This window comes from Miscanthus floridulus, chromosome 5 (assembly GCF_019320115.1).
Source record: "Miscanthus floridulus cultivar M001 chromosome 5, ASM1932011v1, whole genome shotgun sequence".
NCBI lineage: Eukaryota > Viridiplantae > Streptophyta > Magnoliopsida > Poales > Poaceae > Miscanthus > Miscanthus floridulus.
This window is the reverse complement of record NC_089584.1, coordinates 55,875,262-56,019,440: the sequence shown is the minus strand read 5'-3', so window position 1 is coordinate 56,019,440 and position 144,179 is coordinate 55,875,262. Positions and strand designations below refer to the sequence as shown.

The 144,179-nt window shown below is 42.7% G+C and overlaps 1 non-coding gene across 1 annotated transcript; it reads right to left on the bottom strand.

Moving 5' to 3' along the window:
• Window positions 1–132,586: 132,586 nt before the first annotated feature.
• Window positions 132,587–132,695, bottom strand: LOC136455643 (small nucleolar RNA R71). Its single transcript, XR_010759127.1, has one exon. It is a non-coding gene; the product is annotated as a small nucleolar RNA R71 (small nucleolar RNA).
• Window positions 132,696–144,179: the final 11,484 nt, after the last annotated feature.

Here is a 144,179-nt window from a genome sequence, read left to right as displayed (position 1 = left end):
ACTATATCTCATATTCCAATTACTTAGATAACATGGGGTTCCTATGATTGTTGTTCACAAGTTATAGGAATATTAGCAAGGAATAAAAAGTATGCAAATTTTAAATTTTAAACTCCAAAATTTAGGAGAGATGAGGAGTAATGTTGCACACACCAACATTAAAGAGGAAGAAGGAGCTGAGGGGATCAGAGGTGGTTTGGCTTAACCTAATGTTTAGCCAATCCTCTCTGGTACTTTTTGTCTTATCCCTCTTTCATGATGAATCGTCTAATGGTTGTGCAACGTGTTGGTGGGAGATCTTCGAATGTGTGCTAGTTGCGCCTAAAGATCTTCCCCACACTTATTCTTGTGCCTATTTATTTGATCAGGAAACAAAAATAAAGGAATAACAAAGGCTCTGCCGGTTTGAACACCGAGAAGCCTATTTTTTCATTATTAGTATTAATTATTATCAGTATTATTATCTATTAATCTATTATCTTTATTTTATTATTATTATTTGTTCACTAGACTTTGTATACTCAATCAAGGCTAATGTAAACTTTGTAGTATAAACCAAGCCTTGATTCATCTCCATTTTAGAATACTTCCATTAGTTACGAAAATAATACCTCAAAGTTCATTAATCAGAATTCAACACCATGTTAAATTTTGATTAAGGAAGGCTATTTTAACCTAAGCACCAATCTTAATTTTAAAAGCCTATGGATGTACCTCTAGAGAATACATCCAAACCAGAGCATTATAACATAAACAAGGGAAGCATGAACTAGTATTGATCTCATGGTGAACATTTTATTTACCTTTGCATACCTGAGCATTCTTACCGCCAGCGTATGTGGATGGATGCACTGAACTTGCTGCAGTAGTGGCATATGGTGCAACTCACAAGAGCCATAAGGCTTAGGGCACACACACAACTAGTGTGTATGGACCAAGGGCCTTAGTGGTAGCAAAGTTCTAGAAGAGGAGAATGCTCCTTCTCCATCTTCTTCTTCTTTCTCTTTTTTTATATATCATTTGTTTTTTCTCCCCCTTTTTTATCATATATATTTTTCTCTTTTTTTTTCAACTCTTTCTCTTTTTTAGTGAGGTAGAGCTGGCATCATCTCTTTTTTAACCTAGATATCCTTTGGTATGGATAGAACATGTAGTGAGTGTTTTCACCATCCTCCCCCACACTTGGAATTTTGTGTAAAAGTCAAGTGTGTAATGTTGGGGGTCTCCTTTTGAGTGTGTTCCATCACCAAAGAGTATCAAGGTCTGTAGTTGATGTAGCTCCCACATTCTCGAGCATCGTATGCCCCTTGTTCTTCTTAATCTCACCCTAAAATGGTTAGCGACCAAGAATACCGAAAGGTGCATACTAACTTGATAACATGTTCTTTCTTTTATTAAAGAAGAAATTAGTTTTTATGATAATTTGGGGTATCTCCTAGCAATGCTTGATTTATGGTCTTAAGCTCGACCATGGGAACTTCATCCTACAGCAATCAATGGTGGTGTAGTTCCTAGCTTCACCACCGAGCATAAAGCATTATCGCTCAAGCTGCAAGGTAAATGCCATGATGCAACTATGGGATTTGCAATATTTTTGATAAACATATGCATCCACAACCATTCTCCTAAATAGTTTTGAAACAAGGATTAGGAGATGGTTGGAATCCTCATAGGAGCACATGCCACTAAGCAAGATGTCCATGGAATAGGAGTTTACGATATCAAGAGATAAATCATGCATGATTAACGTTGAATCTCGACCACTATCGAGAACAACGTTTTGGTGGCTAGAGGGACATTGCTTAAGTTTGAGCGAGGGTGATGAAGGATGTTCTATTTCACAAGGAAACTCTTGGGAAATGGACGGGGATATGAACTTCACCTACTTGAATAGGTCTTTTAGGCTCCTTGGTTCTTTTTGTAAAAACTTTTCAAAAGGGTATACTATGAGAAGATCAAACTCGAGGATGGCAAAAACATGGAAGACTAGTTGAACCTCGGTTTTATCTATTATGATGGGTATGGCCTTGGAAATCCCACAACACTAAAAAATGAGTCCTGATGGACTTTTGAAGAGTTTGTTGGTCGAGACTAGCGGCATTTTGCCCAAAAGGGTTTTCGCATGGAATTCAGACATGATATTAACCTCTGAAGGATGAAGCATTCTTTCCTTTGATGTTTGTGGTTCGGGTGAGGGCTCATAAGTCAAACCTAAGGTGGTATGAGTTTGTATTCGACTAATGAGGATTCCTCAACACTCGACATGACTTTTGCCTAGAAGGTTCTAGTTTCCATGACGAAGGAAGCATGCCTTTTTAGGAAGTTTCCAAGGAACTTCACTTGCTCTGTCATAGGTTTATGCATAAGCTGACCTCCGATAGTCACGTCTAGCCATAGGTCAGCATCTATGTGGAGACTCAAACAAAAGAGATGCAAAATCACACCATTGGGTAAAGACAAATTTGGGCCGGCTTGTATTAACATTGAAAACCAGGCCCATGCTACACCTATAGACTCCTTCTCGCATTGGATCGTCCTTGGTTGAGAGACGATATGGGACATGGGGAAAATGTGTACCATTGTTTCACCTTCCCTATGAGAGAGAAGGGAAACAATGTCCACTTTAGATTTTCTTGTGTCATGCCTAAGATGCTCAGGCATGAACATATTTCCTTAAACTCTAGCAGGTGATTGCATGTGTTTTCGCTATCAAGACTAGAGAAGGGTTGTGCCCAAACCATAGCTTTTAGACTAGTGTGGAGTTCATAGCCAGATGAACAGTTAGGTTTTGAAAGTGGCTTAGGGAACTCCTCCTTTGAAGCAAAAGGGTATGAAGTTGAGGTTGGCTTCGTGGTGAAAGAGGTAAGAGAAAATATTTTTAGGACAAACTAGGTTTGAAGAAAATAGCAATCGTTCCCCGACGATGGTGCCAGAAAACTTGTTGGTGTTTCTTAATGTCTACAGAAGTTAATCCATAAGCATACAGAATTACCATTGTAGCTTTCACCTAGAAGTATTCAGGGTATCATATTTCCATAGGGAATGGAGGTATTTCTTCTAGCTAATTTGTCCATGGACAACGCAAGGGGTAAAGTTGGAAAAGGTAGAGATGGATTCCTATGGCTTTTGGGTCAATAAGATGATAAACTCTACTTCTACTTGCTTACTTCGGGCACCAGATTGCAACTGGTCTATCGGTCGATGCCAGTCTATGGCTCTACATCGTACTCGAATGTGGGAGATTACAAGGGATGGACAGGGCTATCACCACCTACTGCCTACCCATCAACCAGAGAGTACGAGGAAAACTAAGGTAACCGCTAGCCTAGACACCACGTCTACGCTATCGACTACTACTCTAGCGTCAGCTAGGAACACCCATCTTTATAAGGAGTCTTGTACTAGAGCATCTACCATGGGGACGGATGACAAACCCCAAACAAGTAAGAGTATAACATAACTACTCAAAGGCTTTGAATCATAAGAATCACGAACACTTACTAAATACCCATGGAATTACAAGCTTGTGTTTGTCGAGGTACAAGTGGGGGAAGGTTACTAACAAGCCCAACACTTCTTCCCCAAACTCTTCCCTCACATCTCTCCCTATTTCTCTTCTAGAGCTAGCTAGGGCATAAGCCCATTGAGCAGTGTTGCTCTTGCTCTTTCTATGGTGCTCTTCCTCTCTTATGTGTTGTTGTTGTGAGGAGGGGAGAGGTCCTCCTTTTATAGATGGAGAGGAGGGGGGTCCTTGGAAATGTGCTTGATCCCCATATGGAAGGAGCAAACTAACCTCAAACCATCATTTAGGTACATTGAATCTGTCGAGCACCTTGACACCGATGTTGGGCAAGGTGGTATGAGTCCACCGACCAAAGCTAGGGCCAAACGGTCTCGGTGGGGGGTGTGGTGGCACCATGGCTTGCTCCAAATTGGCCTAGCTTTGTTGGGCTATCTTCTATGATATCCTAGACTTGGCCCATGGTGGTGTTGCATGGAGTTGAGATGGTTTGGTTGGAATTGGGCCTTGTTCTCCATTTCTTCGGGCCTTAATTCTGTCGGTAAGTGGGCTATGTCCCCTTTGGCTCATGTCGGATGTTTACAATGTTGCATTTCTTGTATACTTTAGGCTCTTCTATGTAATCCTGACATGTCCTCCTGCAAATGAATAATCACCAAAACTTGTGGAAAAGATTTGTTTTAAGCCTTAATTCTAAGTTTGGTGACCATTTGTGTAGATTTTATTTGAGAGTTGGTGTTTAGAAATAGGAGTTAAGGACCGCCAATAGTCGTATCCATAGGTTATCTATAGCCTAAGCACCACGCTTAATCTATAAACTTACTACTTTGATCCAAGCTCTGATGAAATGAGATCAAAGCACCCTAACCAGACAATGGAACCGGTACTAACGAATGAACACTAAACAAAAGGTAACCTATGATACTAATGCTAAGAGCAAGCACCTAAGCTCACTATGATGATGAACACTAATGAACTAGAACTCGAACAAAGCAAAGCAATAATACTGAATAAAGTACTAAGTAAAGTAAAGGCTAAATGAAAGAATTACAAAAGGGCTATACCAAACCCAAAAGACTCTTTGGACTCTGAAGAAGCTCCACTCTAGATCTACTTCAACTCCTAAGCTACTACTCTAGAACTACTCTAAACTAGAGAGCTTGGAGAAGCTTGGAATGCTTGAATATGAATGGGGCCCTTCTCCACTGAGCACCACTGTGCCTTTTATAGTGTGTAGAGGCAGTGGAGATACTTATAGGCCATCAAGGAAGGCAGTGGAGCTTCCTTAGGCGTCCGGCGATGTCCTTGGGCATCGGTCGATGTTGGATGTCACCGCCTTTGCATCATAGGCCCTTGATTGCTCCTCAAAGGCGGTTTCATGGAAGGTAGGTCGATTACTTTGGTTAGAAAGGGGGTCTATAGGTCGGTTTAGCCCTCCAAGTCAATGATAGTGGGCCCATGGATCCTAGGCAGCTTCATCTTGGCCATTGGTCACAATGACATTGGATCAACACTGGTGAGTCCTTCTAGAGTGCTGTCGGTGTTTCATACGAGCACCGGTAAGTAAATTTATAGTAATGCGCGTTGGGCTCGAATGGTGCGCTAAAGGACACAAGATTTCTACTGGTTTGGGCCGAATGTCCCTACGTCCAGTTTGTTGCTGCTTGTGTTATTAGCACCATAAACGATCTGTAGTAAGGGGTACAAACGATCAAGAGAGGGACTGGTCCCAAGTCTCTGATGGAAGGGTCGAAAGGAGGTCAAGAGCTTCGTAGCCGCTTGACTGTGTGTATGTGTGTGTTCTTGTATTGTTCGGTCAAAAGTCCCTACTTTGATGGGAGAAGCGCATCCCCTTTTATAGATGAAGGGGCAGGCTTTACAAGGATGAGGGCTTTACCTAATCTTGTGGCTCACGTCTACCCAGCCTCACTTTTCATCCTGATGAGTGCGAAGGAAGATAAGTGCCTACAATACTGTCGATGTCCCTATAGGATGTCAGGTTGATTACATAATGCTGCCCTACGCAGGGTATGGGCTGTAGTACAGTGGTTTTGACTTATTAGCCTCTCCCGGCCTTGCTCTTCACGCCTTCTAGTTCCTGTGAGTCTTTGTCGGAGGGACGAGGGGTCGGGGTCCGGCGTAACGCTGTGGTCAAGGCCTTTTGACTTGGCGGACCTAAGGGGTCGGGAAGCGGGCGCCGCTCCATCAGGTCCATAGCGTGGTGACGGAATATTCGTTGTTTGTGTAGATAGCAAATCCTTCTCTAGAGCATAGTGGTTGTCGTATATCTTCATGGGGTTCCGTGTCCTAGGGCTAAAGGCGGTGCCTACAACTCTACATGGCGAGGAGCACGCACCTATACAACCTTTCGGGCTCTACGGTGCCCAAAAGGGTCTAAAGCACCTGTCCCGTCATCCCATGGCAGTACTTTTCTTGCCAGGGTGCAGAGTATGGTCCTTGGAGCCATGGTTGACCCAAACGTCTTGTCTCGCCCTGTACCTATCATCTTGAGGGAACGGGGAGAAGTTGTCAGGTAAGATGAATCCAGTCTTTTAGATATGGAGCAGGGTGAGGCTCGTTCCTTGCCGTCGGGCAAAATGGAGACCCATCCCTATCTCTTGGGCGAGACCGACCCTGACCCTCCAAGGTCGGGTGAGGTGGAATCTATCCCTCAGCCCTCGGGCGAGACCGAGCCCGCCCTAAAGGCGTCGGGCGAGACGGAGATTATCCCTAAGCCCTCGGGCGAGGCAGAGCCACCTCAAAGGCATCGGGCGAGACGGAGTCTATCCCTCGGCCCTTGGGCGAGACCGAGCCTACCCCAAAGGCATTGGGCAAGATAGAGACTAACCCTAAGCCCTTGGGCGAGGCAGAGCTATCTCAAAAGGCGTCGGGCGAGGCAGAACCAAACTCCTGTCATTCGAACAAGAGATGAAATGGCGCTCTCATGCGTCCAGAAGTTTTTAATGTTTGGTGGTTATTGGATCCACCTTCTAGGGTACCCCGGTATTAGGTCCCCAACAGTAGCCCCCAAGCCTCTAGGTGATTCGGGTAGAACCGCCTGGAGGGTGTTTTTGATTTCGTCGAAGTTACTTTGCCGAAGGGTGCGCGCGAGCGCACCTGATGGGTGTAGCCCCCGAGCCCCCGGGTGATTCGAGTAGAGTCGCCCGGGGGGTTGTATTGGTCCCTTCACGGGTAAGGCTAAAGGACTTAGTTTTTCGTCAAGTGGATGTTTTCCCGAGGGGATTGTGGCATCCCGTTCACGGGGAATTTATTCAGGGTTGACCTATCTGGTGCTTGCGCCCTTGATTTTAGATCATTCGCGGACCCTTCCTTAGTTGGGCCGGCCGTCGAGCTTCTGGGCCCTAGGTGGGTCAAAGAGAAAAAAGGTCTTTGTGGCTTGTGTTTCCTAGGCGGGTAGAGAGTCCGGATTCGCCTAGGGAAGGCGAACCGTCCACCGTGATTTTTGGGGTGAGAGGATAGGGACTGCGCGCGCGTGTCCCGCGACATGACGCGGTGGGGCGCGTGGCAGGCCCGGAGATCGAGGTGGACGGTTGCCCTTCTTGTGTCCATCGCCCCTATAAAACCATGGGGTTTGCCCCCATGGTTCTGTATTTCGCTCCCTTGTCTCTACATCTCGAAACACCCGCCGCCAATCGCCCCAGCCTCCTGCGCCCGCGTCGCCACCGTCAGCCTGCTTGCATCCATGTCGTAGACGCCGTCAAGCTCGCGCCCACCTTTCTCCCCAATTGCCTTGATGGAGTTGTGGGGCAGATCTAGCATCACCCCATGGCGTTTGGAGGGCCTCATCCGCCGTGGCCTTCTCCACCCGATGTCTGTCGTCTAGGAGTGGATGCCACCTGGCAACGAGGGTGAGCCAGTGTCACCCGAAGGGTATGTCGTTTCTTTCGCCATCTTCCATGAGCGGGGATTCACGGTACCCGCGCATAGATTTCTTTGGGGGCTGCTGGATTATTATGAGGTGGAGCTGCAGCATCTAACTCCCAACGGGGTTCAACACATGGCGGCATTTGTTGCCCTGTGCGAGGGTTTCCTGGGGATCGATCCCCATTTTGATTTGTGGCGGTATTTCTTTAACATTAGTTTGTCAAAGAGGAAGATTGGGGGGAAAGATGTGAACGCACCAATGGGATGTGCCAGCATTCATCTGCGCCATACCCGGTCGAGGGGTTATCCATACATGCGTCTAGCGACATCCAACAAGGGATGGCACTCGCAGTGGTTTTATGTTAGGGACGATGCGAGTGCCACCCTTCCGAGGTACACTGGACGCCTTATTCAAGAGGCTCCGGAGTCGTGGAGCTAGGGCATCCAGTCCAAAGACAAGAAACACCTCTCCAACCTTCTTTCCACCCTTCAAGCCCTGAAGGATCAGGGCATAAAGGGGATAGGGATTATCGGCGCCTATCATGCGAGGAGGGTGGCACCGCTGATGGCGCGCGTGGTCCCCCTGCATCGGATGATGCCCGGAATGTCGTTCGAGGGGACGATGCTTGTTGATGAGGCACTCCCTTTTTTAGAAGTGGCACAGCGCATTAAGGAGGCGAAGGAGCCAACAAAGGATTCCAAAGGCAGTGTCCTCGACATTGTGTATCCAGTGCCTGGACATCCTCCAATGCGGCCAGAACCTGGGTTCTTTGAATTCATAAGCCCTCTTCTCCCGTGCTCTTTTCTTTCTCCTGAATCTCCATTTTTAATACTTGCTTTTGTGACATTGGGACTAGCCGAGGGGGCTAGTCTTCAAGGATAGTCTAGTTCCGCTGCTAAAGGACAAGGCCATGGTGGCGGCGAATCGACTCGCAGCCAAGCGGGACACGAAAGCAAGGGAGGAGATGAAGAAGGCACAACGACTGAAGCAGGAGGCATGAGATCGGGGGGGAGGACGTGAGCAGTGAGGATGATGACGATGACGATGAGGTAGCCATCGGCGTGGATTGGGACGTCCTGGAGGATGAGGACACGCTGACAAGTGGCCACCCGTCCATGCAGGGACCCTTCCCGTTCCACGTAGAGGGAAGTGAATCGGTGAGGTTGGTGGAGGATGGCGAGTCCACCACTTTGCACGGCGTGCCGGCCAAGGACTGGTGGATGGAGGAAAGTGGGCCTGCCGCTGCCGACCCTAAAGCGATGGGGGAGGGGAGTGGCTCTGGTGCCGCACCCCATGAGACGATGGAGAGGAGCGGCTCTGGTGCCACGCCCCACGAGGTGAGCCCCCCTACCCCGGAGCAAGGGGTAGGCTCGAAATGGTCCTGCCCAGATGAGTCAGGGCAGGGATCTGGGGATCCATCCCCAAAACGCTTCCGCCGGCTGAGGACATCAATGTGAGCTGCTGATTCCCCTGTTTTCATCCTTTTTCCATTTCTATTTTGATCTAATGATTAATACCTTTATGCAGGTTCTTGCGGACGGGTCACCCCCTGGGGCTGGCGCCCAAGAAGAGTCTTGCCATTCAAGTGGGACAGATGGCGTCACTTGGCATCACCCCTGTTTTGGGTGGGAGTGGTGCCGATGTTGGATCTGCATTGGCCAACCCGACGGCGTCTGTGGTGGCACCCACGTCCGCGGAGGTTACTGAGCAGGCGGCCTCCTCCATGGTGGACGTGGTACAGCCGGCCGAGGGCCGCATACCGCCGGTGGAGGTGGTCATGATCGCGCCAAGCCAGGATCAGTCGGGCGCGGTCGTGGTGGCGCTCGAGGGCGTAGTGCAATCCGTGCCACCGGGGGCCCAGGTGGATCAACCCGTGGCGCTCGAAGTGGCCCAGACAGAGGAGGGTCCAGTCGGAGGGTCCTCGAGTGCGGTGGTGGTGCTGCATAGGGTCAGGAGGGAGCCGCCCCCGGCCCCTTTGTCGGGAGGAAGCCGCTCTCCCGCACGGGGGGAGCCGCCACTTCAGTGGATGGCCACTCGGGACCCGACATCGGCTCTTTTCTCGCTCGATGATCATTCCGAGAGCATTGAGCGAGAGGGTCTTGACATCGGAATTTTGACCATGCTGGAGACCCTGGACCAAGCCAGAGGAGCCCTGCGTGAAATTGTTGTTCCTACTACCCAGGTATCCGCTTGATTTTCTTCCTTCTTCGCATGTTTTTGTGTTTTCGCATTTTTGATACCAGTCTTCTTCCTCTTCAAGTTCTTGTTGCTCATAGCCGGAATAAATCCTGATTCCTCCACGAGCAGAAGACGGAGTGGGATCGCCTCTCTGAGGAGGCCCGGCTGCGAGCAGACATGGCCGCACAGCTTGCTGCCGCCTAGGAGCGGGAGGCCTAGGCACGTCAAGACATAGAGGAGGCCCACAGGATGTTCGAGGATTTGTCGGCGAGGTCCAAGCTGGATGGGGAGGAGATCGCCAGGCTCCAAAAGGACCGAGACGAGCTACTGTAGAGGAATGCCATGGCTAATGAGAAGGCCGGCGCGGTCCTAAAGGAGCTGGAGATGGAGCAGGACCTCCAGCGGAAGGCCAAGAGTAGGGCCACGGCCCTTCAGCAGAAGGTGGACGAGGACGTTGAGGTGGTCCGCTCTCTCCGGGTGGAGCTCGGTGACGCGGTGAGCCAAAGGTTGAGCGCCGAAAATGTCTCCGTCAAGCTGGAAAAAGAGGCTACCTATGCACGAAGGGCCCTTCAGGTTGAGAGCGATGAGCATGATCTTCTACAAGCTGTGGTCGGGGTGGTCCTTAATGCCCTAAAGGTGGTAGAGCCGGTAGAGACCAGCCCGCTCGCGGCTCGTGCCGCAGGTATCACGGCTCGGGTGGGCCAGCTTGAGGAGAGTGCTTTTCACGCCGGGATTACCCAAGCCTTCACCGTCACCCATGCCCATTACGAGAAGGAAATCAACCTGAAGGTGATGAGCGAAGGTTTCCCCTCCACCTATGAAGATGATGAGCTAGAGGAAATGGAGAAGATGGTTGCTCCCCTTGCGAAAAACCTAGTGGATAATCTGAAAGAGATGGTTCTCCCTTCGCGGGAGTAGTTAGTCGAATAATTTTGAGAACAACTTATATGTAATATGTGGACAAGTGTCGGTATTTTTCGAGTCTGGACGTGGTTTCATGATTTTGCGTCGTAATTTTGTTTTGTTTGATTTTTTACGATCTTACCAATCTGTTCCCCCGAATCTTGCTGCTGGTCTTGATGCGAGGAGATTGTTTTGAAAGAAAGAAAGGAGGTAGCCGTACCTTAACCAACCCCCGAGTAAGGTCCGACCCCCTGCATTTGCTGGGGTCGGGGGTTACTGGAGATCAGAACTATTGTTTTGGTGACAGGGTCGACGAAGTCCTTGGATGACATTGCACTATTCCCCGCCCTGTCTTCCAACAGAAATCCCCAACCGAGGACTCTATGGGCTCGACAAGGTGGGGCCTTCGAACCTGTGTCCTTGTATTGATTGGATCGAGCCCCCAGGCATTGTTAGGGTCTGATAGGGGTCGACCGTAATTTGCATGTTACCCCATCCTCGATTTTCGCAATCGAAGGGGCTGAGTAAATGACACTTGCCTCGACGGCTTGAGTATCGCGCTCAACGAGCTCACTAACGGGTACGTTCGTGTGGAATCCGGGTCCACCATTTGCTGATGGAGTCGCCAGAGCCCTCTAGTTGCACTCCACAACTTCTTAACCTGCCTCCCGGCAGATGCCCGAGCCGTTCGATAGGCTCAGGCGGCCTGATGGCCTCTCCTCGATGGAGATTCTGTGGGTTTGGCTTGGGGTTAGAATTGAACGAGAAAAGGTTGGGACGTCCCTGTCCGCTTCTGAGCGGGGTCGGGCAGGGCCGCTGGGGCTTGTCTCGGTTATTTCTCCCTGGCTTTGTTCGGCATGAGGTGGCCTTGAGCCCTTCGTGGGCCGACCTTCGAACCTCGGCCTATGGTCGCCTATATTGAATGAGGCGATGGCCGTTTCGTGATGTGACATGAAGCATTGGGATGTTTTGCATATGTATAATATAATCAAAATGAAGGCAGGGTTGGTAACGTTACCTTGGCGGTATGAGTGATGAAAAGCTCCTACCAGATGTGTCCGTGCGGGGTTCGGACCCTAATGTTTGCGATGAGGTTGGAGTAACCTGCATAAGAATCGCTATTCTTTGTTTTTCGTATCTCGGTGGTGGTCCGAGCCGTTTAATTAACTTGGGCAACCTGACAGCTTCTCCTTTGGGGGAGATTTTGTAGGCGGACCCCTCCGAACCCTTCTTGAGAAGGCAGACATCAAAGCTAGAGACGCGAGGGGCGTTGAGCATGATTTTTCTGGCGAACAGAAACACCGTAGCTACCGAGGCGTAGGGTCTGCTTGTTTGTCCAGTTTTACTCAAAGTTTTATGCCCGTATTTCACATCCTTAGTTTCAAGCGTATGGAGGGGGTCGGGTGAGGAGGATGTCTAGATTGGTAGACATCCTCGACAGCCCCCGAGTGATGTTCGTGTTCCCGCCGTTTGACGGGGTCAGAAGCTCGAGAATGAATTTTAACACGTAAAGTAAGAAGGCTGAGATGCTTATCTTTCTTTGGACGTTCGTTCGCCGTCTCTTCTGGGACAAATGGTCGGCCCAAGAGATCCAAAAGGTCCTGTCGTTGGATCGTCCCGTGGTCCTGCATGGGGATGCAAAGGGTTGTCTGCCTATGTGGGCGCCTTAATTGCCACGTCCGGAGCGGGTCAGTGGCAGGCCATACCCTGGTAGTGTTCAGTTTGACCAAGGGGGGACGCCTCATCGACCGGGGCACGTCCCGTCAGTTTCGGCGCGTCCCCTTAGGTATCAATCAGCATTGATTCCATATTTAAAGAGGGGAAGGGAGAGGGTTTTTCGTCCAACCTTTCACCTTTCCTTAGCTACAGCACCTCCTCTTTAAATAGGGAGGGGGAGGGGAGTTCTCGTCCCACCTCCTCTTCTACCTCTGAGCCGCTATTTCTCCTTCTCCTTCCTTTCCGCCGAATGCGTCCATGCGTCGCGGTGGTTTCCTGAGTAAGGAAGAGTAATGCTAGAGAGAGAGAAAACTCACAGATTCGCTCGTGAATCTGGAGTGTGATGTCGAGCCGGAGGTTATCCAGCGTAGATGAGATGGTGCGTGCCGCCCTTGCTAAGGAGTTGCTGCTGCCAAAGGAGAAGAGGTGCCAGTGGGCATCGTACGTCATCGACTGTGCCGTCGTCCGCTGTGCTCCTCCTTTGGCAGGAGGCGTTTCCTGCCCTTACGCCATTGTCAGGGTTGTGGCTGGTGATGATGGCGTAGTCCCTAGACGCCCTGGTGGAGGCGTCGCTGTCGGGGTTGTGGCTGACAATGATGGCGTAGTCCCCGAACGCCCCGGCGGAGGCGTCGCTGTCGGGGTTGTGGCTGACGACGATGGCGTAGTCCTCGGACGCCCTGGTGGAGGCGTTGCAGATGGCGGCGCCTTCGAGGATCCTGCGAAGCAGCGGGATATCAGGATGTCGCCGATGGAGAGCGTGGCGCAGTGACCACTGTAAACGAGCTGGGCCCATGTACATGCCCCGGGCCAATCACCGATGGAGAGTGTGGCACGGCGATCGCAGTAGATGAGCTGGCCCGTGTACATGCCCCGGGCATCGCCGATGGAGAGCGGGCGCGGCGACCACAGTAGACGAGCTGGTCCATGTTACATGCCCAGGCGTCGCCGATGGAGAGCATGGCGTGGCGACCGTAGTAGTACTTGTAGTAGAGCTAAGCAGAGACTGTAATTGAATAACTTTGTGGGGAAGCCCCTAAGTAAACAGTCCTATGAATTTACAAGTATATTGTTCCTTTTTGTAATGAAATCGCTTTGTAAGTGATGAATTTGTGCAAAAATGAACAAATTTACATCTTTTGCTTATGGCAAGCAATTTTTTATCTTTCTTTTTTTTGTAGAAAAGATTTTAGTGCTTTCCGACCCCTCTCACGGTCTAAGTCATAATAAACTAGGACGTGGGCGAACTAATTCTGATTGAGCTGGTGAGCAAAGAGGTTGTAGCCGCTGGGGCGTGGGTGTCCCGCAGTCCTACCAATCGTATTCAGAATTGGTTCCCAAAATCTTAGCCCTTAGGACTCGTTTATGAAAGGAATGGAAAACTTAAAGAATGTTTATAAATATAACATAGGAGGTTTTTGCAAGCACAATACTTGTATTACATATGTCACATGTTATGATCACATGCCAGCCCCCGAGTGAGGTCTGACCCCTCGTGACTTGCAGGGGTCAGAAGTCACTAAGGATCGGGGTTTTGTTATGACAAAATCTGATAAGGAAGAGTGTATGCTTATTTTAAGGATAGAAACGACGTAGCTGCTCAATGTTCTAGGCGTTGGTGAAGACCTCGCCGTTGATGGTTTTCAAACCGGTAGGTGCCTGGGCGAAGTACTTCCGCGACAACGTAGGGCCCTTCCAGGGCGGGGAGAGTTTGTGGCGGTCCTTGTTGCTCTGCACAAGACAGAGGATGAGGTCTTCGACATTGAAGGCTCGACCCTGCACCCGTCGGCTATGGTACCATCGCAACGCCTGCTAGTACTTGGCCGAACATAGGAGGGCGACGTCGCGGGCTTCTTCTAGCTGGTCCATGGCGTCTTGGTGGGATGCCTCGGCTCCATATTCGTCGTATGCTCTGATTCTTGTGGCTCCATAGTCAAGGGTCCGTTGGAAGAACGGCCTCGAACTATAGACTAGGAAGAAGGGTGTGTAGCCGGTGGCCCAGCTAGGAGTTGTCCTTAGACTCCATAGCACGGCCAGGAGCTCAGCGAGCCAGCGCGCGCTGAACTTGTTCAACTGGTTGAAAATTCTAGTTTGAGGCCTTGAAGGAGCCTGCTGTTTATGCGCTCGACCTGCCCATTCGTCCGGGGGTGTGCGACGGCTACCCAGTCGATTCGGATGTGTTGTTCATCATAGAATCAAATGAATTTCCTGCCCGGTGAACTACGTGCCATTATCTGTGATGATGGAGTTTCGGTACTCCAAAGCGATGGGTGATGTCAAGGAAGAACAGCACCTCTTGCTCGGATTTGATCGTGGATATTGGTCGAGCTTCATCCATTTGTAAACTTGTCTATGGTGACAAGCAGGTGGGTGAAGCCCCGGGTGCCTTTTGAGTGGCCCAACCAGGTCGAGCCCCTAGACCACAAAGGGCCACGTGATGGGGATCATCTAGAGAGCCTGGGCCGAGAGGTGTGTTTGACGAGCGTAGTACTGGCACCCTTCGTAGGTGCGTACAATTTGCTCGGCATTGGCTACTGCGGTGGGCTAGTAGAAACCTTATCGGAATGCATTCCCAACCAAAGTTCTTGGTGCGGCATGATGACCGTAGACTCCACCGTGGATATCGCCCAGTAGGAGTTTTCCCTGTTCACCAGGGATACAGAGTTGCAGAATCCCGATGTGACTCCGTTTGTAGAGTTCGCCTTCTACAAGAACGAAGGACTTGGCCGTCATGCGAGCCGTCGGGCTTTCGTCTTGTCTACCGGTAGTAAGGTCATGGAGGGAGGTAGTCGAGGTAAAGCGTTCTCCCAGTCATCGGGAGGGTCAAACCTCCGCTGTTGGGGGTCCTTCTCAAGCTCCATGACCTCAGGGTTGGGCGGAAGCAGTTGGAGGAATCGGCCCCTAGGTCGGACTAGATGGACCATCATTGGCTTGTTCCGACCCTGTATAGCGTACCGAGGGTTTTTGTTGGTCGCTGGCAAAGACGCCTACCGGGACTGGCTCTCGGCCCGGAGGCTGCTTTCGCAAGCATGTCGGCTGCTTCGTTGAGGCACCTTGGGATGTGATTGAGTTTGAGGGCCGTCGACTTGGTCCTCTAGCCGTCGGACTTCTTGACAGTATGCCTCCATCTTGGCATCGTGGCAGCATGACTCTTTCAAGACCTGGTTGACGACCAGGCTGAGGTCGCCCCCTTGACATCAAGGAGGCGTCGGATGCCCAGCTCGATGGTGATTCATAGGCCATTGACGAGCGCTTCGTATTCTGCAGTATTGTTTGATGAGGGGAAATGGAGCCGAACCATGTACCTCATGTGGACCCCGAGGGGAGATACAAAAACTAGTCCTACCCCGGTGCCCTTCTTCATCAGTGATCCATCGAAGTACATTGTCAGTACTCTTGATCGACGGCGCTCGGTGGCATCTGAACCTCGGTCCACTCCGCGATGAAGTCAGCCAGTACCTGGATTTGATCGCTGTTCGGGGGGTATAAGAAATGCCCTGATCCATCAGCTCGAGTGCCCACTTTGTGGTTCTTCCCATAGCGTCATGGCTACGGATGACCTCGCCGAGGGGGAACGACGTACTACTGTCACGGGGTGTGACTCGAAGTAGTGGCATAGCTTCCTTTTGGTGATGAGGACGGTGTAGAGGAGTTTCTGGATTTGGGAGTAGGGTTTTGGAGTCGGATAACACCTCGCTGATGAAATATACAGGGCGCTGCACCAAGGGGTAGCAACCAGACATGATGTCCACGATCGTGGCTTGGAGAGGTCGAGGCTTGTCAGGGGTGGTCTAGGTGACGCCGTGGTGGCCGATGGCAGAGTAGGGTGGCTAGGTTGAGGTAGGTCGCTGCTAGGTCATCATCGTGATCACTATTAGTAGGACATTCTTAGGTCAAGGCTTGGTCATCATGGCTTGGCTCAGTGATGTGGTATAGGCCAAAGTAGAGGGTGCTAGGGTGCTTAGGGGCTTGGTGCAACTCCTCCATGGTGAGGCTGGTGTGCTGGTGTAGGAGCTTAAGGATGAGGCAGAGCATGGTGAGGTCGACAGCGTGGTCATGGGCAATCGATGCTTCTCATGGCCATGGAGAGCAGCTCGGTGTCATGGAGGTAGGCTTGGGGTTGAGGCGATGAGACGGATGTCGCCAGGGCTTGATGGTGAAAGCATGGCCATGTGTTGAAGCAGAGGGCGCATTAGGTTCTTGGGCTTGGCTCGGCTATGACGATGAGGTGTAGAGATGTCACTCTAGGTCCCTACCTCAGTGTTGTAGGGATGGAGCATGGGCTTCGGTGTATTGCTAATGAGGTCCAGCATGACAGCAAGGTAGGGCTCCTACATCATGAAGTCATGTGGCTCGATGCTGTGGCAAGCTCGGGTGGTGTCGAAGTAGGGTCATGGTGGCACGGTGAGGCATGGACACGTTAGGGTGGTGCTGCCCTCAACAAGGAGCAGCAATGCTCCAGTTCATGATGAGGAAGAGGGTGGAGGTGAGGGAGCTCATGGTGGTTGATGGGGAAAAGAGTGAGGGCGATGGTGGCTGCTCTTCTTATAGTGGTGCCATGCTAGGGTTCTAGGGTAGAGCGGCCATCTCTGGCATGTATGCAAGCTCTAGGACAAGCGGTGTCAATCCCGCGGCTGCTGATATGGACACCAAGGCACGGGATTAGATAGGTAGCAGTGGCGGTAGCTCTTGGGTGCACGTCGACGTGACTCTAGGGTTTTAGCATGGGTGCGCTCGTGGCTTGGGTCAGCTGGGCTATGGCTGGGCCATGAGGGAGGCCGAGGCCCAAGAGGGAAGGTGCAGGATGGGTTGGGCCAGTAGGGCTGCTCGTGGGCGAGCGGGGCTTGCTAGCCCAATGTGGGATGAGGGAAAAGGAGGGTAGGCGGGGCTGGTTTAGGGGTAAAGGATAAAGGGTTTTTCCTTTTCTTCTAATGGATTTTCTATTTCTTCTACAACTATTTTGTCCTACAATCAAACAATAAACACCCAATAAAAACTAACTCAAGGCACTCCAATATGCAACTAGATTATATGAGTGCATCAAGTTATATTGCAAAGTCTCTTTGAACTAAGGGGAGGGAATAGAGTTAGGGTTTTTGGTTTAGATATAAATCAAAATCATGAGAGTTGACAAGTTGAATTGGAGCGGAGCTTGAGTTCGACCAACGCTTATTTGCTTCCAAAAATATTTTGTTTAGAAAATACCTCTTGTCATGTTGTTGACTTGGTCAACTCCATGATAAGTGGCTTGTTGCAAAAATGATTTTGAAATTTGGATTTTGAAGTTAGGTCAGGATGGGAATAGTTTTACTTGGATTTGACCTAGCGACTACATTCAACACACATTGCATGGAAAAATTTAAAAAGTTCGTATTTTTGGGTTGCACCAAAAACCCATGTTGTTACAAGAGGTGTGTTGGCCTGATCCGGACTTGGCCCAAAACAAGAGAAGACACTTGGCTAGATCCATTAGTGAAAAGAGGGGTTGCAGGGTAGGTTTGGAAGTGGGCTAATATTATGGATTTGGGCATGAGATGGGAGAAGGTGCATGAACAAATGGCTTTGGTCCATTAGCAAAGGAAAGAAGAAGTATGGGTTGCCATGCTGGGATAGGTGAAAGTGTGGTCTTCAACTCAATTTGAGATTCATTTGTATGAGTGTATGAGAGAGGAGAAAAGATTGGCCCAAAGAACTCATGGACACCAAATTGGCTAAGAGCTTGAGAATGAAAAGAAAGGAGAGAAAGAGAGAACGGGTCATGCTAGATTTTTGTAGGATGTCAGCAAAAGAGTTGATTGGAGTTTTAGATATTGATTTGGTATTTGGGGAGATGAAATTAGGATCAAACCCTAGGCATATTTGAAAACATTTAAATTTATTTTTCAAACATAAACACTATGAAAAGGCATAAACAAACCATTAAATTGAGTTGCAAAAATTTTAGAAACTCACATTTTCCACTATCTAGAATATCAACAACTTAACTAATGTTGGGAAATTTTAGAAAAATAATAAAACCATTTAATGTTATTTAGTGTTTTCTAAGTCACATCCCAAAATAGGAATTTTGGTGGATGACACGAGGATTGCCATGAGCCGTACGATTTAATAACTAGACCTATCATGGTGGAATACAGAGGATGGACAAGGCTATCACCACTTGCCAACTACCACAATCTATACAGAGGCCTAGCCGTTGTTGGTATTTCTTAATGTCTGCAAAAGTTAATCTGCAGGCATACGGAATTACCGTTGTAGTTTTCACCCAAAAGTATTTAGGGTATAGTATTTCCACAGGGAACAGAGGTATTTCTTCTAGCTAATTCGTCCAAGGACAACACAAGGGGTAAAGTTGGAAAAGGTAGAGATGGATTCCTATGGCTTTTGGGTCAATGAGAAGATAAAATCTACTTCTACTTGCTTACTTCGGGCACTGGATTGCAACTGGTCTACCAGTCAATGCCAGTCTATGGCTCTATGTCGTACCCAAACATGGGGGTTACAAGGGACAGATAGGGCTATCACCACCTGCTGCCTACCCCTCAACCGAAGAGTACGAGGGAAACGAAGGTAGCCGTTAGCCTAGACACTATGTCTACGCTATCGACTACTACTCTAGCATCAGCTAGGAACCTCTATCTTTATTAGGAGACCTCTACTAGAGCATCTATCATGGCCATGGATGACAAACCCACAAACAAGTAAGAGTATAGCTTAACTACTCAAAGATTTTTAATCATAAGAATCATGAACACTTACTAAATACCCATGGATGTACAAGCCGGTGTTTGCCAAGGTACAAGCGGGGGAAGGTCACTGACAAGCCCAACACTTCTTCCCCCGAACTCTTCCCTCACATCTCTCCCTATTTCTCTTCTAGAGCTAGCTAGGGCACAAGCCCATTGAGTAGTGTTGCTCTTGCTCTTGCTATGGTGCCCTTCCTCTCTTGTGTGTTGTTGTTGTGAGGAGTGGAGAGGTCCTCCTTTTATAGTTAGAGAGAAGGCGGGTCCTTGGAAATGTGCTTGATCCCCATATGGAAGGAGCAAACTGACCTCAAACCATCATTTAGGTACATTGAATATGGCAAGCGCCTTGACACCGATGATGGGCAAGTCAGTATGAGTCCACCGACCAAAGCTGGGGCCAAATGGGCTTGATGGTGGTGCGGCCGCACCATGGCTTGCTCCAAATTGGCCCAGCTTTGTTGGGCTATCTTCTATGATATCCTAGACTTGGCCCATGGTTGTGTTGCGCGGAGTTGAGATGCTTTGGTTGGAATTTGGCCTTGTTCTCCATTCCTTTGGGCCTTGATTCTACTGGTAAGTGGGCTTTGTTCCCTTTGGCTCATGTTAGATGTTTGCAATGTTGCATTTCTTGTATACTTTAGGCTCTTTTCCTATATAATCCTGACATGTCCTCCTACAAATGAATAATCAGCAAAACTTGTGGAAATGATTAGTTTTAAGCTCTAATTCTCAGCTTGGTGACCAGTTGTGTAGATTTTATTTGAGAGTTGGTAGTTAGAAATAGGAGTTAAGGAGCACTAACAACTCCCCCGCACTTAGCCCTTTGCATGTCCTCGAGTAAAGTTGAGGGCTAAGGTGGGTCATCTCCTTGATATGACATCTGCATACAAGTTATTCCAAGCTTCACCTAAACTTATGAACTTTGAAGTGTCTACCACATTATCTTGGGTAATTCATTAATGGAATAGCATGGATTCAAATCCCTTTGCATCAAGCAGCTTAGAAACTTGGGTTTTCATTTGATTTTGAAAATGTAATCATAGCTTAGCTCCTCAAATGATTCTCTCAAATCATTCATATATGTGTTTGGTTCCTCACCAAGGCATATCATATTGTTGCCTTCTTTCTTTCCTATTTCTAAAAAGCTTATATGGATCTTTGGGTATGAAAAGATATGAAGGCATACTTACTCTGCATATTTTGTTGAATCAAAGCTTAGATCCAAGGAGAAAGATGTCATACCCTTAGATCAAGAAGTGCAAATGTGTGGATAAAATATTTCTAAATCTATACTATACTCCTTTTGTATGAGTGATCTCTCTCTAGCGTTTTATTCTGAGACATGGCTATCATTTCATTTCTTTTTATGAGCCTTCATGTGCTCATCTTCTCTTTATTTCAATACCTTGGGACCTTCATGTATCCCTTTTTGGACCTTCATGTGTCCAATTTTTTTTTGTTTTACATACTTTTGCATAGCCCATGTCTGTTAAACCATATATTGAGAGAGATCACTATCTTGTAAAACATGGAGTATTTTTCTAATAAATTTTTTTTGTCTACTCCAAGTGTAGGAGCAGAATTTTGGGTGGATAGAGGCATGTTTTAGCGTATTCCCAGAGTAGTAATAGCTTTTGTATGTGGGTGTACATGATCTTGATCTTGGGGGCATGATAACTTTCTCAACAAGGGTCAACAAGACTTGATAAAACTCAATGTAGGAATAAGTAGCATAAATTTGGAAGTTTTAAGTTCTATTCACTAGATATGGCTTTGGTAGGAATTTGAATATCATTGAGGAGCATGCTATTTGAATTTTGATTTTGCAAAATAAATCCCAAGGTCTTCACATGAGAGAGCAAGGTTCATTTTCATCCCACTATATCTCATATTCCAATTACTTAGATAACATGGGGTTCCTATGATTGTTGTTCACAAGTTATAGGAATATTAGCAAGGAATAAAAAGTATGCAAATTTTAAATTTTAAACTCCAAAATTTAGGAGAGATGAGGAGTAATGTTGCACACACCAACATTGAAGAGGAAGAAGGAGCTGAGGGGATCAGAGGTGGTTTGGCTTAACCTAATGTTTAGCCAATCCTCTCTGGTACCTTTTGTCTTATCCCTCTTTCATGATGAATCGTCTAATGGTTGTGCAACATGTTGGTGGGAGATCTTCGAATGTGTGCTAGTTGCGCCTATAGATCTCCCCCACACTTATTCTTGTGCCTATTTATTTGATCAGGAAACAAAAATAAAGGAATAACAAAGGCTCTACCGGTTTGAACACCGAGAAGCCTATTTTTTCATTATTAGTATTAATTATTATCAGTATTATTATCTATTAATCTATTATCTTTATTTTATTATTATTATTTGTTCACTAGACTTTGTATACTCAATCAAGGCTAATGTAAACTTTGTAGTATAAACCAAGCCTTGATTCATCTCCATTTTAGAATACTTCCATTAGTTACGAAAATAATACCTCAAAGTTCATTAATCAGAATTCAACACCATGTTAAATTTTGATTAAGGAAGGCTATTTTAACCTAAGCACCAATCTTAATTTTAAAAGCCTATGGATGTACCTCTAGAGAATACATCCAAACTAGAGCATTATAACATAAACAAGGGAAGCATGAACTAGTATTGATCTCATGGTGAACATTTTATTTACCTTTGCATACCTGAGCATTCTTACCGCCAGCGTATGTGGATGGATGCACTGAGCCTGCTATAGTAGTGGCATATGGTGCAACTCATGGGAGCCATAAGGCTTAGGGCACACACACAACTAGTGTGTATGGACCAAGGGCCTTAGTGGTAGAAAAGTTCTAGAAGAGGAGAATGATCCTTCTCCATCTTCTTCTTCTTTCTCTTTTTTTATATATCATTTCTTTTTTCTCCCCCTTTTTTTATCATATATATTTTTCTCTTCTTTTTTTCAACTCTTTCTCTTTTTTTAGTGAGGTAGAGCTGGCATCATCTCTTTTTTAACCTAGATATCCTTTGGTATGGATAGAACATGTAGTGAGTGTTTTCACCATCCTCCCCCACACTTGGAATTTTGTGTAAAAGTCAAGTGCATAATGTTGGGGGTCTCCTTTTGAGTGTGTTCCATCACCAAAGAGTATCAAGGTCTGTAGTTGATGTAGCTCCCACATTCTCGAGCATTGTATGCCCCTTGTTCTTCTTAATCTCACCCTAAAATGGTTAGCGACCAAGAATACCGAAAGGTGCATACTAACTTGATAACATGTTCTTGCTTTTATTAAAGAAGAAATTAGTTTTTTATGATAATTTGGGGTATCTCCTAGCAATGCTTGATTTATGGTCTTAAGCTCGACCATGGGAACTTCATCCTATAGCAATCAATGGTGGTGTAGTTCCTAGCTTCACCACCAAGCATAAAGCATTATCGCTCAAGCTGCAAGGTAAATGCCACGATGCAACTATGGGATTTGCAATATTTTTGATAAACATATGCATCCACAACCATTCTCCTAAATAGTTTTGAAACAAGGATTAGGAGATGGTTGGAATCCTCATAGGAGCACATGCCACTAAGCAAGATGTCCATGGCATAGGAGTTTACGATCTCAAGAGATAAATCATGCATGATTAACGTTGAATCTCGACCACTATCGAGAACAACGTTTTGGCGGCTAGAGGGACATTGCTTAAGTTTGAGCGAGGGTGATGAAGGATGTTCTATTTCACAAGGAAACTCTTGGGAAATGGACGAGGATATGAACTTCACCTACTTGAATAGGTCTTTTAGGCTCCCTGGTTCTTTTTGTAAAAACTTTTCAAAAGGGTATACTATGAGAAGATCAAACTCGAGGATGGCAAAAACATGGAAGACTAGTTGAACCTCGATTTTATCTATTATGATGGGTATGGCCTTGGAAATCCCACAACACTAAAAATGAGTCTTGATGGACTTTTGAAGAGTTTGTTGGTCGAGACTAGCGACATTTTGCCCAAAAGGGTTTTCGCATGGAATTCAGACATGATATTAACCTCTGAAGGATGAAGCATTCTTTCCTTTGATGTTTGTGGTTTGGGTGAGGGCTCATAAGTCAAACCTAAGGTGGTATGAGTTTGTATTTGACTAATGAGGATTCCTCAACACTCGACATGACTTTTGCCTAGAAGGTTCTAGTTTCCATGACGAAGGAAGCATGCCTTTTTAGGAAGTTTCCAAGGAACTTCACTTGCTCCATCATAGGTTTATGCATAAGCTGACCTCCGACAGTCACGTCTAGCCGTAGGTCAGCATCTATGTGGAGACTCAAACAAAAGAGATGCAAAATCACACCATTGGGTAAAGACAAATTTGGGCCGTCTTGTATTAACATTGAAAACCAGGCCCATGCTACACCTATAGACTCCTTCTCGCACTGGATCGCCCTTGGTTGAGAGACGATATGGGACATGGGGAAAATGTGTACCATTGTTTCACCTTCCCTATGAGAGAGAAGGGAAACAATGTCCACTTTAGATTTTCTTGTGTCATGCCTAAGATGCTCAGGCATGAACATATTTCCTTGAACTCTAGCAGGTGATTGCATGTGTTTTCGCTATCAAGACTAGAGAAGGGTTGTGCCCGAACCACGGCTTTTAGACTAGTGTGGAGTTCATAGCCAGATGAACGGTTAGGTTTTGAAAGAGGCTTAGGGAACTCCTCCTTTGAAGTGGAAGGGTATGAAGTTGAGGTTGGCTTCGTGGTGAAAGAGGTAAGAGAAAATATTTTTAGGACAAACTAGGTTTGAAGAAAATAGCAATCGTTCCCCGACGATGGTGCCATAAAACTTGTTGGTGTTTCTTAACGTCTACAGAAGTTAATCCATAAGCATACGGAATTACCATTGTAGCTTTCACCTGGAAGTATTCAGGGTATCATATTTCCATAGGGATTGGAGGTATTTCTTCTAGCTAATTTGTCCAAGGACAACACAAGGGGTAAAGTTGGAAAAGGTAGAGATGGATTCCTATGGCTTTTGGGTCAATAAGATGATAAACTCTACTTCTACTTGCTTACTTCGGGCACCGGATTGCAACTAGTCTGTTGGTCGATGCCAGTCTATGGCTCTACATCATACTCGAATGTGGGAGATTACAAGGGATGGATAGGGCTATCACCACCTACTGCCTACCCGTCAACCGAAGAGTATGAGGAAAACTAAGGTAACCGCTAGCCTAGACACCATGTCTACGCTATCGACTACTACTCTAGCATCAGCTAGGAACACCCATCTTTATAAGGAGTCCTATACTAGAGCATCTACCATGGGGATGGATGACGAACCCCAAACAAGTAAGAGTATAACATAACTACTCAAAGGCTTTGAATCATAAGAATCACGAACACTTACTAAATACCCATGGAATTACAAGCTTGTGTTTGTCAAGGTACAAGCGGGGGAAGGTTACTAACAAGCCCAACACTTCTTCCCCAAACTCTTCCCTCACATCTCTCCCTATTTCTCTTCTAGAGCTAGCTAGGGCATAAGCCCATTGAGCAGTGTTGCTCTTGCTCTTTCTATGGTGCTCTTCCTCTCTTGTGTGTTGTTGTTGTGAGGAGGGGAGAGGTCCTCCTTTTATAGATGGAGAGGAGGGGGGTCCTTGGAAATGTGCTTGATCCCCATATGGAAGGAGCAAACTGACCTCAAACCATCATTTAGGTACATTGAATCTATCGAGCACCTTGCCACCGATGTTGGGCAAGGTGGTATGAGTCCACCGACCAAAGCTAGGGCCAAATGGTCTTAGTGGGGGGTGTGGTGGCACCATGGCTTGCTCCAAATTGGCCTAGCTTTGTTGGGCTATCTTCTATGATAACCTAGACTTGGCCCATGGTGGTGTTGCATGGAGTTGAGATGGTTTGGTTGGAATTTGGCCTTGTTCTCCATTTCTTTGGGCCTTAATTCTGTCGGTAAGTGGGCTATGTCCCCTTTGGCTCATGTCGGATGTTTACAATGTTGCATTTCTTGTATACTTTAGGCTCTTCTATGTAATCCTGACATGTCCTCCTGCAAATGAATAAGCACCAAAACTTGTGGAAAAGATTTGTTTTAAGCCTTAATTCTAAGTTTGGTGACCATTTGTGTAGATTTTATTTGAGAGTTGGTGTTTAGAAATAGGAGTTAAGGACCACCAACAGTCATATCCATAGGTTATCTATAGCCTAAGCACCATGCTTAATCTATAAACTTACTACTTTGATCCAAGCTCTGATGAAATGAGATCAAAGCACCCTAACCAGACAATGGAACCGGTACTAATGAATGAACACTAAACAAAAGGTAACCTATGATACTAATGCTAAGAGCAAGCACCTAAGCTCACTATGATAATGAACACTAATGAACTAGAACTCAAACAAAGCAAAGCAATAATACTGAATAAAGTACTAAGTAAAGTAAAGGCTAAATGAAAGAATTACAAAAGGGCTATACCAAACCCAGAAGACTCTTTGGACTCTAAAGAAGCTCCACTCTAGCTCTACTTCAACTCCTAAGCTACTACTCTAGAACTACTCTAAACTAGAGAGCTTGGAGAAGATTGGAATGCATGAATATGAATGGGGCCCTTCTCCACTGAGCACCACTGCACCTTTTATAGTGTGTAGAGGCAGTGGAGATACTTATAGGCCATCAAGGAAGGTAGTGGAGCTTCCTTAGGCGTCTGACAATGTCCTTGGGTGTCGATCAATGTTGGATGTCACCGCCTTTGCATCGTAGGCCCTTGATTGCTCCTCAAAGGCGGTTTCATGGAAGGTAGGTCGATTACTTTGGTTAGAAAGGGGGTCTATAGGTTGGTTTAGCCCTCCAAGTCAATGATAGTGGGCCCATGGATCCTAGGCAGCTTCATCTTGGCCATTGGTCACAATGACATTGGATCAACGCTGGTGAGTCCTTCTAGAGTGCTGTCGGTGTTTCGTACGAGCACCGGCAAGTAAATTTATAGTAATGCGTGTTGGGCTCGGATGGTGCGCTAAAGGACACAAGATTTATACTGGTTCGAGCCGAATGTCCCTACATCTAGTTTGTTGCGGCTCGTGTTATTAGCATTGTAAATGATCTGTAGTAAGGGGTACAAATGATCGAGAGAGGGACTAGTCCCAAGTCTCTGATGGAAGGGTCGAAAAGAGGTCAAGAGCTTCGTAGCCGCTTGAGTGTTTGTATGTGTGTGTTCTTGTATTGTTCGGTCAAAAGTCCCTACTTTGATGGGAGAAGCGCATCCCCTTTTATAGATGAAGGGGCTGGCTTTACAAGGATGAGGGCTTTACCTAATCTTGTGGCTCACATCTACCTGGCCTTGCTTTTCATCCTGATGAGTGCGAAGGAAGATAAGTGCCTACAATACTATCGATGTCCCTGTAGGATGTCAGGTTGATTACAGAATGCTTCCCTATGTAGGGTATGGGCTGTAGTATAGTGGTTTTGACTTATTAGCCTCTCCTAGTCTTTGTCAGAGGGATGAGGGGTCAGGGTCTGGCATAACGCTGTGGTCAAGGCCTTCTGACTTGGTGGACCTAAGGGGTCAGGAAGCGGGCGCCGCTCCCTCGGGTCCATAGCATGGTGATGGAATATCCATCATTTGTGGAGATAGCAAATCCTTCTCTAGAGCGTAGTGGTTGTCATATATCTTCATCGGGTTCCATGTCCTAGGGCTAAAGGTGGCGCCTACAACTCTACAGGGCGAGGAGCACGCACCTATACAACCTTTCGGGCTCTGCGGTGCCTGGAAGGGTCTAAAGCACCTGTCCCGTCATCCCCTAGTAGTACTTTTCCTACCAGGGTGCAGGGTATGGTCCTTGGAGCCATGGTTGACCCGAACATCTTGTCTCGCCCTGTACCTATCATCTTGAGGGAATGGGGAGAAGTTGTTAGGTAAGATGAATCCAGTCTTTTAGATATGGAGCAGGGTGAGGCTCGTTCCTTGCCGTTGGGCGAAATAGAGACCCATCCCTATCTCTTGGGCGAGACCAACCCTACCCCTCTAGGGTCGGGCGAGGTGGAATCTATCCCTCAGCCCTCGGGCAAGACCGAGCCCACCCTAAAGGCGTCGGGCGAGACAGAGATTATCCCTAAGCCCTTGGGCGAGGTAGAGCCACCTCAAAGGCGTCGGGCAAGATAGAGTCTATCCCTCGGCCCTTGGGCGAGACCAAGCCTACCCCAAAGGCATTGGGTGAGACGGAGACTAACCCTGAGCCCTCGGGTGAGGCAGAGCTATCTCAAAAGGCGTCGGGCTAGGTGGAACCAAACTCCTATCATTCGAACAAGAGATGAAATGGCGCTCTCATGCGTCTAGAAGTTTTTAACGTTTGGTGGTTATTGGTTCTACCTTCTGGGGTACCCCGGTATTAGGTCCCCGACAGTAGCCCCCGAGCCTCTAGGTGATTCGGGTAGAACCGCCTGGAGGCTGTTTTTTTATTTCATCGAAGTTACTTTGCCAAAGGGTGCGCACGAGCGCACCTGACGGGTGTAGCCCCTGAGCCCCTGGGTGATTCGAGTAGAGTCGCCCAGGGGGTTGTATTGGTCCCTTCGCGGGTAAGGCTGAAGGACTTAGTTTTTCATCAAGTGGATGTTTTCTCGAGGGGATTGTGGCATCCTGTTCATAGGGAATTTATTCAGGGCTGGCCTATCTGGTGCTTGCGCCCTTGATTTCAGATTGTTCATGGACCCTTCCTCAGTTGGGCCGGCCGTCGAGCTTCTGGGCCCTAGGTGGGCCAAAGAGAAAAAAGGTCTTCGTGGCTTGTGTTTCCTAGGCGGGTAGAGAGTCTGGATTCGCCTAATGAAGGTGAACCGTCCACCGTGATTTTTGGGGTGAGAGGATAGGGACTGCACGCGCATGTCCCGCAACATGACATGGCGGGGCACGTGGTAGGCCCGGAGATCGAGGCAGATGGTTGCCCTTCTTGCATCCATCGCCCCTATAAATCACGGGGTTCGCCCCCATGGTTCTGTATTTTGCTCCCTTGTCTCTACATCTCAAAACACCTACCGCTAATCACCCTAGCCTCCTACGCTCACGCCGCCACCGTCAGCCTACTTGCATCCGTGTCGTAGCTGCCATCAAGCTCGCGCCCACCTTTTTCCCCAATTGCCTTGATGGAGTTGTGGGGCAGATCTAGCATCACCCCACGGCGTTTGGAGGGCCTCATCCGCCATGGCCTTCTTCGCCCGCTGTCCACCATCTAGGAGTGGCTGCTACCTAGCAACGAGGGTGAGCTGGTGCCGCCTGAAGGGTATGTTGTTTCTTTTGCCATCTTCCATGAGCGGGGATTCACAGTACCCACGCATAGATTTCTTCGGAGGCTGCTGGATTATTTATGAGGTGGAGCTGCAGCATCTAACTCCCAATGGGGTTCAACACATGGCAGCATTTGTTGCCCTGTGCGAGGGTTTCTTGGGGATCGATCCCCATTTTGATTTGTGGCGGTATTTCTTTAAGATTAGTTTGTCGAAGAGGAAGATTGGGGGGAAAGATGTGAATGCGCCAATGGGATGTGCCAGCATTCATCTGCGCCATACCTAGTTGAGGGGTTATCCATACATGCATCTGGCAACATCCAACAAGGGATGGCACTCGCAGTGGTTTTATGTTAGGGACGATGCAAGTGCCACCCTTCCGAGGTACACTAGACGCCTTATTCAAGAGGCTTCGGAGTCGTGGAGCTAGGGCATCTAGTCCAAAGACAAGAAACACCTCTCCGACCTTCTTTCCAGCCTTCAAGCCCTAAAGGATTGGGGCATAAAGGGGACGGGGATTATCGGCGCCTATCATGCGAGGAGGGTGGCGCCGCTAATGGCGCGCGTGGTCCCCCTGCATCGGATGATGCCCAGAATGTCGTTCGAGGGGACGGTGCTTATTGATGAGGCACTCCCTTTTTTAGAAGTGGCGCAGCGCATTAAGGAGGCGACGGAGCCAACGAAGGATTCCAAAGGTAGCATCCTCGACATTGTGTATCCGATGCCCGGACATCCTCCAATGTGGCCAGAACCTAGGTTCTTTGAATTCATAAGCCCTCTTCTCCCATGCTCTTTTCTTTCTCCTGAATCTCCATTTTTTAATACTTGCTTTTGTGACATTGGGACTAGCCGAGGGGGCTAGTCTTCAAGGATAGTCCAGTTCCGCTACCAAAGGACAATGCCGTGGTGGTGGCGAATCGACTCGCAGCCGAGCGGGACAAGAAAGCAAGGGAGGAGATGAAGAAGGCGAAACGACTGAAGTAGGAGGCACGGGATCGGGGGGAGGACGTGAGCAGTGAGGATGATGATGATGACGATGACGATGATGATGAGGTAGCCGTCGGCATGGATTGGGACGTCCTGGAGGATGAGGACACGCTGACAAGTGGCCACCCATCCATGCAGGGACCCTTCCTGTTCCACGCGGAGGGAAGTGAATCGGTGAGGTTGGTGGAGGCCGGTGAGTCTACCGCTTCGCACGGCGTGCGGGCCGAGGACCGGTGGATGGAGGAAAGTGGGCCTGCCGCTGTCGACCCTAAAGCAACGGGGGAGGGGAGTGGCTCTGGTGCCACGCCCCATGAGACGATGGAGAGGAGCGGCTCTGGTGCCGCACCCCACGAGGTGAGCCCCCTGCCCTGGAGCAGGGGGTAGGCTCGAAATGGTCCTACCTAGATGAGTCGGGGCAGGGATCTAGGGATCCGTCCCCAAAATGCTTCCGCCGGTCGAGGACATCAACGTGAGCTGCTGATTCCCCTGTTTTCATCCTTTTTCCATTTCTATTTTGATCTAATGATTAATACCTTTGTGCAAGTTCTTGCGGACGGGTCACCCCCTAGGGCTGGCGCCCAAGAAGAGTCTCGCCATTCAAGTGGGATAGATGGCATCGCCTGGTGTCACCCCTGTTTCAGGTGGGAGTGGTGCCGATGTTGGATCTGCGTTGGCCAACCTGACGGTGTCTGTGGTGGCACCCATGCCCGCGGAGGTTACTGAGTAGGCGGCCTCCTCCATGGCAGACGTGGTACAGCCGGCCGAGGGCCGCATACTGCCGGTGGAGGTGGTCGTGACCGCGCCAAGCCAGGATCAGCCGGGCATGGTCGTGGTGGCGCTTGAGGGCATAGTGCAATCCACGCCACCAGGGGCCCAGGTGGATCCGCCCGTGGCGCTCGAAGCAGCCCAGATGGAGGACGGTCCAGTCGGAGGGTCCTCGAGGGCAGCAGTGGTGCCGCATAGGGTCAGGAGGGAGCCACCCCTGGCCCCTTTGTTCGGAGGAAGCCGCTCTCCCGCGCAGGGGGAGCCGCCACTTCAGTGGATGGCCGCTCAGGACCCGATGTCAGCTCTTTTCTTGCTCAATGATCATTCCGAGAGCATGGAGCGGGATGGTCTTGACATCGGAATTTCGACCATGCTGGAGGCCCTAGACCAAGCCAGAGGAGCCCTACATGAAATTGTTGTTCCTACTACATAGGTATCCGTTTGATTTTCTTCCTTCTTCGCATGTTTTTGTGTTTTCTCATTTTTGATACCAGTCTTCTTCCTCTTTAGGTTCTTGTTGCTCGTAGCTAGAATAAATCCTAATTCCTCCATGAGCAGAAGATGGAGTGGGATCGCCTCTTCGAGGAGGCCCGGCTATGAGCAAACATGGTTGCACAGCTTGCTGCCGCCTAGGAGTGGGAGGCCCAGGCATGTCAAGATGTGGAGGAGGCCCATGGGATGTTCGAGGATTTGTCGGCGAGGTCCAAGCTGGATGGGGAGGAGATCGCCAGGCTCCAAAAGGAGCGAGATGAGCTACTACAGAGGAATGCCACGGCTAATGAGAAGGCCGGCGCGGTCCTGAAGGAGCTAGAGATGGAGTGGGACCTCCGGCAGAAGGCCGAGAGTAGGGCCACGGCCCTTTAGCAGAAGGTGGACAAGGACGTCGAGGTGGTCCGCTCTCTCCGGGCAGAGCTCAGTGACGCAGTGAGCCGAAGGTTGAGTGCCGAAAACGTCTCCATCAAGTTGGAAAAAGAGGCTACCTATGCACGAAGGGCCCTTCAGGTTGAGAGCAATGAGCATGATCTTCTACAAGCTACGGTCGGGGTGGTCCTTAATGCCCTGAAGGTGGTGGAGCCGGTGGAGACCAGCCCGCTCGTGGGTCGTGCTGCAGGTATCATGGCTCGGGTGGGCCAGCTTGAGGAGAGTGCTTTTCACGCCAGGATTACCCAAGCCTTCACCGTTGCCCATGCCCATTATGAGAAGGAAATCAACCTAAAGGTGATGAGCGAAGGTTTCCCCTCCACCTATGAAGATGATGAGCTAGAGGAAATGGAGAAGATGGTTGCTCCCCTTGCGAAAAACCTAGCAGATAATCTGAAAGAGATGGTTCTCCCTTCGCGGGAGTAGTTAGTCGAATAATTTTGAGAACAACTTATATGTAATATGTGGACAAGTGTCGGTATTTTTCGAGTCTGGATGCGATTTCGTGATTTTGCTTCATAATTTCGTTTTGTTTGATTTTTTGCGATCTTACCAATCTGTTCCCTGAATCTTGCTGCTGGTCTTGATGCGAGGAGATTGTTTTGAAAGAAAGAAAGGAGGTAGCCGTACCTTAACTAGCCCCCGAGTAAGGTCCGACCCGCTGCATTTGCTGGGGTCGGGGGTTACTAGAGATCAGAACTGTTGTTTTGGTGACAGGGTCAACGAAGTCCTTGGATGACATTGCACTATTCCCTGCCCTGTCTTCCAACATAAATCCCCAACCGGGGACTCTATGGGCTCGACAAGGTGGGGCCTTTGAACCTATGTCCCTGTATTGATTGGCTCGAGCCCCCAGGCGTTGTTAGGGTCTGATAGGGATCAGCCATAATTTGCGTGCTACCCCGTCCTCGATTTTCGCAATTGGAGGGGCTGAGTAAACGACACTTGCCTCGATGGCTCGAGTATCGCGCTCAACGAGCTCACTAACGGGTACATTTGTGTGGAATCCGGGTCCATTATTTGCTGATGGGGTCGACAGAGCCCTCTGGTGGCACTCCACAACTTCTTAACCGCCTCCCAGCAGATGCTCAAGCCATTCGATAGGCTCAGGAGGCCCGATGGCCTCTCCTCGATGGAGATTATGTGGGTTTGGCTCAAGGTTAGAATCAAACGAGAAAAGGTCGAGACGTCCCTATCCGCTTCTAAGCAGGGTCAGGTAGGGCTGCTGGGGCTTGTCTCGGTTATTTCTCCCTGGCTCTGTTCGGCATGAGGCGGCCTCGAGCCCTTCGCGGGCCGACCTTCAAACCTTGGCCTGTGGTCGCCTATATCGAATGAGGCGACAGCCGTTTCGTGATGCGACACGAAGCATTGGGATGTTTTGCATATGTATAATATAATTGAAATGAAGGCGGGGTCGGTAACATTACCTTGGCGGTATGAGTGATGAAAAGCTCCTACCAGATGTGTCCGTGAGGGGTTCGGACCCTGATGTTTGCGATGAGGTTGGAGTAACCTGCATAAGAATCACTATTCTTTGTTTTTCGTATCTCGGTGGCGGTCCGAGCCGTTTAATTAACTTGGGCAACCTGACAGCTTTTCCTTTGGGGGAGATTCTGTAGGCAGACCCCTCCGAACCCTTCTTGAGAAGGCAGACATTGAAGCTAGAGACGTGAGGGGTGTTGAGCATGATTTTTCTGGTGAACAGAAACACCGTAGCTACCGAGGCGTAGGGTCTACTTGTTTGTCCAATTTTACTCAAAGTTTTATGCCCGTATTTCACGTCCTTAGTTTCAAGTGTACGGAGGGGGTCGGGTGAGGAGGATGTCTAGATTGGTAGACATCCTCGGCAGCCCCCGAGTGATGTTCGTGTTCCCGCCATTTGACGGGGTTGGAAGCTCGAGAATGAATTTTAACGTGTAAAGTAAGAAGGCTGAGATGCTTATCTTTCTTTAGACGTTTGTTCGCCATCTCTTCTGGGCCAAATGGCCGGCCTAGGAGATCCAAAAGGTCCTGTCATCGGATCGTCCCATGGTCCTGCATGGGGAGGCGAAGGGTTGTCTGCCTATGTGGGCACCTTAATTGTCGCGTCTGGAGCGGGTCAATGGTGGGCCATACCCTGGCAGTGTTCAGTTTGACCAAGGGGGATGCCTCATCGACCGGGGCGCATCCCGTCAGTTTTGGCATGTCCCCTCAGGTATCAATCAGCATTGATTCCGTATTTAAAGAGGGGAAGGGAGAGGGTTTTTCGTCCAACCTTTCGCCTTTCCTTAGCTATAGTGCCTCCTCTTTAAATAGGGAGGGGGAGGGGAGTTCTCGTCCCACCTCCTCTTCTGCCTCTAAGCCGCTATTTCTCCTTCTCCTTCCTTTTCGCCAAATGCATCCATGCGTCGCGGCGGTTCCTGAGTGAGGAAGAGTAATGCCAGAGAGAGAGAAAACTCACAGATTTGCTCATGAATCTAGAGCGTGATGTCGAGTCGAAGGTTATCCAGCATAGATGAGATGGTGCATGCCGCCCTTGCTGAGGAGTCACTGCTGCTGAAGGAGAAGAGGCGCCGGTGGGCATCGTACGTCGTTGACTACGCCGTCGTCCGCTGTGCTCCTCCTTTGGCAGGAGGCATTTCCTACCCTTATGCTATTGTTAGGGTTGTGGCTGGTGATGATGGCATAGTCCCCGGACGTGCTGTTGGAGGCATCGCTATCGGGGTTGCGGCTAACGATGATGGCGTAGTCCCCAAACGCCCCGGCGGAGGCACCGTTGTCGGGGTTGTGGCTGACGACGATGGCGTAGTCCCCGGACGCCCCGGTGGAGGCATTGCAGATGGTGGCGCCTTCGAGGATCCTATGAAGCGGTGGGATATCAGGATGTCACCGATGGAGAGCGTGGCGCGGTGACCATAGTAAACGAGCTGGCCCGTGTACACGCCCCAGGCGTCGCCGATGGAGAGCGTGGCGCGGCGACCGCAGTAGACGAGCTAGCCCGTGTACACGCCTTGAGCATCGCTAATGGAGAGCGTGGCGTGGCGACCGCAGTAGACGAGCTGGTCCGTGTACACGCCCCAGGTGTCGCCGATGGAGAGCGTGGCGCGGCGACCGTAGTAGTACTTGTAGTAGAGCTAAGCAAAGACTGTAATTGAATAACTTTGTGGGGAAGCCCTCGAGTAAACAGTCCTCTGAATTTACAAGTATATTGTTCCTTTTTGTAATGAAATCGCTTTGTAAGTGACGAATTTGTGCAAAAAATGAACAAATTTACATCTTTTGCTTATGGCAAGCAATTTTTTATCTTTCTCCTTTTTGTAGAAAAGATTTTAGTGCTTTCCGACCCCTCTCACGGTCTAAGTCATAATAAACTAGGAACATGGGCAAACTAATTCTGATTGAGCTGGTGAGCAAAGAGGTTGTAGCCACTGGGGCATGGGTGTCCCACAGTCCTACCAGTCGTATTCAGAATTGGTTCCCAAAATCTTAGCCCTTAGGACTCGTTTATGAAAGGAATGGAAAACTTAAAGAATGCTTATAAATATAACACAGGAGGTTTTTGCAAGCGCAATACTTGTATTACATATGTCACATGTTATGATCACATGCCAGCCCCTGAGTGAGGTCTGACCCCTCGCGACTTGTAGGGGTCAGAAGTCACTAAGGATCAGGGTTTTGTTATGACAAAATCTGATAAGGAAGAGTGTATGCTTATTTTAAGGATAGAAACGATGTAGCTGCTCAATGTTCCAGGCGTTGGTGAAGACCTCACCATTGATGGTTTTTAACAGGTAGGCGCCTGGGCGAAGTACTTCCGCGACAACGTAGGGCCCTTCCCAGGGTGGGGAGAGTTTGTGGCGGTCCTTGTTGCTCTGCACAAGACGGAGGACAAGGTCTCCGACATTGAAGGCTCGAGCCCGCACCCGTCGGCTGTGGTACTGTCGCAATGCCTGCTGGTACTTGGCCGAACAGAGGAGGGCAACGTTGTGGGCTTCTTTAGCTGGTCCATGGCGTCTTGGTGGGATGCCTCGGCTCCCTGTTCGTCATATGCTCTGATTCTTGGTGCTCCATAGTCAAGGTCCGTTGGAAGAATGGCCTCGGAACTATAGACCAGGAAGAAGGGTGTGTAGCCGGTGGCCCAGCTAGGAGTTGTCCTTAGACTCCAGAGCACGGCCAGGAGCTCAGTGAGCCAGCGCGTGCCGAACTTGTTCAACTGGTTGAAAATTCTGGGTTTGAGGCCTTGAAGGAGCATGCCATTTACGCGCTCAACCTGCCCATTCGTCCGGGGGTGTGCGATGGCTGCCTAGTCAATTCGAATGTGTTGTTCATCACAGAATTGAATGAATTTCCTACCGGTGAACTGCGTGCTGTTGTCTATGATGATGGAGTTTGGTACTCCAAAGCGATGGGTGATGTCGAGGAAGAACAGCACCACTTGCTCAGATTTGATCGTGGATATTGGTCGAGCTTCAATCCATTTTGTAAACTTGTCTATGGTGACAAGCAGGTGGGTGAAGCCTAGGCCGAGAGGTGTGTTTGCCGAGCATAGTACTGGCACCCTTCGCAGGTGCGTACAATTTGCTCGGCATTGGCTACTACAGTGGGCCAGTAGAAACCTTATCGGAATGCATTCCCAACCAAAGTTCTTGGTGTGGCATGATGACCGTAGACTCCACCATGGATGTCGCCCAGTAGGAGTTTTCCCTATTCACCAAGGAAACAGAGTTGCAGAATCCCGATGTGACTCCATTTGTAGAGTTCGCCTTCTATAAGAACGAAGGACTTGGCGCATCGTGTGAGCCGTCGAGCTTTCGTCTTGTCTACCGGTAGTATGTCATGGAGGAGGTAGTCGAGGTAAAGCATTCTCTAGTCATCAGGAGGGTCAGACTCTGCTGCTGGGTCCTCTTCAAGCTCCATGACCTCAGGGTTGGTCAGAGCAGTTAGAGGATCGGCCCCTAGGGTCAGACTAGATGGGCCATCATTGGCTTGTTCTAACCCCGTATAGCATACCAAGGGTTTTTGTTGGTCGCTGGCAAAGACGCCTGCTGGGACTGGCTCTTGGCCGGATGCTGCTTTCGCAAGCATGTCGGCTGCTTCGTTGAGGCTCCTTGGGATGTGATTGAGTTCGAGGCCATTGAACTTGTCCTCTAGCCATCGGACTTCTTGATAGTATGCCTCCATCTTGGTGTCATGGTAGCATGACTCTTTCATGACCTAGTTGACGACCAGCTAAGAGTCGCCACTGACATCGAGGCATCGGATGCCCAGCTCGATGGCGATTCATAGGCCGTTGATGAGCGCTTCGTATTCTGCAGTATTGTTTGATGAGGGGAAATGGAGTCGAACCATGTACCTCATGTGGACCCCGAGGGGAGATACAAAAACTAGTCCTACCCCAGTGCCCTTCTTCATCAGCGATCCGTCGAAGTACATTGTCCAGTACTCTTGATCGACGGCTGCCGATGGCATCTGAACCTCGGTCCACTCCGCGATAAAGTCAGCTAGTACCTAGGATTTGATTGCTGTTCGGGGGGTATAAGAAATGCCCTAATCCATCAGCTTGAGTGCCCACTTTGTGGTTCTTCCTGTAGCATCATGGCTACAGATGACCTCGCTGAGGGGGAACAATGTTACTACTATCACGGGGTGTGACTCGAAGTAGTGGCGTAGCTTCCTTTTGGTGATGAGGATGGTGTAGAGGAGTTTCTGGATTTGGGAGTAGTAGGTTTTGGAGTTGGATAACACCTCACTGATGAAATATACAGGGTGCTACACCTTGAAGGTGTGCCCCTCTTCCTCTCGTTCTACCACTAAGGCAAAGCTAACCACTTGGGTAGTGGCCGATATATACAGTAGGAGGGATTCTCCATTGCATGGAGGAACTAGGACTGGAGGTTTAGTTAAAAATCGCTTAACCATGTCCAGCACCTCCTGAGCCTTGGCTGTCCACTTGAAGCGGTCAGATTTCTTCAGGAGTCGATAAAGGGGGAGTCCTTGTTCACCAAGGCATGAAATGAATTAGCTAAGGGCAGCAAGGCACCCTATGATCTGCTGAACCCCCTTTATATTTTGAATCAGGCCCATCCTTGTGATGGCTAATATTTTCTCTAGGTTAGCTTCGATACCACGCCCGGAGATGATGAAGCCGAGCAACATGCCCCTCGGTACCCCGAAAACACATTTTTTGGGATTGAGTTTGATGCTGTTTGCCTGGAGTTTCACAAAGGTTTGCTCAAGGTCGGCGACAAGGTGGTCAGCTCGTTTGGATTTGACTACAATGTCATCGACATAGGCCTCAACAGTTCGCCCAATGAGGTCTCTGAAGCAACTGAGCATACAGCACTGGTATGTTGCCCCAACATTCTTCAGACCGAAAGGCATCGAAATGTAGCAAAATGATCCGAAGGGGGTGATAAAAGATGTCGCAAGCTGGTCAGACTCTTTCATCGCGATTTGGTGGTAACCGGAGTATGCGTCAAGGAAGCAGAGGGTTTCGCACCCTGAGGTGGAATTGACTATTTGGTCTATTCGTGGCAAAGGAAACGGATCCTTTGGACACGCTTTGTTGAGGCCGGTATAATCGACACACATTCTCCATTTCCCACTCTTTTTTTGCACAAGAACGGGATTCGCCAACCACTCTGGGTGGTATACTTCCTTAATGAATCCTGTGGCCAGCAGTTTGGCTATCTCCTCGCCGATGGCCCTGTGTTTCTCCTCGTTGAAGCGGCGTAGGCGTTGCTTTACCGGCTTGGAGCCTGGGAGGATCTGGAGAGTATGCTCGGTGACCTCCCTCGGGATGCCTGGCACATTCGAGGGTTTCCACGCAAAGATGTCTTTGTTGTCGCGAAGGAAGTCAATGAGCGTGCTTTCCTATTCGGAGGAGAGCACGGTCCCGATACAGACTTTTTTTCCCTCAGAGCTGCTAGGGGTCCAAGAGGACCTCCCTGGAGCCTTCTACTGATTCGAACGACTCGGATTGATTTCTTCGCGTCGGGTGCCTCTTCAACAACCTCTTCCCTGAGGGTGGTGAGTTCTTCAGAGGCGATGACTATGGATGCGTGTCCGCAGCATTCGACCTCGCACTCATAAGCACACTAGAAGGAGGTGCCGATGGTGATGACCCTGAGGGGGCCCGGCATCTTCAGCTTAAGGTACGTATAATTGGGGACGGCCATGAACTTTGCATAGCATGGTCATCCCAGAATGGCATGGAAAGTCCCCAAGAACCCCACTACGTCGAAGGTGAGGGTCTCAGTCCGGTAATTGGACCGATCCCCAAAAGTGACGGGTAGGTCGATCTGCCCTAGTGGCACGGCTTGCCTACTAGGCACGACACCATGGAAAGGCGCTTGGATGGGGTGGAGGTTCATTCGATCGACGCCCATCTCGTTGAGAGTCTTGGTGTACATGATGTTGAGGCCGTTGCCTTCGTCCATCAGTACTTTTGTGAGCCGCTTTGGTCCGACGATCGGATCGATGACAAGCGGGTACCTTCCCAGATGTGGGACGGCATCCGGATGGTCAGTTCGGTCGAAGGTTATGGCAGATTCCGACCACCTGGAGGAAGGCTGGCAGTGGCCAGTCCTAGCTGTATAGACTTCACGGCGCCGAGCTTCTAGCGACGCTTGGAGTCAGTAGACCGTCGATCCTCTGAAGATCATGAGGGTGCCGGTCGGCGTTGGGAAGGCGTCGTGCCTTCTCCTCTGCATCGTCTGTGGTGGGAACTAGGCTCCTTCCCCTGCTCCCCTTTGTTAAGGCCCCTCGGCTAAGTATTTGCGCATGAGGCCGCAATCCTTGTATAGATGCTTGGCCAGGGAAGGCATGGTTTGGGCATGGCCCCTCGAGCATTTTCTCAAAGTGGTTCGGAGTGCCCTCCAGCGGGCTTCTGGCCACCTTTACGATTGGCAGTGGCCATGAGCGAGTTGTCACGCCGTTGCTTCTTATTTTTCCTTTTGGCAGGGACGGTTGGAGGCACCTTCGCCGGTGTCCTCGTCCCGCCTCATCTTTCCGTCGGAGCGATCAAAGATGGCTCCGACCGCCTCCTCTCTAGAGGTGTGACTGGTGGCGATGTCTAGGAGTTCCTTGGTGGTCTGTAGGCCCCTGCATCCTAGCTTGTGGACCAGGGATTCGCAGGTTGTTCTAGACAGAAAGGCTCCTATCACATCAGCGTTAGCAATGTTAGGGAGCTCGTTGCATTACCGAGAGAAGTGCCGAATGTACCCGCGAAGGGTTTCATCAGCCTTCTAGCGGTAGTTCTTGAGGTCCCATGGGTTTCTAGGGCATTTGTACGTGCCCTAGAAGTTGCCCACGAAGATCTCCGTCAGATCTGCCCAACTCTGAATAGCATTGGATGGTAGGTGCTCTAGCCATGCACGCGCCGAATCGGCCAAGAACAGCGGGAGATTGTGAATAATGAAATTGTCATCACTCGCACCACCGGCCTGACATGCAAGCCGATAGTCTTTGAGCTAAAGCCTAGGATTTGTTTCGCTAGAATATTTAGGGATGTTGGTAGGTGGTCAATACCTTAGGGGGAACGCGGCGTTGAGGATGTGCCAACCAAAGGCCTGAGGACCTGGCAGGGCAGGGCTCGGGCTTCGGTCTTCGTTGCTGTCGTAGCGTCCGCCACGTCAGGGATGGTAGCCACGGCATGCTGCTTCTCCATCATCGCCATGGGCGCGTTTTCGAGCATTGATGATGTTGCATATGTCATGGCCATGGCCAAGTTGTTGATGTACTAGGATGACAGAGGGCTGCCTGCCGGCTAGCGGTGTTTGGTGAATGGACACGTCCCTATTGGGACGCACTGAGGGCGTGTGCTGGTTGGTGTCGGGTTCGCATCACTGAGACAATGAACTTTCCGCCTGCTGCTCCACCGCACGCTCAAGCAATGTGCGAATCTCCCTGTGGGCCCGGCGATCTTTGGCTGTCGCGGCCTCCGGAAGGCCATGCAGCAAGGCGGTTGCTGCGGTGATGTTCTGGCTAGCTCGGGCAAAGTGAGGAAGGGTCCCATTGTCGGTGAGGATCCTTTGGTGTATGGTGTGGGCCGTGGCGCGCGCGTGCCCCCCATCTTTGCGGCGTTCAATCTCGCGATTGATGTCCGCGTACTCCCGGACAAGCCCTTGCCCGGCCTCATTGATCTCTTGCTAATGGGCCCTCAGCTACTCCATCCTAAGGTGAGATGGGGCTATCGTCTCTTCCCCGGATTTGTCATTAGGGTTGTTCATAGGGGTGACCTCTTCCCTGGAGACACTTTCGACGTGACCCTCGGGGGTCTGCGTCATGAAGCATTCCTGGGAAGGGTGGTGGCTCCCCCTACTAGAATCCAAGCTAGAGAACAATCCTGGCTCCTCGTTGAGGAGCCCGTAGAGGGTCTCCATATCATGCTCAATCGCCCCCACGAACTCGATGTCTGTGGGTGACTAAACTACACGTAGTGCCAAAAGGTGGCCAGCGGTCGCCGTAGCGTTGCAAAGACCGAATGGAAACTCTATCAGGGTGCTCCGTATAGGACCTTCCGGACACAGGGTGACGTTGTGTGAGGCCTCCCTTGATGACTGGGGTCCTAGGGAGTTGCCCGGTGGGGCCTCAAGCCTAAGACTACTGAGGTCGATGGAAGAGAGAGGCCAGGCCATTGTGTGAGTTAGTGCCAGCTCTCCTTCTAGTGTGATGATGAAATCTAGGTCGCCAAAACGCATGTGTGCACCCCAGAGCCTAGCTGATTACGTGGGTGGCCATCCGAGGCCTTTTTCTGGAACACACAAAGCCCCCTACCTAGCGCGCCAACTATTGGTGTTTCGTATGAGCATCGGCAAGTAAATTTATAGTAATGCGCGTTGGGCTCGGATGGTGCGCTAAAGGACACAAGATTTATACTAGTTCAGGCCAAATGTCCCTACATCCAGTTTGTTGCTGCTCATGTTATTAGCACCGTAAATGATCTGTAGTAAGGGGTACAAATGATTGAGAGAGGGACTGGTCCCAAGTCTCTGATGGAAGGGTCGAAAGGAGGTCAAGAGCTTCATAGCCGCTTGACTGTGTGTATGTGTGTGTTCTTGTATTGTTCGGTCAAAAGTCCCTACTTTGATGGGAGAAGCGCATCCCCTTTTATAGATGAAGGGGCTAGCTTTACAAGGATGAGGGCTTTACCTAATCTTGTGGCTCACATCTACCCGGCCTCGCTTTTCATCCTGATGAGTGTGAAGGAAGATAAGTGCCTACAATACTGTCGATGTCCCTATAGGATGTCAGGTTGATTACAGAACGCTACCCTGCACAGGGTATGGGCTATAGTACAGTGGTTTTGACTTATTAGCCTCTCCCGGCCTTGCTCTGCATGCCTTCTGGTTCCTGTGAGTCTTCGTCGGAGGGACAAGGGGTCGGGGTCTGACGTAATGCTGTGGTCAAGGCCTTCTGACTTGGCGGACCTAAGGGGTCAGGAAGCGGGTGCTGCTGCCTCGGGTCCATAGCATGGTGATGGAATATCCATCATTTGTGGAGATAGCAAATCCTTCTCTAGAGTGTAGTGGTTGTCGTATATCTTCGTCGGGTTCCATGTCCTAGGGCTGAAGGCGGCGCCTACAACTCTATAGGGCGAGGAGCACGCACCTATACAACCTTTTGGGCTCTACGGCACCCAGAAGGGTCTAAAGCACCTGTCCCGTCATCCCCTAGGCAGTACTTTTCCTGCCAGGGTGCAGGGTATGGTCCTTGGAGCCATGGTTGACCCAAACGTCTTGTCTTGCCTTGTACCTATCATCTTAAGGGAACGGGGAGAAGTTGTTAGGTAAGATGAATCCAGTCTTTTAGATATGGAGCAGGGTGAGGCTCATTCCTTGCCGTTGAGCGAAATGGAGACCCATCCCTATCTCTTGGGTGAGACCGACCCTGCCCCTCCGGGGTCGGGCAAGGCGGAATCTATCCCTCAGCCCTCGGGTGAGACCGAGCCCGCCCTAAAGGCGTCGGGCAAGACGGAGATTAGCCCTGAGCCCTCGGGCGAGGCAGAGCCACCTTAAAGGCGTCGGGCGAGACGGAGTCTATCCCTCGGCCCTTGGGTGAGACCGAGCCTGCCCCAAAGGCATCGGGCAAGACGGAGACTAACCCTAAGCCCTTGGGTGAGGTAGAGCTATCTCAAAAGGCATCAGGCGAGGCGGAACCAAACTCCTATCATTCGAACAAGAGATGAAACTGGTGCTCTCATGCATCCAGAAGTTTTTAACATTTGGTGGTTATTGGTTCCACCTTCTGGGGTACCCCTGGTATTAGGTCCCCGACAAGTGCATCCCACGGATTAGTGATGTGGCAAGCGCTAGGGTGGCGTTGGGTGATGCCACATGATGTCGGCCGACATGGACCTATGGGCCCTAGCCTCTCTGCCATGTCCACTTGCCTCCTATTCACATATTTTGTACCATTTTTGCTAAAATCACTGCATACAAATAAATCTCCAAGTATAAGGGGAACTAGGTGAATTATAAAGCAAATTGGACACATGTGATGATGTTTTACCTCATTTAATTTTATCTTGCTTTTAGGTGAAGTGTTGATGGTCCAAATGGGTGTTAGTGACCATCAAGAAGCTCCCCCCATGCTACCCCTTTGATCGTCTTGAGCAAAGATGTAGGGTTTAGCATGGCATAGATGTAGGTATAGCATGTTGGATTCAGGAGTTGCTATAATGTAACGCCCAGCAAAAGCAGTATATACAAGCAAATACTATCTCTTGAGTTCAACATGTTAGCATTAGAAATCCATCATCAGTCTTAGCAATGTGAGGCTTATAGCTTTTCACCTTGTCTTAAGCAATTGCAAGACTGAGTAGCTCAGACAGATACTTTTTCTAGTACTTTGGTTTAGCTAAAACTTCCTGGAGGTTTTCAACATATTTGAAAAGAAAACTTGCCTAAGTTCCACAGATGGTACACTCAAGCCTCTCAATGGTTTTTGAAACCTCACCAAGGCCAAGGACCTTAGCCTTAACATCCTATCCTAAGGCTTATTGTAATGACCCGAAACCCATTACAACCTAGGCTGCCATTTTTGGATGATGAGATAAATCAACTACTGAACCTCCTAAGAAAATTCATGTCATGTTCTTAAGAGGAAACATCGAGAATCCATTAACACGCCCGGCATGGAGAAATAAAACCTCTACTTGGACTGGTGTTTGTCTTATTGACATCATCAACACTGATTACATCTCAACAGCATAGATGGGAAAGATGCATTAGCCATTGGCATCCATGATTCAATGACGTAAATAATTGAGCATGAGAAAGAGACTATCGGACGATCCGCCAGGGTATCGAATCCTCTCATAGAAACTGAAGACAGCATAGAGTTAAGTTGAAATAAGTGGTTTTCCATTTCTGGACCCTTGGACCCACATCAGCATGAATTGGGATCTTTGCCAGCTGAAGCCCACCCTCTCACTCACTCACCCATTCATTTGCTACTCCCCCCTCTCTCTCTCTATACCCCAAGAATAAGGATGAACTATAGAACTAGATAGAGAAAGGATTAGAAGGGAGATTGGAAATGGAGATAAGGAAGGAAGCACCAGCACCACTTCATGGATGCCATCAACATCTCCAATCTTGTTCTTGGTGAGCTCAAGGGAAGAGTTCTATTACTTGGATTTTTCCCCATCCAAGAGTGATTCATGGTTTTAATAAGAAATGGAGGGATTCCTTGCTAATGGTGATTCCACCATACATAAGTAAGTTCAAGAAATCATCAACTAGCTCAAGCACTCAAGCATCCCTTGGATAGATCTTTTATTCATCTTTTGGTGCCTTGCAAGGAGAATCCCATGAGTAACCAATCTCTTGGATGAAGAAATGGTAATGAGGGAAGTTTGGATCTTCAACCCTTTGGTCATGGGAGCTCTCAAATCCTAGAGCTAATAATCTTTATCTCCATCTCAAGGTTTACCTCTTTTCTCATGAGTATTTGGTTTGGATCCTAAAGCTTTTGCCACACTTAGTACAACTAGCTCACATTGCCATCCTACCATTGCCCACTTGAGCCCTGATGCCAGGAGCTCTCAGAGTGCTGAGGAGCATGCTGCTCCCAACCAGCATGCTTGCGCTGGTGCATGCAGGAAGATTCCCAACTAGCATACTCGGGCTAGTGCATGCGGGAAGATCCAGGTTGGTCCTAGCCTACATAGATGGTGAACGCCTAGTCCCTCTGGAATCGGATCATTGCCACAATATTTAGGCTGTGGTTTTGTGAGTCAATCTTGTAGAAGTGCTCCAGCAAGGCGCTGCCTCCTTCACCTATAAATCAAAGACAAGACTACACTGCATATAGACCAAGGTTTTGGTCTAGTAACGGGATTTCATTCGTATATTCCATATACATCATGACAAGTTTCCCATCTTTTTTCTTCTTCAGCATGTGAGCTTGGACAAAACATTCATAATCAATCTTAGGAGCAGAAAGTTGGTGAATTGTTTTGTTCTCAATTGGAAAAGAATAAAATGAAAAGAAAGGTAAAATAAAAGATGCAAAGGTGACTAGGTTCGGAGACTAAAACGACAACCGTTCCCCGGCAATGGCACTAGAAATGCTTGTTGGTGTTTCTTAGCTTAAGTAGAGGGATCCGTAAGCGCATGGATACAACATTATAGCACTTCACCTAGGAGATATTTAGGGTATCATATTTTCCCAAAGGAACAGGTGTGCAACTCTCTTAGCTAGTTCACCTAAAGGAAACAAGAAAATGGTAGCTTGGGTTGTGAGGATTTTCTAAGGATATATATCATAAGCGGAGATAACTTTGACACTATAGACCTATTTCGGGCGCCTGGCTTACACCTGGTCTCCCAAGCAATACCAGCCTTCGCTCTACATTCGAACCCAGACATGGGGGAGTATGAAGGATGGATAAGGCTATCACCACCTACTGCCTACTCCTCAACTATGGGGAAGAAAGCAAACCAAGATAGCTTATAGCCTAAACACCACGTCTACACTATCAACTATTACTCTAGTGTGCATGCAATGGTTATCTATCTCTATGAGGGCCCTTCTAGTAGAGAACCTATCACAAGGATAGACGATGATACCATAGGTTTATAATGATCAAAGGTAACTTTCTTAAGTAATCAATTCCAAAATTAAAACTTCTTACTCCAAGTAGTAAGACGCTCATAGAGGTACAAGTGGAGGAGTTCCTAGCTTCGACTCTCTTGCGCTAGTGTAGCTTGCACACTAAGGGAGGTTGCCAATAGCCCCTAGCACTTCTCCAACTCTTTCCTCACTTACTAAGTAGAAATGGAGCTCTCCTTTTCTTTCTTGTTCTCTTGATGTCCTACTCTAGAGCAAAGCTCTATGCCTCTATTTATATAGGGAGGATGGCGGTGCTTCAAGCTATTATTGGTGCGAAGTCAGGGCTACACCTGCCTTAGCATGGCGGCATGCCATGCCAGAGCGAGGAGAGGTAGGGAGGTGCCCACAGGGGGTCACTCGACCCCTAGTGTCGGCTGCCCCTTGACCACTGCTATTGGCCACCGCCTTTACGTGGTAGGCCCAAGGATGGTCCTAGATCGCTCCCTCGGTGGTGCTTTCCACCAGTTGAGTTGAGTTGATGGGCACCTTTGTTGTTCCTTTACACAAATTAGCGTTGGAAAGCGCCTTTCAGTGAATTTTCCATGCATTAATGTTTGGGACCTGTAAACATGCTTGTACCAAAACTTGTGGAAAGTGTAAGTTAAAATCCCTAATTCTAAGTTTTGGTGTTTACATTTAGTTCATTTTGTTTATACATTGGTGGTAGGATTACAAGTTTAAGCATCAGCCAACATTCATGACCCTTCGTCTAGAGAACCTCTTGCTTTGCATGAGCCTTGGCCCAGAACTCTATATAAGGGTAGCCAGGGCGCCTTTTCAAGAACACATTCACATCCTCTACTACTTCACTCATTCTTCATTGTAGCAATGCTCCTAGAGCTTCTCTCTAGGTAGTCTATCTCCTAGCTTTATCTCTTCCTCCTCTTCCGCCATTCTTGCACCCCCATTGTAAGAACTTCAGAGCATTCAAGCGAGGAGCACGCACTCGATCTTCTCTGAGACTGGACATAGGGCTCTGGCCTGAACCTATCTTTTTGTAATAATTAATCTATAAAACCTGAGCATATAAGATTTGTATAGTAATCATGTTTGTCATCATATATCTCTCATAAAAATTTGAGATCCAAATGAGATGTTTGCAACATCACCTATAATTAATATATATGTTTTTATATATAGAAAAGCTAATGAAAGTTTGTTAGTAGATGCTTGTGTTTATTACCATGTAATACTTGCTAATAATTGGTGCTAGGTAATGTGATTGCTTGATTATAGTTGGGAGTTGCATGGAGCTACATATAAAGCAACAAAATGTTAGTTGTTAACAACATAAATGGTAAATGCATATAGTTGTATCTCTGCTGTTATGGCTGCATGTACAGTTTTGTGGTGGTGATATTTTCGTGATGCAAATGATGTTTTCTATAGATATGTCGAATACAAAAGTTTTATATAATTTCCTTATCTTGCTTGTCATAAACTTTCATGATTTTAGGCATGCTAGTTTAGGAGTTATAGATTTGACAAGTTTGGTGTCAGCTTTTGCATGTACTCTGAATAGATCTGAATGATTATATTGTTTGTCTTATTTAAACATGGAATCATGTATTGGTGATAATAGAAGAGTTGTAGTACTTTTGTTAAGCTTTCCAAAATGTATAAGAACACCATTTTTGGTGGCCTAGAAATCCGGTTATAGCTGTTCAAAGTGGAATGATAGGTTCTGTCCAAATCTCAACAGAGATGCCTTCTTGATGTTATTTAACCTTGTTAGCTATAAAATCATCTTAATATGGTAATAAGAAAGTTATAGATAACTTAATAATCTTTTTTATAAAGTTAAGTATCATGTTTGTTGGATGATTAAAACTCCAGTTATGCATTTCTGAAGTTCATGTTAGTTTTCTGTGCCTAGTTTGTGTTGATCTGCTTGTTAGTGTTTTTTTCAACTTTGTTAACCTTTGAATCAGGTCTAGGTGTAAATAACAAAGTTGTAAATAATTTCCTAAGCTTCCCATAAAGTCTAGGATCACCCTTGTTGGATGCTAATAACTCCAGTTATGGTTAAATTGAGCGTCTGCTATGTTGCTGTCCAGATTTTGTGCATGCACTTGAAGATTGATGGCTTATGCTTGATCTTGTTTGTATGATTGCTAGAATCAGCTTGTGCTAGATGATTGCTTAAAGTAGCTTAACTTGAGTGCCTCATTGGTGAATGCTTTATGTAACTAAACTTGAGTTGACTAGCATGCCCTACTTGATGTGCTTGCTATCTCTATGTTAGACTTGATGTAAATAACTTGCTCTCTAGGTGCTCATGTCATATGGCGTAACCTTGTGCTTGTTTTAAATACTGTTACATGATACATCTCATGCTACCATTCTTCGCATTCATGAACTTGCATCTTGCATCTCATCTAGGTATGCTAGATGCACAACACATGGACGTGAAGCACGTGATGATGGAGTCAAAACAGAAGACAGTGTTGGTGGACCTATCCCGAAGATGGAAGGACCCCTGGAGTGCATGCCTAGAGTGGAAGATGTTCCCCAAGACAGTGCAAGCTATCTGAACTAACTTTGTGTTACATCCTAGGCAAGCCCTAGAGCATTCTAAGCCTCCTATGTTTCTACAAATATCACTTGTGTCCTTTATGTTTGATGCATTAGGTTATAGGAATTGATGGAAACACTTGATGCATATAACTTCCTTGTCCAGAAATATACCTTAAACCATGTGTAGGTCCAGGATCAAATATATGCTTAGCCATGCTTAGACCGATAGAAGTCGGGTGATTTCCTATCACCTGCGAGATATAGGTGGATACTAAAGCATGGTTGCCTATATTTGCTATCATGGAAAACAACCATGGGATAATATAACTGAAGGCTGGGCAGAGTCTATGTGTAGGTTGACTCATGTGATTCTGTCTGTGCCAATTAAGGACTGCATTGTTGGAGGCCATCTTGTCATTTTGCACACATGCCTCTCACTTAGTTGGCTAGATAACTTGTTCTGACCGTGAAGCCGAGTAGATCAACTCAGGCTAGGACCCGTTAAGTGAAAGTGCGCACTCTGGAGGTAGTAAGGACATGCAGGGAGCTAGTGTGAGGCCAAGGGTAGGTTAAAGTCCTGATCGACCTAGCATCTGGTAGTGTCCCTAAGGGTGCGGCGCTTATCAACTTCGCGAAATAGTGTACCTGAGTTGTACCAAAGGTGACCTAAGACTACCTTGGTGCAGGTATGTCTAGGTTTGTGTTAGGAATAACTGTTCAGCTGGTTGCAATCGATTCGAATTGCCATCTCTCCTAGATGGTGAGAAACTTAACGGAGCTTCTTCATCGTAGTAATTGAACTATGGAATTTGGTGGTTATGATGAACATGGGAATGTTACACCAGCTATGGTTATTATTGTTATGCTACATAATCATACATCACATGTTTGGCACAGGTTAGATGCTAATCTAGAGATGAATAGCTACAATTAACTTAGGACCGAATTATAAAATATATATTACTTCTGCTTTTATGCAAAATGTTGTCAAGCTAGCTCCACTTATAAAGCTTTGCATCATCCTTGGTGTCACTTTATTTTTGGTTTATGACAGATAAGTCTAGCTAAGTACATTCGAGTACTCAGGGTTTATCCCACCATGTTGCAGGTGAAGTTCTCAGCTTGTTGAAGATGGTGGTTAACCGATGTTGGGCTCGGTGACTCTATATTTATTTCTCATCTATATGCTATTGTTGGAGGATGTCACATAATCTAGCAATGTATTTGAAACTTATATTATTATAATCATTTGAAAGGTATGTTATTTACACTAATCGGTTTTGAAACCCAAACTTGTATTATTATTTGTGAACTCATCGTAAATATTATTTCTGCTGCAACTCCATGTATATGATGTGTATCCTACTTAATCGTGTGATCTTGGTTGTGATGTTGATTTAACGAGGTCCTTCATGATTTTTGGTAGACTATCGGGTTTATATAAGTGAAAGTATGTGCATGTCAATGTGTTAAATGAGGATAGCTGTAGTTGAGCTTGTATGAATTGGGCAGTTCTGTCATAGCCCACAATCGGGTGCCGCACAACCAACACAAGATGAGGAACCATAAGCCATGAGCAATCCACTAGAGTATCTTTTGGCTCTCCACTAGGAAAAGGTCAAGAACCACTCATAATCACCACAAGTGGAGCTGGAGACAATCAACTTCCTCTGCTCGATGATCCTCACTGCACCAAGCAATCTAGGTGGCGGCAACCACTAAGAGAAATAAGTGAATCCCGCTATGAAACACAATCACCAAGTGCCACTAGAAGCAATCACTCAAGCAATGCACTTGGATTCACTCCCAATCTCACAAAGATGATGAATCAATGATGGAGATTAGTGGGAGGGCTTTGGCTCAGCTCACTAGTTTGCTATGTCAATGAAAATGGCCAAGAGAGGGAGCAAGAGCCGACCATGGGTCTTAAATAGGCCCCCATGAAATAAAGCCATAGGGCTCTCACTGCTTGCCTCCACAAGGCGACCACATGCACTGGTCGGAGATTATCAAATGCTTGGCCCCCAAGCCTGGTCGCGGATCAAGCGCCATGCATCCGTGCGTTCAACCACCGTCGCTCGATCCCAACAATCAAGAAATTCTTGTGCTCGCGTTAAGTGATGATGGAACGCCACGCGGGATGACTGGATGCGCCACCACTATGTCAGGTCACACATGCCCATGAGCCACGAAGACCAGCGACCAGACGTACAACGCTGCCACCCCACCTTTGTGTAACACTAATTGAACTCAGGGCTGAGTCCAGTCCTGAGTCCAGTCCAGCATCCGATCCCTGCACAACTCCTCCATTTCTTCTCCAAATTTCACCACCCTTGCTCAAATGTGCTAACCACCAAGTGTATCACCTTGTGCATGTGTGTTAGCATGTTTTCACAAACATTTTCAAGGGTGTTAGCACTCACTAGAATCTAAATGCATATGCAATGAGTTAGAACATCTAGTGGCACTTTGATAACCACATTTCACAACGAGTTTCACCCCTCTTAATAGTATGGCTATCTACCCTAAATGTGATCACACCCACTAGGTGTCTTGATCACCAAAACAAAGTGGCCCTATGGATATCACCTTTGCCTTGAGTGCATTTTGTTTTTCTCTTTCTTCTTTTCCTAGCCTGAGCACTTGATCATCACCATGGTCACACCATCATCATGATCTTTGCCATTTGCCCCACCACTTGGAATGTGCTTCCCTATCTCATGATCACTAGAGCAAATAGTTTAGCACTTAGGGTTTCATCAATTCACCAAAACCAAAATAGAGCTTTCAATCTCCCCTTTTTGATAATTGATGATAACCCTTTCACAGAGATATGAATTAAAAACAATTTTGAATACATGTTGCTTGCCCAAGCTTTTTACCATATGTAAAGGATATGGACAAGTTTCATGAACCTGAATTGGTAGCATTAGCTCCCCCGACATATGTGCTAAGAGTTTGGATTGAAGCTTGCATATATGCATAGATTGGAAATGTTGGAGGGCAATGTCTACCAAATGATGCTATGGTGTAAGAGATGGACCTTTAAAGCGTGATACCAATCAGAGTGCACCAATAATACCATCCTTAGCAATATTGTTAGTTAGATAGCATTTGCAAAGAGAAAGAACTAGATACCTCATGAGATCAACATTATAATTAAGGTTCTAGAACCACTTGTAAAACTTTGAAAGTAAGCAAGGCATATCTAACTATTATCCAATGTATGCTAGTTCTTCATTTCATCATTCAAGCCTACAACTAGCATACACCACACAAGCATGGATATTTAATTTTAAAACTTTTGCTATGCAAGCATACATATGAAATGCACATTAAAATACACCATACAAGTTTATGAGCTTGCTCCCCCTACTTTGTGTGCTCAAATTTTAATTGATCCCCTCACTTTCATGTTCCCCCCCTATGCAAAAGTTCTCCCCGTTTGTCATCTTTTCACTATCTTTGTGCATTCCTTCTCCCCCTTTGTCATCAATGACCACAAATGTTCAATTTTAGATAGGTTAAGATTATCAATGTCAATCAATGGGGTGAGGATCATTTTCTCAAAATTGGTTCAATCTAGAACACTTGCCAAAGATATTTAACTCGATTTGGACCAAGGACAAGCTTCTTCACACCTCATTTCCAGGGTTATCTTGACCATGTTGAGTTAAACACTTATAGTTCATTTTCTAGACCAAACACTAGGTTCACAAGCCCACAAACATGTCATATGCTACCATTAGATCAAGTCAAGCATAGAAGCTATAGTGGTACCATACAAGCATCAAATTCATTTGATTTTCATGAATGAGCCTATTGAATGTGAGGAATGACTAGATTCACTACATAAGTCCTTAGCAAAGAATGTATGGCAGACATCAATGTGCTATGTTCTTGCATGTTGAACCAGATTATTGGTGAGCTTGATTGCACTCTCATTGTCACATAGCAATGACACTTTCTTGAACTTGATTCCAAAGTCATTCAAGGTGGGCTTCATCTAAAGAATTTGTGCACAACAACTACTGGCGGATATGTATTTGGCTTTGGCGGTTGATAATGCAACACTATTTTGCATCTTTGATGACCATGAAACAAGTGATCTTCCCAACAATTGACAAGTGCCCAAAGTACTCTTCCTTTCAACCTTATATCCCACATAGTCAAAGTCTAAATATCCAACAAGTTCAAACTTTGCTCCTTTGGGATACCACAAACCAATATTTTGTGTATGCTTCAAATACCTCAATATTCTCTTTGTAGCCTTCAAATGACTTTCTCTTGGTGAGGCTTTAAATCTTGCGCACATGCACACACTAAACATGACTTCTGGCCTTGATGTGGTCACATAGAGTAGGTTTCCAATCATAGAGTGATACAACTTTTGATCCACCATGTTGCCACTTGCATCACTATCCAAATTGCCATTTGTTCCCATGGGTGTACTAATTGGCTTTGCTTCATTCAAGTCAAACTTCTTGAGCATGTCTTTGATGTACTTGCCTTGACTCACAAATGTACCATTCTTCAATTGCTTGATTTGAAGACCAAGGCAGTAAATCAACTCTCCAATCATGGATGTCTTAAACTCATTAGCCATCATCTTCCCAAACTCTCACAAAAGTCTTGATTGGCGCACACCGCTCAGGCATTTCCCCCTCCACCTCGCTGACCACCCATCGCCTTAAGCTCAAGCAAAGGTAAACACCTAAGAGCAAGTCCACCGTTGCCGCACCCTCACCGGAGCACCGTAGAGCTTGCACTCACTGTGGCCGTGCTCCACCGAGCCATCTCGCTCACACGTTCCGCTTGTTAGGTATAGTCTAGGGTTAGGGCTAGGTCACACTAATGGTCCTTGAGCCAACACCGACACACCAGCGCCAGAATGCCACTACGCACTATCGTGCCACCATGCACATGGCCAAGCTTCACCGTTGCTCCACCTTGACCTAATCCACGACATAGAGCTTCGCTAGGGTTTGTAGATGCCATAGTCATGCTCGCTTGGCCATGCCGTCGCTAGGGATGGTTGGAGCACCACCACGCACCGCCGCTAAGCCACCATGCTTGCCAGTGAGCTAGCTCTAGTGATCCTTCGAGCAAACCTTGGGTACCTATAGGTGCAAAATAGGATGGGGAACATGTTGGTGCTGACCTCTCTCTGTCGTGTGGGGTCAGTTGACCTATGGGACCCAGTCATCGGTGCCTCTGTGGTGTATATGTTGGGTGCACCTAGCATTTAGGGTTTAGTAGTTTTTGAATTATTTTCATATATTTGAATGCAAATTTCAAAAATTCATATTTGGAGCTAGGAATGTCCAATTAGGTGAACCAAATTTTGTTAGATTCATAATGAAGTGTACTATTTGATAACAATATGAAATCTACTTCTTAGGGTATTTTTCTGGTAGAATTAAATTGAGCAAGACAAGTGCTTCTAAATGTGTTTATATCTTGTAAATTGCATAACTTGAGCTAGAAAGGTGATAAAATTGTGAGTCTAATTTTGATGGTCTTGTGTTGACATGCTCTAGCTAAGAAAATATTAAACCTATAGTAAGTATACTTGAAATATGGTCTTCCTATTTAATCTTAATTAATTGCTAGTTTCTAGTGAAATTAATTAGGGTAAGAATACATAACATATGATCATGCAAATTTTTATACAGTATTCTTGTGCTAGGAGGAAAGTAAGAAAACTATTAAATCTATTACTTGACATTTTTCATTAGGCTAAACTATTTTTGCTAAAATAAGCCTATATAACTTGTCATTTTAGTAGAGATGGCTATACTTATCCAAATGGCATGAAATTTTAAAGTAGACTATTAGGGTCATATGTAGGCTAGTGTAATTTTTCTAAGAATTTATTGAGAATTGGAAATATTTATCCTTTAAATCACCTTGATATATAAACAAATTAATAAATGAAAATAAATAAATTAGTTGGGCTTAACCATGATATTTTCTATGGTATTTGTGATGCATATAGCCTGTTGATGTTATCAGATAGGCTTAGGAATGACTAGTTGTAGACAACTAGCTAATTAGTTGGGCTGCATGTGTAGTTTCTGTTGTGGTAATAATTTAATTATGATAATGACCTTATCTATGAAACTTGTTAATAACAAAGTTGTAGATAACTTACTTATATGCCTTATGTTCAATTTTCATAGTCATAGTCCTTATGGTTTAAGAATTATAACAGTTAGAAGTCTGCTATCAGAAATGCTTGATCTCTAGATAGATCTAAAAGACTAAATTATTTAACCTAGATAACAGTTGAATCACATTAAGATGATTAAAATAATGTTGTTAGCAATTTCATAAAATTTGCATAATGTCAACATCCATATTATTTAGATGTGTATAACTCCAGTTGTGGTCAAAACAAGTGGTTGCTGTCTTGTAGTCCAGAAAATTGCTTAGATGAGAATTTGTTTAGTTACTAGAGAAGAGATATGCACCTACTTAGTAAAATAAGATGTAAATTGTTATTACCTTAATACAATGCTGTTCAAAACACCTATGAGAATGCATTTCATCATACCCTACCATATCATACATGTCATTATATATGCATCCACGATATCTTATTCCATGATCGTGCATATAGGATCGTCTGAGGGGATAACTCTTTTGGAGTTCAATGAAGAAGAAGAGGAGGAACAGCAGGAGACACCTTAGACCGTAGCTCTAGAAGGACAGGAGCAAACTCTTGAGGACCTCCCCGAGTGCCTGGATCATAGGCCAACCTCTTTCCTCAAAGGCAAGCCTTGGAGCATTCTAAGTCTCCTATGTTTTACAAAACTTCACTTGAGTCCTTTTTATGTTTGATGCATTAGGTGATAAGAGTTGAATGGAAACCACTTGATGCATAGAACTGCATTGTCTAGATATATACACCTTTAACCCTATGTTGGTCCAGGATGGAATACATGCTTAGCCATGCTTAGACCGGTAGAAGTCGGGTGTTTCCTGTCACCTACGAGATATAGGTGGATACCAAAGCATAGATGGCTATATTTTCTATCATGGAAAAGAATCATGGGGTAATGTAAATGGAGGTTGGGTGGAGTCTATGTGTAGATTGACTCATGTGAATTTGTCTATGCCAATTAAGGACCATACTATTGTTGGGCGCTTCTGACAAGATTGAACGCATGCCTCTCACTTAGCTAGTCAGATAACTCATTCTGACCACGAAGCCGAGTAGCTCAACTCAGGCCAAGCCCCGTTCACCAAAAAGGGTAGTGCCAAACTTGCTCTTTTATGACCCTTGGACAAGCCAAACTTGCTCTTTTCTTCTTGTTTTCTTATCCAAGTTGATTCAAATCAATTCCAACACCTTCTCCTTTGTAAATGTGCTAACACCACCAAGTGTCCACCATATTGTGCATGTGTGTTAGCTTTTCACAAACATTTCCCAAAGGATTAGTCACACAATTCACCATGCCACTCAATCCTAGTAATGATGCAAAGTTAGATCACTCGAGTGGCACTAGATGACTGATATGCAAACAAGTTTGCCCCTCTTGATAGTACGACCATCTATCCTAAACCTAGTCATGCACTTCTCTACACAACCTTTGACCGGTAAAACGAAATGCCCTATGGTTATACCTTTGCCTTGCACATTCCATTCCATCTCCTCCGATGTTGATGCAACACATGCACCAACCATATCGGAAATGATATGATCCTCTTCATATCATCACTTGATCTTGTTGGTTCATTGATCTTGATCTCACTTGCTTTTCACCATTGCCTTCATCCATCAGTGCCAATTCTTGCTCAAGCTTCACCGTCATGTGGTCCATCGCTCCAAAGCCTCCAACTTGCCCTTCACGCTTGCAACCGGTCCATCAAGCCAAGTCTTGTCTTGATCTTCTCCACCTTAGTCACATGACTTAATATCATGTATCATATGCAATGAGCTCCTTCATCACATGTGTGAGCTTTGCAACATATCCAAGCCATTTCACCACTATGGCATGAGTTGCTCACACAAGTGTACCAGTGGACTAATCACCTATGTATCTTGCAGTAAACACAATTAGTCCACCTAGATTATTACTCAATTACCAAAACCAAACAAGGACTTTTCACTGGCAAGAAGGTGGCACTGGTTAGATGGTGGTAGCATTAACCAAACCTTTCATGTGACACTCGAGCCAGATTAGGAAAAGGATGGAAGATGTGAGGCACCCCTTACCTTGTGCATAAGGTATGGTGGTTAGCCCTGTTCTTCCATGTGGATATAGTTGTACACCTCTGTAGAGTGTTCAAAGCCTGAAGTCCCTCGGGATGGACCCTTTTGGTTGTTCCTACTTTCTATACCCATGGTAGTGTAATGACTTAAATGTTATGAGATGTTTGCATGTGTTGATCACTTATCTTGCTATCATGAACCTTTGATGTTAAATACTCTACCAATGAAATCATAGCATGTCATCTAAGAAACACCTTATACTTTTTTTGCAAATGCACAAATTCCTAATAATATCCTTGAATCCACCAAATATTATATGTTGGAATTAAGTCCTCTGAGTACGAAATGTACTCATGGTGCTGCTGTTAAGCTGTTTTGCAGGTAAAGTTGTTTCGGTTGGTTTGGAGCCTGTGCTCAATCCACCGCTGCATAGTAGACATTAGAGTGGGTGACTCCAAGAGGTGCTACAAGTTAACTTTGATAAGATTCCAAGTGAGTTGCTGATGAGATAAACCTAGAGGGAGACACTCTAAAATTGCGTATACTCTGTTTATCATATATTTTTGTAATTATAATGATCTTGATAGATTTCCTTTTACCACACAAGTTTTGGGCATGAAGTTGAGCATTATGTGTGTTGGTTTGTCACATGGGGTGTTCTATGTCACTCAACTATTACAAAGATCCTGAATAGGAGATGCAGATGGCACACTCCTGAGGGGCCTTGTGATCATGGTGATGACCCCTCATAGGGAATAGGTATCGGAGCGGTGGTTGACTTACATGAGAAATCCATTTGTCAAACCTCATATAACCTTAATGTTGTGCCATGATAGTTTTCAACCTAATAACTTCTATGCTTTAGTGTTAACCCTATGAGTTAAAGTAATCCTTGCCTCACTAGTTAATCTAGCCTCTCATCTCTTGACATACAAACTATTTTCAAGGACTAAAAGATGGTTAAACTAGTAGTGTTTAGATCATGGGATTGGGAGGGAATGCTAGGAATCACCCAAGTGAGAAATTGAGGCTCATATCTAGTTCGACCTAAGTAGTAGGCATGTTATGCTACTAGAGTTGAAGAGAGCGATTCTAGTCTTCTTGCCTATCATTCCTAGCCTTTTGAGCCCCTTATCTGTCTTATCCCTACAAGTGTCTCATAGCCTTATCTCCTAATCTTCTCTCAAATCTAAGGATAGTCTTTTATCCCTTATCTGGCATTAGAAATTTTTGATAGAGTCTCCCTTGGACCTTAAGCCTTATCCTTCAACTCACCAAGAAGTAAAGACAGATTGCAAGCAAAGGTCACATCAACATGCCCTAGAAAACAGAACAACAGTTACTACATCAAGCCAAACATGCAACCATTCACACAGGCACATCAACGAGGAAGTTCACACATAGGACTAGAAATTACAAATTTGAGTTCGGTCCCAATTAGAACAAACCCTATGTCAAGGTTCAATACTAAACATGATAGGTGGAACTACGAAGCCACCAATGCTTGCAAGGTTTGGAGTTGCAAAAGAATAGAAGTCCTGACAACCAACCTAGGCCAAACCCTCCAAGCAAAAAGGACCCTACAAAGAGGAGAAATGATGAGTACATGAGAAGGAAATAGTGAACTGGAAACTTGAAGTTTGGGCAAAACTAAGGACACAAGTGTGTGATCTATGGCCCAAAGACTCGGCATAACAAAGAGAACATCAGATATACCTTGAGAGTTCGGTCCTGACACCCAGTTAGTTAAGGCAATGGCGTCCTCTCCAAGTAAGCCCCATCATGCTGATATGGTAGGAAAGCCTAGTGCTAAACCTCACATACCCTGTAGAAGTCCTCGATCATGTGAAGCACTAGAGCCATGATGTATGGCTATAACACCAATGGAGCACACACATCCCGCTTGTACTCTAGCATCTGGATCACCATCCAATCCAACAAGTTCAGTTCATTACTAGATATCATGGCGTAGATGATTTCTACAAAGGGCCAACCAATGGCACTTCCCTCGACCACGACAGAAGGCATAATGGTATGCCTTAAGATTGCATAGATCACCATGGGAATCCTCCTCATATGACCCTGTGGACCATACCTAGAAGTGTAACACCCTAGGTGTTAGTCACAAGTTATGAAGTGGATTTGGACTTAAGTAAACTATGTCAAGCAATGGTCATGATCTCTAGTTAATAATGATGAAGGTGTTGTGGTCCAACCTATGAAATTGAGCCCCAACTTGAACTTGGACAACACACCTTTGTTTACATGTGGACACTAGTTAAGATTAGGCATGAGTAATGTTAAACATTCTTATTTCATGTACATTACATCAACAAGCATCCATCCAGTGGAAAAGTTTTGTGAAGTTTGGAGCCAAGAAGTCACATGAAATGATAAGTTATAACCTTGATTGAATTGCTTTATTAAGAAAATGGAAAAATGGGATGTCAACCAAACCTTTCAACCTTGCTCAAACAACTCTAATTCGACTCATGAACAAAAGTCATGAAGCGTTCATGTTGAGCAAATGTCAAGAAAATACTTCTTAGTGTGGCAATAGCTAAAATTGTCCTTATCATGATATGGTTTTGACCTATGTTGACCAACTATCTAGATTGCTTGCATGGAGTTGGACCTTAAATAAAAGTGGAAGTTTGAGTGGAGTATAACAAACTTTATTTTTGAACCAAGACCTGATTCAACTTCTAAGTGGCTCAAAAAGTGGCCTCAAGTTTGAATGCAGTGCTCCTTTTGAGCTCAGAAATATTTGTCCCCGATTGACAACAGAAAGTTGGCATGTTTGTGAATTTTTATCTTCCAAATTCATATGGTAACTCAACTGGATTCCTTAATATGAGTTGAAGTACATTTTGTGTTGCAAACACCAAAATAAGTCTCATCAAGTTTGGACCATGTTTGCACCTTCAAACTTCAATCCCAAAATCGAATGTTGGCTCTAAAAACTGCACTTTGGTCTGAATGTTCAGAACTTGTTTTCAGTTTCATTTACTCATATTTAGAGCTCTGGTTCTCTCAAACGAATCTGAATATCACTTGGATCCTTTAAGTAAAGTTGTTCACCACATATGGCTCCATAACTCTTAGTAAGAAAGTTTGATCGACTACAACGCAAAATCAGGAGTTAGAGAGGGGAAAAGTTTGGGGATTCAGTCAATGTTTGAGCTAGCTTGAAAGGTTCAGGGCAGCGCCGTCGTCTGATAGCGTGTAGGCGCTATAGGCCATGTGGCTCCTTCGCGCCCTTGCATGCTCGCCACCTCACCAACACTCGCACTGTGTGGATGAAAAGTCTGAGCACTTGCCCCTCCTTCCTCCAGCTCGCTCTCTCTGCTCACCATGCCGAGTAGTGGAGCTCCATGTCCATTGTCGTTTCCTAGCCTCCAAGCTCCCTTGCGTCCCACCACATGCACCACCGCCTTGGCCTCAACATGCTACATCCTGCGCGTACGCTAGCCCAAGCCAAATGTCACCAGAGCGCTCTGCCGCCATGACCACCAAGGCTGAGGTGGGCCAAGCTCGCCGCTACCACGGCTAGGACACTCGAGGCCTTCTCCACTCCAGTTGATTGTTGCTATGCCTCCACCACCACACGCTGCCCCTCCTATGCCCCTTTCCCATCCACCGTGGCCGCCATAGCGCCGTTGCCATAGCAGCTACCACTGCAGCTACGGGTGCATGTGGCCAAGCCATGTCGAGCCACCACGGGTCGAGTTGTGGGCTCCTCTCAGTGCATATGGGTAACCAGATGCTCCCCGCCACTGTCGGCCACCGCCCACCAAGGCCGGTCGATCCCAAGCTAAACTCACCGGCCATCGGGCCACTACTGCCTTGGCCACACCACCTAGGACCTCCTTGGGCCGATCTAAGCTGTTCCATGGATGCGCATGGACCCCCTAGTGCTTCGCCGCTCATCCCCCACCGCCGCCGAGCCTCCTCCAACCGGCACCAGCGATCCTCTTCCGCCTCCTCTATTTTGATCCGTGTGAGGGCCCTCGCGCATGAATTTGACAAAAGGGAAGGTCCTAACTACAAAGTCTATGACTCAGTTGAATAGTGCCTAGAAGGACCTATTCACTGGAATCTATTTTCGTGAAAGTTCAAGGTCCTTTTTTGCAAATGTATTTTTCTTTTATGGCTAAAACATTGGAAAATCATAATAAATTATAGCAAAATCGTACAATAGCAAATGAGGACTTTTTGGAATCCTTGTTAGTAGATATACACAGTAGAGTCATAATATGATATGTGTTAGTAGAAAGTTTCTGATGATTTTATTTATTCTTATAAAGTGCTTTTAAAAATGCTTTTAAGTTGGACAGATGCATATCTTGAGTTATAGAAGTCCAAAGATGGTAATTCTAGTTATGTTAATCTTATGATGACATGCTATAGATAATAAAAATATTAAACATGCTAGTTGTTTACTATTTTTATAATGTTTTGATTTAATCTTGTTAAATAGTCAATTTTAGCTTATTTTGCTTGTTATTCTCATATCTAAAGTTGTGTTGCTCCAATTGATGTGAAATTTTTATGGTAGGCTACTGATGCTATATGTGTCCTATGGTAAAAAAAATTATGTTCATTGGATGTAGTATGATTGAGTTATTCATTTAACTGGTTTAATGCTTGATAAATGGTTTTAAAAAGTTATAATTTTTATGTAGGTGTAAAAATGGAAAATGTGGTTCCACTACCTTTGTATGTTGTTGTGATACCATAATAACATATAATATGGCTATGTGTTTATAGAAAATGATGATCTTTAGATTTATCTTGCTTTTACATGTTTTCTTGCAATAACAATTTGTCTTTTTCATAGTAATTAAATTATAAAACCTGAGCATGTGAAATTCTTGCAGTGGCCATGTTTTGATAACATCTACCACTCATAAAAATCTTAGCCCCAAACTAGTTGTTCTCATACATCACTAAAATTTATATATATGTTTATTAGAAGAAAGAATTAGTGAAAGCATAATTGTAGATAAAGCTTGTAATTGTATTTGGTGATGCTTTGAGTGATTGGTGTTCATAAAGTGTTGCTAAGTATGTTAGTGGTGGTTGAAATTCTTGAATGGCCCATGTGTGCATGCTCTTTGTTAGCAGAACAAGTGAAACATCAAATTGTTACATTATGAAATGGCTCCATGTATATTTTCTGTTGTGATAATAACTTCAGGAAACAAATGATGTTTTATGTAAATATGGTGAATACAAAAGTGGTAGATTATTTCCTTATCTTCCTTTTCCTAAAATATCATGATTTTAGGCCTGATGGTTTAGGAGTTATAGATTTTAGAAGTTTGCTATCTGGTTTTTAATTGTCCTCTGGACAGATCTGAATGATTATATTGTTTAACTCATTTAAACATGGAATCATGTATTGGTGATAATAGGAGGGTTGTAGTGTTTTTCCTAAGCTTTATAAAATGTTTGAGATCACAACTTTTGGTGGTCTAGAACTCCAGTTATAGCTGTTCAAAGTGGAATGGCATATTTCTGTCCAAATCTGGATAGAGATGCGTTCTTGGTGTTGTTTGACCTTGTTAGCTGTAGAATCATCCTAAAATGATACTCATAAAGTTATGGATAACTTAATAATATTTCCATAAAGTTAAGAATCATGTTTGCTGAATGTCTAGAACTCCAGTTATGCGTTTCTGAAGTTAATATCAGTTTTCTGTCCTTAGTTGTATAAGCTCTGCTTCATGATGTATTTTGACCTTGTTATTTGTTGAATCAACTTTTGGTGTTAATAACAAAGTTTTAGATAATTTTGTTATGTTTCTAGAAAGTCCTGAATCACACCTTTTTCATGCTTAGAACTCTAGGTATGATTAAAACAAATGAATGTAGTGCTGTTGTTTAGAATCTGTGTTTGTACCTAGAATTGTTTGGTTCACCTTGCTTTGCTTTGTGTGTTACTAACTATGGCTCAAGCCTATGATGGTGTTAAGTTAATATACCTAAAACCTTGTGAAACTTGTGTCATGATTGGTGCTACCTTCCTTGCTATCCTAGCATGATAGGTTGTGGGATGTTTAATTAAGTAACGTGGAGTGTTTATATATGTTTGGTGTAATCTTGTGCTCATCTTGAATACTTTTATGTGAGGCATCTCATGTTGCCATTCTTTGTATTCATGCACTTGCATTGTTGCATCTCATCTAGGTACACTAGATGAACCACGTGAAGGACGTGATGTTGGAGCCAATCCCGAAGATGGATTTTGGTGAATCCATCCAGATGATGTAAGGACTAAGCAAGTGCTAGGACCGAAGATGTCACCAAGACAGTGCGAGCTAACAGAACTAACTTGTGATGGATCCTAGACAAGCCTCGAAGTATTCTAAGCCTCCTATGTTTTTACAAATATCACTTGAGTCCTTTATGTTTGATGCATTAAGTTATAAGAGTTGATTGGAACCACTTGAAGCATAGAACTACCTTGTCTAGAAATATACCTTGAACCCTATATAGGTCTAGGATCGAATGTATGCTTAGCAATGCTTAGACCAGTAGACGTTGGGTGCTTTCCTTTCACCTACGAGATATAGGTGGATACCAAAGCACGGTTGGCTATATTTGCTATTGTGGAAATAACCAAGTGTTGATATATAAAAGGAGACCGGGCGGGATTGTGATAGAGAAGCAACAAGGTATGGAGGTCTTGGTGCCTATTTATCCCCATCTGTGTCGGTTAAGGACCAATTCACTATATGTCATCATGTCATGTTGAATGCATGCCTAGCATTTAGTTGGTCGGATAAGTCATTTTGACCATGAAGCAGAGTAGCTCAACTCAGGCTAGGACCCAGTAAGTGAAAGTGTGCACACTAGAGGTAGTAAGGATGTGAAGGGAGCCAGTGGCATGAGTCCAAGGGCAGGCTGGGCCTAAACTTCCTAGTAGACTGGTAGAATCTCTGAGGGTGCGGCGCTGATCGGACCCGCGACTGTACCTGAGTTGTACCAAAAGTGACCTAAGACTACCTTAGCGCAGGTATGTCTGGGTTTATGTTAGGAATAACTCCCCAGCTGGTTGGAATCAATTCAAATTGCTGTATCCTAGACAGTGAGAACTTGACTGAGCAGCGACAATGTAGCATTAACTGATGGAACTTGATGGTTATAATGAATATGGAAATGTTACACCGGCTATGGTTACTATTGCATGTTACTATATTATATTCCACATGTTTGGCATATGTTAGTTGCTAATCTAGAGATGAATAGCTATAACTAACTTGGTTACTAAATTATAAAATGTATAGCTCAAATAGTGGCTTTTATGCAAAATTTTGTCAAGCTAGCTCTAGCTATAAAGCCTTGCATACTCCTTGGAGTCACTTTATTTTTGGTTTATGATAGGTAAGTCCAGCTGAGTATATTCGAGTACTCAGGGTTCATCCCACCATGTTGTCGGTGAAGTTCTCGGCCTAATGAAGATGGTGGCTAACCACCAGTGGGCTTAGTGACTATATATTTATTTCTCATCTATATGCTTTTATTAGAAGATGTCGCTTATGCTAGCAATGTATTTGGAACTTATATTAATGTAATAATTTGAAGGCTATGTTGTTTTCCATTAACCAATTTTGAAACCCAAACTTGTACTATTATTTGTGAACCCATCTGTAATATTATTTCTGATGCAACTCTATGTATGTGATGTGTATTTGCTTAATCATGCGATCTTGGTTATGATGTTGATTTATCGAGGTCCTTCGTGACACTCGGCGGACTACCGGGTTTATATAAGTAAAAGTATACGCGTGTTAACGTGTTAGCGGGGACAACCATACATGATATTGTATAAATTGGGTGGTTCTATCACAGCTAGCATCAGAGCAAGATTAAGCATAATATTTTCACATACATAGTTTGAAAAAACAAAGTTTTGGTTTTAAAAAGCTTATTTTGACTAAAACTTTAGCTATAGGTAAATTTGTCAAAACTAATTTGCAAAACTATGCTAGCGACAACCTCTAGTTAAGCCCAATTAAGGACTACTAGGTGGCTAAGTAAACTGATACTAACCATGGGGGATGTAGTTTATTGCAATTTTTATTTCATCGTCCATACGATGTGCTATTGTATGGATGCCATTCACTTGAGTGGTAATGTATGGATCAATATACCTCTACGCCCAAGTAAGATGGTGAGTGGCATGACCGCAAGATTTGAGTATGCGGTCAAAGGGGAGAGGTTGTTTTGATACTTAAGTATGTATATCTCATATATATACAGAAGTATTTAATTGTGGGTTAGCTTTGCTATGGCTATATATGCATATTCTATATGTATGTATAGATGTATTTACTTTTGGGTAGCTTTGACATGGAAGTATATATATGGGTATATATATGGAAGTATTTAGCTTGCAACCTAGAGCCCAGACTTTCATTTCTGCATATATAATTGTGGGGTCAGGCTAAAATGAAATCGTTCTACAGGTACGCTAACCATGAATGCGTAGATTGAATGCAGCTGACGACTATCTATATATCATGAGAGTACGTGTTATGCCATCAACATAAAACATGATTGCCACCTTAGGCTGGCAATTTTGTGAGGATGCATAGGACAGTCATGAATCATGATTGTGCTTGTGATAGAACCGCCCAATTTAAACAAGATCAAGTACGGTTGTCCCCGCTAACACGTTGACACATGCATACTTTCACTTATATAAACCCAGTAGTCCACCAAGTGTCATGAAGGACCTCGGTAAATTAACATCACAACCAAGATCATATGATTAAGCAAATACACATCACATACACAGAGTTGCAGTGGAAATAATATTACAAATGAGTTCACTAATAATAGTACAAGTTTAGGTTTCAAAACCGATTAGTGAAAACAACATAGCTTTCAAATGGTTACATTAATATAAGTTCCAAATACATTGCTAGCATAAGTGACATCCTCTAATAAAAGCATATAGATGAGAAGTAAATATAGAGTCACCGAGCCCACCAACGGTTAGCCACCATCTTCAGTAGGCTGAGAACTTCACCTACAACATGGTGGGATAAACCCTGAGTACTCGAATGTACTCAGCTAGACTTACCTGCCATAAACCAGAAATATAGTGACACCAAAGAGTATGCAAGGCTTTATAGGTGGAGCTAGCTTGACAACATTTTGCATAAAAGCCAAGAGTTGAGCTATACATTTTTACAATTCAGTAACCAACTTAATTATAGCTATTCATCTCTAGATTAGCAACTAACCTATGCCAAACATGTGGGATATCATTTAGTAATAGGCAATAGTAACCATAGCCTGTATAATGTTGTAACATCATCATCATCATCATCATTATAACCATCAAGTTCAATTAAGTGTCTCTACGTTGCCGCTGCTCAGTCAAGTTCTCAGTATCAGGGAGAGATGGCGATTCGAATCGATTCATACCCAGCTGGGGAATTATTCCTAACACAAACCGAATCAACCTGATCAGTGGTTGCCTTAGGTCACCTTTGGTACAACTTAGGAACAAATTCATGGGTCCATGCTGTGTCACACCCTCAGGGAGTCCACTTTGCCAGGAGGTCAATCTCTCCTTTGGACTTACGCCAATGGCTCCTCACACATCCTTACTACCGCCAGAGTGCGCACCTTCACTTCTCGGCTTCTGGCCTAAGTTAAGCAACTTGGCTTCGTGGTTGGAATGAGTTATCTGGCCAACTAAGTGATAGACATGCGTTCAACATGACATGAGGATGTACAGCGCATTGGTCCTTAAACAACATAGACGGGATAGATCCACACCCAAGACCTCCATGTCTTGTTGCTTCTCTATCGACATCCCACCCCATCTCCATTTATTATTAACACATGATTATTTTCACGATAGCAAATATAGCAAACCATGCTTTGGTATCCACCTATATCTCGTAGGTGATAGGAAATCACTCGACTTCTACTAGTCTAATCATTGCTAAGCATACAGTCGGTCCTGTACCTACATAGGGTTCAAGGTATATTTCTGGACAAGGTAGTTCTATATATCAAGTGGTTCCAATCCACTCTTATAACCTAATGCATCAAACATAAAGAACTCAAGTGATATTTATAAAAACATAGGAGGCTTAGAATACTTTGGGGCTTGCCTGGGATCCAACACTAGGTTAGTGTTTGTTAGACGACACTCGCTTGGCGAGTATCTCCCATCTTGGCATTTGCTTAGTACTTCCATCTTCGGGATAAGTCCACCATACACTGTCTTTGGGTTCAGCTCCAACATCACGTCCTTCATGTGGTTCATCTAGCATACCTAGATGAGATACAAGATGCAAGTGCATGAATATGAAGAATGGTAAAATGAGATGCATCACATAATAGCATTCAAGGCAAACATAAGATCATGCAAGACATAGGCACCTAGAGTTATTTAACTAACATCGCACAACCTATTATAGAGGGATAGGAAGCATATTAGGCATGGTGCACAAGTGAACTTAAGTTCAGATATTGCACACATGCATCGATCAAGAACTAACCAACATGCTTAGCCAAAACAAGAGCAAGCTAAAGCAATCACCTAGCACATGTATAGAAATCTGGACAGTAGCATAGCAGTCAATTGTTTTATCCATAACTAGAGATCCAGACATCCAAAGAAGGTGATCCTAGACTTTCTGGAAAGCTAATGAAATTGCCTACAACATTGTTACCTATCTCCAAAAGCTTATTCCAAATATAAATAGTCAAACATGCCAATGTTTTAGATCTGCATAGAACTAGGACAGAAAAGTAGTAGTAATTTAAAAAATGCATAATTGGAGTTATAGACATCAAACAAGCATGAACCTTAACTTTCTAGAAATCTTATTAAATTATCTAAAATATGTTTATTATCATCACCAGGTGATTCCACCATTAACAAGGTCAATCAAGCACAATTGAGCACTTCTGTCTAGACTTGGACAGATTCTGCCATGCAACTTCACAAGCTTATAACTGGAGATTTAGACCACCAAAAGGGGTGATATTTAACAATTTGGAAATATCATGAAAAGCACTACACTTCTTATATTATCTCCAAGACATGATTTCACACTTAACTAGTTCAAACAATGAAATCCTTCAAATCTGCGTAGAGTATAGACCAAACATGATAGATCATTTGTCAAATTCATAACTCCAAAACTATCAGGCCTATGGTCATGAAATTTTAACAAAAGCAAGATTATGAAATTAGATACAACTTTGGTATTCACTGCAACCACAGAAAGCATCATTTACACCATGAAAATAATTGCACAAGCAAAACTGCACATGCAGCCCAAACAGCAGTGGTACAAAAAACTGTTAGGAACTTCAGAGAAGCATAACTAGAGTTCTTGACCTCCAACAAAAATGAATCATAACTTTTGAAAATCTTATAGAGTTACCTACAACTTTATTATTCTCATATTAAGATGATTCTATAGCTAACAAGATCAATTAATCCAATGAATGCATCTCTATCTAAAATATGGACAGAATCTGATATGCAAATTTAAACAGCTATAACTAGAGTTACACATGTCCAATAAATGTGGTTATAGACTTTTTAGAAATCTTAACAAATTATAAACATCTTTTTTATAAACACCTAAAGCTAATTATACAATTAAAAAAGCCCCACAGTACCAACAAGTCAACCCTAGTCTAGGGTTTGGGCAGAAACAACCACAGAAATTTAAGCAACAATAACTAAGAATATACTTAACCAAAATTATGGTATTCAGCTTTTTGAAAAGCTTAAGAAAAGTACTAAAACTCATGTATTGTCATCAAGTCATGATTCATAACTTAACTAAGCCAATTAATACAAACATGCAATTCTATTCAGAATAGGAGCAAAGCAACACTGGGCAATTGTTATTTTCATAGCTCTTAAACTATCAAGCCTAAACTCCTGATATTTTTACCACACATTACACATAACATCATTAGCCTAACATTAAAAATTAGCATTTATTTGAGCAAAACAACTCTAGTTATGAAAAAGACAAGATACAACTAGTATTAAAAACCTAACTGCATAAATTGATTTTTACAGTAAAAGTTTTAAACTAAAGCATACCATATTATAGATCTAATGCATAGATAATTTAACAAGGATTCCAAAAAGTCCTTATTTTATATTTTTGGATTTTTCTACAGTTTGCTACAATTTTCAAAAGTTCAGCTGATTTTATGCATATAATGAAAAAGAAAAGGAAAATGCTTTTGCACTGGGGTCCCTGAGTTTTTCCTGAATCAACTTGAATTTAGTTGCACTAATCAATTGAGTCACAAGATTTACATTTAGAACCCTCCAAAAGTTTTTATTTATGTGCAAGATCCTTCTCTCTTTCTTCTTCACTGAGTTAGAGCAGGGCACGGCAGAGGCGGCCACCGGGCCAGCCAGTGGCCGATTCGGCCTATTGGGGAGGGGCATCGGCAGCCACTGAGGGGCGACATGGCCTTGTAGTGGCCAACCACAACCACACCTAGCCTTGGTTTGGCCCACAGCAACTTGTGGCTATCTGGCCAGGCAGCTAAGGGAGGCGGCCAGAACGACGGCGATGGCAGACGACAGTGCACGGTAGGTCTTGGCTCCACCTAGGGTTAGGGGAGGTGGTTGTGGAGCTGGAGGTATACCCGGTGGCAGCACTAGAGGGCTACTACAAAGGGACATGATGGATGCAGAGCTGAGCTTGGGGGCAACCATGGCTGTGCGGGCTCTACACGCTCGGTAGAGGCAAGGGTGGGCAAGCAAGAGGCAAGAGCGAGCGCCTAGGAGTAGGGAGTGAGGTGAGTGAGGAGAGAGCGCTCGGGTGTCTTCCCATTGGTGCTGGGGCATGGGGCACATGGCAGCAATGGTGGGGGCACGGACCGGTGCATGGTTGCCATGAAGGCAATTCTTTGGACACCTGGTGTGTGCAAACCGGCCTGCTTTGGATCCTATTTTTGGCATATTCCACTTGGATTCAGACCTGGGTGCCTATACCAAAGTTGTTGCTCTCTAAGTACCCTCCAACTTTCATTAAGGATAACTGGCCATGAGGGCTGTAGGTTAGTGGCTAATTTAGCCCCAAAGTGATAGTGTCAGTGTGTTGACAACGGTTAAGTAAACCCAAGATTGAGGACCAAAACAGAGTCAAACTTAGCCAACTTTTTATATGCTCTTGTCCACCATGTATACTCCCACTTTTATTTTGGTACTAAATCAAGTTGCTTAACAAAATTTGGAGAATGCAGAATGCTGACATGTCAATGTCAGTTAAGTGACGAAGTAACTTTTGCTATTTTGGAAACTATTTTTGAAGATCCAAATAAACTCCAAATTTCATGAGACTTGATTTATTGTTTCCACCATGAAAGGTACTTCAACTCATCTTAAGGAATCCAATTGAGCTACCACATGAATTGGGAAGATAAAAATTCACAAACATGTCAACTTGCTGTTGTCAATAGGGGACTTAGAATATTTTTCTAAGAGCCTAAGACAGCAGCTGATTCCATCTTCAAGCCTCTATTAGACTTAGTTACAAGCTGATCTAGCTCTTGGTCTAAAAAAAGTTTGTTCTACTCTACTCAAACTTTAACTTTTTTAAGGTGCAACTCCATGCAAGCACTGTAAGTAATTGGTCAACACCGGTCAAAATAGCATCACAGGTAACACTTAAATTAGAGTTTTAGACCGATTAAGGCATTTTCTTGACCTTTGCTCGACACGAACCCTTCATGACTTTTATTGTAGAGTTCAATTAGAGTCATTGGAGCAAGGTAGCAAGGTTTAGTTGATGATCTATAATTCCATTCACTTAATAAAGCAATCCAAGAAACATTATAACTTATCATTTCATGTGACTTCTTGATTCCAAACTTCATGAAACTTTTCCACTGGTCAAGATGGATGCATGTTGTAATGTATATGAAATAAGCATGTTTAACATTACTCTTGCATAATCTTAACAAGGGTCCACATGGAAGTAGGGTTTGTTGTCCAAGTTGAAGTTGGAGCTCACTCTTGCAGATTTGATCTTGACACCTTCATCACCACTTAACCTACCTTATTTGAGCTCAAACCCATTGCAAAACTAGTGACAAACACCTGGGGTGTTACAGCCCTCCCCCCTTATAAGAATCTAGCCCTAAGATTCAGTGTGAAAGACTTTTAAGGGAAGAGAAGCATGTCATCCATTTTCCAACATCAGTGATAGCATTAGGTTACTTAACTTCAGAGTATTAGAGAGGCTAATTTAGTCAAGACACTTTTTGATACTTGTCCTTTGTAGTAAGTTTTGTCTAAAGAATTTCCTTCATTGGCGTCCATGAAGCATTGTTACTTTGGGAGGAATCCAAGATAGCACAATACTTCTTTCTCGGGATACGGAGAGTACTACAAAGCATAAACTAATTACCCATAATATCTATTTCCCTAGTGAATATAACATGGACCATGTGAACTTAGCACTAAACTACAAGCTTCTGAAAGCTACTCATTACTATGGTTCCATGTTCATTCACAAAGTTTGAAAAGTAGTCCTCTACCAAAGTAGCTTGAGTACACCCTTTCATAAGAGATGAGATCACAGATGGGGTAAACATCATTTGTGGCTGTGAGAACCCGAGTAACTAACAGACAATATCTATGCCAGTCGTAACCATTCAATTACTCAAATGCCAACCAATGGAAAACTACATAATGTTCCATGTGTGTAGCTCTTTTTCTAATGGTAACACTTTATTATCTAAGTCTATTGAGTGAGAGATGAATGCAATAGTTAACTCAACATGACTTAGTGTTTTCGATGGTCATTAATTGGAGAATCCTCATATCCAAGCGGCAACAGTTATCTAGGTTGGATCTAAGGCAACCTCATGGGTAAAAACACATGGAAGGTACCAAGGACAAGTCTTCCTTAGAAAACATTATAGAAGAAGGATGACAACGAGGTGTGAAGGTCAACCAAAGTTGCAAGTATACACCGACTGAAAAAATAGTATACTACTTAGTAGGTTGAGCACAATTTGCCTTCATGGTGTAGTGGCACAGTAAGTTGGGTTGACTTGCACTGTCGCAAAATTAGCTTTGTGGGACTACTTTTGACATTGAGGGTTCCTTTCTAATGTCAATCAACAATTCATAAGCAAAATCTAAAATCTGTTGTTTGACACTTTTCAAATTGTTTTCGACTCATAATGGCACAAATTGACTTGTAGAACACCTTGATTACTCCAGCATTGTTGATATGAGAGGGCAAAAGCAAGGTATAAAGGGGTGCAAGAAGTCTTCTCTAGGGCATCTAAAGTATTATCTAACAACAAACATTGACCATGTTCCTAATCTTAGCATCAATTACAAGCGCAACATTTCTAATGTGAGGGATGATAGTAGTCAGTAGAGAAATCACTGATTCTATACCTCTTGGGAATTAGTTCATATCCTACAAACTACTACTCAAAGGTGCATAAATTTTGGTAGTCATTTAGATCCAAGAGTCCTTTAACTACTGACCAAAATTTAGCTTAAACAGACACCATTTGACTATGCAAACAAATCATCTACCAAAACTACTTTGCTTTGAAATTTTGTGACCGAACTGTCAAAACATCTCTCAAATCTGATGCTTTACTCAACCAATCCTCAAACCAACTTAAGACATTGAAGCACCTCAAGCGAGGAATGAGATCACCAAGTTTGGTGTGAATTCAACCATGTTTGATCCTCTAATCACCAGCTTAAGGATAACCGGTTTTGTAGCATGAAATCTTGATAGACTTTCTACTCTTCTTTTCCTTTGATTTACACATTGGGAAGTGTGTTATGTACTCTCTAATTCTCTTTATGACAGCAATAGCTTTCTTGCTGAGGATGGAGGCTAGGGTTTTTCCTCATATGCTTCCCAGGGAACAACTTCAACCATTGATGTAGGCACCAACTCAATGAGACACAAGCATTGGACTGGTGGGCTGTTTTTATAGGGAACAATGCATACTTCATGTGGAGGGGCAGTTCAGCAAAGATAAGAGACTATTTCCAACTATCCTTCTGTACTTCCTCTAATAGAGTCCTCAACAAATCCTTCAATAGCACCATAAACATAATGATGCTGACCAAGACTAGGGACGTGCTTCCTCTAGCTCTTACTTAGCTGATACAACATCTTGCACTACCCATGTGTTTGTCCAAGATGGAATTGACTTGATGACATAGGGCTTGGAGAAGAAAGTAGTACTAGCATTGCTGACCGGCTTTGTTGTTTCTTCGCTTAGCATTGTCCTATGAGACATAGCCTTCGGAGCTACCAAGGAGTTATTACCTAGCTAGAGACTAACTTTCCTATTGGTAACCAAGTAGTTGCCTCTCAACATATAAAAGCTTCAAAACTTCTTTTTGATGGCAACAATTGTAGTGGATGTGCAAACAAATAGTCACCCTGGAAGTCGGCAGAAAAGGGGTGACACCAAAGAAGGTCAGTTTGTTTACATGATACTTATGCACCTAAAGATTGAGAACTTGGATAGGAAACTCATGAGTATCAGGTGACCTATTACAGCACATAATATCCCGGTCCATTTATCATCTAACTGATAACTTGTTCAACCTTAAGTGTGGTGCACCTTTCTGATCTAACGAGAATGACATAAGTTGCTCACTAGATGACTGATGTCATTATAGGGATAGTCAAGTAGGGTCACTTGTCTACCATGTCTTGTAGTCTATTTATGTTCATATCAGCGACCTATTCTTCAAAGGTTATCCTTTGGATGACTCCAAAAGAAGTCTTATTGTATTTGGTTCAACGTATAGATCTTCTGACAAGATAAGGAGAGATAACCAAGGAAGTGCTTACATGAAAATAACACATCATTGTAATTCTACAATGGATCATGACTAGGAACCTTGATACCAGTGTGTGCTGAGTAGCACAACCTTGTGTGTGTGCCCACAGGAGGCTCTCGATTTCATCGCAGTACCGTAGATCGCTAATCGTGGCACCGTTACTAAACATACAACCCACAAGATTTTTCACATGGCACAAATTTGGTTGCATAGGAGCAAGCACCATCCGAAGGAGGAATAGCAAGCAAAGGTAGTCACAAGGTTAGGAGTCAACAAGGAGGTGATCCAAAGATTAAAACACAGTGCAAGAGAACATAGCCTAATTGCCAAAAATAGCTGAGCAGGGGACACTTGCTTAATTTCCATATACGCCTTGTGTCCACCAAGGTGATTGCTAGGTAAAGATTAACATGAGATTTGGTCTTGTCGAGCAGCGACCTGAGATCAATACTGATAAACATCCAGAGACTTGAAAGGGTTGGAGGCAAAATAAACTGAGATTCGAGGGACAAAGCCAATGCACTGACTAGGGATTCAGTTGATAAAGCAATGACATGATTTGTGAGAAAAAGGTTCCAAAGCCAGGGAAGATAGCGATTAGCATTGCACCAGATTATCTATAGGAGAAGGAGCAATGAGGTCCAACAAGGATTTTTTAGTAGGGTCCTCCCACACTAGAGCGGGACAACCATGACCCATGCAAGCATTCAAGGGAACTAAGCTTAGGCCTAAGGTCAAGCAAAGGCATGGATAAAGGTCTTCATAGCGCAACGTTCAATGGCTAGCAACCACGTGTATAGGCTCAGGTTCCTATGAGAGAACTCAATTGGAGACGACAACCATGAGATTATCAAAACTTAGACGCTGTTCTAGGATAGCACTCTTCCACACTCGTATGCTTACTGAGGACAAAAGGGGTGACAACTATGGCACTACCTAGATAACGAGCATCCACACAGACATCATGGTCTTAAGCAAGCAATTCGAAATACTCAATCCTAATTAGCTTAAGCGACTATTACTAAGCTCAAAGCTCACACCTAACAAGCAGTCACCTATAGCAACACCACTACACATATCATGAAAAACATGGTGGTAAGGCACTATTATCTTTTATTTCCTTTTTATTGAGTAGGTGAACATATCTTCAGAACAAGTTTTACTTATACTTAGCAAATTAGTTTTCGAAGGGATGAAGTTTTTGCTAACTACTAACTTGTGATCTATTTCCTTTGGAAGCAACATACAAGGTCAAGCTAATCACACACTATCTTCAAGCACAGCTATTCAAGCGGCATGGAACAAGACATTTTATCTAGCTTCACACAAGTAAGATAGTAACATCACATTGATCACAAGTTACTTAGTATTAGAACAAAGTGAGGGAAGCATATTTATGCACAAGCACAATAATGATGCATGCTCGTCCTATTCGTCCTCACAAAATTGCTAGCCTAAGGTGGCAATCACATTCTATGTCAGTGGCATACCACGTACGCTCTCGATATATAGCTAGTCATCAGCTACATTCAATCTACGCATTCATGCTTAACGTACCTGTAGGCAAATTCATTGCAGCCCATCCCCACAAGAGATAAATAAGCACACAATGAAAGCAGTAAACTAAGATACTCTCCATATATACATCCCTAGATATATATACTTTGGTATCCATAGCTACCCAATAGATATAACCACAATTAAGTACCTTCATATATACATGTGTGTAACATGTAAATATTCTAGTAACCACAGCTAACTCTCCCCTAGACCAATAGTTGGATGGTCATGCTCTCACAACTCATAGTTACCTGGGCATAGAGGCAATTGATCCATACATTACCATTTATGTGAACAGGCATCCATACAATAGTATGCCTGTATGGACTGATGAAAGTAAAAACCCTCATGTTAGTACTTAGATAGCCACCTAATAGTCCTTAACTAGGCATAAAGAAGGATATCGCTAGCATAGTTTTGCGAATTAGTTTTGACAAATTTGCCTATAGCTAAAGTTTTAGTTAAAATAGGCTTTTTAAAACCAAAACTTTGTTTTTAAAACTATGTACATCATAGTATTATGCTTAATCTTGATCTGATACCAGCTGTGATAGAACTATCCAATTTATACAACATCAAGTACGGATGTCCCTGCTAACACGTTGACACACACATACTTTCAATTATATAAACCCGGTAAATCAACATCCCAACCAAGATCGTATGATTAAGCAAATACACATAATTGCAGTGGAAATAATATTACAAATGGGTTCACAAATAATAGTACAAGTTTAGGTTTCAAAACCGATTAGTGAAAACAACATAGCTTTCAAATGATTACATTAATATAAGTTCCAAATACATTGCTAGCATAAGTGACATCCTCTGATAAAAGCATATATATGAGAAGTAAATATAGAGTCACTGAGCCTAACGGTGGTTAGCCACCATCTTCAGCAGCCGAGAACTTCACCTTCAACATGGTGGGATAAACCTTGAGTACTTGAATGTACTCAGCTAGACTTACCCTGTCATAAACTAGAAAAAAAGTGACACCAAAGAGTATGCAAAGCTTTATAGGTGGAGCTAGCTTGACAACATTTTGCATAAAAGCCAAGAGTTGAGCTATACATTTTTACAATTCAGTAACCAAGTTAATTATAGCTATTCATCTCTAGATTAGCAACTAACTTGTGCCAAACATGTGGGATATCATTTAGTAATAGGGAATAGTAACCATTGTTGGTTTAATGTTGTAACATCATCATCATCATTATAACCATCGAGTTCAATTTAGTGTCTCTATGTTGCCGTTGTTCAGTCAAGTTCTCACTATCTGGGAGAGACGACAATTTGAATTGATTCCTACCCAGCTAGAGAATTATTCCTAACACAAACCCAATCAACTTGATTAGTGGTGTGTCGGTCACCTTTGGTACAACTCAGGAACAAATTTGTGGGACCACATAGGGCCACACTATTAGGGAGTCCACTCTGCTAGGAGGTCAATCTCTCCTTTGGACTTACGCCAATGTCTCCCCACACATCCTTACTACCGCCAGAGTGTGCACTTTCACTTCTCGGCTTCTGGTCTGAGTTGAGCTACTCGGCTTCATGGTCGAAATGAGTTATCCAACCAACTAAGTGATAGGCATGCGTTCAACATGACATGAGGACGTACAGTGCATCGATCCTTAAACGACACTGATGGGGATAGATCCACACCCAAGACCTCTATGTCTTGTTGCTTCTCTATCGACATCCCGCCTGGTCTCTATTTATTATTAACACATGGTTATTTCCACAATAGTAAATATAGCCAACCATACTTTGGTATCTACCTATATCTCGTTCATGATAGGAAATCACTCGACTTCTACCGATCTAAGCATTGCTAAGCATACAGTCGATCCTGGACCTACAAAGGGTTCAAGGTATATTTCTGGACAAGGTAGTTTTATGCATCAAGTGGTTCCAATCAACTCTTATAACCTAATGCATCAAACATAAAGAACTCAAGTGATATTTATAAAAATGTAGGAGGCTTAGAATGTTCTAGGCTTGCTTGGGATCCAACACTAGGTTAGTGTTTGTTAGACGACACTCACTTGGCAAGTATCTCCCATCTCGGCACTTGCTTAGTCCTTCCATCTTCGGGATAGGTCCACCATACACCATCTTTGGATTTGGATCCAACATCATGTCCTTCACGTGGTTCATCTAGCGTACCTAGATGAGATGTAAGTGCATGAATATGAAGAATGGAAATATGAGATGCATCACATAACAGCATTCAAGGCAAACATAAGAGCATGCAAGACATAGGCACCTAGAGTTATTTAACTAACATCACACAACCTATTATAGAGGGATAGCAAGCATATTAGGCATGGCACACAAGTGAACTTAAGTTTAGATGTTGCACACATGCATCGATCAAGAACTAACCAACATGCTTAGCCAAAACAAGAGCAAGCTAAAGCAATCACCTAGCACATGTATAGAAATCTAGGACAGCAGCACAGCAGTCACTTGTTTTTTCCATAACTAGAGATCTAGAATACAAAGAAGGTGATCCTAGACTTTATGGAAAGCTAATGAAATTGCCTACAATATTGATATTATCTCCAAAAGCTTAATCCAAAGCTAACTAGGTCAAACATGCCAATATTTTAGATCTGTATAGAACTAGGATAGAAAAGTAGTAGTAATTTTAAAAATGCATAACTAGAGTAACATACATCAAACAAGCATGAAACTTAACTTTCTAGAAAGCTTATTAAATTATCTAAAACATATTTATTATCATCACCAGGTCATTTCACCACTAACAAGGTCAATCAAGCACAATTGAGCACCTCTGTCTAGACTTGGATTAATTCTGTCATGCAACGTCACAAGCTTATAACTGGAGATTTAGACCACCAAAAGGGGTGATATTTAACAATTTGGAAGCCCATGAAAAGAACTACACTTCATCTATTATCTCCAAGATATGATTTCATACTTAACTAGTACAAACAATGAAATCCTTCAAATCTACATAGAGCATAGACCAAACATGATAGATCATTTGACAAATTCATAACTCCTAAAATATTAGGCCTATGGTCATTAAATTTGAACACAAGCAAGATTATGCAATTATCTACAACTTTGGTGTTCACTGAAACCACAGAAAACATCATTTACACCATGAAAATAATTGCACAAGCAAAACTGCACATACAGCCCAAATATTAGTGGTATAGAAAATTGATAGGAACTTCAAAGTAGCATAACTGGAGTTCTAGACCTCCAAAAAAATGAATCATAACTTTTTGAAAATCTTATAGAGTTACCTACAACGTTCTTATTCTCATATTATGATGATTCTATAGCTAACAAAGTCAATTAATCAAATGAATGCATCTCTGTCTTTAGGTTTGGCTCCAACATCACGTCCTTCATGTGGTTCATCTAGCATATCTAGATGAGATACAAGATACAAGTGCTTGAATATGAAGAATGGTAAAATGAGATGCATCACATAATAGCATTCAAGGCAAACATAAGATCATGCAAGACATAGGCACCTAGAGTTATTTAACTAACATCACACAACCTATTATAGAGGGATAGGAAGCATATTAGGCATGGCACACAAGTGAACTTAAGTTCAGATATTATACACATGCATTGATCAAGAACTAACCAACATGCTTAGCCAAAACAAGAGCAAGCTAAAGCAATCACCTAGCACATGTATAGAAATCTGGACAGCAGCATAGCAGTCAATTGTTTTATCCATAACTGGAGATCTAGACATCCAAAGAAGGTGATCCTAGACTTTCTGGAAAGCTAATGAAATTTCCTACAACATTGTACCTATCTCCAAAAGCTTATTCCAAATATAACTAGTCAAACATGCCAATGTTTCAGATCTACATAGAACTAGGATAGAAAAGTAGTAGTAATTTCAAAAATGCATAACTGGAGTTACAGACATCAAACAAGCATGAAACTTAACTTTCTAGAAATCTTATTAAATTATCTAAAACATGTTTATTATCATCACCAGGTGATTCCACCATTAACAAGGTCAATCAAGCACAATTGAGCACTTCTGTCCAGACTTGGACAGATTCTGCCATGCAACTTCACAAGCTTATAACTAGAGATTTAGACCACCAAAAGGGGTGATATTTAACAATTTGGAAATCTCATGAAAAGCACTACACTTTTTATATTATCTCCAAGACATGATTTCATACTTAACTAGTTCAAAAAATGAAATCCTTCAAATCTGCGCAGAGTATAGACCAAACATGATAGATCATTTGTCAAATTCATAACTCCTAAACTATCAGGCCTATGGTCATGAAATTTTAACAAAAGCAAGATTATGAAATTAGATACAACTTTGGTATTCACTGCAACCACAGAAAGCATCATTTACACAACGAAAATAATTGCACAAGCAAAACTACACATGCAGCCCAAACAACAGTGGTACAAAAAAACTGTTAGGAACTTCAGAGAAGCATAACTAGAGTTCTAGAACTCCAAAAAAAATGAATCATAACTTTTTGAAAATATTATAGAGTTACCTACAACTTTATTATTCTCATATTAAGATGATTCTACAGCTAACAAGATCAACTAATCCAATGAATACATCTCTATCTAAAATATGAACAGAATCTGATATGCAAATTTAAACAGCTATAACTAGAGTTCCACATGTCCAATAAATGTGGTTCTAGACTTTTTAGAAATCTTAACAAATTATAAACAACTTTTTTATAAACACCTAAAGCTAATTATACAATTAAAAAGGCCCCACAGTACCAACAAGTCAACCCTGTCTGGGTTTGGGCAGAAACAACCATAGAAATTTAAGCAACAATAACTAAAAATCTACTTAACCAAAAATTATGGTATTTAGCTTTTTGAAAAGCTTAAGAAAAGTACTAAAACTCATGTCTTGTCATCAAGTCATGATTCATAACTTAACTAAGCCAATTAATACAAACATGCAGTTCTATTCAGAATAGGAGCAAAGCAACACTAGGAAATTGTTATTTTCATAGCTCTTAAACTATCAAGCCTAAACTCCTGATATTTTTACCACAACATACACATAACATCATTAGCCTAACATAAAAATTTAACATTTATTTGAGGAAAACAACTCCAGTTATGAAAAAGACAAGACACAACTAGTATTAAAATCCTAACTACATAAATTGATTTTTATAGTAAAAACTTAAAACTAAATCATAACATATTATAGATCTACTGCATAGATAATTTCACAAGGATTCTAAAAAGTACTCATTTGCTATTTTTGGATTTTTATACAGTTTGCTACAATTTTCCAAATTTTAGCTGATTTTATGCATATAATGAAAAAGAAAAGGAAAACGCTTTTGCACTGGGGTCCCAGAGTTTTTCCTAAATCAACCAGCAGTCTACTGCACTATTCAACTAAGTCACTGAGATCTACATTTAGAACCCTCCAAAAGTTTCTATTTACGTGTGAGATCCTTCTTTTTCTTCTTCACCGAGTCGGAGCAGGGCACGGTAGAGGAGGCCGTTGGGCCGGCCGGTGGCCGATTCGACCGGCTAGGGAGGGGCAGTCGTTGGACACTAAGGGGTGACACGGCATCATAGGGGCCAACCATGGCTGTGCCTAGCCCTACTTTGGCCCACAGTAGCTTGTGGCTGTCTGGCCAAGGCAGACGAGGGAGGCAGCCAGAACGACGGCGATGGCAGATGGCAGCGCACGGTAGGTCTTGGCTCTGCCTAGGGTTAGGGGTGGCCATCGCGGAGCCGGAGGCTTACTCGGTGGTAGCAATGGAGGGCTGCTGCAAAGGGATGTGATGGATGCAGAGCTGAGCTTGGGGGCGTCCATGGCTCTACGCGCTCTACGCGCTCGGTAGAGGCAAGGGTGGGCAAGCAAGAGGCGAGAGCGAGCGCCTGGGAGTAGGGAGTGAGGGCGAGTGAGGAGAGAGCTCAGGTGTCTCCCCATTGGCGCTAGGGCATAGGGCATGCAACAGCAATGGTGGGGGCATGGCCGGTGCATGGTCGCCACAAAGGCAATTCATCGGACACCTGGTGTGTGCAAAATGGCCTGCTTTGGATCCTATTTTTGGTATATTCCACTTGGATTCAGACCTAGGGTGCCTATACCAAAGTTGTTGCTCTCTAAGTCCTCTCCAACTTTTGTTAAGGGTAACTAACCATTAGGGCTACAGGTTAGTGGCTAATTAAGCCCCAAATTGACTAGTGTCAGTGTGTTGACAACGAATAAGTAAACCCAAGATTGAGGACCAAAATGGAGTCAAACTTAGTCCAACTTTTTATATGCTCTTCTCCACCATGTATACTCTAACTTTTATTTTGGTACCAAATCAAGTTGCTTAACAAAATTTGGAGAACGCGGAATGCCGACATGGCAATGTCACTTAAGTGACAAAGTAACTTTTGCTGTTTTTGAAACTATTTTTGAAGATCCAAATGAACTCCAAATTTCATGAGACTTGATTTATTGTTTCCACCATGAAAGGTACTTCAACTCATCTTAAGGAATCCAATTGAGCTACCACATGAATTTGGAAGATAAAAATTCACAAACATGTCAACTTGCTGTTGTCAATCAGGGACTTTGAATATTTTTCTAAGAGCCTAAGATAGCAACTGATTCCATCTTCAAGCCTCGGTTTTACTTAGTTCCAAGCTGAATCTGGCTCTTGGTTCAAAAACAAAGTTTGTTCTACTCCACTCAAACTTCAACTTTTATTTAAGGTAGCAACTCCATGGAAGCACTGTAAGTGATTGGTCAACACCGGTCAAAATAGCATCACGGTAACACTTAAATTAGAGTTTTAGACCGATTGAGGCATTTTCTTCGACCTTTGCTCGACACAAACCCTACATGACTTTTATTATAGAGTTCAATTAGAGTCATTTGAACAAGGTATCAAGGTTTGGTTGATGATCTATAATTCCATTCACTTAATAAAGCAATCCAAGAAAGATTATAACTTATCATTTCATGTGACTTCTTGATTCTAAACTTCATGAAACTTTTCCACTAGTCAAGATGGATGCTTGTTGATGTAATGTACATGAAATAAGCATGTTTAATATTACTCTTGCATAATCTTAACAAGGGTCCACATGGAAGTAGGGTGTGTTGTCCAAGTTTAAGTTGGAGCTCACTCTTGCAGATTTGATCTTGACACCTTCATCACCACTTAACCTGCCATGTTTTAGCTCAAACCCATTGCTTAACTAGTGATAAACACCTGGGGTGTTATAGTGCTTGTGCATAAATATGCTTCCCTCACTTTGTTTCAATACTTGAGTAACTTGTGATCAATGTGATGTTACTATCTTCCCTGTGTGAAGCTAGGCAAAATGCCTTGTTCCAAACCGCTTGAATAGCCTATGCTTGAAGATAGTGTGTGATTAACTTTGCCTTGTATGTTTGCTTCCAAAGGAAATAGATGACAAGTTAGTAGTTAGCAAAAACTTCACCCCTTTGAAAACTAAAACTGGTAGGTGATACCTTGTTGGAAGCCTGCACATGCTTTTCTTTTAAATATAATGTTAGGTTCTTCCTTTCAAGTTATCTTCACATTAGTTCCTTAGACATGTGGATGCTCATTATCTAGGTAGTGCCATAGTTGTCACCCCTTTTGTCCTTGGTAAGCATACAAGTGTTGAAGAGCGCTATCATAGAATAGCATCCAAGTTGATAATCTCATGGTTGTTGTCTCCAATTAAGTTCTCTCTTAGGATCCTGAGCCTATACACTGTGGTTGCTTGCCCTTGAATGTTGCATTACAAAGACCTATATCCATGCCTTTGCTTGACCTTAAGCCCCAGCTTAGTTCCCTTGAATGCTTGCATATGTCATGGATGTCTTGCTCCTAGTTTGTGAAGACCCTACCCAAAAATCCTTATCGAACATCTCTACCCTTATCCTAAAGGTGATCCGGTGCAACGCTAACCTCTCAGTTGCTTGAACCTCAGAGTTTTTTCCATGTAAATCATTTTGTTGCTTTATTAACTGAATCCCTAATCAGTGCATTGGCTCTGTCCCTCGAATCTCGTTTGTTTTGTCTCCAACTCTTTCAAGTCTCTGGATGTTTATCAGTCTTGATCTCATAGTTGGTGCTCGACAAGATCCAAATCTCATGTTAATCTTTATCTAGTAATCACCTTGGTGGACACAAGGCATATATGGAAATTAAGCAAGAGTCCCCTACTCAGTTAGCAATTAAGCTACATTCTCGTGCATTGTGTTTAATCTTTGGATTGCCTCCTCGTTAACTCTTAACCTTGTGACTACCTTTGCTTGCTATCCCTACTTCAGCATAGTGCTTGCTCCTATCCAACCCAATTTGTGCCATGTGAGATTTCTTGTAGGTTGTATGTTCAGGTAATGGTGTCTTGGTTAATGACTAACGGTGCCGTAGTGGAACCTAGGGCCTCCTTGTGGCCTGGCCTGGCACATGGTTGTGCTGCTGGGTGCACACTGGTATTGAGGTTTCTAGTCATGATCCATTATGGAACTACACCAATGAGTTATCTTCTCATGAGCTTTTCCTTGGTTATCTCTCCTTATCTTGTCAGAAGATCCCCATATCTTATCAGAAGATCTATATGTCGAACCAGATGCAATAGGACTTCCTTCTGAAGTTGTCCAAAGGATAACCTTTGAAGAATCGGTCACTAACATAAACATTAATAAACTACAAGAGGTGGTAGACAAGTGACTCTACTTGACTATCCCTATAACAACATCGGTCATCTAGTGAGCAACTTATGTCATCCCCATTGGATCAGAATGGTACACAATACTTAAAGTTGGACAAATTATCAGTCGAATGATAAATGGGCCAGGATACTATGTCCTATAATAGGTCACCTGCTACTCATGAGCTTCCTGTCTAAGTTCTTAATCTTGAGGTGCATAAGGATCATGTAGATGAAAACTGACCTTCTTCGGTGTCACCCCTTCTCTATTGACTTCCATGGTGACTGTCTGTTTGCACATCAATTGCAATTGTTGCCATCAAAAAGAAGTTTTGAAGCTTTTTAAGTATTGAGAGACAACTAATTAGTTACCAGTAGGAAGGTTAATCTCTAGCTAGGTAATGACTCTTCAGTGACTACGAAGGCTATGTCTCACAGAACAATGTTAGATGAAGAAACAACAAAGCCAGCCAGCAATGCAAGTACCTCTTCTTCTTCAAACCCTATGCTATCAAGTCAATTCCATCTTGGACAATCACACAGATAGTATAATATGTCGCATTAGCTAGGTAAAGAGCTAGAGAGACCACGTCCATAGTTAAGGACAGCGTTACTATGCATCTAGGTGCTACAAAAGGATTTGCTTAGGACTCTATTGGATGACGCATAGAAGGGTAGTTAGCAATGGTCCCTTATCTTGTATCACTGCCCCTCCACATGAAGTATGCATTGTTCCCTAGCAAAAATAGCTCACTAGTCCAATGCTTGTGCATCATTGAGCTAGTGCCTAAGTCAACGGTTGAAGTTGCTCACTGGGAAGCATATGAGAAAAACCCTAGCCTCCATCCTCAGTGAGAAAGCTACTGCTGTCATAAAGAGAATTAGAGAGTGCATAACACACTTCCCAATGTGTAAATCAAAGGAAAAGAAGAGTAGGTAATCTGTTGAGATTTTATGGCACTAAACCTAGTTATCTTTATGTCGGTGATTAGAGGATCAAACATGGTTGGATTGCCACAACACTTGGCAAGCTCATTCCTCACTTAAGGTACTTTGATGTCTGAAGTTGATTTGAGCATGGATTGAGTAAAACATCGGATTTGAGAGATGTTTTCATAGTTCGGTCCTAAAATTTCAAAACATAGTAGTTTTGGTAGATGATTTATTTGGATACTCAAATGGTGTTCATTTGAGCTAAATTTTGGTTAGTAGTTAAAGACTCTTGGATCTAAATGCTTACCAAAATTTGTGCACAATGGAGCCATAGATATGAACTAAAACCAAGTGTATAGAATCTATGATTCTTGGTGGACTGCTATCACCCCTCCAAATAGAAGGTTGTGTTTGTAATTGACTGCCAAGATTAGCAACATGGCTAATGTTTTGCCGTTAGATAATCCTTTAGGTGCCCTTGAGGAGACTCCTTGCACCCCTTTGTGGCATGCTTTTGCCCTTTCATATCAACAATGCTTGAGCAGTCAAGGTGTTCTACAAGTCAATTTGTGCCATTATGAGTCAAAAACAATTTGAAAAGTGCCAAACAATAGATTTTAGATTATAATTTTGAGTTGTTGATTAACATTAGAAAGAAGCCTTAATGTCAGAAGTAGTTCAACGAGGCTAGTTTTGCTACACTACATGTCAACCCAACTTACTATGTAATAGCGCCATGAAGGAAAAATGGTACTCAATCTTGGTGGTGTACTGTTCCTCTAGTTAGTGAATACTTGCAACCTTTGTTGTCCTCTAGACCACGTTATCATCCTTCTTCAGTAATGATTTCGAAGGTGGACTTGTCCTTGGTACCTTCCATGTGTTTTTACCCAAGAGGTTGCATCAGATTCAACTTAGATAACTATTGCCGCTTGGATACGAGGATTCCCTTAAATAATGATTGTCAAAAACATTGAGTCAACAAAGTTAGCTATCACATTCACCGATCACTCAACAGACTCAGATAATAAAGTGTTATCATTAGACAAAGAGAACTACACACATGGAACTACATTCACTGGCATAGATATTGTCTATTGGTTACTCGATTTCTCACACCCTCAGAGGATGTTTACCCCATCTGTGATCTCATCCCATATGGAAAGTTGTATTCAAGCTACTTTGGGAGAGGACTACTTTTCAAACATTAAGAACGAACAAGGAACCATTGTAATGAGTAGCTTTTAGAAGCTTGCAATCTAGTGGAAAGTTCACATGGTCCATGCTATATTCACCAGGGAAATAGATATTATGGGTAATTAGTTTATGCTCCATAGTACTCTCTATCCTGAGAACGAAGTGTTATGCTGTCTTGGATTCCTCCCAAAGTAACAATGCTTCATGGAAGTCAATGAAAGAAATTATTCAGTACAAAATTTACTACTAAAGAGCAAATATCAAAAAGTTATCTTGACCAAATTAGCCTCTCTAATACTCCAAAGTTAAGGTAGCCTAATGCTATCATTGATGTTGGAAAATGGATGACATGCTTCTCTTCCCTTAAAAGTCTTTCACACTGAATCTTGGGGCGAGATTCACATAAGGGGGAGGGCTATAATACCCTGGGTGTTAGTCACAAGTTAAGTAGTGGATTTGGACTTAAGTAAACTATGTCAAGTAATGGTCTTGATCTCTAGTTAATAATGATGAAGGTGTGGTGGTCCAATCTATGAAATTGAGCCCCAACTTGAACTTGGACAACACACCTTTGTTTACATGTGGACCCTAGTTAAGATTAGGCATGAGTAATGTTAAACATTCTTATTTCATGTACATTACATCAACATGCATCCAATCTTGACCTAGTGGAAAAGTTTCATGAAGTTTGGAGCGAAGTCACATGCAATAATAAGTTATAACCTTGATTGAATTGCTTTATTAAGCAAATGGAAACATGGGATGTCGACCAAACCTTGCAACCTTGCTCAAACAACTCTAATTCAACTCATGAACAAAAGTCATGAAGGGTTCATGTTGAGAAAATATCAATAAAATGCTTCTAAGTGTGGGAATAGCTAAAATTGTCCTTTTCATGATTTAGTTTTGACCTGTGTTGACCAACTATCTAGAATGCTTGCATAGGAGTTGGACCTTAAATAAAAGTGGAAGTTTGAGTGGAGTACAGCAAACTTTATTTTTGGACCAAGACCTAATTCAACTTCTAAGTGGCTTAAACAGTGGCCTCAAGTTTGAATACAGTGCTCCTTTTGAGCTCTCAGAAATATTTTTAAGTCCCTGACTTGACAACAGCAAGTTGACATGATTGTGAATTTTATATTCCAAATTTATATGTAACTCAACTAGATTCCTTAATGTGAGTTGAAGTACATTTTGTGTTGCAAACAACAAAATAAGTCTCATCAAGTTTGGATCACGTTTGCTCCTTCAAACTTCAATCCCAAAATCAAATGTTGGCTCTAAAAACCGCACTTTGCTCTGAAAGTTCAGAACTTGTTTTAAGTTTCATTTACTCATCTTCAGAGCTCTGGATCTCTCAAAGAAATATGAATCTCACTTGGATCCTTTAAGCAAACTTGTTCACCACATATAGCTCTCTAACTCGTAGTAAGAAATTTTGATCCACTACAACACAAAATCGGGAGTTAGAGAGGGGAAAAGTTTGGGGATTCAGTCGATGTTTGAGCTGGCTTGAAAGCTTTAGGGTAGCACCATCATCCGACCACACATAGGCGCCACAGGCTGTGTTGCTCCCTCATGCCCTCGCATGCTCGCCACCTCACCAACACTCACGCCATGTGGATGAAAATGCTAAGCGCTCGCCCCTCCTTCCTCCAGCTTGCTCTCTCGCTCTCTTCGCTCACCATGCCTGAGCAGTGGAGCTCCATGGCCATCGCCATTTCCTTGCCTCCGAGATCCCTCGCGTCCCACCACATGCACCACCGCCTTCGCCTCAGCGTGCTCCATCTCGCGTGTACGCTCGCCCAAGCCAAACTTCACTAGAGCACTCTACTGCCATGACCACCATGGCCGAGGCAGGCCGAGCTCGCCACTGCCATGGTCAGGCCACTCTAGGCCTTCTCTGCCCTAGCCAAGTGCTGCTACGCCTCCACCACCACACGCCGCCCCTCCTACGCCCCTTTCCTGGCAACCGTGGCCACTGTAGCACCATCGCCAGAGTAGCTGCCGCTGTAGCTATGGGCGCATGTGGCCAAGCCACGTCAGTCCGCCATGGGGCAAGCTGTGGGCTCCTCTCAGTGCATGCAGGCACCCTGATGCTCCCTGCCGCTGCCGGCCACCGCCCGCTAAGGCCGATTGACCCCGCAGCATCCTCGTCGGTCGTCGGGCCACTGCTGCATGTGGCCACGCAACCTAGGACTACCTCAAGGCCAAGTTGAGCTGTCCCATGGGTGCGCATGGACACCCTAGTGCTTCGGCGCCCATCCCTCGCTACCGAGGAGCCTCCTCCGGTCGACACCGATGATCCTCCTCTGCCTCCTCTGTTTTGATCCGTGTGAGGGAACTCACGCATGAATTCGATGAAAGGGAAGGTCCTAACTACAAAGTCTGTGACTTAGTTGAATAGTGCCTAGGACCTGTTCGCTAGAATCTATTTTCGTGAAAGTTTGTGGTCCTCTTTGCAAATGTATTTTTCTTTTATGGCTAAAACTTTAGAAAATCATAATAAATTGTAGAAAAATCGTACAATAGCAAATGAAGACTTTTTGGAATTCTTGTGAGTATATCTACATAGTATAGTCATAATATGATATGTGTTAGTAGAATATTTTTATTGTTTTTATTTATTCTTATAAAGTGTTTTTAAAAATGCTTTTAAGTTAGACACATGCATATCTTGAGTTATAGAAGTCCAAAAATGGTAATTCTAGGTGTGTTAATCTTGTGATGACATTCTCTAGCTAATAAAAATATTAAACATGCTAGTTGTGTACTATTTTATAATGTTTTGATTTAATCTTGTTAAATAGGCAATTTTAGCTTGTTGTGCTTGTTATTCTCATATCTAAAGTTGCGTTGCTCTAATTGCTGTGAAATTTTTATGGTTGTCTACTGGTGCTATATGTGTGTTGTGGTAAAAATTTTATGTTCATTGGATGTAGTATGATTGAGTTATTGATTTAACTAATTTAATGCTTGATAAATGGTTGTAAATAAGTTATAATTTTTATGTAGGTGTAAAAATGGAAAATATGGTTCCACTACCTTTGTATAATGTTGTGATACCATAATAACATATAATATGTCTATGTGTTTATAGAAAATGATGATCTTTAGATTTATCTTGCTTTTACATGTTTCCTTGCAATAGCAATTTGTCTTTTTCATAGTAATTAAATTATAAAACGTCAGCATGCGAAATTTTTGTAGTAGCCATATTTTGATAACATCTACCACTCATAAAAATATCAACCCCAAAGTAGTTGTTCTCATACATCACTAAAATTTATATATATGTTTATTAGAAGAAAGGATTAATAAAAGCATAATTGTACATAAAGCTTGTAATTGTATTTGGTGATGCTTTGAGTGATTGGTGTTCAATAAAGTGTTTTTAAGTATGTTAGTGGTGGTTTAAATTCGTGAATGGCTCATGTGTGCATGCTCTTTGTTAGCAAAACAAGTGAAACATCAAATTGTTACATTCTGAAATGGTTGCATGTACATTTTCTGTTGAGATGATAACTTTGTGAACCAAATGATGTTTTCTGTAAATATGGTGAATACAAAAGTGGTAGATAATTTCCTTATCTTGCTTGTCCTAAAATTTCAGTTTTTTAGGCCTAATGGTTTAGGAGTTATAGATTTTAGAATTTTGCTGTTAGGTTTTTGCATGTCCTCTGGACACATCTGAATGATTGTATTGTTTGACTCATTTAAACATGGAATCATTTATTGGTGATAATAGGAGAGTTGTAGTGTTTTTCCTAATCTTTCTAAAATGTCTGAGATCACTACCTTTGGTGGTCTAGAACTCTAGTTATAGCTGTTCAAAGTGTAATGGCAGATTTCTATCCAAATCTAGACAGAGATGCCTTCTTAGTGTTGTTTGACCTTCTTAAAATGATAATGAGAAAGTTATAGATAACTTAATAAGCTTTACATAAAGTTAAGAATCATGTTTGTTGAATGTCTTGAACTCCAGTTATGCATTTCTAAAGTTAATATTAGTTTTTCTATCCTTAGTTGTATAAGCTCTGCTTCATGATGTATTTTGACCTTGTTATTTTTTGAATCAGCATTTGGTGTTAATAACAAAGTTTTAGATAATTCAATTATCTCTCCAGAAAGTCTAGGAATCACACTTTTTGCATGCCTAGAACTCTGGGTATGATTAAAATAAGTGAATGTGGTACTGCTAGTTCAGAATATGTGTTTGTACCTAGAATTGTTTGCCTCACCTTGCTTTGCTTTGTGTGTTGCTAAGTGTGGTTCATGCCTTTGATGGTGTTAAGTTAATATACCTAAAACCTTGTGAAACTTGTGTCATGCCTTGGTGCTACCTTCCTTGCTATCCTAGCATGATAGGTTGTGGGATGTCTAATTATGTAACAGTGGAGTGCTTCTATATGTTCGGTGTAACCTTGTGCTCATCTTGAATACTTTTATGTTAGTCATCTCATATTGCCATTCTTCGTATTCATGCACTTACATTGTTGCATCTCATCTAGGTATGCTAGATGAACTATGTGAAGGATGTGATGTTGGAGTCGAACCCAAAGACGGATTTCGGTGAATCCATCCAGATGATGGAAGGACTAAGTAGGTGCTAGGACCAGAGATGTCACCAAGACAGTGCGAGCTAACTGAACTGACTTGTGTCGAATCCTATGCAAGCCCTAGAGCATTCTAAGCCTCCTATGTTTTGATAAATATCACTTGAGTCCTTTATGTTTGATGCTTTGGGTTATAAGAGTTGATTAAAACAACTTGATGCATAGAACTACCTTGTCCAGAAATATACCTTGAACCCTATGTAGGTCCAAGATTGAATGTATGCTTAGCAATGCTTAGACCGGTAGAAGTCAGGTGATTTCCTATCACATGCGAGATATAGGTAGATATCAAAGCACTGGTTGGCTATATTTTCTATCGTGGAAATAACCATGTGTTGATAAATAAAAGGAGACTAGGTGGGATTGTGATAGAGAAGCAACAAGGCATGGAGGTCTTGGTGCCTATTTATCCCCAGTCTGTGCCGGTTAAGGACCGATTCATTATTTGTCCTCATGTCATGTTGAATGCATGCCTAGCATTTAGTTGGCCAAATAAGTCATTCCGACCGCGAAGCAGAGTAGCTCAACTCAGGCTGGGACCCTAGTAAGTGAAAGTGCGCACACTAGAGGTAGTAAGGATGTGTAGGGGAGCTAGTGGCATGAGTACCAAGGGCTGGTCAGGCCTAAACTTCCTCACATACTGGTAGAATCTCTAAGGGTGCGATGCTGATTCGGACCCACAGACTGTACCTAAATTGTATGTCTAGGTATGTGTTAGGAATAACTCCCTAGCTAGGTTGGAATCGATCGAGTTGCCCTCTCTCATGGATAGTGAGAACTTGACGGAGCAGCGGCAACATAGCATTAATTGATGGAACTTGATGGTTATGACTGAATATGGAAATGTTACACTGGCTATGGTTACTATTGCATGTTACTAAATGAATATTCCACATGTTTGGCATAGGTTAGTTGCTAATCTAGAGATGAATAGCTATAATTAACTTGGTTATTCGAATCATAAAATGTATAGCTCAACTAGTGGCTTTTATGCAAAATTTTGTCAAGCTAGCTCCACCTATAAAGCCTTGCATACTCCTTCGAGTCACTTTATTTCTGGTTTATGACTGGTAAGTCTAGCTGAGTACATTCGAGTCCTCAGGGTTTATCCCACCATGTTGCAAGTGAAGTTCTCAGCCTACTGAAGATGGTGGCTAACCACCGGTGAGCTCAGTGACTCTATAATTATTTCTCATCTATATGCTTTTATCAGAGGATGTCGTTTATGCTAGCAATGTATTTGGAACTTATACTAATGTAATCATTTGAAAGCTATGTTGTTTTCCATTAACCAATTTTGAAACCCAAACTTGTACTATTATTTGTGAACCCATTTGTAATATTATTTCCGCTGCAACTCTGTGTATGTGATGTGTATTTGCTTAATCAAGCGATCACAGTTATGATGTTGATTTAACAAGGTCCTTTGTGACACTTGGTGAACTGACCGAGTTTATATAAGTGAAAGTATGCGCCTATCAACATGTTAGTGGGACAACCATAGTTGATCTTGTATAAATTGGGTAGTTCTATCATATTAAGCTTCCTGATAATGAAGCTCGGGTATCTCACCAGCCAACAACATTGGGAGATCCGCAACTAACTTGCCCTTCTTCATCTTGCTGTAGTTCAGTCCCACAGCAATAGCAAGAGCCTTGAAAGGTGGCCTCGAAATCTACGAGTGTCAGTTCATCCTGATCAGCTTCTTATTCTTAGCCTGAACCTCTAGAGTAGCATAAAACTGACGGATCACCTGCCTCATTCCAGTCATGATGAAACTAAAGCACCTTCCTCCAACCCATGGCCTTGAGCTTATCCACCAAGTCTGCCAACTGTGTATGAGTCCCCATGTATGGCCAGCTCAACCACTATTGATTCATGTGCTACAGTCTAATATCAATACCTCCTCGATACATCCGGTATTAAGTGCGAGTATGAAACAAAAGGAGATGGCAAGTCCCTCGCCTTGTTGAAATTGCCTAGCCCACGTAGCCCTACTAAAACCAACAACAGTCCAACTAAGGTGTTCCTCTAGAACTATTGACATGTCCATTGGGAAGGTCTTGTCAATTTCTTCTTCCACCTCATCACAAGACATCACCTCCGATAGTTTGTCCTCTCAAAGGTTGGAGTCTATAGTAGATCTATAGCATAAGGAAAATGAGTTGAAAGGTCAACAAGAATTGGATTAGTACCTAACAAGACCTGCATCATTGAGTCAATGACAAGGTGTAGACCATAAACGAAGTAACTATGCGCTTAACAGCAAACAAGTATAGTGTTGGGATTGTTTGAGCATGTAATTATAGGTCTAGCATACCCTTTGGAACTAGTTAAAGCAAATTCAGCAAGTACTAGACACTGATAGAGCCTCTACCAAGATCCATAGGACTGTCCTTCGAATTATAAGCTACCATAGTGATTTAGACAGAGAGCAGCAGGAGTCATCTGAAACACCCGACGGCTATATCGAAATGTTTCGCTAGCATACAGACTCAGATAGGAAGGTACATAGGAGATACAAATCCACTAGTGGAGCATCCTATGACACCAACTGGACTATCTGCCACCATCATAGATGGCATAATCTCAACACTAACTATAGGAACTCCAGTCCTAAATATTCAGTCAATCAAGCAGCACAACCTTTCTCAAGTTCGTACAAATATATCACCATGGTTGCCCCAACAAGTTCTTAACATGGTTTACCTTAAACCCTAGCTGATCAAGAAATCAAGGAAACCCTAACTTGGAATGGATTAAAGGGGAAAGCAGAAGAATAGAGAAATGAAAAGCTTACCTATCACTCATGATGGAAGCACACATGGAAGCTCCTAGACTGCCTAAATCCTCCTAAGCATGTGCTCGGCGACAAACAAGGCATAGGCAATGACGACTACCATTTTTGGATAAAAATGGAGAGGATTGAATCCCTTCAGTCATTGCTAACCTATTTATAGGTCATGACCCACTAGAGACTCCAACAGATGTAGTGGACCCTCCGCCAAAATGGATAACTGAAACCCTGAGTTAACTGTCAACCCACCAAAGCCATCGGATCATCCGATGAATGGACCAGACCATCTGTAAATAGGTTTGGAAAGTACCTAGAGACTTTGTTCACCTAGACCCAAAACACCAACCCTGAGAAACCATAGAGTTTATGATAGGATGTCAGAAGAGAGAACCTAAGATGCACCAATCAAGGCACTTAAACCTAGTAAGAGATGAGATGATACTTGGTGATCTGTGAGAGGAAAAAGTCTCCATGTTTTGGTATTGTTAGAGGAGTCACCACAGGATGCCCTATCATCAGGAAGTTTCCCCATGCACCCTCGGCCAAGCTTGTAGGATCTTTGGTTAGCCTAGAGGTGGGTGAATAGGCCTGTTAAAACAAAACTTGAGCAAATGTCAAATTTGACCCATGGCACATCCGCACCTATAGACAACTTTGAAGTATAGTTCAAAAACTATGTATGGAAACTTAGATTGGACAAATTACTGAGCTTCCTATAGGTATGAAGATCATAGATCGATAGTTAGAAGTGGTAGAAGCATCACACACAAGTAGGTCAACCACAAACCCTAGAAATCACCTCAACACAATATGATATGCAAGTGAAGTAAATCAAGCACATGGTGACATGATGATTGATCCCGTGGTTCAGCTGAAGTGCTAATTAAAACTTGATCATGATCATCATCTTACATAATCATCAAGCATGGTGTCATTTATGCATTTCATGTTTAAGTTATAACATGCTTATGTTGCTTATGAGGTGCTTTTTGTGACACAAGAAATGTTATCCTTGTTATCACTTAAGAAGCTTTGTGAATTTATATAGGAGAATTTGCTTAAACAATTAAAATTTTGTTAAAATAGACTTTATAGATTAAAGTATGCTCTTAATCATAGAAGCAAAATGGTGAAAGATTTTCAAGTAAAAAATGTTGAATTTGGGCATCCAAAATTGTATTCAATATTGCTTTTCCCCTCACTTAGCCATTTTGACTAAGACTTTGAAAAGTAGTTATTGAGTTCAATCTTTGGTGAATTATTAAAACAATTTTCAAAAATAAAATTTGTTCAACTTTTATTTCATTGTTTGGTGTGATGCTTGTGTTATGATACAGAGTACTTAGTTATGATGTTTGATTATTGGTTGCTCAAAAATTAATTCCTAAAGTTGCTAAGAAAAATAGTTTTAAAACTCTGTTAATTGATTTTAGTTTTGCAGTTCCTTGTTCCAATTTTCAAAGCTCCAAAACTCAAAATCCTTTGATTATTTGATGTTGCACCTTTAACAAAACTTGGAGATCTCTGATTAGTGAATGACTTTGATTAAGCGAGTACATCAAGCTGTTTTGCAAAATCATGAGAATGAGAGGGATGAAGATTGTGGTTCAGTCGGCTACTGTAGCCGTCAGCAGCAGTGTGCCAGCTCGACATGAGCGGCCGCCACCGCCTTAGCACCACTCCATGATGCGCGAGCATGCAGCTACTTTGCGATGGCAGTAGCAAGCAACTGCTGTCGCACATGGATGCCTCACCCTCACCTCTAATTGACCTGAGCCACCAGCGCTCCCCTATTTTTCATTTTCCTGCCACCACCGATCACCTCCACCTGCCGGTGGAATTCATTATTGTCGTAGCGCTCCCACCCAATTTCTCGTGGTCGCAACCTCGTCTTCTCCTTGCATCTCTCCCTAACCTGCTCGTGTTGGCCCTAGTGCCAGAATCAATGGCGCCTGCTGTTCTCATCAGTGGTCGGTCTACCATGGCCTGCCGAGCCTGCCTCACAGTGGCTAGCTCACTCTAGAGCCCCTCTCCCCACCCCGTTTGATGTTTTAGTTCAATTTTGATGTTGTGATGCTCACTGGCCTATCCGTTTTCTCAAGCACATGTTGGAGCCATCGAAATGACACCTCACCACCGTGTGCTCATCCGGGCTGTCCTTGTTTCAACTACCAAGCCGAGAGAGTCATGGTGAGCCTCCCCATGCCTACCCAAACCCTAGACGAGCCAGTCTTGCATCGGAGCAGTGCACCTACCGCAGCGTCACCATGCTGTGCACTGCCTAGCCACCATGGCCATAGCTACATACACACCTAACACTAATCACCCGTTTGAGCCCATAGGTAGGTGCGCCATGTCGTAGGGGTCACGTAGGTGCTAGCCCCTGTCGCCAGGAAACCTCACCGCCGACGAGCTCGATGGTCGACCCACCGGCGCCCGCACGGTCAAAGCAGGTGTGGGTCAGGTTTAACCCTAGCCCCACATGTAAGTGGTGGTAGGTAGCTGAGGTGTGGGTGAGAAAAGTTTTTATCCTTTTTTGAATTTCCAAAATTGATTTATATATGCTAAAACTTGTTTAATTCATAATAAATTATAGGAGTGTGATAAAATTGTGAAACTTTTTGTGTAGCCTTGTCTTGATGTGCTTTACTTGGGAAAAATATGAATTTATTATTTTTAGTATTTTTGGTATGCTTAATAATTACCTCTTTTAATTATAAAATGGACCTTGCATGATTTTTGTAAAAAAATATTAATCTTGTGTTTTTAAAACTTTTTGTGTAAACATTATGTGCTAATACCTACCTACACAAAATGTTTGGTACTAGTTTTGATAATTCTAAATTTGTTAATTAATTTAAGTATGTATAAATGCCTTTTCCCTTAATTAACAAATACTAAAATGAATTAGGAAAATGGTTAAATAATCTTGGTGTGTTTTGGGTATTTCTTGAAGACCTTGGAACACATAAACTCCTAGTTGTTCCTTGGCAACTTAATTATTTCCATGATGTGCTTATAATCAACTTGTTTATATAATAAATAAAATGGTTTTTATTTAATATTTAATTTAGTTTTATGAGTTCCTTATATGATCATGAGTAGTTAAATGTTAATCACATTGATGGACCATGTTAGTGTAAATACTTTCATGATAGACAACTAGTTAACTTAATAGTCAATTAACTAAAATATTTTTATAATAATAACCCTAACTCCTTGGTGAAGGAAAGTTGTACTCAACTTTCTTAAACTTTGTTTATCTTCTATAATGCACTTGAATGCTTCTCAGTCATGCATTCCATCTTGTTAAGAAAGCATCATTTATTACTGTGTAGTATATACGAGAGTGAGAAGATCCGTGTTGAACAAGTTTCGGAAGAACGCTCATCCACTAGTGGTGTTGGTGCCAAGTCTAACTAATGGATCTTTCTGTGGAACCTAACCTTCTCTGCAACATATGCACGCCCCAGAGCATAAACCCTTCTCTAGTATTTATAAATCTTACTACTTTAAGTCTTGTGTGATGTGCATTAGGTAATTAAGAGTTAGCCGAATATCGTTGCTACATGATTACCTTGATATTTAGGTATCCTTAGTTCTACCCTGCTAGTATGGATAAGTCGATATCTCTAATGCTTAGTTATGCTTAGACTTCGATAGAAGTCGAATGATGGATTCATCATTTGAGAGAATAGGTTTACCTCGCTCCTCTCAACTCTGGTTATGGGTTGTGATATAACTTGGTTATAATAATATTAAATTGAGACCGGGCAGGTGGCTTGCGTCGAGAATGGAGTCTGAATGTAGTGCCTCTGTCTGTGTCGATCAAGGACCGATCGTTGTAGCCTCGCTTGTGATCATGACTTGTAGTACTGGCCACATACTCCAGTAAACCTGATACCTCGGCTATTCCATTATGTGAAAGGCTAACCATGCACTAGGTGTGGAGAGATTGCGAGAGTAGCATGTACACATCTGGTGAATCCACCAGGAGTGGAGCAGGGAGGTGGAGTACTATACTCTCAGGTAGTGTAGGACCCATTCATATTTTGGAGGATACAAGTGAAGGTAAGGAAACCCTAGCTAGGCCAAATCGATAGAAATCAGCTGTTTGCTCCATGGTAACAGGAGACACTGATCAACTGACCTGCATCCTAGTTAATCAATGGAACATGGTTACTTACGAATATGATATAAGATGCGATGAGGAGATTAATGAAGTGATTGAGCTAGATCAGGTGCAAACTAGATACTAGTTCATAAACTTAATGCGAAGCTAAATGATTGAAAGTAAGGATCCACTTATAGTAAGGTTTTTTGCAAAAGCTACTCTTGCTTCAAACTTTCCTTTAAGCCTGCATACCTTTGGAGTCTTTTCTTTTAGTCAGATAAGACTTATTGAGTACCCTCAAGTACTCAGGGTTTGTTAACCCCTGTTGTAGGTTCTGACTTATGCTACTAATTGAGGTCATGTTAGTGGGATCGACATGACCTGGATGTCTCTTCTACATTAAGTGCTTCACCTAAGTTGTTTCCATAGTTCTAAGCACCTTTGGAAACCTAAGTTAAGTTTCACTTCGACATGTTTTGTAAACTTTTGTTAGTAATCTTCTGCACTTTGTTGTAAGTCATTCTTGTACCGAATGTTGTAATGTTGTGGTAACTCCATGTTGATCCTATATGAGTTAAAACTATAGATGATTCGGGGTTCCCCGAGGACACCCGACAGACTACCTGAGTTATCTGGCTCTCGTGTATAGCAATGAGAGGTCCTAAGGACAATGACAGGTGCACATGGGCCATATAATTAGGTTAGTTCTACCACATTACCCCTACTTATATAGGCAGAGGGGTAGGGTTACAGTGAGCATGATCAGCGCTACAGATTGGATTCCTAGTTTGTTACAATAGATTGATTCTAACCTACCATGGCTACGATGGTAGCTGATATCCTCGATATGTCATGATCTCCAAGTTGGTGGTTGCACCAAGTCCCCTTGGTCTTCCTTCGATCATCCTCGATGGGCCAGATATATGGTCGGTGAGGGTACCTCAGGATCCATATCTCTAACAGTAGCCCACGCAGGATTTAATGATGGGCTCGTAGAGCTATACCATCCTTCGGGCATCGTAAGTCCTTGTAATGTTTGGGTACTGAGATGCTTGAATATAGTTAGGAGGTCCCTGAGTATCGGGACAACCGTGCGAGCTACACTAACTGGCAGTAATGCCTTCCTAAGTTTTAGGATTCCTTCAGGTGGATGTCTTCCACTCGTTTGAACGCATTGTCTGCACGTCATTGAATCCTGTAAAAGATAAGGATAGTGGTGCCTGGGAACTTGAACTGTTCTATTTTCCATGCTCTTGCTCTATGGAACCCTCTCAATGCATGAGTGTGTTTTTAATGCTAACCACCGACTCCACCGCTGTTGGCGGTCCTTACTGATCAAAACTTGATCGCCAATTAAGACACAAAAAGAGGAGAAATAAGCAATCTTAAACATATATGCATTCACTATTAACCAAGTTCCACATGTATTTGGAGAACATTATTTTGTAGGGTCACAAACACAAATACATGGAATAATTCACCAAAAGGCTATTTCCAACGCTGATTTGTGCAAAGGAACATGGGAGACGCCCATGATCAAGATTCACGTCATGCACCCATCAAGATTCATGTACACCCACAAATAAAATGCTAACTCTTACACTAAGAGTTATGCAAAAACATGTTTTCTGTCCACCTAAAATAAAAACTCCATTCATTTGTCATGAGTCTTTCTCTCCAAAGTTTTCATATACCAAAAAGAAGTATGGGGCTTGTGCTAAAAAAAGAGAGACACATGAAGCTCTCAAAATATTAAAAAATAGAACACATGAAGGTTCCAAAAAAAGAGAGATAGCTCATACTCACAAGGCAATTATCAAAAAGAGAGAAAGTCATGATCAAAAGGAGTACCAAAAATATTAGGATTAGAAAAATATTCCACACACTTGCACATCTGTAACACCCTAAAATTAGCTACTTTCTAAAAAGAGTAAAATGATTTCTGTTAATTATTTTGTGCTCATAAAAACATAGGGAAAAGGAAATTTTCTTTAAATTAAAATCCAACATAAGGTAGCAACATGTTTGCGCATACATGCCGTTGCATTGGTACTTTTGTGATGAGTGGTTTGGAAAATAAATTCAAATCTCAATCTTCAAAATATTATTTTGAAGTAGTTGTTTAAAAAGAATTTGAAAACTTGGAAAAACAAAAGTTAGATAAGATACTTTGTTTTCAAAATCGAAGGGCATGGAAATGGTTTTAAGACGCGTTAGAACAATGCCTCTCTTTTCAGGGAATCTTTCTGACCTTTTTTGCGATGAAATTCCTATTTCTTATAGCTTTGTCTTTTTCTTCGATCAATCCAAAAGTCTTTTTGGGAGCTAAAACCACTTTAGTTGTGTTTCTTATCCTTCCATCTATCCCTAGGAATTTTCTAGTATTTTTCAGAGCTCAAAGATATTTCTCAGAGCCTAAATAGCAATTCTTGATTTTATGTAATTATTTTAATTCCAAAAATCAATAATTCCTAAAATATCTTCACTTTCCAAAATCTTCAAACCCTATGTGTATATATATATGTCAGCGTAGCCCTCGACACTGAGGATTCCAGAAGTACAGCCCTTTTTTCGAGCCACCATAGGTAACCCCACAGATCGGACGTCCGAAGTTCAGCACAGCTAGGTTTCCGACGAGCTTTTCCAGCAAACTTTGCGTGTTTTGGCATCGACCACCACCACCTATGAGGTAGATCTTGTCGTCCTCTACACTGTCTTTCTATCCTTTTCATGAATCTATGCTCGTTCATCATTTCCCTAAGCTCTCTTTTTTTCTCCGGCGAGGAACCACCATGGCTGACGGAGCTTCTTCGTTCTTCGTCGTCCGGCGCTGCAGCATCATCTCTAGCTCCTCCACCATGCGGACCCCGCACCTAGTCCCTAGATAGTGGCCCTATGCCACCTAGTCCCATGCCTTGGACAACAGGAGCCGCCACTGGCCTATGAGGGCTCGGCCATGTAGGCCCTACGCTGGCCGCCATGACCCTGTGGGCGGGCCTAGCGCGCCGCTGCCATGGGCCACAGCACCACTGCTGCGTCGCCGGCTAGCCAGCAAGCCAAGGCTGAGCCCCCTCCCTTCCCTATGTGGAGCAACATCGCTTCCATGGCCATTGTTGTTCTGTACGTGAATGAAGCAAGGTAGAAGATGCAACTAATTACGATTTTGCCATCCTGTTGTTATTCTCAACCATTTAATCGTTTTAGCTTCGTTTCAGTTCGTTCTAATTACATTAGTTTCGTGTTGTCAAGATCTACATAGCAGCTCTATTAGTTTTCATATCACATATTTCTAAATTTATTTTATTAAAATATTAATTGTGTCTATAATTAATTAATCATTGATTAATTAAAGTCGATTTAGGTTTTTGATTTTGATTCGATTGCGCGAGTTTCATCGCAATGTGTGATATGTGTTAGCAGCGATGTTTAACATGTCTCACACCTTGGAAATTTATAAGTTAAATATTAATTTGATTAATGATTATTCAATAGCTTTTAATTAAAAGCAACTACAGTAGGGTTAACTTCGTTCTTGTCGTGTTAAATCGTGCCAATGTAAGGTATGCATTAGTAGCAACATTTATCATGTCACATGTTCATAATATTATAATTTAAATATTAATTTGTATAATGATTATGTAAACTTGTTTCTAAATAACAACAACCCAGGACAATATCCACCTTTTATAATTACTTGTTAATTAATGTCAACTTAAATATGTATTTATTAATTATAATTTGCTTAGTTTAAACATTTTTTATATAAAGTCGGTTAAGATGCTTTCACATGCATTTTACTTTTGCAAAGTTAAAGTTTAACTTGCTTAATCTACATGGCAACATTTATGAATTTGCTTAGTTTAACAACATGTCATATACAATTCGATTAGGTGCTCTCACATGTCAACTTGTTTTTGCAAGTTAAAATTGAATTAGCATAAATGGTATTCGAGATATTTATAAATAAAATTTGATTAGTTAAACACGTTGCATATGTGATAAACACGTTTAGTTGCTTTCACATATACTTTATTTTGCAAGGATGTAGCTTAACTTGATTAAATTATATGTCATTGTTTAGGAATAAGACATAGGTAGTTTCAACTTGGGCTTTGGATTAAATTATGTTTGAACTAATCCAAATTAATAACACCTTCACATGGTTTTTCTTAATTAAAATAAATCAAGAATTTAGACTTTTCTTTTATCATATAGAATCTCGATAGTCATTTCTTTTTAATGATAGTTCTGTTATCAATGATTCTTGCGTTCCCATGATTGTAGCGACGATCCATCTCTTTTAGTATATTGTTTTAAAGATTTTGGTTATGATTGGTGTATTGTTCTTAGTTGTCTTTGCTTTGTCTGTTTGTATGTCTCTTTGTGCTTGGATGTTTGTTACGAGTAGAAGTGAACCATACTGTAAGCGTTGGAGACTAGAAGTTGAGTGCCTAGAAGCTACAATATTGAAAGATGAAGTCTGAAGATTCTCTAAGAAAGTTGTTTTGGGCGGAAAGCAAGTTTAAGGCAAGTATAATATGAGGCTCCTTGTTACCTATTCGCTTTAATGCAATCTCAATTCATATGCATATGTTAATGAACCACCTAGAGTCTATTTACCTTGATATTGATTGTCCTATCCTTGATTTACTTATGGGTTTTGCATGTGGGTAGTATGCTCAGTTTGCTCCAACTAATATTGACTAAAGAATACAATTAAAGAAATATGCAACATGGTATTAAAAGATGCTTTTTAGCAACATGGATAGAAGGGGGCTAGAGCATTGGGCCTTTTTGGGTGCACTAGTCTGCCCTCTGTAAGTACTAAATCTTAAAGTGGTGAACCAGGACTTACTGTACAGCCATGAGAACTACATGGCTCTAGTCTTAGCCTAGTATCTTGATGTGTTCTAGTTCATCAGTAGCTTACTGAAAGAGCAAGAGGGGGCACTAGTTGGTATGTTTTTTTTCCTGCCAGGGTGTGTATTATGTCACGACCATGAGTGCCACTCTTGGAGGAGGGTTGCATATGGCTAGATGGCTAAAACCTTAGTGGTTGCTACTTATTAGAACGACAGGCTACTTATTAGAACGACAGGTGAAAAGCTTCATAGTGATCCCTACCGACTTATCTTGGAAGTGAGTCAAGAGGCTGATCACCTCGGGCAAATGGCAATCATGGCTCGTGGTGAATGTGTACAAACTCTATAGAGTATAAAACTGATATATCAGCCATGCTCACGAACACGAGTGGCCTAGATCCTTTTCGAGATAGATGGTTCTATGGATGGTTTGGGATATGATCAACCGTGATGTTAAATATACTTACACCTTGGGAGCTTAAGCATAACCGAGCAACATAGGTTTAACAAATAAAATATGACCAACTAAAAGTGCTTACTGTAGTTCTACCATGTCTAGCCTTTTGAGCCTTGCATCCTCTCATGTTATACTTGTTGAGTATGGTGCGCTCACACTTGCTTTACAATCAACAAAAATCTCGGATGGGTACCAGATGGTGGATCAGTGAAGAGTTTCTTGTGGAGTCCATGAGTACTAGGCGAGTGTTTCCCCTAGTCAACCATCCCTATGGAGTATGGAGTTCCAAAGAGAAGATTAAGAATAGTTTCCTGCTATGCTTTTGTAATAGTTGTAAGTTCTATTATAATTATGTTTGACATATAATAAAGCATTGTTCTTGATATTCTCTGTATTTGTCGCTATATGTGTCGTGTGGACATCCTGGGCAAACATATAGTTAGCGCTTGGTATTCTTTGGAAAACAGGGTGTGATAGAATGGTATCAGAGCAGTGTTGACTGTAGGATGTAAGCATAGTTAGCACTGGTCATTTCTACAAACCTATTTTACTATAAAACTATTTCTCCCCCTCCTTGACTCATTGAATTGAATATTTCCAATCCTTGTCTTATTGTCTCCTCTCCTTGATAGCTCTCTTTGAGCCATACTTTCTTATCTCCTTGAGTTGTTGTTCATGATCTCTTGCAAAACTTTCTAGATCTCACCTCTATTCAAATTTCCAAAGCCATGTTAAGAAGTTTTCCCCTAAGAATACCTACCAAGTAGCTAGAAGGAACGATTAGTAACGAGCTTATATTTCATGTTTGAGTGGTTTGTCCTAATGATCATGGTTGAGTTGGATCTTTGTAATGAGTGCAATGAATTTGTGGGTTTTGCTCACAATTTCAATAAAGGTTTAAAGTATAAGGGATAAGGAAATAAATAGTCTGGGTTCTTTTTCTCTTGTCTCGTCCTTTTGGTCTTCCGAAGCAGTTTGTCTTCTATAGGCCTATTGAAGGGTCGAGATGGTGGACTAGAGGGGGGTGAATAGTTCTTTCTAAAATTAACCGCATCAGCTAACCGAAACAAGAGCGGAATAAAAACTATCGGTCTAGCCAAGACTACACCCCTCTATCTATTTCTCTAGCACCTTCCAAAGATACTAATTAAGCAACAAAGGTGCCGGACTAGCTAGAGCTCACCTAACCAATTCTAGAAGCAAGGTCACACAAACCTATGCCACTAGTACTTTAAGCAACAAGGGAGCTCCTATACAAACTAGTAAGCAAAAGCACAAAGCTATCTAAGCTTACTAGCAATTACTTAGCTACATAAACTAAGCAATGTGACTAACAAGGTCACACAAACCAAAATAGCCACGCAAGGGAGCTACTTCTATGCTACACAAGCAAGAAGGTAACTAGTAAGCTACACAAGCTAACTAATTACAAGAGAAACTACACAAGCACAATGTATATAAAAGTAATTACAAGCTTGTGCAATGAGGATGCAAACCAACAGGAAGAACAAGGTTGGCACGGTGATTTTTCTCCTGAGGTTCACGTGTTTACCAACACACTAGTCCCCGTTGTGTCGACCACTCACTTGGGGGTTTGGCGGCTAATTGGCATCACCCGCCAAGCCCACACGTTGAGCACCACAAGAACCTACCCCGAAAGTGAGGGTAGCTCAATGACATGCTGAACTAGAGTTGCTCTTTGTGGCTCCCGTGGGGCGAGCACAATGCCCCTCAAAAAGCTATTCTCTAGAGCACCGCACAAGCTTCTTGTGGGCTTCAACGAAGACCACCACCGAGCCGTCTAGGAGGTGGCAACCTCCAAGAGTAACAAGCACCATTAGCTTGCAACTCGATCACCTAGTGCCACTCGATGCAACCTCACGATGCAATCGCACTAGATACGCTCTCTCACACAATCGGATGATCACTATCAAGCATATGTGAGATGGAGGGCTCCCAAACACTACTACACAAGCCACCAAGGCTCTAGTGTGCTTAGCTATCAGCCCAAGGTTGAGACCCCTTCTATTTATAGCCCCATGGGCTAAAATAGCCGTTACCCCTTCACTGGGTGTTTTTCGAGTTGATCGGACGCGCGGGTCATATCGACCGGACGTAGGACCTCAGCGTCCAGGTCACCTGATGCTTGCCATGTGTCATCAGCTTCAAACATTGTTCACCTGATCTCAATGGTCAAGTGATGACCTGGACTCAACTGCTCAAGTGACCGGACGTAGGACCCCAGCGTCCGGTCGTTTCCAGTAAGCATCCAATCACGATAGGATGCGTCCGATTGGTCATGATCGGACGCAACATCAGTGTCCGATCCTTCTCCAACTTCTCTGCATCGCCTACATCACCGTATGTCAGCCTGACCGAACAGTGCCCTGCTAGCGTCCGGTCACTTTTAGCGCTAGTGTCCGGTCGAAGACCGATGCCTGCACGCTCACTGCTGCCACTGACTAGGACATAGGACCCTAGCATCCTGGTCACCACATGACCAGCATCCGGTCCACTCTATGAGACCCTATCTTTTCTATATAGAGGCCGGTGCCACCGTCAGACCATCAGAATCGCTCTCTCACACAATCGAATGATCACTATCAAGCATATGTGAGATGGAGGGCTCCCAAACACTACTACACAAGCCACCAAGGCTCTAGTGTGCTTAGCTACTGGCCCAAGGCCGAGACCCCTTCTATTTATAGCCCCATGGGCTAAAATAGCCGTTACCCCTTCACTGGGTGTTTTTCGAGTTGATCGGACACGCCAGTCATATCGACCGAACGTAGGACCTCAGCGTCCGGTCACCCGATTCTTACCATGTGTCATCAGCTTCAAACATTGTTCACCTGATCTCAATGGTCAAGTGATGACCGGACTCAATTGCTCAAGTGATCGGACGTAGGACCCCAGCATCCGGTCGTTTCCAGTAAGCATCCAGTCACGACAGGACGCGTCTGATTGGTCACAATCGGATGCATCATCAGCGTCTGATCCTTCTCCAACTTCTCTGCGTCGCCTACATCACCGCATGTTAGCCTGACTGAACGTGCCCTACCAGCGTCCGGTCACTTTTAGCACCAGTGTCCGGTCGAACACCGATGCCTGCACGCTCACTGCTGCCACTGACTTGACGTAGGACCCTAGCATCCGGTCACCACATGACCAGCGTCCGGTCCACTCTATGAGACCCTGTCTTTTCTATATAGGGGTTGGTGGCACCGTTAGACTGTCCACACTCTACGGGCGGACACTCCGCCAGTGGAGTTATGAACCCTTGCCTCTGTTCCTTCACCGAGTTGATCCACATCAACTCCAACTCCATTTCCCTTATAAATGTGCCAACACCACCAAGTGTATGTGTGTTAGCATTTTCACAATCATTTTCCAAAGGATTAGCCACTCAACTTGCCATGCCACTCAATCCTAGCGATGATGCAAAGTTAGATCACTCAAGTGGCACTAGATAATCAATATGTAAATAAGTTTGCCCCTCTAGATAGTACGGCCATCTATCCTAAACCCGGTCATAAACTTCTCAACACACCTATGACCGGTGAAATGAAATGCCCTAGGTTATACCTTTGCCTTGCGCATTCCATTCCTTCTTCTCCAATGTCGGTGCAACACATGCACCAACACAATCAACAATGATATGATCCACTTCATATCATCATGTGATCATATTGGTTCATCGATCTTGACTTCACTTGCTTTTCACCATTGCCTTCGTCCATCGGCGCCAAGTCTTGCTTAAGCTTCACCGCCACGCGGTCCATCGCTCCAAAGCCTCCAACTTGCCCTTCACGCTTGCAACTGGTCCATCAAGCCAAGTCTTGTCTTGATCTTCTCCACCTTGATCACATGACTCAATGTCATGTCTCATTTGCAATGAGCTCCTTCATCATCACATGTGTGAGCTTTGCAACATCTCTAAGCCATTTTCATCTTCATGGCATATGTTGCTCACACACGTGTACTTGTGGACTAATCACCTATGTATCTCACATAAACACAATTAGTCCACCTAGGTTGTCACTCAATTACCAAAACCACACAAGGACCTTTCACCTATGTCTCCAAACTTTGGGCAACCAAAAATTCGGAGAAAATTCTGAGTCAAAGTAGACTTCAAGATCTTTCTTTTCCCACAAGAGTCACCTTGATAGCATTTCTGGTTTGGGAGACATGAAAATCACAAGGCGATACATCTGCGCTGTTTGGAATCTAGAACAGTTTCTGTTGAGCAAAGATTTCGACCAAGTTAACTGCCGAATCTGAAGGAGTGGTCTAAAAGAAAGTTGTGGGGAAGTTTATAAGCTTTCCAACAGTTTCAGGTGCAACTTTATTGGATAAACAGAACTTGAGATATGGATGTTCTTCTGCGCTGCTGTTTTCTATCTACGGGAAGGATCAATTTTTCTTATTCTTATCTATGTCCACAAGCTCTCTGGGATGTCAGAGGATGATAATACACCTTAAAGAAAGTTACATGTTGGATGTTTGTGCCCCTATCCCATCTTTTCTTAAGGGTGGTAGCCAAGCTAAGAGTGTTGCGAGTTGGTGAACTACAAGGAGTTCAGATCTATGTCAAGATTGATCCTCGAGCTAGCTATGGTTGGCAGTTCGATTTTCACGTACCTAGGATCTAGATGTATACAAAGAGTTGCAAGACTTAGCAATGCTAATGCCATAGAAAGGAGTACTCTAAGTGATTCATTTATCATTACTTACCATTCATATACATTTATCTCTTTACTTACCCCTGTTGTGGGTAGAAGTTTGGTTATGGTTTATCTCTCCATCAAGACTAAGATTAACTCTTGAAAACAATTGGATTGGTTTTGATTTCTATTTAAAGCTCTTTCCTTGAAATGAAATCTTCAAAAGATGTTGGAAAATAAATTATCAACCTTTGATTCAAGAACTTTGAAAAACTTCTTCAAAAGTTGATTTGAACTAAGTTCAAAAAGGGTTTAAGTTTGTTTTCTCATTTTCAAGAGTTGGTATTCGAAACTTAATTTCAAAAGTGTTTCACCAAAGAATGAGATTTGATTTGAAAAGAGTATTTAAGTAACAAAGAATTTCAAAAAGAATTAGCAAAAAGTTATATTTCAGACGTTTCAAAAGTTTTGACTGGAATTTTGAAAGACTCTTTTGCTCATTCAAAAGAAAACAATTTGATTTGTACTGCTTCACTCAAGGTTTTAGTTTAAAAATGGATATTCATAAAAAGTTTGAAAGTATCTTATTTCTAAAACTTCAAAAAGTTGGAAGTAAATTTGGATTTCAAAATCCACTTTGCTTTGAAATAAATTTCAAAAAGAGTAAAATGTGTTCGTTTAATCTTCAAAATGTTATTCTAAAACACTTTGAAAATGGTTCAAAAGTGTTTTTAAAATGGGTTGTTTGAAAAATACCAAAAAAACAATTTGAGTTGTCTGATTTCAAAATTTATTTTAAAGGTGTTCAAAATGCATTGAAGATATTTTACAAAAGTTTGAAAATTTTGGTTCAAAAGTTTGCAACCATTTGCATTTGGAAACAGATCACTTTTGGCTTTGAATTAGAATTAAGTTTGATTTTAAAACAAAATTTGAAAAGAAAAGGTTTTAGTTGATTTCAAAAGTGTATTTCTAAAAGAAGTCTTCCAAAATGGTTCGAAAGGGTTGAAAATTATTTGATTTGATTTAATTCCCCAAAAAGTCTTATTCCAAAAAGAACTTGAACATGTGTATTAAGTCTTTTGTTTGACTTCAAAAGAAAATGGGAATTGAAAACTCACTCTCTCCATTTCTAAAGTAGTTTTGAAATTGATTTGGTTGGATTTTAGAAATCCCAAAAGAGTTCATTCAAAATGATTTGAAAATGAAGTTCGAATATTTCATTTGTTTTCTAAAATCTTGAAAATCCCTTGTTTGAAACAGATTTCAAAAGAACCTAAGTTGATTTGTCTGCTCTTTATCTGAGATTCTATTATAAAGTTGAGTTTTCAAAAGTTTGAAAAACAAAGCTTAGTATGTTTTCCTAAGTTTCCAATGATTTAAAAATGGTTGGGTTTATTTTCAAAACCTTAAAAACATTTATTCAAAAGAGTTTCAAAACATGGTTGAAATATTTTCTTAAGCGCTAAACATAAAACATATTTTGAAAGCTATTTCAAAAGGAGTTGAAAAAGAAAATTTGTTCGGTTTTGATTTAAAGTCTTCCTTTTGAAAAGTTAAACATTTCAAAATGCATAAAAAATATGAACCATAGAATTCAAAGTTCTTATTCAAGGTAAGCAAGATCTTTTGGAAGCTTAACATATGGATAATAAGATTCACTAGAACAAATTAAGAGAAGCAACAAGATCGGACTTGGAATAAGATGAAACAAGAATCTGCAATAGTGGCCACGTGATGAATTCTCATACAACACAAGGTGAGTATCAAGATGGTGTTGCTCAAGGAAGTGAAGAAGATCTCAAGTTGAAGTATCCCTCTCTTGTTTGCTCTACTTCTCTGAATCTTGAGGATGAGATTCATCTTAAGGGGGGTGGAATTGTAACACCCTAAAATTAGCTACTTTCTAAAAAGAGTAAAATGATTTCTGTTAATTGTTTTGTGCTCATAAAAACATAGAGAAAAGGAAATTTTCTTTAAATTAAAATCCAACATAAGGGTAGCAACATGTTTACGCATACATGCCATTGCATTGGTACTTTTGTGATGAGTGGTTTGGAAAATAAATTCAAATCTCAATCTTCAAAATATTATTTTCAAGCAGTGGTTTAAATTTTTTTTTGAAAATTGCAAAAACAAAACTTAGAAAAGATGCTTTGTTTTCAAAATCCAAAGGCTTGGAAAAGGTTTTAAGATGCGTTAGAACAATGCCTCTCTTTCCAAAAATCTTTCCGACCTTTTTCATGATTAAATTCCTATTTCTTGGAGCTTTGTCTTTTTCCACAATCAATCCAACAGTCTTTTCTGGGAGCTAAAACTAGTTTAGTTGTGTTCCTTATCCTTCCATCTATCCCTATGAATTTTTCTAGTATTTTTTGGAGCCTAAATAGTAATTCTCAATTTTCTATAATTATTTTAATTCCAAAAATTACTGCAAACACAAATACATGGAATAATTCACTGAAAGGTGCTTTCCGATGCTGATTTGCACAAAGGAACAAGAGAGATGCCCATCAAATTAGTGCAAACCGGGCAAAGCACCACCGGACTCTGATCCAGGTCTAGCTCGGAGCCTACCACGCGAAGGTGGTGGCGAGGCGGCTCTATTAGGGGGCAGGCGACCCCTAGATGCGAGCGACCCCCTGCTGGTGCTGCTTGGCCACCCCTTTGACAGGCGATGGCATGGCTCCAAGCTATGGTGATGGGAGCTAGTCCTCATGCAAGGAATAGCCTCTAGGACCACCTAGCTCCTTGTATAAATAGAGGGGTACCCCCTCTCTCAAACACACTCCACTTGAGCAACACCTCACTCCCTCACTCTCTAGTAGTAGCTTTACTTTCTTCTAGTTGTATTAGAGCAAGGCAAAGCTACCTTGGAGAGCTTGGCTCCTTGGAAGAAGTGACCTTTGGGTATGAATAGAGATATGATTTCTTCCAAAGTCATGCTCACATATTCCATTTATAGTCGTACTTATGAACTAGAGTATAGTTATTGTGCTATAATCTTGATATGTGAACTAGCCTATAGTTTGTGTGTCATGAAAGTAGCACACTTAACTTTATGCTTAACCACTCATATAACTTATATAATCGGAATTAGAGCTAAGTTGAGGTGGCAGTTCATCGTGCCATGAGGTGTGCCCAAGTTCTTTACTTGTCAATCCATAGGTCGAGGACATAGGGGATTTGGGTAGTTTCTATATACGCAAGCGTGGTGCTTGGGTATGGAGAGATAGGTGAATGTATTGTCCCTTTCCATGGTTGAGGGGTAGGTGGCAGGTGGTGACAGCCCTGTTCGTCCCTTGTAATCCCCCATGTTCAACTAGAGTGTAGAAGTCTAAATTGTCACATGAGATTGCTTATAGACAAGTACTCAGTGGCCTACTGACCTGCTTCACACTTAGCCCTAATACTAATTATGTAACTTGTATGATCATTAACTAATATTTGTATGACTATACTAGACCAACGCCTGCTGACCTAGGATTATTCTTTTATTCTTTCTTTTTGATTTTATCCTTTGAGGAATGCCAAGTGTGTGTCCATTGTCTTAAAATCACCATTTTTACCCCTGCTATAAACATTGGTGTACTCGCAAGCATTATTATTCAAGTTCATATCCATACTAGACTCTTAATCAAATGCCTTCCTTTGGGAAAAATATAAATAATGATACCTTGAATACTTTCGAGTGAAACGCTACAATGATAGCTCCATGTGCTTGCTATTACTTAGTGGCATTGCTAATTATTAGTGATGATGCTAAGAAATACCAACAAGGCACTTCTAGTACAATTGCTGGGGATAGAAACCTAGTAGGTACGCTAAGAAGTGCCAACAAGCATTTTTGGCGCTATTGCTGGGGATACAAACCTAGTAGCTATGCTAAGAAGTGTCAACAACCACCATCCTCAGGGTGCTTATTTAAGCAGGGGGTAGGGAGGCCAGTGAGTCTCACCCCTCCTTTCTTCCCCAAATCCCCTATCCTTAGACTAAGTGTGAGAGTTTTGATTCTGCTAGTGTGCCATGGTCCATGGCATTCTTTGGCAGTTGCGCCATCACTGGTGGAAGGCTTTCAAGATTGGGTTCCACGATGGCTGGCGGTGGCCGTTCTCCTTGGGTGTTAGAGGAAGCTTCCAAGGATGGGGAGGAACAATACCACTGGTGGCTCGGTCCATCGAGGACACAGCGGCCAAGGTCACCAACGATTATTGCACGGGAGATCTCCAGGTCAGAATATCTATAGGAAATCCTAGAGGGCAAAGGGTGTCCTAATGTTGCCGAGAAACCTTTTGCCCCATAGATCTTGACCTAGGTGCTCTCGTGTATCGATTCAAAGGCTTGAAGCTGCCAAATCGATGTAGTTTGCTCCTCCCTGATGCCATAGAAGATGGTGCAGGCTATCCTCCTCTTGGGGCTCCTCCTCCTCTTGGATGGTAGAGGAAGCTCTGTGAGGTGTCTTCCAGTCATCGTCCCTGCTTATGAAGGCTCAAAGGCGAGATGAAGGCCATCGTGCGCTTTTGTCCAACTTCTTCGCTTCATGATGCATCCATCACTTGGTGCGAAGTCAATCCTGTACTCACAAGGCTATCATTACTATAGTAGTTTCTAATAGGTTTGGGTTATTATCAACCTATTGATGTAAAATGCAGTAGAGTTTAATAAAAAAAGAATGACTTTTATTGATTTTGAACGCTACTACCTATGTCCTAATTTAATCAGGTGAATTGATGATTTTTGTTCAGTTAAACCAGCCTTGCATTTTTATGGGCCCCCCTTCCCAACCCAATGGGTAGTTAGTATAACTACGGGTTATGTAGGTGAATCAATCTAAAAATTTACTTCGACCAAGTGCAGTCGTTCATGGCTCTAGAAGCTAGTGATCCTGAATGCTCAAGGATCACTTGGGCACATAGCAAACACATGTAAACCTCTGGGGTTGTGGTGCATGCTATTTTTTTGAGGTAATAATGGGAAGAACAAGTGATTGTCTGCTATCTAGAAGTGTCAAGATAAAACCTAACCAGCTAGGGCATATCATGAAACTCATTTCCCAGATTCTACGAGCTCATACTTTGGTTGTAGCCATGGACTGACCAATTTTCTGGTTTCCCACAAAGGGGCACACATCTGCTGAATTAAGGTACTTTGAGCCTATTCAAACATTCAAGAGGTTTACATAGCCTCGAGGCTAGAGGTTTTAGGATTAGCTGGTGACCTTCCCAAACACCCCCCTCACTCTAGAGATGGTAGGGTTCGGCTTTCATGGTTTTAGACTAGAACCACAGACTACGCCTGCTGCTTTGGTGGGCTACACCGGGCTTTGGTGGGTCCCAAATGTTGGTCCACCCAGTTTCACCAGCAATTTTGGGCCTATAGTCTAGGGTTGATAAGGCTTTTGACTAGCATTAGCCGCCCTTATAGGTTAGCCGAGTGTGGAGACAGTCCGTCTCTTTGCCACCGCTGACAAAAGTAGTGGTACTCACTCCTCTACTTACCTTGACCTTGCAGATGTTGTCACATCTAGATCCCACTCTTGGCAGCTGTAGTGATGGCACCGAGAAAGACCCTGGCCAAGAAAACCAAAACCATTAGTTTAGTAGGTGAAGAAGATATGAGCTCAGAGAGCAAGGGGGATGAAGTCCTATCCCTAGTTCTCCATGGGAGATGTCAATGGCAATTGAGGAGGACATCAAGAATCTTATTGTTGGGGGATTCCTGGCACCGAGGGAAGTTTTGGGTTACCAGTGTGCCTTCGGCCAGGATGTGCCAGCCCCTGATTTTGGCGAGATTGTGGTATTCATCAACTTCTTTCGCTGTGGATTCGGGGTGCCCATCCACTAGTTTGTTTGAGATCTCCTCTGATACCACAATGTGCAGGTACATAACCTGACCCTAAACAGGATCGTGGTTCTAGCGATGTTCATTTCCTATTGCGAGGACTTTGTGGGGATCAAACCCCACTAGGAGTTGTTCTATTGTGGCTTCAACATTCTTCCTTAGTCAGACCGAAAGGTCATTGGCAGCCTTTAGATCAAGGCGGTCAATAAATCTCCATTCTTTCATATCGATCTCCCTTCCAAAGTCCCAAATTGGGCAAAGAAGTGGTTTTATGTTTATGATTGCTTGGCTCTGGCCTTTCCCCACAAGATCCCACCCCCTCTGCCAGTGGTAGAGAAAGAAGAAGTTCCCAAGTCTGAGATGAAAGAGGCGGACAAACTCGAGAGTGACCTACAGGATTGTCATCGAAACAAAGGGGTTACCGGTCAGGATTGCCTGGTAGCCTTTTTTCAAAGGTGGATCTAGCCCCTGAGGGAACGTGTGTCCCTGATGTGTGACTACATCGATGCTATTAGCCCATTAGGTGAGCCCATCAAGCCGATGACCATGCTTTAGGTGCTTTTTACCAACAAGGTGCTGGGTCTAAAATCTCAGCTCATAGGCAAAGACCGTGTGGTGGAGCCCTTGAGCTCAAAGTCGAGAGGCACCAAGAACTCGGTAAGGTGTCCATTATTTGTTTGATCAGTTAATGACCCATCTTGATTCCCTCGTGTAACTTGCTCCATTTTGTAGGATCACTGAAAGTACTACTCTATAGCCCCTTTGGACAAGGTTCGAGAGTAGAGGACTAATGGTGCAGAGACATCTACTAGTAATGGTGAGATGTCTACGCTTCGAGAGGAGTTGAGTGCCATTGTCCTTGCTCCTTGTCTGAGCTGTGCTAGTCATAGCGCATCGAGTTTGGGCGTAAAAAAGAGGAGGTGCAGAGTCTACAAGCACCAATGAGGGCAATGGAGCCCCCAAGGGAAGAAGAAGAGGCAACACCGAGCATAGGCATCGGTGGTGCTAGGTACATCGGTTATCTTCGGCCAATTGTGGCCTCGATGTATGTCAATTTGGCTTACCACAAGTTGTTCATAGTGCCAAGGGCTATGGGGTCACAACTGATGATAGTTAACAAAGATTATAAACCATCAATATAACTTGTATAAGGGCATGAAAGTAATCACCAACAGAGACTTAGGGGTTTAAACTAATAAATTCCATGAGTTTTGATGAATCTATGTTTTCAATAGGGTTTATCTAGTAAACCATCAAGGTGGACCTAGATGTCAGAAGTAATCACGCTTATCCATGGTGAAAACACCTCTAGAAGATTCTAGAGGATACCAAAAGCCAAACCATCGAAGTAGACTACGAGTGGTAGACAGGTGCGGCTAGCCTGTGGGCCCCACTATTAGCCTGCTCCTTCGAACGTTGGTTCTCCACTGCCTTACGGTTTGCATCTATGCTATTCTTTCAAGTTAGTTTGATCCAAGGGCTCAGAATTTATGCTATGGCCTATATATACTAGCCACTTCCCCCTCCCTTACCTTAGGCATTGCATTGCATTCAATCAAGAAGAGAGAAACCCTAATCATCCTCAGAGCTCCACCATATTCTCAGGCATAGCAAGCTAGGCTAGGTCTAGAGAAAGACAAGCTTTGCTTGGATTCTAGATTTTGTCAAGAGTGTGGCTTGGAGTAGCCCCTTGTATCTTATTTTTGTATCTTTCATTGTTCATATGTTTGCTACAATTGATTCATAATATTATTCATGTTCCTAGTTATCATGTTCATCGTCTACTTTGATTATATGCTTAGTATAGTTAGATTATCATCATGTTCAAGCATAAGTTCGTATAGTGCTTAATCCAAGGTACCAGGGGTGAGTAATCGACATTGTGTAAGCATGGTGCTTATACGTTGTTTACCTGCGGATGCACCCTATATTCTAGTCATGTGGTAGATCATAGATGTGACATTCCCGTTGAGTTCTTTGTAGTCCACTCCCTAAATATAGGACAAGTAGGATCTAGTTATGAAGGAAGACAAGCTCTATTCTTAATATTCCTTAGTAATATCCCTTATGTTTAGATGTGAAGTTGATCTTAGCCATGACTACTAGTGTAATTACACTAACCAACATATGCTTTGACTTGTAATTAAGAATGATTTAGGAATTATTCCTCGAATATTCTACTTAGCAATGCTAATGCCATAGAAAGGAGTACTCTGAGTGATTCATTTATCATTACTTACCATTCATATACATTTATCTCTTTACTTACCCCTGTTGTGGGTAGAAGTTTGGTTATGGTTTATCTCTCCATCATGTGTATAAGTAATCAATATATTCCAAGTATCCATCCTTCCCTAAGGTAAAAATATAAATAACGATACCTAGAATACTCCCAGGTGAAGTGTTACAATGGTATATTATCTGTGCGCTTGTAGATCCCTTTCATATTCATATTTATATTCTTTCTAATCACATAAAATACTAAAGTACTTCTTAGTGTCATCATAAAGGTGGCACTAGGTAGTACCAATAAGCATATCTGGCATCATCACTAGGGATGATAACTTAGTAAAAGTGATGTTAAGAAATGTCAACAACATTAGGTGGCTACTTAAACAAGTGATAAGTTAATAAATACCAACAAGCATTTCTAGTGCCATTACTGGGGTCTAAATTCAACTCTATCCTTAGTAGCAATGCTAAGGAATGTCATCAAGCATTTCTGGCGCCATTGCTAGTGAAGGTAGCTAGGCAAAAAGGAAATATTGATAAACTTGTACCTCATGTGATCGAGATAATCATTGACCTCTGCTCAAATAGGCTTACCGATTTGGACCATCCGACAAACTATGTTGAAGATCCAGAAGCATTAATCAGGAGGACTAGAGCTAAACTCAAGAAAGTTTTAGCTTTAGAATCGGAAGACAATTAGATAAGGCAGAGCTTAACACTAGATTTCAAGGCCATGGCTAATAAGACTCTTCATGAGTTCTCTGCTCTAACTACGGCCAACATTCATACTGGACCAGTAATCAATGTCAGAGATAATGGATTTGAGCACAAGCCAGCGCTCATCAACATGGTGCAAGCTAGCCCATTTTGTGGAAAGTCACATGAAGATGCAAGTGCTCATCTCCAACACTTCCTAGAGAACGCTTCCAAGTATACATATCAGAATGTCCTCATCATGGGATGGAGAATTGGCTACTCATGCAGACCATCTACCTTGGGTTGACCAATAATACCCATGAGAATATGGATGTTGCTGCTAGAGGTGCTTTCTTATCACTCATAATCCTAGATGCAACAGCTCTCATGGAGAAGATGGCCTCCAACCAAGGCTAGAATGAAGAACATCTTCAAACCTGCAAGAGAGGTGGAGGTGTGTATCAACTCAAGGAGGTAGACACACTGTCTACCAAGATGGATCTGCTCATGAAGAAACTTAAAGACCGAGCCAATGAGAAGCAAGAAGTCATGCACATTCATGATTCCTGCATGACATGTGAAGAGTGTAGAAACACTGGGCATTCAGGGAACAACTGTCCTGAAACACACAAGGATGTGAACTTCATCAATAACAACAACTACCACCCTCAACAAAATCAATGATGGAACTAGCAATAAAGGCCCAACTACCAAGGTAACTATCAAGGTAATATTTTTAATAATTTCAATAATCAACCTCCCTTGAGAGAATTAATTTTTGGCCAAGCTAAAATAATGGAGGGCTTATCTAGAAAATTAGCTTCCAATGATAAAATTTTAGAAAACTTGAATAATAGAATGGATAGCTTATCCTCTGCCATTAAAAACCAGCATAGCTTTAATAAAATGATAGAATCACAACTCAACCGGCAAAGGTAAGATTCCTGGGCAACTAGAAGATCTAGAAAGTGCAAATCTCATCAATATTCACAATGTAGCATACTACTATGTACAACCATCAGCTAGAGGATGGATAGATTATTCCTTGCCTAAACAGAAAGGTGATCTAGGGAGACCTATCATCCCCATAGCCATTGGATCTCACATTTTCCAAGAAGCTATCTATGACTTTGGAGTAGGTGTCAACATCATGCCAAAGGTAATTTATGATAAAATTAATGGAGATACTTTGTTGTACACAAATATGCATTTGTAGCTTGCAGATCAGTCACTCTGCTACACCAAGGGAATTCTTGAAGATATTTGTGTATGAGTAGGACAATCATATGTACCTACAGATATTGTAGTTTTGGAAATAGGCGGAGATGTAAGGTCACCCATTATCTTGGGCTGACCTTTCCTAAGCACTACAAAAGCCATTATCTACACTAACAGTGCAAAGATCCACTTCACAATTAAGGATAGAAAGGAGAAATTCACTTTCAAGAATCATATCTTGCAATCTCCTAGTCATCCACATCGTTGTACTTTCCCAAAGAGACAATAGTAAGCAAGAGGAGCAACAATCTGAGAAGAAGGAAGAACAAGGCCTGGTAGCCATAAGAAGAATCAGTCAATATGATCAATACACTTTGATCTGAGTATGGCTAGCTCCTTGCTTCACCATTCCTTGCCAAGAAGGACAATCCAGTAGTACCCATGATCGAGTGTACAATTGGAAAAAGAATATTTCACAAAACCTTCTGTGACATTGGGTCGGGTGTCAACATCATGTCCAAGGTAACATATGACTACTTATTTTGTAATGAACCTTTGTTCCCTACATATATGCAATTGCAGATGGCCGATCAATCAATCTGATTTCCAGAGGGAATAGCAAAAGATATCATGGTAAGAATACAAGATCACTATGTCACTATTGATTTCATGGTCCTTGACATGGGAGAAGAAGAAGATGCACCTATTATCCTTGGAAGACCATTCCTGAACACAAACAACGCTATCATCCATGTCGGTTCTGGACAAGTCCACTTCCAATTCCCAGGAGAAAAGGCATGATGTTATTTTAATAGTCATACCACTTATGAACAGCCAAAGAATGCCAAATAATATGTGCTCCAAGAAGAGACATCAATAAACCCAATGTCAGAAGAATCAACTCCCAAAGGATGAAGATGAAGGAGTAGAAGTTGTGAAGAATGAACCTACTCTACCAAATTCGAGTCCACAGACCAAATAGGTGTGGAAGGAGAAGGTGACATCATCATCTGAGTCACCATCACAAGAGGTGTAACCATCAAGGTCTCCATCTCCGAGACTGATTGATGCACCCAAAGAATAAAGGACTTGTTCAGTTAAGTCCTGTCCGGAGGACTTAAAAATCCAAGCCCTTGCCGGGAGGTAACATTGGTAGTTATCCATATTTATTTTTTCACATTGCATGAATTATTTTCACTTTATCATGTTTACTTTTCTGCATTTGCATTGCACTTAGAAAATAAAATAAATAATTTTTTCATTGTTGCATTATAAAATCCTAAGGCCCATGTGAATAATTCTATCACGTGTAATTTACTGTGGCGACATAAAAATAGAAATACTATGCATACATTCTATTCAAAAAATCCAAAAAAATATTAGACAAACATCTTGCTAAAGACTTGTCAATTCGAAAATATTTCTAAACCTCAAGAACAACTAATCTCCAAATAGTAGACTGTTAACCCTTCTACTCTAATATATTCCATGAGTTTTGGTGTTCTTATTAACATTTTGTAGGATGATGCACAAGATTAAGAGCAAGTTTACCCAATTGTATCCATCTCACTTCACTCAATGAATGAGAAGGACATCAACTGACAAGACTGCTCTAAGAAGGATCACCCAACTTCAACATTTGACCACGACAACATCCAACTTAGGGGAAGAGCATCCCCATGTATCTAGCTAAGTATTTCTTTGCTTATGTTATTCTTATGTTTGCTTTACATTTGCTATAAAAATACATAACTAAAAATAAAATAAAAATTTATCTTCATGCTAGATATATATATTAGTAAGGTATGATCTTAAAAATGAAAACAAAATAAAAAGTGTGTCTAGTTTTTTGTTTTAAGAGCTGAATAAATAAAAGGAATATGAGGATAACCTCTTAAAGGAAATGATGAATAGTTGCTCTATTGTAATTCCTTTCAAGTACCTAGTTTTTAGCCTTGAATTCTCCCAAGTTTTGGATAAGACTATTTTGATATGAGAATATACTCTGAACTTGAAACTCGTGGGTAGCATATGCTTGATCTAAGTCTAGGTAATTGACGGATATGATATGAGAAGTTATGAGTTGCTGTTTATCTTGTTCCAAGTCATACTAAAGTTCTAGAGATTTATCTTTTGAAAAACATAAAAATTCTACATGATGAGCTCCTATACGACAAAGCTTGAATTCCTGCCAAAGCCATATATATTTAGACTAGGAAAACTTCCACTCATATATGCTGCTTGCTTGCGTTGAGTTTAGTCAAACTTTGTTGACCCTTATGAGAGGTTTGTCATGCTCTTAAAATCAAGATCACGTACACACCGCCTACATATGCACTACTCCTACACTTGGGGTAGGCACAAAAACATGCCATTCCATCTAGATCCACCCAAAAATGTTTTACTCCTACAATCGGAATGAACACAAAAAATATGCTTGATAGGATTTTCCACCAAAAAAAATACTCCAAGTTCTTGTTGCTATCTCTCAAGAGTTTTGTTGCAAAAAAGAGGCACGAGCCATGCAAATTATTCATGAAAAAAAGAGAGTTAAAAAAATGGACAAGTGTCCGAGATATCTAAAACGTGGGTACTTAGATGCCCGCCTTTAAAAAAGAGAAGAAAAAAAAGAGATGAATAAGATAGCCCATGTTTTCTTGCAAAGTTGTTTCTCAGTTTCAAAAGAGAGATATGTTTTTAGGGATCATAGTAGAATTAGGTTAGCCACCATATATATCTACCATACATCCACACACATGCATATCTTGATTTGATTGTATGACTCTACTCTCTTTGGATCTGAGGTTTGACTTTACAATATATGTATTGCAAGTATGCTCTTTCATGATTTTTCCACTCCTATGACCTCCATATAAGCCTTAGCTGTAGGAAGAAAAGGGCATACTATCATTATTACCTTAGTGAAGATCCACAAGTACCACATATATTGAGAGACTTGAGAGTGTCATACAATGGAAGTTCTGAGTTTTTATTTTAAAAACTTATAAAAACTTTGGAATAATGGTTGTGCAAAGAACTTGAGACATAGTGCTTGACTTGATCATTATGTCTTTCAATTGCTCAAGACCCAAGTGAAGGGTAAGAAGCGCCATGGTTAAAGGTAATATGAGTAAGTTTGAAAGTCAAATTAGTTTATTCTAATCCAGAGGAGAGTTTTTGTTTGAAAGCTTGTGTACTTTTCAGGATTGAAAATATTGAAGCAACTCCTGATCCATTGCTGAGTTTAGCATTGCTCAGGGATGAGCAGAGGTTAAGTTTGGGGGAGTTTGTTGACGGTAGTTAACAAGCATTATAAATCGTCAATATAACTTGTATAAGGGCATGAAAGTAATCACCAACATGGACTTAAGGGTTTAAACTAATAAATTCCATGAGTTTTGGTGAATCTGTATTTTCTACTAGGTTTATCTAGAAAACCTTCAAGGTGGTCATAGATGTCAGAAGCAATCACACTTATCCACGGTGAAAACAACTCCAGAAGGTTACACAGGACACTAGAAGCCAAACCACCAAAGTAGACTATGAGTGACCAATAGGTGGTGTCGCAGAACTGACCAATTTATAAGAGTACAAGTACAATGGCAGCCCGCAAGCGGTCGCATTGCCATACTTGAACCCATATAAACCCGATAGTCCGTCGAGTACCCCGATGGGTCTCGATAAACGATTTACAACAACCAAGATCGTACATGATTCAACATACATGTCACATATTACATAAAGTTCACAGATACATTTCCATCATCAGAGTATGAAACAGAGTTATTACAAACCGAGTTTGATAGATAAAAGCGGAAGCAAAATAAGTTTTGAAGGTAAAGTTTCCAACATAGTTTAATACAGTGCCAAAATAGGATCATAGTCCACAAAAGTAAGTAGAGGGATTAATAAAGAAGCCTGCCCAAGGCTTACTCCTCATCCACAGCGGGATAGAAGCAACTCTTGCAATAACCATGATATACAGTGCCATCTGCAACAATGGGGAATAAAACCCTGAGTACGAGAAGGTACTCAGCTAGACTTACCCATCATAAACCAGAAATAAAATGAATCCAAGGATCATGCAAGGCTATATAAATGGAGATAGCTTGATAACATTTTGCATAAAAGTGATTAACTCAGTTATACAATTATGATTCCGTTATCAAGTTAATTATAACTATCCATCTCTAAATTAGCCACTAACCTGTGCCAAACATGTGGTATCTCATTTTAAAAGCATACAATAGTAACCATAGCAGGTATTGTAATTCCATATTCATCCGAACCATCATGTTCCATAACACAGTTACTACGATGCTGGGACTAGCCATTTTTCTCACTATCCGGGAGAGACGGTGATTCAAATCGATTTCAACCAGCTAGGAATTTATTCCTAACACAAACCCAGGCAAACTAGATCATTAAGCCTTAGGTCACCTTTGGTACAACTCAGGTACACATTTCATGGGTTCATACCGCGCCGCATAGTTAGGAACACCAAATGCCAGGATGTTCAGGACTACCTGCCCTTGGGCTTAGTTTGGTTCCCTACAAGGAGCGCACAATAGAATAGGGCCTGGCCTAAGTTGAGCTACTTGGCTTCGCAGTCGAAACGAGTTATCCGGCCAGCTAAGTGATAGGCATGCGTTTAATTTTGTCAGAAGCGCCAACAACGATACGGTCCTTAATCGGCACAGACAGAATCACATGAGTCAGCCTACGCATAGACTCTGCCCGGCCTTGATTTCCATCACCCCATGGTTCTGTTTCCACGATAGCAAATATAGCCAACCGTGCTCCAGTACCCACCTATATCTTGCAGGTGACAGGAAATCACCCGACTTCTACCGGTCTAAGCATGGTTAAGCATATATTCGATCCTGGACCTACACAGGGTTAATGGTGTATATATCTGGACAAGGAATTTATATGCATCAAGTGGTTCCATTCAACTCTTATAACCTAATGCATCAATCATAAGCACTTAAGTAACCATTTGTAAAATACTGGGAGACCTTAGAATGCTCCGGGGCTTGCCTTTCAGAAAGGACGTGGGGTGGTGATCGGGGCACTCTGGAAGCTCTTTAGGGTTCTGCTCCTCGCCTTTAGGAGCTGTGGCTTGAGGATTCTCCTGCTGGTCCCCTTCCTCTACTTTGTCGAACTCCAGCAACGTTATTTCTTCCTCCGATCCTAGATGCATGAATATGGCATAAGGTATTGCGAATGTATATATGTTGACCAAGTATAGTCGCATGATATGTGATGAATGCATTCTTGTATGTATTCTTAATATCATGTGCTGAAGTAATAACAACTGTATGCATTCTTGTAAGAAATCTTAACATCATGGTACTGAAGTAATAACAAGTGTATCGTGTTTTTACTGAGTATGTGCATATCTCTTCTTGATTATTTAATTAACTACTTCAACAATTCATGTACCACACTACAAAACAGCAGCTACTTATTTTACTCGTAACTGCAGTTTCTACTTATCCAAATGTGGTGATCTTGGACTTTCTGAAAAGCTTATAAAATTGCCTACAACTCTTATTTAATCACAAAAAGCTAATTCACAATTTATCTTAACCAAAACAGACAAAGCAACCCAGTGCTGTCCAGAAATTCCAGAGAGTAAGCAATTCAGAATTACTTAAATTTAAACAGCTATAACTCCCAACCCTCTAGCCTATGGTCCTAAAATTTTAACACAACATACAATGAAGAAGTTTTCTACAACTTTGTTATTAACCATTTTTACAGCAAACACCATTGTCACCATGCAACATACCAAACTACCAATCTGTCCGGAAACCCGCTCAATTCGAATTATAAAGCAACAATACTTCTACTTCATATAAGTATTCAAATTTTTACAACACAAATTCTACCAACAGTGCAACATTACCAAGTACACTCAAGAAAACACAATGGTAAAGCCCAAAGTGTTTATTTACATGCCTTTTATTTTTATTTAGCTACTTAGGTTAAATATAACATATACTAAATATGCATCATAAATTCTCAAAAATTTTCAGTGCCTCACTAATGCTACCAAAAGACTACTGTAAAAGTTTCTGCCATTTACCAAGTAGCACATTCTATATAAAAATGACAAGACAGAAAGGCTTACAATAGCAAAAATAGAAAACCCTAGTGAAAAGTGTCAAGCAAATATTTTATATTTTCTTATCATCCATATGGTACTAGGATAACCTCCAACAAATTTCATGAATATTGGATTCAAAATAATTTATAAAAATTCATACAAGGATTACCTATTTATAAAAGAAAAATCTATAACTACAAATCTGTACATGCAATGAACCTCAAATTTTTACCAGAGCTCGTGCATGTCAAGAATAGCTTACCACAAAAATTTATAATTTTTGGAGCACAGGAACTTAGAGATAAAGCGCGACGACTGGGGGCACTCCTTCATGACATGTCCCATGCCCTTTGCATCGGTGGCAAATGATTTTAGAGCTGGACGAGGAGGAGCTAGTAGAAGCACCCGGAGTTCCACCCTTTCTTCAGCTGTGGAAACTGCACATTAGACAATTTACGTACCTCGGAAGAAAATGGAGGTGTAGATGGCTGTGGTGCAACAGGAAGCTTGGGCGTCTCTGGCTCGGAACGCTGCTGAAAATTCCTCCCATTGTTAGACCTGAAAGGCTGGTGTTGTTTGCGTCCCTGTACTTCTCGTTCTGCCTTAATAGCAAGATGATACAATTGGGAAAAATTGCGCCATTCTTTGTAATCAAGTATGTTCTGTATATCATGGTTTAAACCACCAAAAAATCTAGCACTAGCATCATCATCATCTTCATTTATACCACAACGTGCTAAACCAATAAGCAATTCTTGATAGTATGCTTCCACTCCTTTATCACCTTGTTTTAAAGTTTGTAGTTTCAAACGTAAATCACGTTGGTAATAAGGAGGAACAAAACGAGATTTCATACGTTGCTTTAAAACATTCCAAGTTTGAGGCACAGCAGCAGCATTATTAGCATTGCAAAGATCACTCCACCAGAACAAAGCAAAATTAGTAAACTCACTAGTAGCAAGTCTAACTCTATGCTCAGGAGGAACATTATGAGAATCAAATTTTTGTTGAACAGCAAGCTCCCAATCTAAATATGCCTCTGGATCAACATTACCAGCAAAAGGAGGTAGACTAAATTTAATTTTAGCAAAAGGATCATTATTACCATGATGATTACCTCCCATGCCGCGACGATTGAAGTTGAGGCGGCGACGGGCACCACCGTCAGCATACGCATCTTCATCACCAAAAGCATCCGCATCTTCATCATCAGCACGATAAGGCGGAGGGCGTTGCTCAATCTGTTCAATGCGGGTGACCAGATTGTTCACGTTGCGCGTCAGCTCGGTCATAAGATTGCGTTGTTCAGTCATGAACGTTGCAAGCTCGCCCTTGGACACGCACTCATTGAAGTCCGTCGGAGTTCCTGCCATGGTTAGAAGATAGAAAAAGACAACACCAAAGTATTATCCCTATCAACTAAAAGGAAACAAGTGGTGGTGATGGTGGTGAAAGTGGAATGCAAAATCACAAGCGGCTTACCACCGTCTTGCCTGTATTCTTACCAACGCCAAACAGGAGCAAAACCAAAGTGGCGAAGCAATCTGTTGTGGAGCGTGGGTAAAAGTTGCAAGATGAACCTGTGCTGACAGAAGAATATGTGGAGCTATGGGTAGGCACACAATATGACAGCAAGGATTAGCAATTAACGAATGCAGATTAATGATTGTTCAATCCGGATCCAAAGTACAAGTCACAGGTGCTGGCTAAGACGTGTCGAGACGTAGCGCAACAAGGCGAAAACAAAGGACGATCGAAAGAACTCACAGAACAAGCAAATAGCCCGGATTTCTCCTTTTTCCTGAATTTTTTCCTAGATTTTTCCAAAAGGCACAAACTTTTTTTTTTATTTGTGCACCACTAATTTTTTATACTTTTCTCTGAACAAGGATCACAAAAGATGGAACCACAAAAATTGGCACCTACAACTGAGGTGGGATGTGGTCTACAGAAATTCAGCACGTTCTCTGAAAAGCGTGCAAAAACTTTGACAATTTTTTTTCTTTATTTTCCTGAATTTTTTTGGCAATTTTGACGAAACCAAACAGGGCGAAGCCGAGTTTGGGTCGGGTCCAAATGGTGTCAAGAAGCTGCTGAAAAAATTTCAGATTTTTCTGATAAACGAGCGAAAAGTTATGCCTGTTTTACCGAAGGTATCTCAAGGTATGTTTTCCGGGAGGCACAACACGGCGGCGGTAGTTAGGGCAAAGCGTCCCTAAACTCTAACACCGAGCACAGCAGTAGGTATTCGCCTGATGATGTAAGGAGGGCTGCGATGCAGGCAAAATAAGAGCGGCTGGCAACCTATCTAGGGTTTGCGCGGCGGCGAGAAGTTACATAAGGCGGCTAGCGGGGCAAGTCGAGTAATGTGGTGGCTTCGACTTGTTGTGTGGGAACGGTGGATGGGATAGCGGCGGAAAACAAAATCACAGCAACGGGCGATTGAACTACGACCACGAACACAATCCTAAACCAGCAACAAGACTCGACCACGGACACAAACTCAACAACACGAATCTGAAACGAAATTGCAAAGGCACAAAGGGCGATAGGACAGCGGAAATTGAAATATTTTTGGGCTTTTTGTGGACTCTAGGTAATGAACAAATATGAATCTAAGGCAAACGAGATTATACCTCGCGGTAAACCTGAAATATCTGATACCAATTGATGAGTACAGGCCCGATCTTCCGAGAGGTAGCCGGTAAGTTCGATTTGTGGAGATCTCGACGTTGGCGATCCGGCTTCAAATCAGACACGATTCGAACCCTGCAACCGTTACACCACCGCTCCGTTGGTTATCAACCAAGCACAACTTGATTGACCTCGCCAAGAAGGCTTTTCCTGCAAGTGAATCGAAGAGCACAAGCAAGAAGGTAAAACACGCAATCTGAAATTGCAAATATGAATGACGCGAATATCAATAGAGGGTTCAAGAACTCGGTTCCAAAGGACTAATCGACACAGTGGAGGAGATCAAGAACGGGGGCCCTGGATCACTGTAAAAGGATTTGTCACCACAGTTACAATGAACGATTCAGTTTCTCGATGGAAAACTAAACTCTAAACAAAACCCGATTGTGTAGCAGCGGCGGCGGCTGTGTTTATAGTCTAAGACTCGACCTAGGGTTGGGGACGGCCAGGGGTTGGGCGCCCACAACTTGGGCTTAAGGCCCGACACGATACATGGCCAAGTTGGCCCAAATAGGTGATGCAGCACCTTGTCGTGGTCACACAGAATGATCCACGGACCTTCTGGAGCTGGGACCAGATCCAAAACGACGGCGTCGTCGTCCCCTTTCCAACGCATCCAAGAACGGCCCGTTTCGACGTCGTATGAGGAAGTTATGACCAAAACAGTGACGACGTGTCTGCTGAATCCGAGGGTGACGTGGCAGCTGAGTTGGGAACGAATTGCAACTTGGGGAAGACCATGGCGTCGGTGTGTCCAGCGTGGCGATGTCCTCATCACCCTAGATGCGAGCGACCCCCTGCTGGTGCTGCTCGGCCACCCCTTCGACAGGCGATGGCATGGCTCCAAGCTATGGCGGTGGGAGCTAGTCCTCATGCAAGGAATAGCCTCCAGCACCGCCTAGCTCCTTGTATAAATAGAGGGGTACCCCCCTCTCTCAAACACACTCCACTTGAGCAACACCTCACTCCCTCACTCTCTAGTAGTAGTTTTACTTTCTTCTAGTTGTATTAGAGCAAGGCAAAGCTCCCTTGGAGAGCTTGGCTCCTTGGAAGAAGTGACCTTTGGGTATGAATAGAGATATGATTTCTTCCAAAGTCATGCTCACATATTCCATTTATAGTCGTACTTATGAACTAGAGTATAGTTATTGTGCTATAATCTTGATATGTGAACTAGCCTATAGTTTGTGTGTCATGAAAGTAGCACACTTAACTTTATGCTTAACCACTCATATAACTTATATAATCGGAATTAGAGCTAAGTTGAGGTGGCAGTTCATTGTGCCATCAGGTGTGCCCAAGTTCTTTACTTGTCAATCCATAGGTCGAGGACATGGGGGATTTGGGTAGTTTCTATATACGCAAGCGTGGTGCTTGGGTATGGAGAGATAGGTGAATGCATTGTCCCTTTCCATGGTTGAGGGGTAGGTGGCAGGTGGTGACAGCCCTGTCCGTCCCTTGTAATCCCCCATGTTCAACTAGAGTGTAGAAGTCTAAATTGTCACATGAGATTGCTTGCAGACAAGTACTCAGTGGCCTACTGACCTACTTCACACTTAGCCCTAATACTAATTATGTAACTTGTATGATCATTAACTAATATTTGTATGACTATACTAGACCAATGCCTGCTGACCTAGGATTATTCTTTTATTCTTTCTTTTTGATTTTATCCTTTGAGGAATGCCAAGTGTGTGTCCACTGTCTTAAAATCACCATTTTTACCCCTGCTATAAACATTGGTGTACTCGCAAGCATTATTATTCAAGTTCATATCCATACTAGACTCTTAATCAAATGCCTTCCTTTGGGAAAAATATAAATAACGATACCTTGAATACTTTCGGGTGAAACGCTACAATGATAGCTCCATGTGCTTGCTATTACTTAGTGGCATTGCTAATTATTAGTGATGACGCTAAGAAATACCAACAAGACACTTCTAGTACAATTGCTGGGGATACAAACCTAGTAGGTACGCTAAGAAGTGCCAACAAGCATTTTTGGCGCTATTGCTGGGGATACAAACCTAGTAGCTATGCTAAGAAGTGTCAACAACCACCATCCTCAGGGTGCTTATTTAAGCAGGGGGTAGGGAGGCCAGTGAGTCTCACCCCTCCTTTCTTCCCCAAATCCCCTATCCTTAGACTAAGTGTGAGAGTTTTGATTCTGCTAGTGTGCCATGGTCCATGGCATTCTTTAGCAGTTGCGCCATCATTGGTGGAAGGCTTTCAAGATTGGGTTCCATGATGGCTGGCGGTGGCCGTTCTTCTTGGGTGTTAGAGGAAGCTTCCAAGGATGGGGAGGAACAATACCATTGGTGGCTCGGTCCGTCGAGGACACAGCGACCAAGGTCACCAACGGTCTATGCACGGGAGATCTCTAGGTCAGAATATCTATAGGAAATCCTAGAGGGCAAAGGGTGTCCTAATGTTGCCGAGAAACCTTTTGCCCCATAGATCTTGACCTAGGTGCTCTCGCGTATTGATTCGAAGGCTTGAAGCTGCCAAATCGATGTAGTTCGCTCCTCCCTGATGCCATAGAAGATGGTGTAGGCTGTCCTCCTCTTGGGGCTCCTCCTCCTCTTGGATGTTAGAGGAAGCTCTATGAGGTGTCTTCCAGTCATCGTCCCTGCTTGTGAAGGCTCAAAGGCAAGATGAAGGCCATCGTGTGCTTTTGTCCAACTTCTTCGCTTCATGATGCGTCCATCACTTGGTGCGAAGTCAATCCTGTACTCACAAGGCTGTCATTACTATAGCAGTTTCTGATAGGTCTATGTTATTATAAACCTATTGATGTAAAATGCAGTAAAGTTTAATAAAAAAAGAATGACTTTTATTGATTTTGAACGCTACTACCTATGTCCTAATTTAATCAGGTGAATTGATGATTTTTGTTCAGTTAAACCAGCCTTGCATTTTTATGCGCCCCCCTTCCCAACCCAATGGGCAGTTAGTATAACTATGGGTTATGTAGGTGAGTCGATCTAAAAATTTACTCCGACCAAGTGCAGTCGTTCATGGCTCTAGAAGCCAGTGATCCTGAATGCTCAAGGATCACTTGGGCACATAGCAAACACATGTAAACCTCTAGGGTTGTGGTGCATGCTATTCTTTCGAGGTAATAATGGGAAGAACAAGTGATTGTCTACTATCTAGAAGTGGCAAGACAAAGCCTAACCAACTAAGGCATATCATGAAACTCATTTCCCAGATTCTAGGAGCTCATACTTTGGTTGTAGCCATGGACTGACCAATTTTCCAGTTTCCCACAAAGGGGCACACATCTGCTGAATTAAGGTACTTTGAGCCTATTCAAACATTCAAGAGGTTTACATAGCCTCGAGGCTAGAGGTTTTAGGATCGGCTGGCGACCTTCCCAAACACCCCCCTCACTCTAGAGATGGTAGGGTTCGGCTTTCATGGTTTTAGACTAGAACCATAGACTATGCCTGCTGCTTTGGTGGGCTACACCAGGCTTTGGTGGGTCCCAAATGTTGGTCCACCCGGTTTCACTAGCAATTTTGGGCCTATGGTCTAGGGTTGATAAGGCTTTTGACTAGCATTAGCCGCCCTTATAGGTTAGCCGAGTGTGGAGACAGTTCATCTCTTTGCCGCCGCTGACAAAAGTAGTGGTACTCACTCCTCTACTTACCTTGACCTTGCAGATGTTGTCACATCAAGATCCCACTCTTGGCAGCTGCAGTGATGGTGCCGAGAAAGACCCTGGCCAAGAAAACCAAAACCATTAGTTCAGTAGGTGAAGAAGATATGAGCTCGGAGAGCAAGGGGGACGAAGTCCTATCCCTAGTTCTCCATGGGAGATGTCAATGGCAATTGAGGAGGACATCAAGAATCTTGTTGTTAGGGGATTCCTGGCACCGAGGGAAGTTTTGGGTTACCGGTGTGCCTTCGGCCAGGATGTGCCAGCCCCTGATTTTGGTGAGATTGTGGTATTCATCAACTTCTTTCGCCGTGGATTCGGGGTGCCCATCCACTAGTTTGTTTGAGATCTCTAATGATACCACAACATGCAGGTACATAACCTGACCCTAAATGGGATCGTGGTTCTAGCGATGTTCATTTCCTATTGTGAGGACTTTGTGGGGATCAAACCCCGCTGGGAGTTGTTCTATTGTGGCTTCAACATTCTTCCTTAGTCAGACCGAAAGGTCATCGGCAGCCTTTAGATCAAGGCGGTCAATAAATCTCCATTCTTTCATATCGATCTCCCTTCCAAAGTCCCAAATTGGGCAAAGAAGTGGTTTTATGTTTATGATTGCTTGGCTCTGGCCTTTCCCCACAAGATCCCACCCCCTCTGCCAATGGTAGAGAAAGAAGAAGTTCCCATGTCTGAGATGAAAGAGGTGGACAAACTCGAGAGTGACCTACAGGATTGTCACCGAAACAGAGGGGTTACCGGTCAGGATTGCCTAGTAGCCTTTTTTCAAAGGTGGATCCAGCCCCTGAGGGAACGTGTGTCCCTGATGTGTGACTGCATCGAAGCTATTAGCCCATCAGGTGAGCCCATCAAGCCGATGACCATGCTTTAGGTGCTTTTTACCAACAAGGTGCTGGGTCTAAAATCTCAGCTCACAGGCAAAGACCGTGTGGTGGAGCCCTTGAGCTCAAAGTCGAGAGGCACCGAGAACTCGGTAAGGTGTCCATTGTTTGTTTGATCAGTTAATGACCCATCCTGATTCCCTCGTGTAACTTGCTCCATTTTGTAGGATCACCGAAAGTACTGCTCTATAGCCCCTTTGGACAAGGTTTGAGAGCAGAGGACTAATGGTGTAGAGACATCTACTAGTAATGGTGAGATGTCTGCGCTTCGAGAGGAGTTGAGTGCCATGGTCCTTGCTCCTTGTCCGAGCCATGCTAGTCATAGCGCATCGAGTTTGGGCATAAAAAAGAGGAGGTGCAGAGCTGTAGCAGAGTCTACAAGCACCAATGAGGGCAATGGAGCCCCGAAGGGAAGAAGAAGAGGCAACAGCGAGCACATGCATCGGTGGTGCTAGGTACGTCGGTTATCTTCGGCCAATTGTGGCCTCGATGTATGTCAATTTGGCTTACCACGAGTTGTTCGTAGTGCCAAGGGCTTTGGGGTCATAGCTGACGATAGTTAACAAAGATTATAAACCATCAATATAACTTGTATAAGGGCATGAAAGTAATCACCAACATAGACTTAGGGGTTTAAACTAATAAATTCCATGAGTTTTGATGAATCTATGTTTTCAATAGGGTTTATCTAGTAAACCATCAAGGTGGACCTGGATGTCAGAAGTAATCACGCTTATCCATGGTGAAAACAACTCTAGAAGGTTCTAGAGGATACCAAAAGCCAAACCATCGAAGTAGACTGCGAGTGGTAGACAGGTGCGGCTAGCCTGTGGGCCCCACTATCAGCCTGCTCCTTCGAACATTGGTTCTCCACCACCTTAGGGTTTGCATCTATGCTATTCTTTCAAGTTAGTTTGATCCGAGGGCTCATAATTTATGCTATGGCCTATATATACTAGCCACTTCCCCCTCCCTTAGGCATTGCATTGCATTCAATCAAGAAGAGAGAAACCCTAATCATCCTCAGAGCTCCACCATATTCTCGGGCATAGCAAGCTAGGCTAGGTCTAGAAAAAGACAAGCTTTGCTTGGATTCTAGATTTTGTCAAGAGCGTGGCTTGGAGTAGCCCCTTGTATCTTCTTTTTGTATCTTTCATTGTTCATATGTTTGCTACAATTGATTCATAATATTATTCATGTTCCTAGTTATCATGTTCATCATCTACTTTGATTATATGCTTAGTATAGTTAGATTATCATCATGTTCAAGCATAAGTTCGTATAGCGCTTAATCCAAGGTACCAGGGGTGAGTAATCGACATTGTGTAAGCGTGGTGCTTATACGTTGTTTACCTACAAATGCACCCTATATTCTGGTCATGTGGTAGATCATAGATGTGACATTCCTGTTGAGTTCTTTGTAGTCCACTCCCTGAATATAGGACAAGTAGGATCTAGTTATGAAGGAAGACAAGCTCTATTCTTAATCTTCCTTAGTAATATCCCTTATGTTTAGATGTGAAGTTGATCTTAGCCATGACTACTAGTGTAATTACACTAACTAACATATGCTTTGACTTGTAATTAAGAATGATTTAGGAATTATTCCTCGAATATTCTACTTAGCAATGCTAATGCCATGGAAAGGAGTACTCTGAGTGATTCATTTATCATTACTTACCATTCATATACATTTATCTCTTTACTTACCCCTGTTGTGGGTAGAAGTTTGGTTATGGTTTATCTCTCCATCATGTGTATAAGTAATCAATATATTCCAAGTATCCATCCTTCCCTAAGGTAAAAATATAAATAACGATACCTAGAATACTCCCAGGTGAAGTGTTACAATGGTATATTATCTGTGCGCTTGTAGATCCCTTTCATATTCATATTTATATTCTTTCTAATCACATAAAATACTAAAGTACTTCTTAGTGTCATCATAAAGGTGGCACTAGGTAGTACCAATAAGCATATCTGGCATCATCACTAGGGATGATAACTTAGTAAAAGTGATGTTAAGAAATGTCAACAACATTAGGTGGCTACTTAAACAAGTGATAAGTTAATAAATACCATCAAGCATTTCTAGCGCTGTTACTGGGGACTAAATTCAACTCTATCCTTAGTAGCGATGCTAAGGAATGTCATCAAGCATTTCTGGCACCATTGCTAGTGAAGGTAGCTAGGAAAAAAGGAAATATTGATAAACTTGTACCTCATGTGATCGAGATAACCATTGACCTCTACTCAAATAGGCTTACCGGTTTGGACCATCCGACAAACTATGTTGAAGATCCAGAAGCATTAATCAGGAGGACTAGAGCTAAACTCAAGAAAGTTTCAGCTTTAGAATCGGAAGACAATTAGATAAGGCAGAGCTTAACACCAGATTTCAAGGCCATGGCTGACAAGACTCTTCATGAGTTCTCTGCTCTAACTACGGCCAACATTCGTACTAGACCAGCAATCGATGTCGGAGACAATGGATTTGAGCACAAGCCAGCGCTCATCAACATGGTGCAAGCTAGCCCATTTTGTGGAAAGTCACATGAAGATGCAAGTGCTCATCTCCAACACTTCCTAGAGATTTGTAGCACTTTCACCATCAAAGGAGTGTCCAGAGATGCCATATTACTTTGCTTTTTCCCATTCTCACTTTTGGGGAAGGCGAAGCAATGGTTTTACGCCAATAAAGGTAGAAATACTATATGGGATAACTGCTCCACTACCTTCCTAGCAAAGTTCTTTCCCACAGGCAAGACCAATGCTCTGCGTGGAAGAATTTCTAGCTTCCAACAGCAACACGATGAATTTGTCACTAAGGCATGGGAACGCTTCCAAGTTTACATATCAGAATGTCCTCATCATGGGATGGAGAATTGGCTACTCATGTAGACCATCTACCTTGGGTTGACCAATAATACCCATGAGAATATGGATGTTGCTGCTAGAGGTGCTTTCTTATCACTCATAATCCTAGATGCAACAGCTCTCATGGAGAAGATGGCCTCCAACCAAGGCTAGAATGAAGAACATCTTCAAACCTACAAGAGAGGTGGAGGTATGCATCAACTCAAGGAGGTAGACACACTGTCTACCAAGATGGATCTGCTCATGAAGAAACTTAAAGACCGAGCCAATTAGAAGCAAGAAGTCATGCACATTCATGATTCCTGCATGACGTGTGAAGAGTGTAGAAACACTAGGCATTCAGGGAACAACTGTCCTAAAACACACAAGGATGTGAACTTCATCAATAACAACAACTACCACCCTCAACAAAATCAACGATGGAACTAGCAATAAAGGCCCAACTACCAAGGTAACTATCAAGGTAATATTTTTAATAATTTCAATAATCAACCTCCCTTGAGAGAATTAATTTTTGGCCAAGCTAAAATAATGGAGGGCTTATCTAGAAAATTAGCTTCCAATGATAAAATTTTAGAAAACTTGAATAATATAATGGATAGCTTATCCTCTGCCATTAAAAACCAGCATAGCTTTAATAAAATGATAGAATCACAACTCGACCGATAAAGGTAAGATTCCTGGGCAACTAGAAGATCTAGAAAGTGCAAATCTCATCAATATTCACAATGTAGCATACTACTATGTACAACCATCAGCTGGAGGATGGATAGATTATTCCTTGCCTAAACAGAAAGGTGATCTAGGGAGACCTGTCATCCCCATAGCCATTGGATCTCACATTTTCCAAGAAGCTATCTATGACTTTGGAGTAGGTGTCAACATCATGCCAAAGGTAATTTATGATAAAATTAATGGAGATACTTTGTTGTACACAAATATGCATTTGCAGCTTGCAGATCAGTCACTCTGCTACACCAAGGGAATTCTTGAAGATATTTGTGTATGAGTAGGACAATCATATGTACCTGCAGATATTGTAGTTTTGGAAATAGGCGGAGATGTAAGGTCACCCATTATCTTGGGCCGACCTTTCCTAAGCACTGCAAAAGCCATTATCTACACTAACAGTGCAAAGATCTACTTCACAATTAAGGATAGAAAGGAGAAATTCACTTTCAAGAATCGTATCTTGCAATCTCCTAGTCATCCACATCGTTGTACTTTCCTGAAGAGACAATAGTAAGCAAGAGGAGCAACAATCTGAGAAGAAGGAAGAACAAGGCCTGGTAGCCGCAAGAAGAATCAGTCAATATGATCAATACACTTTGATCTGAGTACGGCTAGCTCCTCGCTTCACCATTCCTTGCCAAGAAGGACAATCCAGGAGTACCCACGATCGAGTGTACAATTGGAAAAAGAATATTTCACAAAACCTTCTGTGACATTGGGTTGGGTGTCAACATCATGTCCAAGGTAACATATGACTACTTATTTTGTAATGAACCTTTGTTCCCTACATATATGCAATTGCAGATGGCTGATCAATCAATCCGATTTCCAGAGGGAATAGCAAAAGATATCATGGTAAGAATACAAGATCACTATGTCACTATTGATTTCATGGTCCTTAACATGGGAGAAGAAGAAGATGCACCTATTATCCTTGGAAGACCATTCCTAAACACGACCAACACTATCATCCATGTCGGTTCTGGACAAGTCCACTTCCAATTCCCAGGAGAAAAGGTATGATGTTATTTTAATAGTCATACCACTTATGAATAGCCAAAGAATGCCAATGAATATGCGCTCCAAGAAGAGACGTCGATAAACCCAATGTCGGAAGAATCAACTCCCAAAGGATGAAGATGAAGGAGTAGAAGTTGTGAAGAATGAACCTACTCCACCAAATTTGAGTCCACAGACCAAATAGGTGTGGAAGGAGAAGGTGACATCATCATCTAAGTCACCATCACAAGAGGTGCAACCATCAAGGTCTCCATCTCCGAGACTGATTGATGCACCCAAAGAATAAAGGACTTGTTTAGTTAAGTCCTGTCCGGAGGACTTAAAAATCCAAGCCCTTGCCGGGAGGTAACATCGGTAGTTATCCATATTTATTTTTTCACATTGCATGAATTATTTTCACTTTATCATGTTTACTTTTCTGAATTTGCATTGCACTTAGAAAATAAAATAAATAATTTTTTCATTGTTGCATTATAAAATCCTAAGGCCCATGTGAATAATTCTATCACGTGTAAAAACCTACAAGAATATTTACTGTGGTGACATAAAAATAGAAATACTATGCATACATTCTATTCAAAAAATCCAAAAAAATATTAGACAAACATCTTGCTAAAGACTTGTCAATTCGAAAATATTTCTAAACCTCAAGAACAACTAATCTCCGAATAGTAGACCGTTAACCCTTCTACTCTAATATATTCCATGAGTTTTGGTGTTCTTATTAACATTTTGTAGGATGATGCACAAGATTAAGAGCAAGTTTACCCAATTGTATCCATCTCACTTCACTCAATGAATGAGAAGGACATCAGCTGACAAGACTGCTCTAAGAAGGATCACCCAACTTCAACATTTGACCACGACAACGTCCAACTTAGGGGAAGAGCATCCCCATGTATCTAGCTAAGTATTTCTTTGCTTATGTTATTCTTATGTTTGCTTTACATTTGCTACAAAAATACATAACTAAAAATAAAATAAAAATTTATCTTCATGCTAGATATATATATTAGTAAGGTATGATCTTAAAAATGAAAACAAAATAAAAAGTGTGTCTAGTTTTTTGTTTTAAGAGCTGAATAAATAAAAGGAATATGAGGATAATCTCTTAAAGGAAATGATGAATAGTTGCTCTGTTGTAATTCCTTTCAAGTACCTAGTTTTCAGCCTTGAATTCTCCCAAGTTTTGGATAAGACTATTTTGATATGAGAATATACTCTAAACTTAAAACTCGTGGGTAGCATATGCTTGATCTAAGTCTAGATAATTGACGGATATGATATGAGAAGTTATGAGTTGCTGTTTATCTTGTTCCAAGTGATACTAAAGTTCTAGAGATTTATCTTTTGAAAAACATAAAAATTCTACATGATGAGCTCCTGTATGACAAAGCTTGAATTCCTGCCAAAGCCATATATATTTAGACTAGGAAAACTTCCACTCATATATGCTGCTTGCTTTGCGTTGAGTTTAGTCAAACTTTGTTGACCCTTATGAGAGGTTTGTCATGCTCTTAAAATCAAGATCACGTACACACCGCCTACATATGCACTGCTCCTACACTTGGGGTAGGTGCAAAAACATGCCATTCCATCTAGATCCACCCAAAAATGTTTTACTCCTACAATCAAAATGAACACAAAAAATATGCTTGATAGGATTTTCCACCAAAAAAATACTCCAAGTTCTTGTTGCTATCTCTCAAGAGTTTTGTTGCAAAAAAGAGGCACGGGCCATGCAAATTATTCATGAAAAAAAGAGAGTTAAAAAAATGGATAAGTGTCCGAGATATCTAAAACGTGGGTACTTAGATGCCCGCCTTTAAAAAAGAGAAGAAAAAAAAGAGATGAATAAGATAGCCCATGTTTTCTTGCAAAGTTGTTTCTCAGTTTCAAAAGAGAGATATGTTTTTAGGGATCATAGTAGAATTAGGTTAGCCACCATATATATCTACCATACATCCACACACATGCATATCTTGATTTGATTGTATGACTCTACTCTCTTTGGATCCGAGGTTTGACTTTACAATATATGTATTGCAAGTATGCTCTTTCATGGTTTTTCCACTCCTATGACCTCCACATAAGCCTTAGCTGTAGGAAGAAAAGGGCATACTATCATTATTGCCTTAGTGAAGATCCACAAGTACCACATATATTGAGAGACTTGAGAGTGTCATACAATGGAAGTTCTGAGTTTTTATTTTAAAAACTTATAAAAACTTTGGAATAATGGTTGTGCAAAGAACTTGAGACATAGTGCTTGACTTGATCATTATGTCTTTCAATTGCTCAAGACCCGAGTGAAGGGTAAGAAGCGCCATGGTTAAAGGTAATATGAGTAAGTTTGAAAGTCAAATTAGTTTATTCTAATCCAGAGGAGAGTTTTTGTTTGAAAGCTTGTGTACTTTTCAGGAGTGAAAATATTGAAGCAACTCCTGATCCATTGCTGAGTTTAGCATTGCTTAGGGATGAGCAGAAGTTAAGTTTGGGGGAGTTTGTTGATGGTAGTTAACAAACATTATAAATCATCAATATAACTTGTATAAGGGCATGAAAGTAATCACCAACATGGACTTAGGGGTTTAAACTAATAAATTCCATGAGTTTTGGTGAATCTGTATTTTCAACTAGGTTTATCTAGAAAACCTTCAAGGTGGTCATAGATGTCAGAAGCAATCACGCTTATCCACGGTGAAAACAACTCTAGAAGGTTACAGAGGACACTAGAAGCCAAACCACCAAAGTAGACTACAAGTGACCGATAGGTGGTGTCGCAGAACTGACCAGTTTATAAGAGTACAAGTACAATGGCAGCCCGCAAGCGGTCGCACTATCATACTTGAACCCATATAAACCCGGTAGTCCGTCGAGTACCCCGATGGGTCTCGATAAACGATTTACAACAACCAAGATCGTACATGATTCAACATATATGTCACATATTACATAAAGTTCACAGATACATTTCCATCATCAGAGTATGAAACAGAGTTATTACAAACCGAGTTTGATAGATAAAAGTGGAAGCAAAATAAGTTTTGAAGGTAAAGTTTCCAACATAGTTTAATATAGTGCCAAAATAGGATCACAGTCCATAAAAGCCAGTAGAGGGATTAATAAAGAAGCCTGCCCAAGGCTTACTCCTCATCCACAGCGGGATAGAAGCAACTCTTGCAATAACCATGATATACAGTGCCATCTACAACAATGGGGAATAAAACCCTGAGTATGAGAAGGTACTCAGCTAGACTTACCCGTCATAAACTAGAAATAAAATGAATCCAAGGATCATGCAAGGCTATATAAATGGAGATAGCTTGATAACATTTTGCATAAAAGTGATTAACTCAGTTATACAATTATGATTCCGTTATCAAGTTAATTATAACTATCCATCTCTAAATTAGCCACTAACCTATGCCAAACATGTGGTATCTCATTTTAAAAGCATACAATAGTAACCATAGCAGGTATTGTAATTCCATATTCATCTGAACCATCATGTTCCATAACACAGTTACTACGATGCTGGGACTAGCCATTTTTCTCACTATCCAGGAGAGACGGTGATTCGAATCGATTTCAACCAGCTAGGAATTTATTCCTAACACAAACCCAGGCAGACCAGATCATTAGTCGCCTTAGGTCACCTTTGGTACAACTCAGGTACACATTTCACGGGTTCATACCGCGCCACATAGTCGGGAACACCAAATGCCAGGACGTTCAGGACTACCCTGCCCTTGGGCTCAGTTTGGTTCCCTACAAGGAGCGCACAATAGAACAGGGCCTGGCCTAAGTTGAGCTACTCGGCTTCGCAGTCGGAACGAGTTATCTGGCCAGCTAAGTGATAGGCATGCGTTTAATCTTGTCAGAAGCGCCAACAACAGTACGGTCCTTAATCGGCACAGACAGAATCACATGAGTCAGCCTATGCATAGACTCCGCCTGGCCTTGATTTCCATCACCCCATGGTTCTATTCCACGATAGCAAATATAGCCAACCGTGCTCTGGTACCCACCTATATCTTGCAGGTGACAGGAAATCACCCGACTTCTACCGGTCTAAGCATGGTTAAGCATATATTCGATCCTGGACCTACACAGGGTTAACGGTGTATATATCTAGACAAGGAATTTATATGCATCAAGTGGTTCCATTCAACTCTTATAACTTAATGTATCAATCATAAGCACTTAAGTAACCATTTGTAAAATACTGGGAGACTTAGAATGCTCCGGGGCTTGCCTTTCAGAAAGGACGTGGGGCGGTGATCGGGGCACTCTAGAAGCTCTTTAGGGTTCTGCTCCTCGCCTTCGGGAGCTGTGGCTTGAGGATTCTCCTGCTGGTCCCCTTCCTCTACTTCGTCGAACTCCAGCAACGTTATTTCTTCCTCCGATCCTAGATGCATGAATATGGCATAAGGTATTGCGAATGTATGCATGACAAGTATAATCTGATGATACGTGATGAATGCATTCTTGTAAGAAATCTTAACATCATGGTACTGAAGTAATAACAAGTGTATCATGTTTTACTGAGTATGTGCATATCTCTTCTTGATTATTTAATTAACTACTTCAACAATTCATGTACCACACTACAAAACAGCAGCTAATTATTTTACTCGTAACTGCAGTTCTACTTATCCAAATGTGGTGATCTTGGACTTTCTGAAAAGCTTATAAAATTGCCTACAACTCTTATTTAATCACGAAAAGCTAATTCACAATTTATCTTAACCAAAACAGACAAGCAACCCAGTGCTGTCCAGAAATTCCAGAGAGTAAGCAATTCGGAATTACTAAATTTAAACAGCTATAACTCCCAAACCCTCTAGCCTATGGTCCTAAAATTTTAACACAAGATACATGAAGAAATTTTCTACAACTTTGTTATTAACCATTTTTACAGAAAACACCATTGTCACCATGCAACATACCAAACTACCAAATCTGTCCGAAAACCCGCTCAATTCGAATTATAAAGCAACAATACTTCTACTTCATATAAGTATTAAAATTTTTACAACACAAATTCTACCAACAGTGCAAGCATACCAAGTACACTCAAGAAAACACAATGGTAAAGCCCAAAGTGTTTATTTACATGCCTTTATTATTTTATTTAGCTACTTAGGTTAAAAAATAAACATATACTAAATATGCATCATAAATTCTCAAAAATTTACAGTGCCTCACTAATGCTACCAAAAGACGACTGTAAAAGTTTCATGCCATTTTACCAAGTAGAACATTCTATATAAAAATGACAAGATAGAAAGGCTTACAATAGCAAAAATAGAAAACCCTAGTGAAATGTGTCGAGCAACAGATTTTATATTTTTCTTATCATCCATATGGTACTAGGATAACCTCCAACAAATTTCATGAATATTGGATTCATAAATAATTTATAAAAATTCATACAAGGATTACCTATTTATAAAAGAAAAATCTATAACTACAAATCTGTAAATGCACTGATCCTCAAATTTTTACCAGAGCTCATACATGTCAAGAATAGCTTACCACAAAAATTTCATAATTTTTGGAGCACAGGAACTTTAGATATAAAATAAACAAGTTTGCGTGCATTCAAAAACACATTTCAAGTTTCAATTTAAATCTTCCCAAAATTCTACTGCAAGTGTCAAGATTATATTTTTCCTAAATACTACACTTCCTAAGGAACACTACCAAATTTATTTCACAATTTTTGAAGCTACATAGCCCAACTTATCAAATTTCAAAGATTGTACCAAGTCTGTAAACAAATGACCTATCCTACTTTCACCAGTCGTTGACAACTGGGTCCCGCCTGATAGTGGACCCCACGCGTCAGTGACACAGAAGCAGAGCAGCAGCGCTGTTCGATACTACGCGGCCATGGCTCATTGATGATGAGCTTTGCTGGCGATGACATCAACACGACATGACCCCCATGACCTAGCGCATCGATTGAGCTACTTGGTTGGGCCTCTCGCCGGCGCTAACGACGACAGCGGTGGCCATGGCGACGCGAAGGAGCTAGACGGCGATGGTACGTCGGTGGAGGCCACGACAAAGCCTAGCGACGCGCGCAATAGCACCACGGCATCTATGCGACTGTGACTAAGCAATCTAGGCGGCTCGAGGTACTCCAACGAGGTACGGCCACGGCAGCAGCCATGGCGGCACTCTGGCGAGGGCGTACCCATGATGGCACAAAGCGAGCAGTGGCTCACCTAGGGCACAACTGAGGGCGCTACAAGGTGGAGATGGGGGAGAAGGTTGAGGCAGAGCTGCTAGCGTGACCGATTATCAACTAGGGTGGAGGTGAGCGCTGGCGAGCTCGGCAGAGCAGCGGCAACGACAATGGCGCTGGCGGCTGCGCTAGGGCGAGAAAGAAGTCGAGGAAATGGAAATGGTGTGCACGGGGTAGTGCGGGCGGGTGCTGGGGCATTAAGGCGCGCGCTGGCCTAGCTTGGCCGCATGGGGCAGGGCATCGACGATGCGCGGCGTGCCTCGGCTCCACGTGGCATACGAGCTCTGCAGCCGATCGGCCATCGAGAATGGTGATTCAGTTCATTCAGTCGCGCGATGGTAAGCCTAATAGCGTACTTTGGTGACGTTCATTCGCTTAAACCATGAAGTATCAGTGTACACTATCTAAACAAAAGTGGTAGCTCTATGTACCAGTTACATTTGTTCTTAAAGGATCATGCTCCAACTGTAACACCTCGGGTGTTAGCCTTGCATAACTTGACTTGCATAACATGAGCATGAGCATCAAGCATTCATAAATCATCATTTACAATTGAAACATCTGATCGAAACATATGAAACATTGCTTGTTATCTCGTGTTTCTTAGAACATATTCATATGATCATGTGCAAATAAATGCAAGTGTGTAATGTTGGTCACTAAAACACCTTAGCTACACTTAGGTTAACAAAAGGAACCTTGTTCATGAAGGCCACATTTCTTGATCAAGCACTTAAGTGATATTTCATGTGTTGACCTGGATAGCTATATGAGTGACTACTACATGAAATGCTTAAATGACCTTGCAAATTGTTTAAACATGCTTAGGATATCATTAGGAACAACTTTGGTATTTAGTGCTAGGGCTAGTTTGGTCATTTAGTCAAGGGTTTGAGTATGTATCATGATTTCAAAGTGACATGTTTGACTAAAGTTGAACTAGGTGTTAGAGACCTTGCATGGAGGAGTTCACTATAGCAAAGTTGTAGTGTTTGACATAAGGAACAACTTTGATTTTTGGGTCTTTGACTGATTCTGCTCCTAACATGTGTGAATTTGAGTTTCAAAAATCAGAGAAATCACAATTTCTACACTTAGCAAATTTTTGCTAAGTCATGAACACTGTCAGCCTGACAAGCCGAACTTGATCATGATTTTACTCCATTTCTGTTGAGAATTGGAGCATGATCCTTGAACAAAAGTTGAAGCTGGTACATAGGGCTAGGATTTTTGTTAAGACGGTTTACGAGTTGGAGCCACGGTTTAGCAGTTAAATCGTTTCGAAAACTCGCTGTCTGGCTCGACTTCGGGTTAACTGACGAACTGAATCGACCGGCACAGTGGCCGACCGGCTTCAGACACTGCGCGCCGCGTGGAGATCGCCATGGCCGCGCGTCGCCAGCACCCTGACCGCGCCAGCCACGACGCGTCTGAGCACGGCATTATCACGCCAGCAACCGCCCGCTCCCGTCCGCGCCCTCAGTTTCGTTTTTTTCGCTCCTCCTTCACCGTCCGCAGCACCTGCAAGCACAGCCGTCGAGCTCCCGTAGCGCCACCGTCATCGTTGACGGCACAAGCCACGCCTAGCCGCTTCTCCATCACCGCAAATGCATCGCCGTCTTCCCCGCAACTCCCTGCGCCAGCCAGTGCCCGCCGTTCTAGCTCGGTGAGCTCTAGCCCCGCACACCGCCTCGCCGGAGCTCCTCCGCCACCCCCATCGTCGTGGCCAGGCCCAACCCGACCACCTCAGGCCACGAGAGCGCGCGCACTAGCTTCCTTGTAGTCCACTGGTGCTCGTCCGAGCTTTAGGTCGAACTATCGTAGCCCCCACCGGTGTACCGCCGTGGTCCATCCCTGCCGTTCCGCCATGGCCACTGCCGTTGTCGTGGGTGTCGACGATAGGGCCGGCCAAGTATACCAATCAACGCGCTAGGTCATGTAGGTCGTATGGTGATGATGTCACCGCCGGCGAACTCACCGCCGTCGAGTTCTCGCCGCGTCAGCCGAGCAGCGCCGCCAGCTCTGTTTTGGTCTCGCTGACCGGTGGGTCCATCTGACGAGTGGGTCCCTGCTGTCAGCGACTCTAGGTTTTAGGGATAGTTCAAAAATTCCAGATTCAAGTATGTTTTGTTATTTTTGTATCTTTAGTTTGATAGCTCCAAAAACTGTGACATAAATTTGTGAGTGTTCCTTAGGAAATGTAGTATTTAGGAAAAATATGTTCTTGGCTTTCAACAGTAGAAATTTCTGGAGATTTAAATAGGATTTTGAAATGTGCTTTTGAATGCATTCAAATTTGTTTATTTTATATCTAGAGTTCCTGTGCTCCAAAAATTATGAAATTTTTGTGGTAGGCTATTCTTGTCATATATGACTCTGGTAAAAATTTGAAGACCAGTGCATGTGTAGATCTATAGTTATAGATTTTTCTGTTATAAATAGTTAATCCTTGCATGAATTTTTATAAATTAATTATGAGTCCAAAATTCATGAAATTTGTTGGAGGTGATACTAGTACCATATGGATGTTAGGAAAAATAAGAAATCTGTTGCTTGACACTTTTCAATAGGATTTTCCATTTATGCTATTTCAAGCCTTGCTTCCTTATCATTTTTGTATAGAATGTTCTACTTAGTAAAATGACATGAAATTTTTATAGTAGTCCTTTGATAGCATTAGTAAGGACTCTGTAAATTTTTGAGAATTTATTAAGCACATCTGATATAGATTTATTATTTAACCTAGATATCTAAATAAAATAATAAAGGCAATTTAATAAATAGTTTGGGCTTCACCATTATATCATCTTAACTGAATTTGGTATGCTTAAACTGTTAGTAGGTTCTAGGTTGTCAAAATTTGAATGATTACATGAAGTAGAGGTGTTATTACTTTATATTGCATGTTAAATAGTTTCCGGACTGATTCTAGAGTGTGAGGAGTTGCATGTTGAAACTGATGTGTACTGTAAAAATGGTTAATAACAAAGTCGTAGAGAATTTGATAAGCTTTCCAGAAAGTCTAGGATCACTGTTTTTGGATTTGTAGAACTCCAGTTATGAGTGAAACAAGTAGCTACTATATGGCATAGTCGATGCATTGTAAAAGTAGTTAAGTAGTAATCGAGAAGAGATATGCACCTACTCAAACAACGTGATGCACTTGTTAACATATATGCATTCGTAATACTTATACCATACTCATGCATCTAGGATCGGAGGAAGAGATCACGTTGCTGGAATTCGAAGAAGCAGAGGAAGGGAACCCGCAGGAGGATCCGCAAGCCGCAGCTCCCGAAGGCGTGGAGCAGAACCCTGAAGAGCTTCCGGAGTGCCCTGACCACCGTCCTACTTCTTTTCTGCGAGGCAAGCCCTGGAGCATTATAAGTCTCCCAGTAATTTACAAACGTTTACTTACGTATTTATGATTGATGCATTAGGTTATAAGAGTTGAATGAAACCACTTGATGCATGTACA